We start from the raw sequence: 144,179 nt of genomic DNA on the forward strand, positions 1-144,179 counted from the left end.
TTACCACCACTGTTTTCTTTTTTAGTAGTATATTCTAGGGCAGAGAGTCTCATTTTGTTCTTGTAGCTAAGCCTTAGAAACCCTTGCCATCTGCAAATCATCCTGGGGATTACAGCAAATCCTAATTTACTTTCTGCCCAACCCTGAATTAGAGGAATCTTTAGTGGCCTGAATTGGTTAGTTTGTCAAGCAGTGTAAGAGGAAATCACTGTGTTCCACCTGACTGGAACTCCCATGGTCAACCCTTATGTTTATGGCTCACTTTTGCCTTGTTTATATGGATACTTTAAAGTCATCCTTAGGTTGTGGACTACTCTACAACATGTAGACAAGACCACCTTTTAAGCCATGATGTGTTAATCACAGAATGGATGTCTTAAATGAGATTCTTATTGGCTGGGGTTTCATGGAACTGTGGTTTATGTGTTTATCCCACAGAGATACTTGAGAAGGAAAACAGAATCGTTTCTCTGGAAAGACCAGCTCCGTCTGTTTCCTCTTCTCTGAACAGTCTGTAACTGCTCATTATACTGTATAGGAAATTCTATTTAACTTTAAAAACAAGGGCTCATGCTCTTATTTTACTTCATCCCTCCCCTTTTCTTTTTTAATTTCTGTCTAGTGTCTTTTACTTTATAGGCCTATAGCTATACTTTTATTTTTTGCTTGCTTTTATAATCAGAAATGAAGAAAAAAAAAGTGCAACATTCCACCCATTGCCACTGGAACTGAGTCCATCCATCTTGCTGCTGGTCATCCTTTTCTTCTGTTTTCTCCCACCTTTCCCAGCTTTATGGACTTCTCAGGGGAGCTAGGTCATTGTATCATGTGCCCGAATACAATAATTTGAGCCTGGTCATTTGTGCCTCAAATGAGAACTGTGGGCTGATTTGTTCGATGATCCATTTGTTTGTTTTCTTGGCTGTCCACTGTATTCTCAGGGTACTTCTCCAACACGAAAGTTCAAAAAACTTCTTCAAAGTCTAGTTTTTGCTTCCATAGAGTGCAACGGGGAAAACTGTTGCCTGCATGATTTCTGATCGCCTGCATGATTCTGATCAATTAACATTAGCAATTACTTAATCTAAATTATCAACTCAAATATTTTTTTTTAAAATTTATCTTCAATTTGCAGACTAGGATTATCCCAAAATGTAACTGTATCATATGAATCAAGGTCAAAATTATACTTCTGCTTTAATATCTTCCAAATACCCTTGTAACACTTAATGCTGGAAATATTGTAAAATTTTAATTTTAAAAAGAACCATGGTGTCAGACTAGTATTGTGTTCATAATGGTTTTTGGATTTGATCACTTGGATTACATGTAGAATTTTCCTCATAACTCATTAGGATTTTTAATTATTTATTTATATCAATATTAAATGGAGGTAATCAATTTTAAAATGTTTACCTCTACCAATAAATTATTTTTGCTTGGGATAATTATTCCAAGTTATTTAAAAGAAGTCAAATATCAGATAAAGCCCCAATTTTTACCTCTTTCCATAGATACATTAGAACCTATAATACTTCATGTTCCGCATAGAATTTAGGCCTGTTCAATTATTATTGTATTATTGTATTATATTCTGTGGTTTGCTTTATTTTAAATTTTGTATTTTATGTGCTGTCCAGAGTCATAATGGAATTGGGTGGCTGATTAAAAATAAAATTAAACTTTAGCCATTTTTATACCCAGAATTTCCTTGAATTATCTGATAAGACAGGTCATAGTTCCAAAATCAGATTAAGTATAAGAAGAGATAAGGGACATCCTTAATGAAGTTGGCAGTGCATGTTGATTCTTTCCATGATAAGGAAATCCCATCTGTAATAACCCTGCCTGAAGGAATAAGGTATTTAATCCAATTAATTAAAAAAGAAAAAAAGAGAATCCATATCTGGGCAATATTTGAATTCTATCGTGTTAATGGCTTTTTCTGGGTCTAAAGAGACCACTACTGCCAATTCCATTTTTTTCTGAATGTATCTAAAATGTCATGTATTAATCTAACATTACCCAGGCATTATCACCCTTTTATAATACTGGATCATGAGGAAAGGGCAATGGGAGATAATGTCAACATGCCAGGGTCACTGTCAAAATTTTGGCATTTGCATTTAACAAGACAATTGGGCTGTTGCTTACACATTCAACAGACTTTTTGCCAGCCTTCAAAATCACTGTTATGTAAGCCTCATCAAAGGAAGTTGGGAAAACTTTATTTGAAAGCATCATGATAAACCTCTAATAAGATAGGAGCAAAATAAAATAAATAATATCAGTCTATGTTGTATCTTTTAATGAGATAACTATCAGCATTGGAAGCATTTTCTGTTAACGTACAGTAGGTTTAGGAATGTCTGCTAATTCCTGTAGAGTTAAAGGTATAGCTAGATAAACAGTTTGGCCATGTGTGATGGGATTATCATCATTTAAACATTGACTAATTTCTTCCTTAATAACGTTTGACTTAAAGCTTGTTTATTATATCAGAGTTATTAATAACTTTGCCCTAAGCATCCATAATAGTAAACACTGTATTACTCTGTCGTCTTTCAGTCAAGAGGCCAATAATTTACCAGCTCCTTGCTTTATGCAATTCAGTAAATATTATGTAATAAGTCATAACGGGAACTGAGTCTCAGTTTATCAGACTTAAAAGAGGGATATAGTATCCATGTCAGCTGGCTTGCATATTTACTCAAAGGTTCTAGATAGATTCTAGAATCAGACTGTTCTACTGCATTTCCTTTGGTATGAAGGGAGGCAGTATATGGGTACCATAAATGCTATTTTTATGGTACATGGTGTGAGAATCTGTAATTAGGGCAGGTGTGAAGTCCCATTAGTTAAGAGGAATGTAGAGGCCCCATAGTAAGGTCATCCTGTAGTATTATGAGATGCTACATTCCGCTTGTAGAGGTCATAGTATGATTGACAATATTTTCTTTATCCCTATGGAAGACTTCAATGGTATATAACCTGTAACCCTGCTATGCTCGGAGCTCTTTTGCATTGTTTTGGCCGGGAGCCTAGTGATCACTGTAGTTATGCTTGTCAATAAAAGATACTTTATTTCATCTATCTCCAATTGCTTTGCTTCCTTATTTATTCCTTAGGTAGGCATTTTCCCACCACAAACTGCAACATTTTGTTGTAGATCCCACTTGTATCCTGCATTCTATTATTTATGCTTCCACCAAGGAAATATTGAAGCTCTCAACAAGTGAGCAGTTGCTTATAGCCACTGACCACTTTAAGCCCTAACCATGCTGGCTAGGGAATTCTGGGAGCTGAAGTCCACACATCTTAAAGTTGTTGAGGTTGAGAAATACTGGTCTAGAAGCATAAAGCAAGAGCAATTTGCTGCACACACCCCTCCCTGACACAACACATTGCAAACAGCTGTTTGAAACCAACCAACACCTTACCTGTGAGGTTGCAGCTGTTTGGCACCAGGAAAAGAATAAAGGGAAAGAGACAAGAACTCTGCCAGTCTATGTTTGTGTAGAAATACTATATTCTTCTGTTGAAAACAGTGCTCTAATTTTCCACATGGAATTTAACTTCTGTACCATGAGAGTTTTGAAAGCTTTTAAAATGATTACTATTACAGAGTAAAAAAAATGCTCACAGGAGAGAGAGTCTTAACTTCAAATGCATTTTCTTACTAAAATTGAAAAAGACAAAGACACCAATGGAGAAGAGAAATCCTAAGATCATAAAACAGCTATTGCTACCCAAAAGCACAAATGAGAAAGACAGCAAGAAATGATAACCTCTGTTTGAAATACCTCATTGAGCTGCATAGCATGGGAACCTTGGTCAGAAAGAAAATGCGTCTGTTTTATAGACTGTAAAAACTGAACCTGATGCCTTTGCAGCACATTGGACTTCTCCTTCCCTCCCTCCCTCCCTCCCTCTCCATCCTCCTTATGGATGGGTAGATGTAGGTTTTTCTATATGGTATTGATAGAAAAACTTGGATGGGACAAACGATGGCAATGCATTGCAACAGCAGTTAAAAAGAAAGCAGTTTGTTTCAGCCCTTGGAAACCCTGGCTCATCTTACTGCACCTAATTCTGTTGCTAAGTCATTTAGTGAGCCTCTTTTGAGCTTGGACCATAGGGTGGACTTACGAGTTCAGATATGTCCTTGCATTAAATCAGAAAAAAATAGAGTCTCCTCACTTTTTAATGCTCAGGAGGAAGAAGCAGTATCACTAATAGTTCCAATTTCTTGAGAGGCTGTGCCAAGGTTCATGTCTGCATTTCAAGAGATACACATTCCACAATGCTCCATTCCACAAATTTCCCCAGAAAGCTGGGGTGCATGTTGGAATAATAATAATAATAATAATAATAATAATAATAATAATAATAATAATAATATCATCCTGCGATACCATTGAACAACATCTGCCTATCCCAGGTCCCTGGGAAAGACTTGATAGGTGGATAAAAATGCCAAATCCAGTCTAAATGTCTGGGTGACTGTGCAACCAACTAAATAATTGTATCCTCAGTCTGGCAGATAGCTAGATAAAAACTTTATTAAGACCTGAGACTGAACAAAGCCTATTAGTACAGTCAGAAGGCTCTAAAAATCCATTGGTATGCATTACACTTCATAGCTAATAGTTACATACTGGCATACTATTGATTACTGTATTGCATAAAATAGACAAGTTAAATGCAATGAGATACTGTGCTAATCTAAACAATTTCATGATGGATTACTGTTGCAAAAACTTTTGGAACTAGAAGTCATAAGTGTGAGGAGGAAGAGAACAGTCTTTATCATTTAACATTCTGCAGTAGTTAGATAAAAGTGGCCTAATTAAATCCCCAGCCCAAGATAAATAGATAATAGAGAAGTATATGGTCACCAGATTCAATTTTCCCTATTGGACATGGACAAAGATACTTTGGCAAGGAGGTACTGCTGAATCTGTGTTCTGATTGTGCTAATGGCAGCATGTATCTAGCCAGGATGAAGGGTCCTGTATGTTTTGGGCCTAAGATACTGGCAAGATAAGGAGTTACTGAGAAGGGTTTACCGAGTAAGCCAAAGTAGTAAGACTAAATTAAAAAAAAAAAGGCTGTTTCAGCTCCACACAAGCAACTGACCTTAGACATTGGATAGAGAAACCACGGGGTCTTGGATCTAAATTTATTCCCTTTAATCATGACGGTACCATAGAAAATCAAGGAGATAAAAGGTCTATCAAAATTTAAGCCAGTATTTTAGACCACCTGCGTATCTGAATTGAAATCCCTCTGGTCTCTAACCTAGAAAAGCAGCAGGGTACACCTTGCAAAGATCTTAGAAATTTTGATTCAACAGTTTCAAAGAGGGTGGTAGAGATTAGGTAGCTTAGAACCTCTGCTTACATATCTTAATAGCTGCTGAAACATCTTTATTGCCATTCTGAATCACAAAATGCAAGAGCATTTGAAAGCTATCTTCAGCCTTTGTGAACACAGTCTTTATAATGTGAGTAGATCAATAGGTACCGCTTCGGCGGGAAGGTAACGGCGTTCCGAGTCGTCATGCTGGCCACATGACCCGGAAGTGTCTATGACAACGCCGGCTCCAAGGCTTAGAAACGGAGATGAGCACCGCCCCCTAGAGTCGGATTCGACTGGATTTTACGTCAAGGGAAACCTTTACCTTTACCTAGAGGTATAAAAAGAGACCCCAAGATTTTGACCTAGTTGATGCTAATGCTATCTTTCATCCACGAATAATGATGCATAACAAGACTTCTTAGAAAGACAATTATTTTTGTTTTTGCTTGATTAAAGTCAAGCCTATTTTCACTCCAGAAAGGGGCAAGGGCCCCAGAACATCTTTTGAGATCTAATAAGGACATAGAGAAGGTGCATAAAACAAAACTGAAACAAGCCAATTGGTTAATGAAGGAGAGTGAAACATAGTCTGGACATGGCTTGTACCACTGGATTTATGTAATTATTAAAAGAAGATTGGAGCCAAGGCACAACCCTGCTTTATCTTTTTTGAATGGATATTGGGAAGGTAAATAGGGCAAATTGTTGAAAACCATAATAAACCTGCATGGTATTATTCTCATGAAGTATCATGATTAAAGTTAGTAAACACTGGTTGATACAAGATGCAGTCAGTTTTTCCCATAAATTATTTCTGGGGATCAAGTAAAAAATGGCCTTCAAATCTATGAGGGCAGTGTATAGTTTTCCCTCTGGATAGAAAGTATATTTCTTGCTCTGGGGCTAGAGAACTAGACAGTGATCTAAAGATGATCTATCTTATCTGAAATTAGCTGGTTCAGCCCCTAGAAGATTGTCTTCTATCATCCAGGTACACCAGTTTAATATGGGGGTGTTTAACATATAATTCTTTATAATGCTCAGCAAACTAATTGGACAATACTTTCATGGATTATTTTATCAACTTTTTAAAATAACAAAATGCAATGAAGTACAGACTGGTTAAACCGCTGAGCTGCCGATCGGAAGGTCGGCGGTTCGAAACTGCGCGGCGGGGTGAGCTCCCGTTGCTCGTCCCAGCTCCTGCTCACCTAGCAGTTCGAAAACATGCAAATGTGAGTAGATCAATAGGTACCGCTTCGGCGGGAAGGTAACGGCGTTCCGAGTCGTCATGCTGGCCACATGACCCGGAAGTGTCTATGACAACGCCGGCTCCAAGGCTTAGAAACGGAGATGAGCACCGCCCCCTAGAGTCGGATTCGACTGGACTTTACGTCAAGGGAAACCTTTACCTTTTATAGCAAAGTCCCTCAGCCTAGAGTCCTCTTTTTATGTTGGACTTGAAACCCCATAGTTTCCAGTCATGCTGTCTGGGAATTATAGGAATTAATGTCCAACATATGTGAGGTCCTTCAGGTGCAAAGGTTGTTTTAAATTTACCAAGCATACCTGCACACTTCAGTCTGGTTCACATAGTGTCTCAAGCCATGGCTTATTTAATGAAAGATAATGAAGCCACAATTTGTTTGTAAAATAGGCTAAGCTATAACAACCCATGTTTACAAACCATAATACCTGGGTTCACAAGCCAACCAAAACCAAACCAAACCAAACCAAACGCATTAAGACATAGTGCTTTATATGAACCCACAATAATTTTTTGGCTGTACTGGAAGTCCATGCAGATCAATTCTTCCTGACTATATACTCCTGTTTAACACTATAGGTACCTGGCTGGATCAGACCTAGGCCTGTCTAAACAAGCATTCCCAGTAATATCTGCAGCCAGAAGCAAGTGTTTTGTGACGCATTGGAAACAGACCATGATTTAATTCTTCCCACCTGGTGGGGAAGGTAATTGGTTCCTCTCCCTAAGCCAAACTCCACCTTCCAAGAGATGATGTCTGGGTCATTTCAGTCTGCAGGGCTCACTTCCAAAAAAAGAAGAAGAAGAAGAGGAAGATGCTCTCAGCTGCTGCTTCCTGGCAAAAGTGGGCCTTCAGCAAGGTGCTAGAGCTGCGACAGTGAACTTTCCCACAGTGAATGTTCTGCAGGTGCTTATTTTAACAGGAGCTTCAGTTAAGTATGTGCGTAGAACCCATACATGAATATATGCTTGAACATATATACGTACTCCTACAGTATGATTGGGCAATGCACAATGATTAACATCCCAACCTGAAGATATCACTTAATCAGCTGGACTATAATATATAGAGGTTTACCATATAAGTGGATGTTTTATAAAAGAATCCTAGAGTAATACCTGGGTAATCACAGAGGCAGTGTAAAATCAATCAATTCTGTGTATACATTGTCTCTGCAAGATGCATCTTAAAAAAAAATTTAAAAGGAAAATAGTGCCCAAAATGCACCCTGCTGATTACTACTCTGCAACTTAAGAAATATCCTTGGTATCCATTGTAGTTTTCTATAAAATAATTCTCATTCTAGGTACATCATGTGACTGTTATGCTCAGGTGATGGGAGTCATAACTGAGCATGTTTCTAGTGAGTTAAATCTTGCATGATGTCTTTATCTCAGGAAAGCTGAGAAATTCCTAACATTTCACTCTCCTGGAATAGATTAGTTTTACTGCCAGTCATGGTTGACATGAGAGGGACTTTGCTCAGAATTAGACAGTGACAACAGGCCACCACCAAAATCAACAGTCCTGTTGTTCCTTCTTCCTTGACCTATATAATCTTTAGGTGTTCAGGTGTGTTGTCAGCACGGCGATGTCATAAATGTACTTTTGTTTGCTGAGCCAGCCACCAGCAGCTGGTGATGTGGATGACAGGTAGGAAAGCTCATTTCTTCTCAGCATATATAAATGAGTGTGTTTATACATTGTAAGAGACAGGAAAACTGCTTGATGTAGAACTGTCATTTTTAACTGAAGCACTATATGCCTCCAGTAGATTGCAGGTTGGATCTCACCAAGATGACCCCAGTGGTTTCATCCCAAGCCTTGGATGTGTTCCAGAGTTCTGTATAGTATAGCATCACAGTCTGGCTTCTGATCCTCCTCCTGTTCCATTTCTTGATCACCCATCTTTTAAATGCGTTGATAAACATGACCCATTCAAGGAATGGGTAGAGGGCTTTATGTAATTGAGTTTAGAGACTCGTTTATTGATAGGAAACTATTTCTGCTGAGTACATTTTGCAGAATGATCTGTCACAAGTCCATTGATTTTGGGACAGTTACGTGGAATCACCTCCTTAGCCCATGAGATCTTACCAATCAATCACATTCAGAATGTTTGAAGAATAGTGTATATCCATGTGATTTAAAATCAAAAGAACTGCTTCAGTATTAGACAAAAGTATGATATCAAGTACAACTGGTTTTCCTGAAGGTGTTTAAAAATACAGGAAGAGAAGCTGAATTTGAACTTGATGAGCATGGGATATATTTTTGGTATAAAAGTCCTTTTAAATCTATTTTGGCAAGTCATCAAGAATTGACCGTAAAAATAGTGATAGTTGGTACTACACGCATTTAAATGGCATTATATTAGTCAGTTTTTCTAGATTGCATTGAGGGGTTCTGATCAATTTTGCATACATCTTTGGTTTCAGTACCATTTAGTTACTCAGCTCTTGAAAAAATGGGGAAAATGAACCAACAGCTTTTACTAATTCAGGTGGAGCAACACAAGCAATAATTCCATTTTTGTTGTTAGCTGCTAGATTTACTAAAGCAAAGTTAAAAATAAATTTTAATTAAATTAATTAAATTATCCTTGGTGTTTAAAATTGTGGGAAATACTACAGATGGCTGAAAAATTAACACAGCAACCAACAGTCTTGAAAAGTTTTGAAAAGACTTCAAAAGAATTAAACATGAAATTCACATTTGGTCTCCATTTTGTAATTACAGGATGATGATGATGATGATGATGATGATGATGATTTTACAAAATCAGTCTTTTAATTTGCTCCAAGCCACAAGGAGAAGAAAAAAAAAGGAGGAAGAGGGAGGCCAAGCAAATATATGAGAAGTGCACAGAATGGTGTTAAAAATGTTCACAGTACCGGCTCACTCAGACGAAAACTCCCTTGAAAAAATTGTGCAATTCTCAATATTATTAAAACCAGAAAGTATTGTAATCATCAAGGTTGTTCTAAAACTTTAGCCGATATTACAATGGCCATATTAAAATCTAAATGTCTTCCTCCAAATATTAAGCAAAACATTACTTCATCATGCACACTGTTATAATAACTTCTATTTGCTTCAACAAATTCTTAAGCAGTTTTGGAAAAGTTACAGTGAATCCTGCATCTCTCTACATGACACATTTCTCTTGGTCTCCAGAAAAAAACTAAAGCTGGACCCAGTAAGCCTGCACTGACTGGATCCTCTAACACTCTCACAATGAATATCTCCCCACGGTTTTATAGATACTGCACATGGGAGGTGGTAATGATAAACACATTATTGATTTCCCCGGTTTGCCAGACAGGTAAACATAGCTGCATTGGAATTTTCTGGGACTGCTGCTCAAGGACCGAGAGGGCATAATTGGGAACCTCGGTGCAAACAAAGGAATAAACAAGCCAGCTGTAAGCAACAAAGTGGAGATTAAATTGTGAAAATAGTTCTCCTGGGCATGATCATTCTTATTGAAGCAGAGATATGGTGAAAATAAGGAAGTCCAAATTGACTCCATGTCTTGATTGGAAAAATAATCCCTCAGCCCCTTTTTTAATAATTTGTTCTTTGCTTGGTTTGCACTCCAGTGTCTTAAATTTGGAAGATTGATATCAGATGCCTGTGTTTTAAGATCACACTGAGATGTCCAATTATTTCTAGAGTTAACTTTTTTTTTATTCCAGATAACAGTTTACTGCCTGTGTATTATCACCCCCTTCGAAGGAGTTTACAGTACTACATAACAAATGACCATCGAGTACAACCTTCAGAAGCATAAATCTCACCTCTCCAGTAAGGCTAGCTGCTGGTATTACTTACCAAGCAAGGCAATGAAGGGGAAAAAAGCCCATAAAACTTTGTAATACATCAGTGTCCATTATATGGTAGGCGGTATGAAGGCAAGCCAGCATTTTCCCAATGGATGCATGCATATAATTGGTTTTTTTGCTTATTATTTGATAATGGAAACACAGGGTGTTTTCTTACATAGGTCAGACCACTGGACCACAACTATATATCATTTACAGCTGAGGCTGGCAGTCTAAAGTCCCTGGGCAATTTGTGGTGTTGGAACCTCCTTTTTCAAGCCCTTGCCCCCCACCCCGATAATTCTGATGCTACCTATGTGTGTGAAAGGGCTCCACCCATATTGCATCACTGCCCTTCCTACTGCAACCTTCATACATCCAGAAACTGTTGAGAATCTATTTTGCCCAGCTCTGATCTGCAAATAGTGGTGATAGCAATAATGGGTGGGTTCTATCATGGTCTGTGGGCTAACCTAACTTTGGATAAATATGTCAGTGGTGTAATGGTATGTGGGAATGACCTTGGGAGACAGGAGGAAGAACTGCAGACTAGGCAATGGTCAGATAAAGGGCAGATGAGCCTGCAGAAGAAATGGGGGCATGGCAAATGTCTCAGAAGGGACCCTCCCTAGTTTTTTGGACTGTAAAGGCGATGGGGGACCGATGTACTTTCAGACTTGCACAATTCTGTTAACGTAAACTTACAACAAAGATAGGGCTGGGTGTGCTTCTTGTCTGGACTACCTCAAAGGGCTGACAAGTGATGAGGAGTTTCATTCCTCTGCAGGCATGCTGTCCTCATACATTTATCTGGCAATTGCCCATACACCAAAGCATTTTGAAGCTGGCTTATAGCTTTCAGATCACTATGAGAGTGACTTTAAAGAGTGGCTCCTAGGGAATCACTGCTCTGTGAGCTGTGCTGGTTTCAAATAAGCTTGCAGGTATGATTCAAGGTGCTGCTTATCACCTTTAAAGTCCTACATGGCATAGGACTGGGTTACCTGAGGGACCACCTTCTCCCAAGAACACCTGCCTGCCCCACAGGGAGGGCTGTTCCAGATTCCTTCTTTAAATCTAATGGGGCCCAGGCAGTGTGGTTTTTCTGTGGTTGCCTCTGTTTTCTGGAACCATCTCCACACTGATATACAACTGTCCCCAACTCTGCTCACCTTCAGGGAGGCCATTAAGACCCATGGTGGTTCTGCTATGTTGCTTGCTTGCCATTTTATACTCTGTATTTTACATTTTTATGTTGTTGACGTTGAATGTTACATGGTTTGGGGGACTGGTTTATTGTTTGCTTTTTGTGCTGTACACTGCCCAGAGCCACAATGTTGGATGGCTTTATATATTTCATTAATAAATACAATGTAAATAAAGAAAAACAATAAAAATATCTAAGTACATGGCAAAACTGAGCTCTGAGCTGCAAAATCATCCTTTTAATTTCAGTTGTCTTTTCCAACAACCATTTCACAGGACGCAGGCTGATGAGGCCAATTGCTTGACCAAGAAACACTTTGTTCAGCATTTGCTCCTGTGGGTGGTTTTGGTTTGCTTGTTTATTGTTCAATGTTTTGCTGATGTACTATTTCTTTAAGAAAAGGGGTATAAGGCTGATTCCTGGATATCAAATCACAATTTGCTCCCGCAAAGCATAACAAGTAGTTGTTTTGTGGATGGCAACCTGATGATGTTCAGAGAAACCTACATAAAGTACATATACAGTCAAGACCAGTGTATCCCAACCTTGGCAGCTTGAAGATGTGAGGACTTCAACTCCCAGAATTCTCCAGCCAGCCTTGCCCAAGGCCCAAAGAATATGAAGAGAAGTATCTGTAGATCAACCACTATCCACTGAAGCTATATGGGGGACCCAAAGTATGATTGAAGGTGGCCTCTTAGAACATTTTAGATAATCAGTCCTTTGAAAATGACCTGGATAAATTCTGTATTCACACCATTTTGCACTATAGTGGTAGGTCAATGAATCAGTTAATAAATCTGTGGTCAAAAGAGGATCACATGTGAAGATTTCCTGACTCTCTTCATCAGCATGATTTTTCACCAGGTGAAAATTTGAAGTTAATCTCCAAAGCAGCTGTGTGTAAAGAGTGTGACCTGTTTAGATGGCACTGAGTGTGGATCACTTGGGATATGTGACCATGACTGTGAGTGCCAAGTAAGACTACGGTTAGCATTTCATTCTAAACTGATATGCTAATGGAAAGATACGTAACCATTGCCAGCAGCTTCATTGGATAGGGATGAGTCCCACGTTGTGGCTTGATCTTCAAAACCTGGCTGTCAAGAAGTTTCTCTCTTGCAAACTGACCTATATCCACCTCCATGGGATTTTGAGTGCCAGTTTCATTCAAGAGTCAAAAGAGCAATGAAGTCATTCTGTGCTCTATAGACTTGGCTGAGAGGCAAGTTATTAACATTGTGTGGACTGTTCATTTATCTCTCCACAATCAGAATTTTTTAACAGGAGTTAGAGAGATGACAAATTTTAATGGCTTTGGCTTTTTAGCTTGCAATAGACCATTAATATCTTTAGCGTCAGCTGCATTCAGGAATATGGTCACTTTTATTTTTGATTAGTAACATATTCTCAGTAAGTCTCAGTAAATCTTGAACAGCGTTCATTAAATTATTTAGAGTGCAGATGTATAGTATAGCTCAATTCTATGGCTAAAGGATCTTGAATTTATTGGAATTGTTATGTGGTGGAATGTCAGGTACTGCAGCACCACCACCACCACCAGAGGTGACTTGGATACACTTAGCAGAATGGTTAATGCAGTACTGATTGTGGACAGAATGTGGGTTGTGAATAGAAAGATGTTCCATAAGCCAGGATGAGGAACATCTGAGGGATCTAGGTGCTCCTGAACTACAACATCTACAACTCCAATTAGTAAAGGTATTTAGAAAATGGTTCAACAATATTTAGAGGACCAGTGGTTCTCTGGTCCCAGTATATAGGATCATGGAGTCTTTCACAAATTTTTCCCACCTAACTGAAACCTTGTCTATGTGTGTTCACGTATGAAATTATCAATAAATGCTGGTGGGGAAAAAAATCACACTTTTGCATGCTAACACCTGAAATTTCAAAGTGAGTGTGTATGAGTGCGCATGTGCACATTTATGGTGCTTGGATGTGACTATTTTCCAAAGATACAGATAGCCCAATTACCAGAAACAATCTGGAAATCCATCAGTCTTGATCTGGAAGGTTGGAGGGGGTCAAATGATTAAGGTACCTCCAAAACTCCCAGCAAGTACACCACCACCACCACAATATCCATACCATTGAGACTTGTTATAATTGTGCTAATTAAAGACTTTTCCTTATATGAAATCAGGGAGGAAAATTTTAAAAAATGAGCAAAAACTGGGTAAATTTGCATGACAGCCCTTGCCCATGGTTTACTGAGCCATATTTTCTGGGTTTGCATGATGCCCTAAAAATCAACTAACCACATGGGCTTGGTTACAATGTGGTTAATTTGTGATTCAGTATGCTGTGTAAGCATGGCCCAGGTGAAAAGGCAGAGGAATAGAGAACTTCCTAGGTATTCAGCTATCCCATGAACTCCTGTCATCATTCAAAGCGGACTACCTTATTATTCCAACTAAACTGAGTTCTATTTCCAGCTGTGTGAGAAATATCATTTCATCTGCTCCCTTTCCACAGGAGACAGGAAGGAAGAGAAGACCTTGCATCCAGCAACAAAGTTGTCTGAAACAGAGGTTGTGTTTTAGTATCAAATATCACTCATGATGAGTATACTGATGGGTATTTCAGAAATGTCCCAATACTTCTGCTTCTAGTGTCAGATCAGATGTTGCCTAATTCAAAAAAAATTAACACCCTTCCTATACTAGTGCAAACAGTAAGGACCTAAAAGTAAACATCAGAAGCAGCTCCTTATAGAGTAATGTTGGATTTATGATTTTAAGTGGAGTTGTTTCCACTATAAACAGCCACTCCTTTTAATTTCTTCTGATTTAATTTTCATAAATCTACAACAGAAAAGGTAAGAGAAGAGTAAAATGAAATGGGAGACTTCTGCATCTGCTATTATTTCCTCTGAGCATTAGAGGAAAAAGCTCAACCATGTCGGGTTAACCATGAGTAAGCTACTACCCATCAGTGTGGGCCAGATGACAGAAGCGAGACATGAAAAACTGAGAAACCAATGCTCTTTTGTTGTTGTAATGGTGATTATGTCAGGTAGAAATTACTCCACCATAGTGAATACAGTAAACCATCGTGAATACAATATTCACCATAGTGAATACAGTAAATGTGCCTGAAGTGGGATGGAATGCATGATTGAGAGTAATCTTATTAGAAGGAATCAAATTATTTATCCTGGAAGCACTATTTTTTCCTGATTTAACATGATGGAGAAAGAGCAGAACTTGACACTGGTAGATGCGTGGGATAGAAAGATTATTTTCCTTTACATTTGGGGCACTTTAGATAAGTGTAAGCTGCGCTGCCTCCACTCCTCCTCCATGAGTATGCCACCATTTCCCATGATGTCGTGAACGGATGCTTTATGGAACGCTCCAGGTCACCATGGAATATTTAAAAAAATGCTTGCTATTTCTGTTATTGCTGGATCAGCTCATAGAGAGTGAGTTCAAGGTAGGTTTCAGGACCTGGCGGCCCTGCTGAGATGGGATCAACTGCCAAACATGAACAGAAGTAATTGGACTCCAGGTGAAACCTGCCTGGTCTGTATCCTCCATCATCTTGGAACTTTTGCTTCATTATGAAGGCAAGTGGTCCTACTTTTCAACTGTCTGAGGGGTAGTCCCATAATAGAGTGTGTCGACATGGTCTCTACTGCCAGATTTAATGACCTGATTTTAAATCACAAATTAGCAGATCTTGGATGATCATTAAAAAAAAAGCCCCTTATGATGACAGCTTGTTTGAGAATGAAACCAATTACCTAAAGGAAGGGTCAGCTAAAAGCAGAAGTCGAAGAACCATCTGTGAGGGAGAATCTTCATTTCCTGTTTTAAGCAAGGCTTAGTCTTGATGGTTTATGCAAAGGCCTCTGACAACTCAGTGACACACTGAGCAACAAAATAGTCAATCACATTGTAATCTACTGAATAGTTAATTTTTCAGTGTGTTGTGTGAACCCAGAAAATTGAGTTAATTTAGCAAACCCAGGTAATCATGGATAAGCATCTTGTTCCAACACATTCTATAATCATGGATAAGCATCTTGTTCCAACACATTCTATAATCAGTAGCACACAGTAGCTAAAATATGTGCTACTGATCTATACTTACAAGGATCTAATTTGCCTAGCATGTTCCACTGTCTGATGTATCATCTGTTGTTTGCATGGCTCAAATCTCATTCTGTTTTTGTTTTCTATAGTTTTGTGAATCATCTGATTCCTTGTTTTGTCAATTGACATTACTATAAACAAGATAAACAGAGCAGTGGAGCTACAGTATTGTATATAGCAAACTTTTGCTTGTAAGTCACTGAAGCAGAGCTGAAAATTGAGATCTGACTTTGTCAGGTCTGAACTTTGAAGAAGAAGCCCATCACAAGGCAGGGCAGAAAAATATCCTAGGGAAAGGTTTAAGGATGGCACTGAGTAGGCTAGAGCAAGCAGCTTTAAAATTAGCTGAGGATTGGGAATCATTCAGCCAACCAGCAGTTAATATCAAGCAAGGCTTTATTTCTCTGATTTATATAGAGTCACAAGGCTAGGATATATCCTTCCATTAGGTCCAAGCCTATATGCAAGGTCTTTCTTCTCCTTCACCTTGATTTCAATGGCAAAGCAATGTCAGTATAGCCATGGGGTTTCCAACTTTTGCCCGTGACCTCCAGTGTGTCCACAGACCTCCATCTTGGCACCTATTATGCTTGGGCTTGTCTCCATAAAAGCCATTTTGTCAATGGGTAAATCCCCTCACGTATCACAGCAGTACCATCCACAACATATTCAGTGGCCCAAACATCATCAGTCTATACTACCACCACTTACTCACAAGGGTTGTTGGAACAGGAAGTTGTAGTTGTGTTCTACCTCCTGAAGTACAGTGGTTCAGCACTTGGGGCAGTTCCTTGCAGAGCCAGCCAGTTATTTATTTATCAAATTTATCACCGTCCATCTCCCCCTGAGGAGGGACTCTGGGTGGTTTACAATAAAACACAATTAAAACAATGCAATATAAAACTGTAGAACAAATATAATACATAATAAAATGATGGAAACCAAATGGCTAAAAGTTCTCTACAAGCCCACAATTAAAACAGGGCCATTCTAGGTAGCTAGCTATCCCCAGGAGTGACTATTCTCCCACCTGCCCCAGGCAAAACCAGGTCTTTAATTGTTTGCGGAAGTCCAGGAGCAAAGGGGCCTGTCTCACCTCTGGGGGGAGAGTGTTCCAAAGGGCAGGAGCTACTGCAGAGAATGCACATTTCCGTGACCCTGCCAGATGGAACTCTTTAACAGAAGGGGTCCATAGAATGCCCTCTCTGGATGCCCAGGTGGGATGGGTCGATGTGATGGGGATGAGATGGTCTCTCAGGTATCCTGGTCCCATGCCATGTAGGGCTTCAAAGGTCATAACCAACACCTTGAATTGGACCCAGAAGCAGACTGGAACCCAGTGCAGCTCACACAGCAAAGGTGTTATATTTGCCGCCCTTGGGGTACCTAAGATTGCCCGCGTGGCTGCATTCTAGACCAGCTGTAGCTTCCAGATATTCTTCAAGGGTAGCCCCACATAGAGTGCATTACAGTAGTCTATATGGGAGATAAGCAGGGCATAAGTGACTGTTCAAAGGGCCTCTTCTTCCAGGAAGGGGTATAACTGGCACACAACACCAAGTTGTGCAAAGGCCCTCCTAGCCATGACTGCCACCCGTTCTTTGAGCAGGAGTCGTGAGTCCAAGAGGAGCCCCAAGTTACGCACCGGGTCTGTCTGTGGCGGTGCGACCCCATCCAGAACTAAAGATGACAATTTCCCAGAAACTGAGGAGCAATTAATGCACAGCCACTCCATCTTAACAGGGTTCAGCTGCAGCCTGTTGTCCCCCATCCAGGCCCCCACAGCCTCCAGGCACTTGGAAAGGGTGGTCACGGCATCACTTACTTCACCCAGGATGGAGATGTATAGCTGAGTATCATGAGCATATTGATGATACCTCACCCTGTAGCGATGGACAATCTCACCGAGCGGTTTCATGTAGATGTTAAAAAGGAGCAGAGAGAGTACCGAGCCCTGTGGCACCCCACAGAGTAGGGGCCACGGGCTGGATCTCTCACTCCCTATCAACACCAATTGGGACCAGTCCTGGAGGAAGGAGGTGAACCAGCACAAGACCGCACCAACCACCCCCAACTCCCTGAGCCGACCCAAAAGGATACCATGGTCGAAGGTATTGAAAGCTGCTGAGAGGTCAAGAAGAGCCAGGATGGATGCACTGACCCCATCCCGCTCCCCCCAGAGATCATCCGAAAGTGTGACCAATGCTGTTTCCATCCCATATCCAGTCCTGAAACCTGACTGAAAAGGGTCTAGACAATCTGTTTCATCCATGATCCTCTGGAGTTGCAATGCCACCACTTTCTCAATCACCTTCCCCAAAAATGGGAGGTGGGAGACTGGGCAAAATTTGTCCAGGATAGTAGGGTCCAGTGATGATTTCTTGAGGAGGGGGCACACTAGCGCTTCTTTAAAGGCAGTCAGGAACACCCCCTCTCTCAAGGATGTGTTTACCATCGCCTGGACCCAACCATACATCACCTCCTGAGCTGCTTTCACCAGCCAGGAGGGACATGGATCTAACTGGCAGCTGGTGGCATTTACAGTCCAGAGGATCCTGTCCACTTCCTCGGGTTCTAATAAAGACCCAATCATATAATGAAGAAATGCTAGCCAAAGAGTTATGGCAGAAGCCACACTCCACTAGGGCAATAACAGATTTAGCACATCCAGTGCTTGGAAGCGTGCAGGATAGCTGTTCCCCCAGTTAAAATCTGCAGAATTTGAATCTTGGTTGTAACTGACATGCATATTTTCTGTGTGCTGTTATATGCGGATCTTGTTTTTACATAAGGCTTCCTAATTCTCCACAGTAAAGCTGCTTATCTAACCTCCTTGCATCTGCTCTGGAATGTGCAGCTAAGAGAGAGAGTGTGGGGTTGTTTTCTAGCCATGCCTGGTATAAAGCCAGAAAGTAGGATAAGAGGTGGAGAGATCGTTGACTGAGCATTATGTATCCCTGCTCACTTTTCTCTCTCATTCCCTTGTGAACACTTACTATATATCCAGGGTCAGGAAGTATGTGTTCCTCCATCTGCTGTTATTCACCGTTTGCATATCTCCATTGACTTTGCACTAGCAGCTTTCTCAGAAGTGCATAATCTTCTAAACTGTATCACTGAAAATTGCGACTGTGCCACAAAATTTTTGCAGTAAATCTTGGGGAGGCCCTGGAGGGGACTGGGATCTGCAAGTGGCCCACAGATTAAGGGTTACCTACCCCTGTATTAACTGATCTCCCTGGATGTTGCATCCCATGACCTTTCGAGTCCTTTGCGTGTTATACTTAAAACAGCAGTTTTCTTACATGTGTAGATATGAATCTCAGCCATTCATCTTTTGGGGTGCTTGGAGATGTCTTATTATTGTTGCTGCCCTTTCCACAGGAGCTCATGGGGTACTATGATGTCTTGTGGATTTTGTATAGCATACAAAGGCTTCTTGGGATATATTTCCTTTCTATGTGGGTAATACATTCAACTCCACAATCCCCAGGTGGTGATGTTCGTAGAATCACAGACTTGGAGGCTACCTTAGAGGTCATCTAGTCCAACCCCCTGCTCAGGGCAGGATCTACCACAGCATCTCTGAAAGATGACCATCCAGCCTCTGCCTGAAGACCTCCAGTGAAGGGGAACTCACACTTCATGTGGCAGCCAGTTTTTAGAGGACCATGGAGATGAACTTGGAGAAGACATCCGGAAGCTGCTAAGACAGTAAAAGGTGCAGAGAAAGCCCAGGGGGCAGGAAAGTATTAGAAAAAAAAATTTCCCACTACCATCATCCAGTGACAGTTTACCACTTTCTCCTCACAATAAACCTACATCCTCTTTGGCTTTTCTTATGGTCTCTGTTATGGAAGTTATTTTGTTTTCACTAGTAGCATTGCTGGTTGCCGCAGCGTGTCGGCACCTGATTTTTTGTTCCTTTTCCATAAACCTTTTACAAGGCCAGGCTCAGACATGTTAGAAAGGATTCAATATGCTAGGGAGTACATCTGTGTCTTTTATTTCCTTCCCCCTGGATCTTTATTGTTGTTGTTGTATAGAGTCTTTTGAAGAATACTCAGCAGATGCTGGGCAAAAAACTAGAAGGAATCTGGTAGCACCTTTTGCAACTAACAAATGTGATTAAAAAGCTTAAGCATAAGGTATAAAATGATTTGCATAAGAAGCATCTGATGAAGTGAGCTGCAGTTCATGAAGGCTTATGCTTTTTAATAAAACTTGTTAGTTGCAAAAGGTGCTACTAGGGTCCTCCTGATTTTTTGCCACCATCGACTCACACAATTCTCCCCTAATTTTAGCAGCTGCTGGTAATTTAGGGTCAATTCAAACTTTATCTCAAAGCCTAAGAATTGTCCAAATATGACCACACCGAGAGGAGACACACTGCAATAAAAATATAGAACAAATTCCTCCAGCAAGGTGGTGATGGTTCTTCTTCTTCTTCTTCTTCTCCTTCTCCTTCTCCTTCTCCTTCTCCTTCTCCTTCTCCTTCTTCTTCTTCTTCTCCTCCTCCTCCTCCTCCTCCTCCTCCTCAATAGCCATGCATTGAGCAGCCCATCATTTTATCTACACAACTCCATGAGGTAGAGCAAGAGACAGAATTATTAGACTGTGGTTGGGTTCACACAACAACATGTTCAACTATGTTAAAATAGGGTTAGCTGGTTTGTGGTTTAGCCTGTTCTGGGAATGCAGTCATTGAGCCTCACCACGGAATGAATTGACCATGCCTCTGCTAATGTACAGACACTTGCCTATTGCTTAATGTTGGCAGCAAAACCACGATAAAGTGCTGCAAAGCCCTACAAATTCAGCTTCTTTGCCATTCTGTGATCAAGACTTTTTTTCCCTCCTACACTTCAACTACCCAAAGGGCTCCCCTGTGCTTGTGGGTGTTTTCTTTTGCATTAGGCAGACTATCTATTGCTCACCTTGGCTTATGGAAAAACCTTGTCAAAACACAGCTTTACTGACTTGTCATGATGAGGGCTTGCTGAAACAGCACATGGTGAACTGAAGGGTTCTTGCTGTCGCTTCCTTTTATAGTACGGAAGAGGCGGGAGTAAACGCAAGGTCTGGCATGTTTGAAACTGAAAGCCTGGCAGCTTATTGGCTGACATTCTCAGAGCACAGCTATTGGCTAGCTTTGGCTGAGCAATAATTGGCTGTAAATGCCCCAGCAAGTTTCAGGCCCACTTTAGTGTTTGGTATGTGAAGACAGAGGAGGAGAATCACCTGCTGGGTTGGAATTGGAATTGGAAATTATTTACAAAGGGAAGGTGGGGTAGCAGACAAAACTCTGTCTTGGCATATGCCAGTGGTTTTCAAACTTGTTTTTTATCCCGCCTTTTTTATATATAACTCAAGACGGCAAACATACCTGATACTCCTTCCTCCTCCTGTTTTCCCCACAACAACAACCCTGCATGGTGAGTTGGGCTGAGAGAGAGAGAAACTGGCCCAAGGTCACCCAGCCGGCTTTCCTGACTAAGGCGGGACTAGAACTCTCCACCTCCTGGTATCTTCACCACAACACCAAACTGGCTCTCAGTTTTTGATTCTGCCCCCCCCTAAAACAATGTGTATGACAACCCTGTGAATAAAGCTGAGGATTTCATTGGAGTCTGGATTGAGCAAACATAAATATGCAATTTATCTGTAATCTGTTTTAATTTATATATCACAAAGATTCTCAAACTTAATACAGCAACCATTACCGGGGGCTTGCATAGGCAAAATGATGAGCAAAGCCCAGAACAAATTTTGACAGTGCCCCCACTCTGTCTGAGCAAGGTTGATCAGATAGACACCCACACCCACCCACCTGTAAATGCCTTCTAAGTGGTTTGCAACCCCCTGGGAGGTCTGACCCACATTTGAGAACCTCTGCCTAAAGCCATGGGCAGCAATTATGATTTGTTAACCAGAATTGAGGTACAGTATTAGCATGTTGTGTGAGGTCAGTCAATGACTTTCACGGCAGGGGTGGCTTGGAACTCCATTTTTGCTGCTGCTAATTTGGTACTCTAGCCACTATCAGAAGCTCATTCTGACAAAACATGAACAATCACATTACTTTGGGAGGATTAGTATATCCTGACTGGAATGTATTTTCATTGGAAATCAGCATGGTCCAGAGGAGGTAAAGGAGAGGGCTATCAATATTTTGTGATGCTCTGTAAAGCAAACTTCAGCCAAACATGCATGAATTAAACTAATGAGATGCCTGGATTACTGTAGTTCAATGGGTTCATCCTAAAATAAAAAGTGTAATAAATACAGGTGAAGAGACACTTGTGAGCTAACCTAAAAAGGCCCAAGGAGAGAGGCAGTGTCACCACAAAAGTTGTTAACTTTCACCTCTGATTTGTACTGTTTGTCTGTAATAAATTATTATAACCTCAGGGGAGAAAACATTAGAAACCCCCACCATCCAGTAAGTATATAACTGAAGAAGTATTTTTTTCCTGTATGAGTCACTGACCTCAAACAGTGAAACAACCTCAGCCTTTATTAATGGTTATGATTGTGCATTTCAGAATTTACTTTCTGTCAGAGGTTCAGGCAGCCCTGCCTAGTCCAGAATCACGGGGGTGAAAGACATGGCTGGGAAAAATCATTTTTCTTTGTGAATCACCAGCTTGGCAAATCCTACTTTTCAGACTTAAAATATTCCATATTCTTGAGCCTTTCAGCATTCTCACAGTTCCTGAAACTGGGAAATTGCCAGGCTGGTATTGCCTGCCTTGGGGCACAATTCTGCTATCACCTAGCCAGTCAGCCTGTTTCCAGATGTTCACTAGCAAAAAATAGAAGGACTATTACAGCTAATACAGCTGTCCCCAGCCCCAGGCTGGCTGGACAGTTGGACTAAGCTCCAACCCTTTTGTCCCACAAGTCTTTGGATGCGCTGACTGGGGATGATAGAGGTTGAAGGAGGGCACCTGGTTGTAGACAGTTGGAATACTACCTTTGGATTGAGCATGGCTCCCTTTCTAAACCTGGTGTGTACCTCTCAGATTATGATACAAATAGGTGAATGGAACTATGAAGGATAATGAAAAAATGGTTCATTCAACAGTATAGTGTGCTGGAGGGAGGGAAGGAAGGGAAGAGGACATACGAACACCTTTTTTGTGGTAATAATTCAAATAACCCATCACTTTATATGTGGGCATAGCAAACATGGATTCAGGAAGCTTACAGAGCCACCCTACAACAGTTGGCTTGATGAAAGAAGCTCACAAAGGCTAGTGGCATCACCTGTACAAAAGACAGAACTGCAAATTAGGATCCTCCCATCTGAATAGCTTCTTGAAAGACAGAGCACATGATAACCCGAGGGTGACTGGGTGACTGTTCTTCCAAAAAAGTGAAAACTTATCATCATCGTCCACAAAAATGAAGGAGATGTGAGTATCCATAACTGAATTTATATGAATGGATATCATTGTCATTTTGCTCAAAATACCATTCTGAGGCCCCTATGCTACTGGCTGACAAAGGAGGGGCAATAACAGTTCAGTTCAGGATCGTAGTGTTTATTGAACACAACCTACATTAGTGAATTCTGAGTCCTCCCAACCAGAGGTAATATATGTCTTGCTGGCACTAATGTTGCATCCTCCCTAGCATGTGAGAGAAGACCATGTGACATATTGAACATTTGCCACCTGAGATGGTTGCTCACCCTGTCTAATGATAAGGCTGGATGTTGGTTGGAAGAAAACTGAAGAGCCTTTAGGGCCATAGATATTAGCTGATCCCGTGGAGTAGCTGCTCCTGGCAAGAACAGAATAAAAAGCCCACCAGCAGACCTAAGTTGCTTCAAAGAATCAGACAGTTCAAGTATCTTGCCGATAACTGCTTTGTTGATCAAGTTCTATTATAAACTGCTAGGAATATTTCGGCCTCAGGAATTCATTTTTGGTCTCCCTCCTCTGTACTGTTTTTGTGTTTTAAAGGAGAACCTGAAACTTCACATGTACATATATTTCTAAAAACACTGCCCCTAATATTGATGCAGGGAGCATCTACAGTTTCTGAGGAGAATATTTTCTGTTTGGCAGTGGCGTGTACTTGTGTCTGATCTTATATGCTAGAAGACGTACAGACTCGGGGCAAGGGGCTTCATTGTTCAGGTTGGTGCCCTTTTAGACTTGTTCTCAAGTACATCTGATGACCAGTTTTTCACTTTCCAGATATCTGCTTGTGGACTTGTGGATGCATACTTGTCCATGCATACTGAAAACAAGAGAACGCTGCTTGATTTTCATTTGCAATTTTGAAAAGGTAAGGGTGGCCATTTATATTTCACAGAGGACATTTCTCTTTTGGAGGGTTGTTATGACCTAATCTGGTTGAAGATAAAGCACCCTAAAAACAGGAAGGCACGCCAGGCTCCTGAAGTTGCCGATGATGCATGAAGGTCAGCTGGTTACAGTATGGGGAGCTGTATCATTATTTAAATTATATAGCTATTATTTCTAAATATGCAGCTGGGCATTTAAATTATCCTGTCTCATTTAATATTTTTTCTGGGTGATGCCACCTGACTCCCACGTGAGGTCAGAAGAGACACAAAGTATTTTGTTACAATTCTACCATTTTGTTCCTAGCGATCTTAAGCATTCTTAGTTTGAAAATTGTCCTCTTTGGGAATAAGGCCATTCTGCTCACGGCAAGGTCTCCTGGTATTCCTAATGGTTTAAGGAGGCAAGGAAAGGCAGCTCTTCCCAGGGATTTCCAGATGGACCTGAAACAGACTGCCAAGCAATCCTTACCTAGCACATCTTTAGGCACTGAGAGATAGACCTAGTTAGGGGCCAATGTGCCTGCCACTTTGATTTTTCTGGCACTGATTCTGTTTCCTTCTGATGTTGATGATAATGTCCCTATGCTCACTGGTCACAGAATAAGGAATTCAGTCTGTTGAATTTTAAAATGGAAGGCAGTTTTCTAAGGCTGTAATTGGGACTAGGCAATCAATGAATGGAACATCTCCTCTCCTGTTGTTTGTTCCATAACAACCATCCAGAGCTATTTCTTGTCCCAGCAGTGAAAGCAAAATGAGATCCCTGGCTTGTTTCCCATAGAAACTGATTTCCCCTAGAAAGTGGAAGTGAGGATGAGCGTTACTCTAGGGTGATGTAAACTACGGAAGGCCAGGGACAGTAGCAAGCAGGAATGGAAGCAGTAGCAGCTGCTGTGGAATCACTGGGACTAGTTAGTGTAGGGTGTGGCGATGGGGTGGGTGAGGCCAGCAGGTGACATACCACTAACGACTCTTTGTTCTCTGATAGATGAAGAGATGGCCATGCTCCTTACATGCAAGTATACACCACAAGGACTGAGCATGGTCAAAGCAACCACTATAGTATTGTAAAATGGTTCTGAAGGGGAGGTGTGTGGCAGAATATTTGCTCTGCATGTAGAAAGTTTTGGGCTCAGTTGCCTGTATACCCAGTGGAAAAGCACCAAGTAGGCATGATGAAAAGAGCCAATCTCAGCATGTGAATCAAGGTCAATCAACAAACTGGCTAATCTGGCTTAAAGCAATTTCTTTGTGTGAGATTCTGTTGGGCAGTTAGGGGTTTTATTGCACCTACATTAAAGGAAATTGAGAGATTGATTTACCAGCCCCCCACCCCCCTGGATTTTACCTCAACCAGATGAAGTATACATTCTCTACTGTTTGCTGCCTGATAGTTGCATTTGTGCAGAAAGCACCACAGTATACTCACAAAGACACAGGGACCAACTGTTGAATAGATTTGTTGAGCATGGATGACATTGAGTTCAGATTTTTCCTTTGGGTAGGAAATAAATATGTGGCATGTGTGTGAGTGAGTTAGCTCAAACACATCAAGGGAGCACATTGGCTTCTGCAGTTAATCCCATTTCCGCATAAGCAGACAAAGCCTCCTTAGCACCAGCACTGAGATTTACATGTTGTTGTTTTTTACTTGTATTTCACATGGTGATTGTAAATCCTGAATGCAAATCATTTTGTTTGTAACATCATTATCCCAATGGGCTATAAATCTCCCCTCCAGAGGAATGTGAAATCTAACAAGACTGCATGTCTACTTTTTCTTATATTTTGGATAGTTAATCAGTAAAGGAATTTAGAATATTATGGAGAGAGTACAACTCTTTCAGGTTGACCTCCAGCAATGGTTGTGGGTATTTTGAGAGCAGAGATCAAAATTCTGACTCTGAACGTTGATTTCAATTATCATCACATATAATTGTGCCTTATTCTGCCAGGGTTAATGAAGAAATGTATTTTTCATATGCTGGGGGATGGATCACTCTTAGAAACAAAAATTTAATTTTGGGCAAATGCAGTACTCCTGCCAAAATCTCTGGCATCAAAATATTCCATGAATGTCATAGTAGCAATAGTACAATATTTTCCAGAAGCATCATAAGGACAGGCATATTTAGGATGGCAGAGAAAGAAGTATTCCTCTTTCCTGAAGTATAAAAGCTTTAAATCATATAGAATGAAGAGAAGGACTATTCTTCTTGCTAAGACTGAAACAGAAGGACCAGTATTCTAATAATAGGTTGCTGCTGAACCCGGGGAAGACAGAATGGATTAATGGCTCCTCAATTTCTGGGAAATTGTCATCTTTAGTTCTGGATGGGGTTGCACTGCCCCAGACAGACCTGGTGCGTAACTTGGGGGTCCTCCTGGACTCATGGCTCCTGCTCGAAGAGCAGGCGGCAGCCGTGGCTAGGAGGGCCTTTGTGCAACTTCATGTTGTGCACCAGTTACGCTCCTTCCTGGATCGGGAGGCCCTTCAAATGGTTACTCATGCCTTGGTTATCTCCCATATAGACGACTGCAATGCACTCTACATGGGGCTACCCTTGAAGAGTATCCGGAAGCTACAGCTGGTGCAAAATGCAGCCATGTGGGCGATCTTGGGTATCCGAAGATCAGCACATGTCATCCCTTTGCTCTGCGAGCTGCATTGGTTGCCAGTTTGCTTCCAGGTCCAATTCAAGGTGTTGGTTATCACCTTTAAAGCCCTGCATGGCAGGGGTCCAGGTTACCTGAGGAACCGTCTCATCCCCATCATATCAATCTGTCCCTCCTGGTCATGCAGAGAGGGCATGCTATGGACCCTGTCTGTAAGAGAACTCCATCTGGTGGGGTCCAGGAGGTGGGCCTTCTCTGCAACAGCCCGTACCCTTTGGAATATCCTTCCCCCGGGAAGTGAGATTGGCCCCCTCCCTCCTGGACTTTAGGAAACAACTAAAGACCTGGTTCTGTAATTATGCCTGGGGCAGGTGAGAGAGTAGCCATTCCTGGGGATGGTTAGTTTCTTAGAAGGACCCTGCTCTGCTTGCAAATCACAGAGAGCTTCCAGCCATTGGGGTTATCATATTTATTTATTATGTATTATAGTATTTTATAATTTTATATTTTTATTATTTATGGTTTATTTTAAACCACCCAGAGTCCCTTGTGGAGGATGGGTGATGATAAATTTGATTAATAAATAAATAAAATAAAAATAAAAATAATGTTAGGACAATTCCCATTTTTTGTAATGAGAAGAAACATACTTCACAAATTACAAATAAGCCCCCAAACCTCTAATCCACTGTTTCCCAATTTTGGCAATTTCTAGATGTGTAGACTTCAAATTCCAGATTTCTACAGCCAACATGGCTATTGATGAGAATTCTGGGAATTGAAGTCCATATATCTGGAAGTTGCCAAGGTTGAGAAACACTGCTCTAATCAGTTTCAGGTGATCTGGTTCTGGATTGGAGCAGCCGTTTGGATTACTCAGATTGAAACACAGCTCTGAGGAGAAAATATTGGATTGGATGGATTGGATTGATCAATGGGATTGTTGATAATGTTCAGGCAGGCTGATGCGGAGTCCTAGACGGTGGGCTAGACTTGAAGAGTTAGCAGAGAAATCAGCAGCAGAGGGGGGTGGGACCAGTAGAGCTTGGCTGCCTGAGACCCTAGTTCAAGGCCTCCTCAGATCATTGTTGCCCCTGATGAGAAATAAATGTGTGTGGAAATTTTTGTATATCATAAATGACCACAGGGGAAGTGACTCTGGACTTAACTCTAAGTGAAAACAAAGATATAGTGTGAGATGTGTTATTAAACCAGAAAGAAACAATGACTACAGTGCTATCAGTTTTAATTTATATGTCCTGTTAGAGGAAAATTGCCTACAAAGGCCAGCAGAGTCAGGTTTTATTTAGAAAGAAGAAACACTGAAAAAATAAAATAAAACTGGGGATTGATAAAAAGAAAATGGAAAATTGGAAAGTCAAGAGGATCACATCTCTCCAGAATGTTTTTTTTAAAGCTACAATAATAAAAGCTCAAATTGAATATATATTGTGTGTCTGAAGAGTCCAAGAGGTCACCAGTACTGTTAACAAGTACTGTCAAAGAGTCTACTAGAGGTGGAAAGAACAAAGTTTCCTTGAAGAAATTGTTGTCCAAATAAGATGAAGAACACAAAAGCACACACATTTAAAGAAAAATGCAAAGAGAGAATAGAGGGTGCCAAAAAGGATTTTGAGGACTATGTTGCTAAAAATAATGACTAATGATGAAATATTTTATAAATATTATAAATAGGAAAATGGCCAGAGAGGTGTATTAGTGACAAAGATCTAAGTCCTAAATGGAATTTTAAAAGCTGCAGAGAAGATGAATGATTTCTTTACATTTCCCTGCACTATATAAGATACGTATACCTGACTCTGAACTGGTATTTACAAAAGCTGAACCTGAGGATCTGAAGCAAATACTAGTAAGCAAGAGATGAAGCTCCAGACATCATTAAAAAAAATGAAAATAAACCACTGGATTCAGTTGGTATCCATCCAAAGATTCTTAAGAATAAGTGAGTTTCTAACAAACTACCTATGATCTCTAAGATAGTTCTTTATGTTAGCTGGCTGAAAAATAGCAAAAATAATATTTTTTTTAAAAAAAAGATTCCTGGGGATCCAGGAAATTCAGTTAGTTTAACATTTGCTTTAGTTAAAGCATTACGAAGATAAAAATAATTATTCTTATAAAAAGACGAGTCCTGCTAAACAAGAATCATGTTTTCTGCAAAGGGAAATGCTACTTCATTTCCTTTTTAGAGTTCTCTTAGGGTCTCAGTGAGCATAGATAGGGGGTTGCTCTAGTCGATAGGGTTTGCAGGTTCTTTTGTTATTCATTCTTTACTGAAAACTTCTTTGAGATTCTTCTACAGACCAAAAATCCTCTTCTCCCCTTCTCAGTTGTAAAGTTGATGATACAAGATAAAAACACAATAGAACAAAGAAAGAATAAAAGAAAAAGATAACCGCCAATGTGGCTGGCTTTTAAAGGGGATTGAACAATTCTTGGAAGATAAACCTACGAAGAGCTGCTAGTCACAATGGATGTATATTATCTTCAGTCTTAGAGGCGATGTGAATCTGAAACTAGTAGCATGACCAGGAAAGCATTTGGTTTACAGGTAGTCCTTGACTTATGACCATTTGTTTAGCGACCATTTGAAGTTACGACAGTGCTGAAAAAAGTGACTTATGACCAGTCCTTGCACTTACGACTGTTGCAGCGTCCCCACGGTCACATGATCAAAATTCAGGCACTTGGCAACTGGCTTGTATTTACAACAGTTGCAATGTCCCAGGGTCACATGATTGCCATTTGTGACCTTCCCAGCCAGCTTCCAACAAGCAAAATCAGTGGGGAACCATGTGATTCACTTAACGACTGCCACAAGAAGTTGTAAAATTGGGTGCAGTCATGTGATGCCTTGCTTAATGACCACACCACTTAATGACAAATTTTCCAGTCCCTGTTGTGATCGTAAGTCGAGGACTACCTATTGTACTTCTGGGTTTCCCATGGACACCTGATTGGTCTTTGGTCTCATCCTAAGATTGTATGTATCAAGTTTGTACTTGGCAGTCCATTGCATACAGCTCAAATAAAGGCTGCCTATATCTTCATCCCATTTCCTGGAATTCCCGGGCTTTCTTAAGAACTTTTCTGCAATAGAACCTTCCTAGCTATAGACGGTATCTAGATGCAGCCCTTATTTGAGCTGTCTGAAATGGATTGATTTTTAATGATTTATGCAAAGAGGGGAGGAGAGATAGTGAATAAACTGAAAAAAAAAGAGTTGTTCTGAAGTGTCAGTATAATAAAATCTTCTTTAAGGAGTACTAAGGAGCCTAGCCAAACACAGCTGGAGGGGTGCATTAAATAAGGACAGATTTACATGCAGCCAAAGGAATCTGACATGAAACAGACCTGTGCTAGCTTTCATGCTGACACAAATGCTGCCAAGCCACACTTCACTGAATCTTTCAGCTAGGCTGCTCATTATACTTAGCTGTATTTTTAAAGATTGGTGCTGAAGTTGCAGCCTCAGTTGGAGTTAGGCTGCAAAACTATATGTGGTTTAAAGGGTTCCTCTCAACTCAACTAGGATTAGTTCTGAATAGACATATGTAGAATTTCCAAGAAGGATCTTTTTGATTCGTGACTCAGATGAGTTGGAGGCCAAGTCCTTTACCCAGTGGATCCCAGGTGGTCAGCAGCATTCACAGTTCTAACCTCTAAAACCATAACAATTCTGCTTTAACATCTCAGTACACTTCATTTTCTGTGTCCTCCTTGATCCAGGTTTCACTCCCTAAAGTCTATTGGGACAGGCATTCCTTGTAAGATAGGAGAGGAAGAAGGCTTTGAAAATGGATCAGCTCCTCCTGGTATCTGCTTCCTTTCTCTCTGATGAAAGGAATACATTGGATTATTTAAAAAAACAAACATTTGAACAGTAAGCGAGTAAGTATTTGATTGTCACTGGTAGATTCCTGATCATGAAGATGGCCAACTTAGGAGGACTGTGGGAAAGATGTTGGGATCCCCTGCGCTGGGATGCCTTACTATAAGTTTGACTCCTTGAGATACCTGGATCTCAAGCTAAATATACTCAGACTGACCTTTGTTTGTTTGTTTGTTTGTCTTTGGCCTCTGACTCAGTGTTGACTCCTGGCAACTGCCTGGACAAGTCCCTGCAGTTTTCTTGGAAAGGTTTTTCAGAAGTGCTTTGCCATTGCCTCCTTCCCAGGGCTGAGGGAGAGGGACTGGCTCAAGGTCACCCAGCTGGCTTCGTGCCTAAGGTGAGACTAGAACTCACAGGCTTCCAGGTTCTTTTTTTATACATCTAATTTTTATTAAAGATTTTTAAAAAAGGAAGATAAAAACTAATACAAACTAATATAAAGTAAGAAAAGGAAAAGTGCAAGAAAGAAAGAAAAAAAGAAAAAAGATATAAAGAAGTGGCTTCTGGTCTTCTTTACAGCAGTTATAAGTACAAATATAAATTTACCTCTTATTCTATGGTAACAACATAACTCTCTTCTTTCTATAATCTATGCTTTCTAATCATCAAAATCATAAATCATAAGTTCATTTTTTTCTGTTTCACGCAAAAATTCCATAAGGGGTTTCCAGTCAGCAATAAATATAACGTCTTTTCTCTGATCAAAGAAGTCAATTTGGCCATCTTGGCAAGTCCTATCATCTTTACCTTTACAATTCCTCCATTGTGGGTATTGCCAAATCTTTCCATCTTTGTGCATACAATAATCTTGCTGCAGTTATCATATACAAAAATAAAGTTTCATGACTTTTTTCCAACTGTTGGTCCATCAATCCCAAAAGAAAAACTTCTGGATTCAACTGTATATTAATCTTTAAAATCCTCTGAATCAGTGTATGTATTTGAATCCAGAATTTTCTAGCTTTTTTACACATCCAACAAACATGATAAAATGTCCCTTCTTGTTCACATTTCCAACATAAATTTGAAGTGCCTTTATACATTCTAGACAATTTCTCTGACATATAACAACAGTACATCATTTTATAAAAAATCTTTTTAAGATTATCACGTAGTGTAAATTTCAATCCTTTCAGCCACATATTTTCCCATTGTTCCATCTGTATATTATAACCAAAATGTTTAGCCTACTTTATCATACATTCTTTCACTTGTTCTTCTTTTGTTTCAAATTTCAATAAAAGTTTATACGTTTTAGCAATTACATGCTCATCATTTGTATACTATTGTATTTCAAACTCAGTCTTACGATGTTCAAAACCATACATTCTTTTGTCTACTTTAAATCTTTCTAATAATTGTAAATAAGGGAACCATTGACAACTATATCCCTCTACCACCAGTTCTTCTCTTGATTTTATTTTACATTCCCCTTGAAAAAATTCTAGTATCTTGCGATAAGTTAGTCATTTGTGTTTGCCTATTATTTCTTGTCTATAAAATGCTTCTTGTGCTGAGAGCCACAAAGGTGTTTTTGGGCACAACCTGGGTTTGTATCTATTCCTTATTCTCAATATGGCACATTTAACATCATGATTTTTAAAATTCACACTAACCTTAACTTTATCATGCCACAAAAATCCATGCCACCCAAATCTCAGGTCATGTCCTTCTAACTCCAAAAGCCTTCTATTTCTCAGCAGCACCCACTCTTTCATCCAAACCAAACAGCAAGCTGCAAAACACAAATTTCAAATCAGGTAAACCCAGTCCTCCTCTTTCCTTTGCATCTTGTAACACCTTTATTTAACTTGTGGTTTTTTTTCCCTTGCCACACAGATTTAGATATATCCTTCTGTCACAGTTTAAATGGTGTATCAGTTGTCAAAGCAGGTATTGTCTGAAGCAAAAAATAATTGTAGGCAAGACATTCATTTTTATCACAGAAATTATCCCCAGGAATGACAGTTGTAGTTTCTTCCATCTTAACATATTTTTTTTTAAAATTTCATTCCATGTCTTAACATAGTTGTTTTGAAAATACCAGTTCATATTTGTTATAGTGATACTTAGATAGATAGATAGATAGGTTTAGATTTTTTAAATCCCACCTTTATTATTTTTATAAATAACTCAGGGCAGGGAACATACCTAATGCTCCTTCCTCCTCCTATTTTCCCCACAACAACCACCCTGTGAGGTGAGTTGGGCTGAGAGAGAGGGACTGGCCCAAGGTCACCCAGCTGGCTTTCATGCCTAAGGCAGGACTAGAACTCACCGTCTCCTGGTCTCTAGCCTTGTGCCTTAACCACTAGACCAAACTGGCTCTCTGATTTTGCCTTCTTAATCTTAAAACCCATTTTATTCATCAATTCTGTTTGATCTTCTATTTTCACATTTTTGTTAACATCTTCAACTTCTGTTTATTAATCTAATAATGCATCCAATTCTTTTAATTTGCCCATTAATATTTCAATTCCCTTTAAAGGATCTTCCAGAACCAACACCAAGTCATCTGCAAAAGCCCTTAAGTTATACGTTTTAAAAAAAATATTTACTCCCACAATCCTTTCATCGTGCCTTATATCTCTATTCAATATTTCAAAAACCAAAATAAACAAGAGAGAAGACAGTGAGCATTCCTGTCTTGTTCCTTTTTGGATTTCACTGGGTTTTGTTAGCTCTCCATTAACAGTTATTTGTGCTTTCTGTGAAGTGTAAATTGATCTTACCCATATTATAAAGTTTCTCCAAAATTCATATCTTCCAAAACCTTGAACGAGAAAGCCCAGTTCAGATTGTCAAAGGCCTTCTCTGCATCTAAGATCAATGCAGCTTGTTTTTCATTATGTTGCTCCAAATATTCCAAAATGCTGCTACAGAAAGAAGCAATAGTGGAAGATTGTAAAAAGAAATTAAAATAATTTTTTGAAAACAATTTAGGTAAAGACTCTGATTTAAGAATGGTTTGGGATGCAAGTAAAGCTTTTATTAGAGGTTTTTTTAATACAACATAATAGTAAACTTAAAAAGAAGAGTCAAGAGAAAAGAAACTATTTTAGAGGAAATAAAGAGACAAGAAGAAGAATTAAAGAAATTTCCAGAGAAAAATATTTCTCAACAAATTAAGGTTTTACCGCCACAATTATCCATACTGACAGTAAGAGAAATGGAAATAAAAATAGATTATGTAAAGCAAAAAAATTCTGAGTTTGCAAATAAACCAGGGAAGTGGCTAGCATATAAATTATGAAAAGAAAAAAAAAAGAAAATATTGAAATTACAAGAGGGAAATACTGTATTAATGGACAATGCAGCAATACAAAAAGCATTTCATCACTATTATTCAAACTTCTATAAAGGAAGTGACATCTCTCTGGAGAAAATAGATGAATATATAAAGAAACAAAATTTATTGAGGATTACAGAGGAAGAGAGACAGATTATGAATGGACCTATAACAATAAGAGAAGTTTCTGAAGCTATAAAAAAGATTAAACTGGGAAAGGTGCCTGGACCGGATGGGTTATCAGGTTCTTATTATAAATGTTTTGAGGATGAACTTTTACAACCATTACAAAACGCAATGAACTCTATCCTACAGGGAGGAAAGATGCCAGACGGTTGGAAAGAAGCCAATACGGCATTAACACCAAAGAGGGACGAGATCGGACTTTAACAAGAAACTGTAGGCTGATATCATTATTGAATAATGACCACAAATTGTTCACAACGATTCTAACTGATAGACTGAAAATAATTTTGCGAGAATTTATTTATGAGGATCAATGTGGGTTTTTACCTAAAAGACAGTTAAAGGACAATGTTAGAAATGTGTTGGGTGCTCTCCTGGCTCTAGATTAGACTAGGAATGGGAAAACTTTCTTGCTGAAGTTCACATTATATTGCTCAAAATCTGGCAGAGCACATTCTAGCAGTGATCTTGGCTAGATCAACCAAGTGGTAAGACTAGAATTCAAAGTTGGTGGCCTTACAGATACAACTCTGATTTTTGCTTAGTGTGTTATGAAGAAACCCCAGACGTTTGCATTCCCCTTTTCCATCTTGTACAAATTCTTTCCACCAGTTTTGCAATCACAGTAAGTAACCTCAATAACCTGGAGAATGAGTAGGGTGGCCTTGGGAAAGTTCAGGACTGAGGTAAGTGTGGGTGAGGAGAATGTCTGTATACAAGAGAGAGAGAGAGAACAAAGGCAGTTCTGAACGTGGTTATGGTACTGTGATTGTATTGCTGTGTGTGTTAAATGTTCTTGGATCCCTCTTATCTGGATTTCGCTACTCAACCCCTGGTTGCTTTCTGTGATCAGCAGTCTTGTCCCCAGATCTGGTCCTGCCTCACCAGCAGTTCACATACTGATCACAACAGGATCTTTTTATATATTGGAGATGGGAAGAGGTCCAAGCAAAACACTGTACATAGTCATAGGGCAAATTTGTGCCATTAGAGCTGACTTGCTCCGGGCAGAATGATAATCCTTTGCTAAAGTCAGGGGCATCAGCAATCACTGCATTCCGTTTGGAGCTCTTAAGTCTAAAAGCTTCTGTGGATTGGTCTGAATGATCAAGAACTGCATAAGGTCCAAAGACTCTATCTGCTCACCAATGGTGTATTAACACTCCCTTCCCCAGTCGAACCCATCTACCACCATAGCTCTGGCTTGTTTTGTCAGGTGGAACCACAGAAGCCCTCTGGGCAGTGCTGGAATTGCCCAAGCATTTCGATGCCCTTTCTTCCATGACAGACCTTGTTAGTAGAGTGCCTGCCTGTGCTCCTAGCAAAGCTGCTGTGTTCACTCCCTTGCGTGTAAAAGAAGTATTTCTAGACTCTTGCTGGAAATCTATACCCAGTAAATATATATTTTTGACAGTTCAAGGAAGGTGGTAGAGATAAACTTGGTATCGCCTCAAGTTCAAGCGAAACATAATCTGCATAACCCTAGCCTTCAGTGATCATCCTATAATACCACAAGATAAAACTGACTCCTTGTATTGGGATTTTGTCAACGAAGTCAACAATACGCAAGATCTAGGATTCTTCTGATGATAAAGTGAATATGATGAACCTGTAGAATTGATGCTTTCTAAGGTCAGATCTAGAAGAAACATTAAAGTTACAATTCTGGCAGAGATTAATCAACCCTTATCAGTACTTTGGGACCATGCATCAAGCATTTTCTGCCAAGTCGGGGGTATCTGTGGGATGATGGCACCTTCCAGACACCTATGTGCAGTGGTGTGCTGGTAAATGTTTAGCAACTGGCTCTCTGGAAAAAAAAAATCCCAGTGTCTCCAGGCCTCATTGGCACTGCTGGTTCCATGGCTGCCGCCATGCTGCACCGCTAGCTGCCGAGCAGCTGATCGGTGCACCAGCTTTCATGGCTCAGGTCAACTCTCAATTGGCTTGCAAAATTCCAAAATATTTAACAATCAGCTGTCATGAGCCAGTATGAGCGGCTCCAACACATCACTGCCAACGTGACAAGTTGTGAGGTCAATTCTTACCTCCAAATGCTGGTGACAACATAAACCAAGTGAGAGATGACAATCCAGACTAATAGCCTCCCAAGAAGATTGTGTTTCACCATCACTTTCGCAGGGTCTGAAGCCCCCAGACTGTCATAAGACTGGTTGGCCATTACTGTATTTGAGCATCTCCAGACAATTTTTGAGGGGTGCGCATTTGTGTGGAGGAGATAAAGTCGCATCATAACATGTTTCTGTGCATAGCATGCCCTGCCAGATTAAATCAGGGAAATCTTTTGCAGGTGTGCTTTAAAAAGATGTGTTTATTCAATTTATACCCCACTTTTCCAGGTGAGGAAATACCAAAGATAATCAATGAAATTAAAAAAGAAAAAGAAAACAGAAAGCTCAGCCTTGTCACATTCCAAGGCAGGAAGAACGTGTAGCGGTCAGTTATACAAATGTATTGGCTATTTTCTGACCATATTACCTTTTCATAATATTGCTGATTCCACATCATTTGTACGAAAAAGATCCTGATGTTCTAGAACACTGCTTTATAATGAGTCAGATCCACGGTCCATCTAGCCCAGTATTGTTTATGCTGAGTGGCAGGAGCATGCTGGCTGGGGAATTCTGGGAGTTGAAGTCCACAAGTCTGAAAGTTGCCAAGGCTGAGAAACACTGGGCAGAGTTTTTCCCAGCTCTACTTGTCAAGACAAGAATGGCACCCAGGACTTTCTGTGTGCAAAGCAGATGGTCCCTTGTCAAACTACAGTACAGCCTTTCCCTTCCACTTGGAAATCTTGGTCAACACTACAGTGAAGAACAGCAGTGGATTCTGAGGGCATCTCCGGCCGGTGGCTTTCCTCAATCTGGGTAGGGGCACAAAAGTCTGCCGGCGTAATTTGCTCTGTTCTAACAGCTGATCTCTATTCTGTTCTAGTAACAAGGCAGGCCAGTGGTGGTGGTGGTGTCCCAACAGCTTTAATAGGAGGCAAGTTAAGGAAAGTAATTGGTGGATTTTCTGTTGGCAGGACAAATATTCACTTTCTCTCTCCCTAATACAGGGTGTGGCTAAGGCTGGAGAGGGAGAGGTGAGTTTAGACCGACCCTGATCAGAGGGGGGATTTCTGCTTCTCCTGCTTTACTGAGAAGCCCCTTTTCACCCCATGGATTAAGCACTGCTGCCTCACTCACCACACAAATGATCTGTGGATTATCTCACCCACCTGCTCAGTCCCTTGCTCCCTGGTATGTCTCTTGCACTTCCCTGTCTGTCTCTTTCTCCCTCACTCAGCCTTCTCTCTTGCCCTTTGCCACTCCATCATCTACTACTTTTCTGCGCCGTCACCTGCTCACTTTGTCGCCTGCTTGCTCCATTGCTGCTCCATTGCGGGCTCCATTACTCATGTGGCCATCCTCTCTTGTGCACTCTCTCGCACTTGCTCCTCTGCCACTCACTGCCTCATCCTCTTTGTTGCCTGCTCCATTACTCACTTGCTTTTCTCACTCCTTCTTTTCTCCTTTTCTCTATCACTCCCTCTTTTGCCTGCTTGTATTGTCCTATGTTGTTCGGTTGCTCTCACCCCCTCTTGACTTTGCCCATCTCTTCAGTGCTGTCTCTTGTTTGCTCATTGTTTTTATTGCTTCTTGTCTGCCTCTTACACTCTCTCTTTCACTCATCCAGCTCCCTTGCCCTTCAATTGTTCTCCCAGGTCTTTTTTCTCCTGCTGTCAAAAAACAGAGCTGCCAGAGATTGGGGGCTACTGACAAGGGATTTTCTGGCGTCAGCCAGGGCTGCTCTGCTCTACAAGCTGAGCAGTTGGGGCATTTGTCTGTCCACACAGTGAAGGAGCCCACGTAAAGGCCTAACTGGCACTTTACATCAGGCGTCTGAGGCCTGCTCTCCCCTACTGCCCTGACAGGCCAAATCTTGCTGCATCATCACACAGATGCTGCCATAGTACCAGCAATCATGCCTAGAGCAAAGCTGGTGTTGGGACAAGATGGAAGATGCTATGTTAAGATCAGGTTAGATGAATATGAAGTTAGGCAGGCTCAGCTATGGGCTGGGGATAAGACAAAGGACATGTCATGAGGGCATGTCCTTAAGGAATGGTTAGGCTAGTGTTTTCAAGCCCAGAATGGGGGATGTGTGGATGTGGTCTGAAATAATGTCTTGCAGTGAACATAGGGAGAAGTGGACATTTTTTGATTAGATTTAAAGGTTACTTTTACATGGTTAATTAGGCATTTTTGTACTGGCTAATGCAATACAACTTTTGCATTGCTCAAGGTTTGAACTGTACAAACGTCTCCTTGGAACTGTATATTTGTTCTCAGGGCTGCAGATATTGTGGGAGGTAAGATATCACCTGTGGTCTCCTGTTTCTGATAGGTGTGCGCAAGATAGCTCTGCCTGACTTTGAGAAGTGTGTACAGTATACTAGATTTACCCTTCTTTCTCAGTTGGTAAACCTAGGGTCCAGTAGTGGCCAGGTGGGGAAACAGAAGCTTAATTTAGACTTCTAATCATTCAGATGGTAGACTGAATAATAGGAAGTGAGTCTGTGTTGGACTGTAGTTTTGACCTTGCTCTAGGAGAATACATATACTGTAAATTGTCAGTGTATCTGTCCATCCATCTATCCATCCATCTATCCATCCTGGTGCTCAAACTACTTAGTCACCTGATCTACCAGAAATGATAGACTGACTGTACTCCTGAACTTGACAGGTTTGCCAACAGAAACCCATTCCTTAGTTTGATCCCTTTCAGACCACTTTTGTATACTTACACAAGGCTGGCTTGTGCCTGAAGTCCTGGAAAACTTCAGCTTATCTAGAATGTTGGATTCAAACTGCAGTACCTCCCCCACACCCCTTTTCCTCCTGCTTATTTGTATAACCTTTTTCCTTTCAGCACGCCAAGCAAGGAATGGAATCTCCATGTTGTCACACTGACAAGTGCTGTAATAAAAGGAGGAAGCTTTAAACATGCTCATGACCTTATTCAGAAAATTGGCAATACCTCCCTTAATTAACATTGGCAGTAAACATTCCTGGCTTAAGTGAAGTAAAATGTTATTACAGTTAGATTGTGGTTTGGTCGATGTGCTAAAAGAAAAGTGGGGAGGGGACCAAATGTACAAAGTTTCAAATTATGCTTAATTTGAGTCGCAGCTTCTATACAACCATAAATTAGGGAGATACTGCCAATTTACTAGTCATAGAGTGCTTTCAATGTCCCTTCCCTTCTATTCTCCTGTGTAGCATTTATGGGAGAGAAATCCAAAACATAGCTAGAATAAAATATTACAGAATCATACTATAAATTTTCCATTAAGAAGAATTCTGTTGAATTTATTAATTTGCTCACCATTCTGTAACATTTAACATTCCGTAACAGCCTAAATGTGTTTAACGTTTCTGGACAATCTTAGACAGGAGATGCACCCCTTTTCCAGCTGATTACCACAATCGCAGTAATCATGCTGTTCTTTAAAATGCCGTTCTAGCCCTGCACAACTGCTTTCACAACCTGGAGTTCTTCCTACCCACTTGCAGTCTAAAAGGGTAAGGACAAGAGAGAGGGACAAAGAGATTGATTTATGGGACTGAAGAGGAAATTCATAGAAAAGTCCAACTTCTACAGAGTGTGGAATGTTCTAGGCATCAGAGTGGCTAATAAAATATGCAAAATCAGGAAAACAAGACTGGGATTCAAGATGAGGATCAGAGATAAGGCAAAAATGAAGAGAAACCAGGACAATTTGTTGAAAGAAGGGGCAAGATCATGCCCGGATATAATCTGGAACAATATGTTTTGAATATAGTAAGAAATGGGAAGCCTATGCAAAAACAAAACCTCATGTGGCGCAGAGTGATAGGCAGCAGTATTGCAACCAAAAACTCTCCCCATGACCCGAGTTCAATCCCAGCGGAAGCTGGATTCTCAGGTAGCCGGCTCAGGTCGACTCAGCCTTCCATCCTTCCAAGGTCGGTAAAATGAATACCCCCCTTGCTGGGGAAGGTGACGACGGGGGAAGGCAATGGCAAACCACCCTGCTCTATAGTCTGCCAAGAAAATGTGAAAGCGGCGTCCCCTCAAAGGGTCAGACACAACTCGGTGCTTGCACAGGGGACCTTTCACCACCATGCGAAGACACGGGAAGACATCAAGGCTGGCCTCAGACATTCTACCACAGAGACAGACGATGTCTCTTCTCTGTTCTGGATACAGGAAAGAACCAGCTTGATAGTTGACTCTCACTTTAATACTGGCTATGGACAATATCCTCAGCTGTACTTAAGAGGAATTTCAGGGAAGGAGGTGTTGGCATTTCTTTGTTTTACCTCGGACCAAGGTTACCATGGTAATTGAGTATTTTCTTAAGTATTGGCGGGGTGAAGAGGTCGAACTTAATTGTCCTCAGTTTAGGTGTTAATAGCTGCATTGCCTGGGGGAGGGCAGCTTGCCTGGACTTGTTTTAGTTTCTGTTTCCTTTCTACACACAGCCTCTTCCCAGTCCTCTCTGAGCGCATGTGAATGCACAGCTTGTGAAATATGTTTTTGTGCTTTCTGTAAATACATTTATTTTTATAGAAATGCCTGGTGTGTATGATTTTTCTGATCTCTTGGGCCAAACGCTTTCCAGCACACCCTGACAGGAGGTCCGTGCTAGTTTCTGTCTCCCAAATCTGCTGCCTGAGCAGCTGCTTCATCCCACTGCATGGTGGGACTGGTGCTTGGAAATGCTATCATAATGGCATGAAAATAGAACTCAGATAAGAAGAGGAATAATGGAATCACCAGACTATAATGACAGTTGGAATTGGGGCTTTGGGGGAGGTGGGTGGGGGTACATTACAATAGTTGAGACTCACTGCAGACATGTTTATAATGGCTTTCTAGGCTACACTTAGCCATAGTGGGACGTGGAAACATTCTTGTCATATAAAGCTGTAATGACTCTCTTCTTTTTGTGACCTTAAATGCCTGAAATAGAAACTGGAATATAGTCTTTAAAACACAGACACACACACACAGAAACAAAAATGGTAGAGTAGCTAGCAACTGTTATCATACTTCAGATGTTTTTGAGAAAGGGTGTTTTCGGATGCATAAAAAGGATGTGAAACATAGATTCCAGCAGAGTCAGTAGTTCAAGTGTTTGATTTCAGACTTCACTCAAGCTAAAAACAAGACGTGCTTGAACTCTCAATAACAAAGCCTCAAACAATACACAGCTCAATGTACGGATGATGGTGGATTTGCAACACCTGTTCTTACCTCTAGCAGCAATACTGAAGCCATCCTTCCTTTTCCTATGAGTCATACTGCGGTAGTCTGCTCTGCCCCAGCTTCTGTGGGCTGCTGGGTTCCTCAGAGACTTCACCGTCATCGTGAGATTTTCGCCAGAACATTTAAGCCAGTATCTTAACCTTATTTACAAGGGAGTAAGTCCCACTGAACACAGTAGGATGGAGTGACACAGGTAGAATTACACGGATAATCTCTGAAAGGGTCTTGTTATGGAATAGCTATACTTCGGAAGCCAATGAAACAGGACTTTGCATTCAAATAGGTGGAGAGCTGAAAAGGGAACAGCAAAGTACAAGTTTGTTTCCATTCTCTCTTGCCCTCTAGGTATATCCATCAACTCTTGAGTTCAGTGGCATTTAATCCCATAAAAGTATGTATAGGATTGTAGCCTAAATACATACACCTATATTAATATAGACACAAGACAGGATCAATACATTCATGGATTTTCCCCTGCTTTTTAAACAATGGAACATTGTAAAAGAATATTGCAGGTACCTCTCATCCTCAGGATCTTTTCTGGTGCTGTCTGTCTCAGAACACACATAGGCACAAACAGGAATAAGGAATGAAATTGGTTTCATACTGAATTTTGGGCCTGTGGAGGGTTTTTAGGAGGTGATTGTCCCTACTGTTTGAACCCTCCTCTCATTTTTTTTTAGCTACAAGTGACATTTGGTGCCCCAAACAAGGGTGTATGACCAAATTTCTTTGGATAGCTTTTAAAAATATATAATTTGGAAGGGTGTGGGTGGGGTTAAAATATGCTAGAACTTCAGTGTTAGCATTTTATTGGGCACAAAATTGTTACCTGACTTGGTGCTTTTAAGTCACTAACTTCTAAAGAGGCCTTGAGATGGAATGAAAACCCAGTGTCCCAAGGGGCATTCCTAAAGCAGAAAAGAAATCTAATAAAAAACGTTCCTTGCAGCTTAAGCTTTTTGGGGCGAGGGAGAGGAGAGGAGAGCAAATTGGAGAAATGGCCTCAACTCGTGCCATTTTATTGCAGCCAAACCATTCTAGCTGCGCTCTTGGTTTAGTGTTAGATAGGAAAGATAATCTGTGGCTGTCAATATTTTGATGGCATATGTGGAAGTTATGTCTTCTCTACAAGCCTGGATTCCTTTAAGTCCTTGGGATCAAATTATTCTCATGTTGGGAGGCACATTTACTCTGCATTTGCTCAGTGGTACTTCTCTTTGTATACACCAGCATTCAGCAGGCATCAGGGCTGTCTTCTCCCATTATCACAAACAAAACCTTGGTAAAGCCCTAGTTCCCCTCTTTCTCTGATTTAGGATGATTATAGAATATGCAGGAAATGTATGTGTACAGTGGGCAGCTTAGATTTATTTATTTATTTGTTTGTTTATTTTCCACCAACTTCTTATCATAAATGCTGTTTGCATGAAGATTCTTCTTCCTTTTTGCATAAAACTCATCCTGGCAGAGTAACTGGGGAGGAAAAAAAAAGTAATAAACTTGTGTGGCAAAGATCAAACCACAACATAAGCAGGGATGCACCCAATGAATTGGGAGCTCATGGGAAAGTGAAGATGAGAGGAGATCTCTCCTCTGAAGAGCCCAAACTTCTTCCTGCTATTGACCTCATCTAACGTTCTGCCAGAGACCTTGGTGGTGCTGGGAATGAAGGAAAAATATTGGAGATCTTGTAGGTGAGTGAATCCTGAGCCAGTGGGCTTCTAGAGTTAGATTTCAGGTAGAGTAGGACAGGAATCAGAGAGAGAGGGAGAGAGAATGCCAGGGTGGTGTAGTTGTTAAGATGTTGCATTAAGAGTGGGGAGACACAGATTCAAGTCCCTTCTCAGCCAGAGAAGCTCACTGGGTGACTTTGGGCCAGTTCTCTCTCAGCCCAACCTACCCACAAGGTTGTTGTGGGGGGAAATGGAAGGGGAGGCTGTGCACCTCATTTTGAGCTCTTGGAGAAACTACTAGTATTACGACTATTAATATTTACATTGGAATCTTCCAATCTCTGGCTGCAAGCCTCCAGTACATTGTTGTCCAGCTGGGTGCCCTTCTGAGATGTTGGGACTACAATTCCCAGAATGTTGTTTGTGCAATTCTGAAATATCTTTGAAATACCATTTTCATAAGGAAAGAATCAATCTCAGAGTCAGGGTCATTGAACTCAGATATAATGCAAATGTAATTGGGATTCCCAGTGAGCTGACCTTCAATAGTGCAAATTTTTTCACATCTGAATATTCTTAATCACTGAAAATCCCCTTAGTTGAGGCCTTTTAAGACACAGCCATCCCCATCAAACCCATCTGAGTGGGGGTTAGAATTTCCTTATGGCTGAAAAGAATGTCCTGGACTGAGTGTGGATATCACTGGGCACTTACCAACTCCAGCAGCCCAGTAGGAAGTCTCTGGTGTCCTTCTCATGGTTGCTTCCTGATCACCTTCAACTGACAAGAGAAAAACAGAGGGGTGACAGTCCCCCATTGCCTTCTGTACCCTCCTGGGCAGGGGTACGGATTGGGCTCTGAGGCTGCAAAAAGGCAGTGATGGCAATAGCAAGGAGATTGATTCATTCAGGAAGGAGGCTCAGAGAGGTGATCCCCAGTCAGCCTTCTCCCTAAAATCAACATCTGGGTTGCAGTTTGTGTCCCTGTAGCATGTATCTCAGTCCGCTGCTTAAGCCATTTGTTGAGAAAGAATTATGCTGCTTCACAGATGGAGGAATAGTAATCAGTCTCTGTTCTTCCCCCATTTTTTCCCAGCTATCTTTATGGATGGAAGGAGCTATCTGGTAAATTATTGAAGGGTTTTATAAAAATTAATAGAACTTGCTTCTTAGATCTGAATTATTATTTCAATAAGCTCCAGCTCACCAGTGTGAGAGTCTGCCCTCAGAAATTCATTTCAAGTTGAGTTTGTAAAGTTCACGAGCTGAAAGCGCTGGTATAAATGGCTGTAATGAACTCAAGATGGATTAAGTTTTGATCGATTACATAATGCATTTCCTTTGATTTGGGGATGGAAATGGAAACCAAAGCCAATAAACCTTGAAAAGCTGTGTATATTTTACACATTTCTCATCATTTATATGGTGATAATGGATTCAGTGCAATTGCAAGATCTCTCTCACACACACATTCTAAAAGCCTGCACTCATAATTTTGGATCCATATGCGTATAGGGAAATATTTCATCTATCCTATTCTTATTTCCATAGGGTTTTCATTGCATGTTTTTGGGAGTAGATTGCCAGGCCTTGCTCCCTAGTCTGTTCTTTGTCTGGAAGCTCTGCTGAAACCTGTCCACCATGGGTGACCCTTTGGGTAGTAGAACTACTGGTGGCACAGCTTCCAGCATCATAGCAACACGCAAACCACCACAGGACGACAAACTGACAGACATTTGAGGGCCAGCGGAAAAGAGGAAGACCTTCAAAGCAATGGATTGATACAACTACTGCAACAATGGATGCAAACGTTGGAACAGTCAGGCGTATGGTGCAAGACCGAACAGCATTTCATTCTGTTATACACTGGGTCACCATGAGTTGTAAACAACTCAACAGCAACTAACAACAACAACAGTCTTATTTCAGTCTCGTTATGTATGTAATCTGATATTTGAGGTACTGCCTGAATTCTGCAATGATATAAGACAGGGATGAGTGGCAACTAGTCCTCCCCTGCCCCCGTTTTGCTGAAATGGAACTCCCAACAGCTCTAGCTAGTATGGGAAATGGCAAAGGATGTTAGGAGTTGTAGTTTAACAAGATGTGGAGGACCAACTTTTCCCAACCCTCATATAAGAAGAACCCAAATTCCTATAGAACTTCAGGGACTGTTTACCAGGGATGGTGGCGGTGAGTGGAATGTGTCTACTAGTGTTGGGCTTTGAATACCAGTAGCCATGCATTGGCCATTAGTGGGAAAGTGGCCCTGCACCCCCAGATGTATATAGGTGGGCCTTTCTCATGTCCACTTGGACTTGAGCAGCCTAGGGGGCATGTTCCTGCTATTTCTTCACATTTTTATTGGCTACAACAGACATCCCTGCAGTTTTCTAGGCAATGCTTTTGGAATTGGTTTGCCACTGCCTTCTTCCAGGGCTGAGAGAGAGTCATTGGCCCAAAGCCACTCATTTGGCTTCCACATCTAAGACAGGACTAGTACTAAGGTTTCCTCACTCTTAGTCTGGGGTCTTAACCACTGGGCCAAACTGGCCATAGGGTTTCCTAAAGCCTAACAATATGGATGGTAATTTTTTGAGTTACGTAAGGATAATTACTTGGAGAAAAAGTTTATTATTTAGTATATAGGGACCTGGGAGCACAAGAAGCTACCTAGATTCACAACTAACCCATTATTTTGTCAGTAATGGTTTGTTGAATAAATCACAACCCGTAAATATGGGCTACAAACATCGTGGGTGGCTTCACACAATGAGCTAAGCCACAAACAAGCAAATTCACATAACGGCCCAGTATAATGTGTGAATCCGGCCACTGAATCAGACCATTGGTCACACTGCCTGGCAAGGGCTATTCAGAATTTTAAGTAGGGGATTTAACAACCTTGCCCAGAAATGCCAGGAACTGAATTTAAGTCCCTCTGCCTGTAAGGCACGGCTCCACCTCTGAGCTAGGGAACCTCCCCTCACAAGGGGAGATATGTCAAGGAACCCAAGCATCTTGGGTGTCATCTGTGTCTGTCTGTCTGTCTATCCAAGGGAGAAAAGCCAATACATGCACAGGTTGGGCTATAGGAATGCCCATTCCCTAAGTACATCTCCTTATGCCTAGTCAGGCTGGATGCAGATGTGGATATGACCCTCCACAGAAGCTCCCAGATATGACAAGCTAATCTCTTTCACCACAGATGGAGTGGGACCCACAAGTGCTAAGCTTCATTTTAATGGGGATGCATTTCACCACCAGCAGTAAGACCAGACGTTGTCTGAAGCGTGACTCCCAAAAATTCCCAGTTCTGAAAGCATTCTCAGGCTGCCGATATGCACAAGCACTGGTGTCATGTGCTCATGCTCTCAGAGGAGCAATTCACTGTGGTGAGATGTGATTTCCTAACAAAATAACAACCTTAGGAGTTTGACTCAGTCTGGAGACTCCCACATGTGCTTCTAAAGACTTTAATGCTTTTTCGTTCCAGGCAAATTGTCCCATTCTCCTGTTGGCTGGTTTAAAGTCCTGAAGTTGCTGTTTACAAAAACACAAATGTTTCACTGTTAGCTAATCCTGCTTGTTTGCAAAAGCCCTCAAGGCTAATTTTAATTGCCAGTAAATGATACTTAACTATATAAATTAGAGAAAGTTCAAGGCTTGGAGCATTTCTCTGCGCTTTTTGCACCATAACAAGGAGTTAGGAAATGAATTAGCTCCAAATTGAAAAGCGTGTGTCGGGGAGGGGGTGGGGGCGGAAGGTTTCAATCTGAAATCAACCAAATTTGAGACATCATCAAGGAAAGATAATCACTCTGCGGAATAACAATGATGAACTGGCTTACAGCATTTGCATGGAGAATTTTTAATATGCCTTTAGCAGATCTGACGGCTTTGGATTTTGTACGACAACTCAATAAGAAAGTTAATGAAGAAAAGAGAAACCAGCCAGACCTAAGTGTCTTGCAATCAGAGTTTCTAACCTGAAGCTTCAGAGTTGTGTTTCATGGATATACCATCCAATCAAGGGGGAGTCTGGAGCTAGCCAACCGTTGGGTACCTCCTGTTCTGTATATACCACATCCATATACCACACAACTGGGTAGCCCACACATATACGCAGGCTAGGTCATGATTTTGCTGGCTGTGTTTATTTTGTTTTGTTGAGTAACCTCCAGCTTTTGAATTGGCCCTCCATACTGAACCAAAAATAAACCCACCAAAAAAACCTCACCCTCCATGGTGCTGCAGCCCTCCTGCCCTTCCTGACTGCTGTGACTGACCAGATTCTAGATTTACTCCACAGCCAACTGGGGGAGAGGCAGGGATTCCTCTTTGCCTGGTGCCCTGGAGCTTGGTGAGGGACAAAGACCACCTGACTGAGTTCGCTTGGCAGCCTTGTGCAGATGTAAATTAGCACTTGCTACGATGAGGGTTGTTCTAGTCCCATCTTGGGCATGAAGCCAGCTGGGTGACCCTGGGCCAGTCACTTTCTCTCAGCCCCAGGAAGGAGCCAATGGCAAACCACTTCCTAAAACCTTGGCAAGAAAACTGCAGAGACTCATCCAGGCAGACTCCAAGAATCAGACATGATCGAACTGATTAAATAATAATAATAATAATAATAATAATAATAATAATAATAATAATAAAAAATAAATGATTAGGGTTAGAAGCGGACTTAAACCCAGAGACTTGGAGCTGCATCAAGGGTTACCCTGCCTCTACAGTGAGATAATATCCACAGAATAAAAAGGCATCTACACTGACGCATGAGAAGTATCCCGGAGGTGAGACAGGCCCCTTCGCTTCCGGCCTTCCAGAAGAGTTTGAAGACCTGGTTCTGCTGCCTCGCCTGGAATGGGAAGGGCAATAGTTCTTCCTGGGGGTGGTTGGTCCTGTAGTGACCTCCCTCCTGAGCAAGATCTTATATTCATTTACTTTCTATTTATATTGGTTATTTATATGATAATTTATGTATTTTATAGCTTTAACTTCCAATTTTATTGTAAACCACCCAGAGTCCCCCTTGGGGGAGATGGGCGGTGATAGAAATTTGAAAAATAAATAAATAAATAAATAAATAAATTTCGTGGCCCACACGTTCAAACTAAGAGCTAAGACACCTCATCCAGGGAAAGGATTTCCCCCATGTAAGGCAATAGGAATGTAAAGAAAGGAAAACATACAGAATACTAATAATCCCTGTGAAGTAACTACTCAACTTGGGCTTATTACTGAGTTTCTGTTTTGGGCTTGCTTGGTTGCTGCTTCCCTTAAGAAGATTGTTCATCTATTGCAGTGTTTTTCAAACTTGGTGGCTGGGGAATTCTGGGAGTTGAAGTCCACACATCTTAAAGTTGCCATGGTTGAAAAACATTGATCAATGGTGTTCCAGAATTTGTGATCATCTCTGCCTGTCACTTGTAAAACATGTACTTCACCTGAGTGATGTGCTGTGAAAGTTTCATTCAATGCTCTCTTGCTCATTTGACTCCCTTGAGTTGCCTTCTAGTATGAGCAGCAGCGAGCTTTCAGTCAGAGCAGCATAGACATCACTGTGTATAAGTGTGCGTGTATGAGTATTTGTGTCTGAGATAATCTGTGATTATCTAATAAGCTGCTGAAAGAATGTTCCTAAGTATAATCTTTTGCTGTAGGAAACATAGTACCTCCTAGACAGTTTGGGCCTAAACTCTCACTGTTGACTGTGGCCTCCTTGATTAGAAGAATTGTTTTCCGTGGGAGAATATACAGCAAATTAGATCAGGAATTGGGATGGAGTAGAAATATGCAGAACCGTGGAGAGTTCCCATACAGCAGAGAGAGCGTGGGCAGCAGTTCCAATGATACCAGACAAAAGCCTTTGATGTCCCTTCTAGCTTTTTGGTTGTCCCAGGCAATTTCTCTTTTCTGAGAGATGGAAATCTTAAAGCAAGTTATCATGCTCACTGTGAAGGATGCTAGGAGTTGTAGTTTAGCACCACCAAGTAAGGTGTCACAGGCTCCTCAGCTCTGCTAGGCCGGTGGAGATCCTACTCATCATTATTACCTCATGGCTTCCTGTTCCTTGGCAAGAGAAGCCAGGAAATAATAATTTGAGTGCGTGGGTGAGGGGCCTGGACATGGGTGGTTCAAAAGTCTTCAGGACTGGGATAGAACCTAGTTCCTCTGAAGATGCAGATGCATGAATACAGGAACCCCCAAAACTTTCTAGTCCCCTTCTTGCAGCCAGCATCTAGGTTCACGGCCCTTAATTTGTGAGACCTACTGCAATATGAGGGGATGTGATAGAGGACTCCTTTGTTCTAGCCCCTTCAGCCTTGACTCAGCACTCTGGCTTTATTAAAGATGTCACAATTTGAGAGAATGTACTGTTAGGGAGCCCTAGAAACAATTCATTGTGGAAGTCTTTGGCATGGAGAGCAGGAGAAACATGATGTGTTGCATCATTCTAAAAATACTGTAGCTCCCGTGGTTCTGTCATGCAATGGTGCAAGCTTTTTCTGCATGAAGAGAGTACACAGCTCCCAGGTGGATTAATGTTAACATATTCTTACAGACAAAATGATAGACAGAGATGAGAATTTCTAGGCATTTGCATCTTTTTTATTCATGCATCAAAGTCACTGGCAAAGCAAGGGAGCCTTTTTTTTTTTTTAAAGCAGCATGAACACCGAACTCCTCTGGGAGCCTATTTATGTGATGGGTTCTGAAATGACACCTTGGCAGCAGAAATGGTGATCTTGTGCAATAATGCAGGTACCCCCAAATCATCATAATTAAACAAGCTGGTCAAAACCTCGCAAGATGTTGCTTTTCTTGCCTGAAAGGACAAGATAACCTCAGATCTTGTGTGAGTTCTCTGTTACTAATGGTTTGAGATCCATTTTTATTTAATCCAGGAGTTTTGCAAGTTCCATAAAAATGTTGCTACCCTCCAGTGCTTGGGAGAGCCACACTGCTGACCCTCTCCAAGACAACTTGGACCTCCATCCAGAAATTGGCCCAGAACACTTTCCTCTGCCAAAATTCAGAGTGGCAGAAACCTAGCTAGAACGGTTAATGGGATCATCTTCTTAACCAGGGACTGGACTGAGTGGAGTAAATAATGGAACGGAGTGCTTCTCATTTGTTTCTGTAGGCCAGTGTTTCTCAACCGTAGCCATTTTAAGATGTGTGGGCTTCAACTCCCAGAATACCCCAGCCAGCAATGGGAGTTGAAGTCTACACACCTTAAAATGGCTACGGTTGAGAAACTGCTCTAAGCTGTTGGTCATCAATGATCTTTGAAGCTATTTACACTGATTGGACTCTTATGGACAGTAGGTATCAGGCAGTTAACTGTAAATAATGTCTGACCATCTATTGAGGCTCTGGGGAATTGACATCAGCCCCCTTTTTGAGAAAGGCAAATATTCCAAACTCTCACCCCACTTTCAGCTGTTCTCAGACATCCCTGCCATCATGAGGCTATGAGAATGAAGCGATGGTGTAAAATCTGAAAAGGAAGCAGAGTCCAGGGTAGAAATTTAAAATGTGGGAAAATTTAAAGAATATTATAATTCATTCAAGTCTTGGGAAGAACTGTCACCTGGCAAAAAATAGTGCTTTCCAGCTAAAATCTGCCAGCAAAGTAGGCCATCGGAATCTGATGGCACAATGAGGAGAGGTTTTCAGGATCTTCGTAAAGGCACTACTGAGTTGGATGCAGCCCTCAGACAGCAGGTGCACATCCATTTTAGACATTGGGCTTTATGGGCTTTGGAGAGGTTCTTTACGAAGTTGAGAAAGAACACTTTATTTCTTCCTGTACTCTCCTCACTGACACACCATGCTTTAGTCTTCTATTCCAATATGGTAGGAAAAAACAGATAAAAGCTTGTTTGCCAATCCTGGTGAAAAAAGACATACCTGAACACCAACTCTTTCACGTCTTAACCTCACTTCAATCATAGGTCCATTATGACTGTAGGAATACAGTGGAATCTGTCACTGCTGCTAAACACATTTCTTGAATTGAAAAATGAGGTGAAAGAACTGAGGTGTTGTAGAAAAGGACAGGACTTTAAAAGTAAGAATAACAAAAGAAGCATCTGTAGACCACGAACATGTTTTTAATGGAATTCTGACGGTACTATATAAGTTGAAAGGTTTGGGTAGTGTCTATGAGCTAATCTGATTGTTGAGAAGGGGCAGGTGGTGGCACGTCCCCCTACTACACCTTTCCTCTCTATTTCTGGCTGAGCTTGCAGTCTTGTGTTCCTGTTCCCACAGGCAGAATTCCTGAATGATACCTGCCCACAGGGTTTAATGGAAATGTGTGAAGTAGGGAGGCCACAGTCTGCCCAAACCATCACCGGATAGAGAAAGATAGGGCTCTCACCCATATCCCTTGGCCATCCTCTAACTTCAGCCAGTGTCAGAACCTGCATGCTACCCATGAAAATGTGGTTGAACCACTGTTCTTTTGAGGTGGGAGGAACCCTGTCATCCAAGTGAAGGCAAAAATGCAGAAGAAATGTTGGATGTAGTGCTAGAAGAGATGACAAGGCTGAAAACAGCAATGGGGACTATGTCAGCAGACCTTCTGACCTCCGCAAGGTTCATGATGCCTGGTAATTGAATTAGAGTGTTAATGAGTCACTTCTCAGTGCTGAGAAGTAAAACTAAAGGATTTCCTCTGCTCATATCCATGCTAGTAAGGAACCCAGAGGGGGAAGAGGCAATAACAACTTAAAAAAGGAAAGGCCAGGAACCATTCTGGAATATTTTTCAGTTCCATATTGATCCATCCCTAGCTCCTTTGCTCTGGAATGCTCTGACTGCTGTTATCAATTTCTGTTCTTAAGATTTCAGCAACTTCCTTAAAGTCCTTATATGGGAGGGCTTGAAAACAAGTGAGATGATGGGAGTTGTCATTCAACACAATAGCTGGGTTCAGAGAAGCTGCTTTAGAGTTTTTGGCAAGAGGAAGACAATTTGCTGCCTTTCAGAAGTTTTATGCTACAGATCCTATAAACTCTGAATGTTGGTTATCCTGGATATATTCATGGAGCTTGCAGAGATTGCCAGCCCTCCCTCTACTGCAGTCTACTAGTGTGGAATTCTCATATCGTTTCTTCCCGTCATTAGTTCCATGGAGAAAATCTATCTGCATGGTTGCTAAGAGTGAACACCAACTTGATGGCACATAACTGATCAAATCAATCAAACAATCAATCAATCAATCATCTTTAGTTAAGTAGCCTGCTTCATTTAAAGCTCACTGACCTGGCTACTGTCTTCCTCATAATATTTGTAAGATTAGAAACAGATATATAAATGAATACATAAATCTGGACTCTCCTCTGAAGGCATCAGACAGGGGTGTTGTCAGGGTCAGTCTCGCTTCGCAATAAGACACAGACTCACTTAATGGGTATTAAGGATTTCTGGTTTATTGGAATGGTGGCTGACAGAACGAAAAATGGGAACGGGGGGTGTGGTGTGGAGGTGCCCCTTTTATACCCTCTTGTAGGGCCCCGGGCTCCTCCACCCTGTATTGTCCCAATCCCTCTTGATGGGATCCTTGATGGCTGCATGGGCGTTTTCCCGGTGCCTTCCTTTGTCCCCTCGATTCTGGTGTGTCCTCCAGGGCACCAGGTGCGGCTTATCTCTGCTCATCCGATGTCCTTCTTTTCAGCTGTATATGGGTCCATGGGTGTGGGTGCTTTGGGTGCTTGTTTTAATCCCTGGTTTAATTATCTTCTTCCTCTATTCCTTGATGCTCATGATCTACGTTGTGAGGCTCTTTGTGCCTTGCAACGAGGTCATGACATGCTGCCCCCCAAAGATGTCTTTATGGTGCTGGTTTCTCTGGGTATGCCTCGTGGAACTGTCTAGCTAGTTGTCTTGCCATGACATGTTGTGCCTGGACCCACTCTGGGTGTGGGAAATGTTTCCATTTAACGAGGTATTGCAGCTTACCTCTTTGCTTTCTTGAGTCCAGTATTTCTTTTACTTCAAAATGTTGGTTGTCTATCATTATGGGTGGGGGTGGAGGTTCTTCCGTATGCCATTTGGATGTGCTTGTTGGTTTCAGTAGTGCACAGTGAAATACTGGGTGGACCCGTCTCAAGTTGTGGGGCAGTTCCAGTTTGAAAGTAACTGGGTTGATTACCTGTGTGATTTTGAAGGGTCCGATGAATTTCGGTGCCAGTTTCTTCGAGGGTTGTGAGGTTTTTATGAACTTAGTGGAGAGGTAGACCCTATCTCCCACTTTGTAGTTCGGTGCCTCTGCCCTGTGGTTGTCCGCATATTTTTTGTACGTGGTTTGTGCATCTGCTAGGGCCGTTTGGATGATTGGCCAGGTTGTTGCCAGCTGTGCCGCCCAGTCGTCTGGTGAGCAGGGTGGGGTCTCCGGTTGCGGCAGTTCTGGTATCGGTACAAAGTCCCTTCCATAGACCACCTTAAATGGGGTGTGGCCAGTGCTCTGATGTACCGCATTATTATAGGCTACCTCTGCAAAAGGTAGTAGGTCTACCCAGTTGTACTGTTGGTAATTTATGAATGCCCTCAGGAACTGTTCAAGTGTTGAGTTTAGGATCTCTGTAGATCCGTCCGTGTGTGGATGCCACGGAGTGGACAGTGCTTGCTTAGTCCCGATTAGTTTTAAAAATTCCCGCCAAAACTTTGATGTGAACTGTGTGCCTCTGTCGGTCACCAACCTGTAAGGGGCGCCGTGAATCCTGTATATGTGTGTTAGGAACAAGCGTGCCAGTTGTTGTGTGGAGGGGACGGTTGCGCATGGGATGAAGTGTGCCTGCTTTGAGAAATAGTCTTTTACCACCCATATCACTGTTTTCCTTTGGCTGGGTGGGAGGTCCACAATAAAATCCATGGAAATTTCTTCCCATGGGCGGGAGGGGCTGGCTACTGGCTGTAGCAGCCCTTGGGGTTTCCCCCCTTTCCGTTTGGTGGTGGCACATGTGGGGCAGTTGGCCACGTAGTCTTTCACGTCTTTTCTGAGGTTTGGCCACCAAAATTGCCTCCTCGTTAGGTGAAGGGTTTTTACGAACCCAAAATGTCCCGCCGTCTTGTCATCGTGCGATCTGTGTAAGATTTCCCCCCGCAATGATTCTGGCACGTACAAGGCTTTCTCTTTCCAGGCGATGCTGTCCTTGATAGATACATGGTGTCAGTTGTTTTGCAACCATGTATCTGTTTGTAGTGCTTGTGTGAGTCTTTGTTGCCAGTTCGGTGAAATTGAACGGCAGCTCCGATCGTTCCATGTCGTTCGTGCTGGCGTGCGCTGATTCCTTGTCTGGCTGCGCGTGACAGCTGGGCAGCCCAGCTGTTTCTTGGTCCATACTGTCCCCACGATGTGGGAGGCTTGTGTGTCGTCCTGTGGCCGTTGGGAGAGGGCATCCGCCAGGAAGTTCTTCTTGCCCGGTATGAACTTCAGCGTGAAATTGAACCGGCTGAAGAACTGAGCCCAATGCACCTGCTTCGGGCTGAGCCGTTTTGGCGTGCTGAGTGCCTCCAGGTTCTTGTGGTCTGTCCAAACCTCGAAGGGGCAGGTGGCCCCTTCCAGCAGGTGCCTCATTTCCAGAGCTGTCTTTACTGTGAATGCCTCCTTTTCCCATACATGCCATCTCTGCTCTGTTTCGGAGAATTTGCGGGAAAGGTAGGCGCAGGGTTTTAGGTGGTTGTCGGAGTCCCTTTGGAGCAGGATGGCTCCGATGGAAAAGTCGGAGGCATCTGCCTGCACCACAAAAGGCAGGCGTTGTAGCACTGGTTCAGCTGTAAAGAGGTTTTTTAGTCTCTCGAATGCTGTTTGACAATCAGCTGTCCAGTTTAGTAGCGCCCCCGGGTTTCTTGATTTGCGCGTGTCCCCCAAGCCCTTAGTCTTAAGTAGGTTAGTTAGAGGTAAAATAATCTCTGCCAGCCTTGGGGTGAACCCCCTGTAGAAGTTGGTGAATCCGAGGAGGCTTTGGAGTTGTCTCCTCGTGCGTGGGCGCTCCCACGCCAGTATGGCTTGGACCTTGCTTGGGTCCATTTCTATTCCTTTAGCTGAAATCCTATACCCTAGATAGTCAATTTGTTTCTTGTGAAACTCGCACTTGGAGAGCTTGGCAAACAGCTCTGCCTTGCGGAGTTTCCTGAGTACTTCTTTTACCAAGCGTTCATGCTCACGTTTCGTTTCTGTGTAGATTAATACATCGTCGAGGTAAACCAAAACCCCCTTAAAAAGGTGGTCACGCAAGACCTCATTAATTAACTGCATAAATACCCCCGGTGCTCCTGCCAGTCCGAATGGGAGCACCTTATATTGAAACGCCCCCAATGGGCAGTTGAAAGCAGTTTTCCACTCATCCCCCTCCCGTATCCATATACGGTAACAGGCTTCCCTTATGTCCAGTTTAGAGAATACCTTACCCTTTGCCAGGTGGGACAAGATGTCCTTTATTAAGGGTAGGGGGTATTTATTTGAAATGCTTGCTGTGTTTAATCTGCGGTAATCTGTACAGAGCCATAGTGACCCGTCCTTTTTCTCATGAAAGAGGACTGGCGCTCCCACTGGAGAGTTTGCAGGCTCGATAAAACCTCTTGCCAAGTTTTTGTCCACAAAGTCCCTTAATGCTGCCAGCTCCCGCTGGGTCATGGCATATATTTTGGGTTTGGGTAGGGGTACCCCCGGGACCAGTTCAATGGTACAGTCCGTTTTCCTGTGGGGGGGGGGAGTTTGTCCGCCTCTTTCTCGCCGAAGACGTCAGCGAAGTCCGCATATTTGGTTGGCAGTCCCTCTGGCAGTGCCGTCTCTCTGTGCTCTGCGGTCGTCGTCGCCCCCCCCATGGCCGCTCGGGGGACCCTGTTCCCTGAAGGTGCTTGATAACGCCCGTCAGCAAACTTAATCTCTCTGGTTTTCCAGTTGATGACTGGGTTTTGCTGCATGAGCCATGGGATCCCTAGTATGAGTAGGGGTTGCCCCACCGGTGCCACGATGAAAGCCAATTTTTCCTCGTGGCTGCCGAGCCTTAGCACGGTTTCTCCGGTGTATTGGGTGACCGGGCCCCCTCCTGCTGCAGATCCGTCAAGCTGCGTGAACACCAATTGGTGCTGAAGTGGATAGCAGCGGAGGTTAAGCGCGGCTGCCAGGTCTGGGTGCATTAGGCTTTTGGAGCAGCCAGAGTCAATTAGTGCCCAGACCTTTTCAGTCTTATCCCCATGGTGAGGGTGACATGGACATAGAGGGTGGGGCATTCCTCACTCACCCCTTTGTTGTCGCGCCTGTCACTGTTCTCCACCTGTCCTTCGGCGCCCCTTAGGCCAGGTGGTTGTCGTTTCCCGTTGGCTCATCGGGATTGCTTCCCTCCTCCTCTGAGCTGTAGGGGAAGTGTCTGGCTCGGTACTCCCCCTTCGCTGCTGGTCGCTTTCTTGGCGCTGGGGTTGGTGCGGTTGGTGCCCTCCTCGTGCTCTCTCTGGGTGTCGATTTGGGGCATGCTGCTGCCTTATGGTCTTCCTTGCCACACGTGAAGCACTGCCCTTTAGCGAAGCGCCGGTCCCGTTCCTCCTTCCATGGTTGGGGTCTCACCTTCCCCTGCCTTGCAGCTGTACGTGGGTGTCTCGCTGCCTCCGTCTGCTGTGCTTCCTTCTTGGCATGGAGGAATGTGTCGTGGGCGTCCTCTGCTTCCCCCGCCAGCTGGATCCATTCAGTCAGGGAGTTGGGATTGTTGCGGCAGAGTGCCCACCGGAGAACGTTTAAGTTAAGTCCTTGTTTGAATTTCTCAATCAGAGTTGATTGAGACCAGGTGTCCACTTTTCCGGCTAGGGCTTGAAACTCCATGGCATACTCTGCCACGGAGCGCTGGCTTTGTCTGAGTGTTTTCAGTGCCCTTTTAGCTTTTTCTTGCTCCAGGGGGTCCCTGAAGTGCAGCTCCAGCACCTGCAGGAATTCTGTGCTGTCCTGCAGCGCCCGGGCGCCTGATTGGCACAGCTGGACGTACCAATTGGCAGCCCGACCTTTTAGCTTTATGGCCAGGGCATTCACTTTGCCCCTTTCAGTTCTGAAGCAGGGACCCCATTCCTCGAGGTAGTACCTCACGTTCGTTAGGAAAAAGGAGAGTTTAGAGGGGTCCCCATCAAACTTTATGCCAAAGTCCTTGGCAGCTGTTCTGGTTTGGCTCCTGGTCCCCTCTGGGCCGTGCAGCGGGCTCCACGGGGGCTGATGCGGGTCGGATTGTCTCCAGTCCTCTTGTGGTATTTGTGTCTCTCTCTGGGTCTCCTCGCAAGTCCGTCAACCCGTCACCCGGGTGGGGGGGTGGGACGTTCTCCCTTGGGTGGGCTCCTGGAGCCGGGCTCCGCTGTCGCCGCCGCTGTACGCCGGGTCATCCCTCCGCCTCTCGTCTGGGTGCGCCTCCAGTCGGGTGGGCTCCTGGGGTTGGGTTCTGCCGCCGCCGCTGCCGCCGCCACCGAGGTCGTCCCGCCGTCTCTCGTCCGGGTGCGCCTCCAATCGGCGGGTGGGCTCCTGGGATCGGGCTCCGCCGTAGTCATCACCGTCCGCTGGGTATCCGCTCCGTCTCTCGTCCAGGTGCGCCTCCGGTCGTAGGGTGGGCTCCTTGGGCCGGGCTCCACCATCGCCGCCGCGGCGCTCGCCCCGCCGTCCCTCATTCGGGGGTGCCTCTGCGCTGCTGCCACCGCGGGGTCCCTGCGCTGCCATCAGCTGTTGTAGCATCAGCCGTATTGCCTGCACCCCTTCCTCCAGCGCGTCGAGTCTCGCCGCCGTCTGCGGACTCCCGCTGGTGCGCTTGCCATTCTGCTCACCCTCGCCGTTGGCCGTCGTGGAGGACGGACCTTCCCTTGGTCCCTCCGGGGTGCCAGGCGCTCCCTTGGCTCCGTGCGCCTTGGGTGGCAGTTTGTCTCGCGCTTCCTCCGGGGTTGCCTGTGAGCCTGGAGAGGGTCCCCTCATCTCGCCCCCGGTGGCCCGCGGGCTCCGGGGTGCCGGGGTGGTTCCCTCCCCCTCCGCTTCCCCCGAGCTGGAACCCATACTTACCGGGGTGTTACACCGCCCGGACCTCAGCCACATCCCGCCCGAGGGGAGCGGGGCTTCGTCGCCAGGTGCCGAGGGGTTGCGCTGCCTCGCTTTGTGGGTTTCCATACCTAGCTGGGTCCCTCACAAGCTTGTTGGATAGGTGCTAGGTAGAAAATTTTTTTGGGGCGGTTCCCGTTTTTATGTCAGGGTCAGTCTCGCTTTGCAATAAGACACAGACTCACTTAATGGGTATTAAGGATTTCTGGTTTATTGGAATGGTGGCTGACAGAACAAAAAATGGGAACGGGGTGTGTGGTGTGGAGGTGCCCCTTTTATACCCTCTTGTAGGGCCCCGGGCTCCTCCACCCTGTATTGTCCCAATCCCTCTTGATGGGATCCTTGATGGCTGCATGGGCGTTTTCCCGGTGTCTTCCTTTGTCCCCTCGATTCTGGTGTGTCCTCCAGGGCACCAGGTGCAGCTTATCTCTGCTCATCCAATGTCCTTCTTTTCAGCTGTATATGGGTCCATGGGTGTGGGTGCTTTGGGTGCTTGTTTTAATCCCTGGTTTAATTATCTTCTTCCTCTATTCCTTGATGCTCATGATCTACGTTGTGAGGCTCTTTGTGCCTTGCAACGAGGTCATGACAGGTGTCATGGTTAAGATGTTACACTTGGAGTAGGGAGGTTCAAATCTGCCTTCAGCTATGGATACTTAGCTGTGTGACTTTGGGCCAGGCATTCTCTCTCCATCCAACCTACCTCATAAAGGTAGTTGAGGGGGAAAATGAGAAAAGGAAGTGCTATGCATGCCGCTTGAGCTCCTAGAGAAAAGGCAGGATGGATAGATAAATAAATAAATAGTAAAAATCTGCGAACCTGCGTATTTTACGTAAACTCTTGATCGTCAAATGAATAATAATGCTCCATTTTGCCACTGACCCCACTATGGATCAGTCACACATACATCCCCTGGGGAATGCTTTGTAGCTATTCATAGCTAATGAATAAATCCCCATATATTATTGATTAATTAAATTCTTACTTTCTTGGGCCATTCAAAACCTGATGAAGCATGGGTATTTCTGAATAATTATTTAGAAGCATCAGGTAAATGAGTCCTCAAAGTCAGCACTTGCAAAGGAGCACCAAAGCTTACCAGCACTGAAAATGCCATTTCTAATGGAGAGAAAATTAATCATGCCAGTCACAGCACAAGTTTTCTGCATGGTTGTAATATTTGGGAATAATGGAAAAGATGCTTCTAAAATATGTTATTAAGGGCTTTATACTGCAGCAGACAACTGGGTGGCCTCTAAGAGGATGCTGACTCAGTGGGTCTGTGGTTTATTCTATCAAAACTCCTACCTCCTCCTCCTCCTCTTCCTCCTCCTCCCTGCACGAACAGCTAAAATTACAGAATTAGTGATGTGACATCACAGCATGGTGAATTTCCTTAGCTTTGCCAGCTCAGGTCCTGAGAAGTAGCATAGAACTATGACGCTGTTGTATTATACATTTTGTATTACCAAATATTTAGAGTAACTACATGGCTTATCAGGAAACAGCACAGAACTTAGTCATCCTGGATGGGTCAAGTATTTCCAAAACTTTTTGTTCTTGCTGCAGAACGGTCATAGAGTTCTTGTCTGGATTTGTTACTAACCCTTCTGTGATGACACCAGACCAGTCTTTCCTAACCTAATTCCCTCTACATTTTGGCAGCTAACAAACAGACACAATAATAATAAGAACAATTAAAACCAATGTTTTGCACATGGGATAAAATCCAATAAAGCAAACAGCCATCACACTAGAACAGCTCACCCAGTACCCAGGTCCAATTCTGTGAGGAAGAGCCACGTTTTTAGCACCTTACAAAAGTCCAGCAAGGTCAAGGCCATCTGAATCTTGGAGGATATGTAGTTCCAAAGGGAAGGACTGTGACAGATAAGGCATTCTTCCTAGATCCCATTAGGTGGCACTGTTTAATAGGGGGACCTGTAGTATGCTTACTCTGCCAAACCTTGTGGGATGAGCAGAAATAATTGGAGACAGGCGGTCCTGCAGATAACCTGGCCCTATGCCATGAAAGGCTTTGTAGGTGATAACCAGCATCTTGAATTTCACCTGCAAGTCTACTGGGAGCCAGTGTAGCTGGCAGAGTAGAGGTGTTACATGGGTGAACCAAGGTGTACTCATCACTACCTGAGCCACTGCATTCTGGATCAGCTGTAATTCCTGAGTGGTCTTCAACAGCATCCCTATGTAGGGTGCATTGCAGTAATCCAAATGGGAAGTGACCAAAGCATGAGTGACTGTGAGCAGGGCCTCCTGGTCTAGGAACCTGGACAAGCAGAACACAAGATGGATTTGTGCAAAGGCCTTCTACCCACAGCTGCCACCTGTTCCTTTAGCAGGAGCCAAAAATCTAGAACTCCCAAATTATGGACTACCTCTGCCTGGGAGAGTGCTATCCATTCAGAGTTATAGATGATAAGTCCCTGGGGCTGGGAAGTCCCCAAACCAACAGCTACTCAGTCTTGCCAGGGTTGAGCCTACCCTCTTCCTCCCCATCCAGGCCCCTACAGCATCCAGACACTGAGAAAGCACCATGATGGTATCACTTGGTAGGCTCCAGCTAGGATATATAATTGGGTATCATCAGTGCACTGGTGATCCCTAACCCTATGCCGTCAGATGAACTCACCCAGCGGCCTCAGGTGGATTTTAAATAAGTAAGTAAGGAGAGAGTAGAACCCCATGGGAGCCCCACATATGAGGGCTTCAGGGATGGACTGCTTCCCCACCTCCATGAACACTTACTGGAAGCAACCCTAGAGGAAGGAGGAGAGCCACCACAACACTTTGCCTCCTATCCCAACTCTCTGAGCAGATCCAGAAGGTTACAATGGTCAATGGTATGGAAAGCCACTGAGAGATCAAGAAGGGTCAGAACAGATGCACCCTGGTCTCTCCAGAAGTCATCAACAAATTCAACCAATGCCCTCTCAGTATTATAACCAAGTTTGAACCCTAATGAGAGGGGTCCAGATAACCTGCTTCTTCCTAGGGTCTCTGAAGCTACAACTCAACTACCTTCTCAATCAGCTTCACTAAAAAGGGGAGATTAGAGACAGAACAAAAATTGTCCAATATGATTGGGTCCAAGGATGGTTTCTTGAAAAGGGGATGGACCAATACCTTCTTAAGTGCAGGAGAGATTAGCTCCTCACTCGAGGATGAATCCATCTGCCATAATCCTCTTCAGCCATGCCGGTTAGAAATTATGTTGAAGTCCAGATAACTGGTTGGTGGAAATTTGCGTAGATGGAAGGACAAGACACAGGGCTGCTGTCTTTGTTGGCAATCCTGCAAGTCCAAGAGTTAGCTCCACACTTTGCTATCCCCCACATGATTTGGGAGCCCAAAGTTTCCTTGGCCGCAAACAAACAAATTAGTTTTATGTGCCTGTATGTATGCTAAAGACACATTTTCCATGGATTTTTGTATTTATTTTGGGTTTGATATTTTGCCTTCATGCCTTGTCATGACACGTGCTAATGAGAGGCTGTGCTTAAATAAGATATGAAATATGCTGATGCTGAGCCAAGATATTTCTCTTTGAGGGTAAGTGTTAACAAACGTCTTCACTGCCAGTTGGCTTCCCAATTCCACATATTTTAGGATTAGCAGATCCTTAAAAGAACATGGTTTATTTGCTCATTAGCACAAATTCCTCCAAGCAGAGCTTGGGTTTTATTTATGTTTTGAAGTAGGATATTTTTTGCTTCTCTCCCTCTCCCTCCCTGTCTCTGTCTCTCTCTCTCGATCAGCCTCCTTCTCTTCAGACTTGGTGAGGGGAGGGGGGCTTGCTTAATGCATATCTTGCATGTCAAGTTTAAGGAGACAGAAGAACTAGCCAAGTTTTGAAACTGTCTCTGACTCTCAGTTGCTTAAGGTATCCATCCTTAGTGACCGAATACTTACCATTGCATAATTCATGCCATCTTGAAGGTTGAAATAATGGAATTTGCCATCTCTGATTGGGCCCAGCAGCCCCTTCCTTAGCAAGAGTCCCAGTCAAACACAGGAAAGGAAAATGCAGAGAACACACAATTCCAGCCACAATGATAAAGAGTGCAAAGGATTCAGTCAAAGCTCATATAAAGCTCTTTGTGAATGTGGTATTTTTCCTTTCATTGCTTAGCCATGTGGTTTCCTTCCTACAAGGAGCCAACCACTTATTAAAACAGCAGAGTTGAGAATTTTTTTTCACTGCCAACAGTGAATTACTGAATGGATATACAGGACATGTTACTTGTACTGTTAGCTACTTTTTCCACTTGCTTTCTTTCAAAACAGGGTTGGGCAACCTGTAGCCCCAGGACTGCAAGCTGTTTTCAAACCCTCCTTTTGGAGCTTCCGGAACCCTGTTGGATTCCAGAGTGGAGATTCAATGTCTTTTCATTCTGAAGTGTAACCCATGAAAAGCTGGCCACTGATATTTGGAAAGGAAAAAAAGGGGGACGTCCAGGTAGCTGTTTTAGTGGTCTTTCCTCCAGCCTGTGAGATGGCACAAAAGTCGACTGGCATCATTTGCTCTGTTCTCATAGCCAATCTTCCTTCTCCTTGGTCATTCAGCTTTACCAAGCTTTAGTGTGGGAAGTGTTAAGGAAAGTGATTTCCTGCCAGGGCAAAAAAACACCCACCATTTGCTCTCTCTATCTTGGGGCACAGCTGGGTGGGTTTCTCTGCCTCTCCTATGTGAAGCCCCCCACCACCACCACCGGAGGATCAGGGCCTGCAGTCTGTACTGCCCTGTGGATGAATGGAGTATAGTGTGAGGGAGATGGGTGGTGATGAAGTTTGAAATATAAATAAATCTTAAATAAAATATAGATCTTTCTTGCTTGTTCTCTTTCCCTTGTCTGTCTTTCTCCCTCATTCATCCTCGCACGTTCTCTGCCCCATTTTGTTGCTCTGGCTTTCTCACTGTCACTTGCTGGTCTGTCTTTTGCATTTAGCCGTCATTTCTTTTGCTCTCTCTGTCACTCATGCGATTTTGCCCCGTTGCCTTCTCTCACTGCGTTGTCCACTCCATCACCCACACCACTGCCCTCTCTTGCTCTATCGCCACTCCATCATCTGCTGCACCACCTGCTCCAGCATCCTCTCCTGCCCCATCACCCACTGCATCACCTGCTGCATCCATCACCTGTTCCATGGCCTGCTCTATTGCCAGCTCCATTATCTACTGCCGTTCACTCACTCTGCCACTGTCATCTGCTGGCCTGCCTCTCCCACTGATCATACACTGTGCATCTAGCCAGGCTACAGAGATATAGACTGGGGAGTGAGACAAAGGCCCCATCACGAGGACACATCATTAAACAAGGGCTAGCAAGGCATCTTCCACTCATAGCTCATCTAGAGTTCAATATAGCTTTGTGACAGGGTGAGATGTCCTGATTGGGACACAGTTGTAAAATGGTTTCAAGATTACAGACTTTTTCCCTACCTGCCCAAACCCTGCAAAGCGTTGTGTAGATGCTGAGAAGCTTTTTGTCTAATTGAGATATCTGGGAAGAGGCATGTCTGCCTTTTGATGAGAGTACATACAAAGGGCAGATCTGTTAGGTAATGGAGGAGATTGTTGGAAATTGTTGGACATGGCTCATGTTGTATTTGTGCCGTGTGGACTGGAGGCATTGTATGAATCGAGGCACAGGTGAAAGAGGACTCTGTAGCTGAGGACTCAGAAAGAGCAAGCAGGATCTGAAAGTGAGATCTGCAGAGTGGACTGGCTGTAGAAAAATCTGCTGCACTTGGAAAGGACAGACCAGACAGCAGCAAGGACAGCTTGACCAATTCTTGGAATTCTGAGAAGCACAGGAAGGAGGTATTTTTCTCTCCTTCCTTCCTCCTCCCTAGACTCAAACCAAACCTGAGCAGTGAAAGGACGGAAGCTGTCTAACAAAGTGGGCACATCAAAGTTGAGATAACAAACATCTATGGAGTAAGGGAGGGAACAAACAAGACAATTAAGAAACTATAAAAAGTTCCAGGTAGGAATGTCTGTATAGTTTATTAAGCGTAGGTCTCTGTGTATATTATAAATAAGGACAAAAACATTCCCTGAAAAGCACTGTACCAATAACCATCACTGTAATTTAAAGAACAGTTTTTGTGAGGGTAAAAAGTTCCTGTCCCTTTTCCCACCCTCCAACAAGTTTCAGCTGCTTCCTCTTAAGATACATTTTGCAAAATCATAGATGGGGAATTCAAAGGAAGGAACCCAACAATTATGTTTTGGTGTAGAATATACTATTCAAAACAATGATCATGATAGGTAATAGCACTTAGTCAACCCTGGCTGATCTGAAAAACAAAAACAAAAAACAGCAGTTTGTTAGTGTTTGGATAGGAGACCAGGGAATCTCTACTAGACCAAAACGTTGAAAAAACATCCTGGAATTTAAAACAAAAAAAAGGCAAACCATTTCTTTATTGTTCCCAGAAAAACTACATAGACATGGACATGAAATCACACAGAACTGAGCTCAGTTTTAAGGAGACCTTACTTTTTTTTTTCAAAATAATTTCAGTATTACCTCATACAAGTTGACTTATTCTTATAGTTAAGATATTCAAGTCAAGATGCTGAAAGGGTCACTGGATTTTAGAAGAAGATAATTATCTGTAGGTACAATTTTTCCCTGTCCTGGGAAAACTCCATGTAATCAGGCATCAGCTCGGTGACCTGAGTCCTTTCCAACAGAATTTAGCAATTCAACATCAAAGAGGGATTAATAACTCATTTTCAAAAAGTTAGAAATCTCTTCATAAGCCTAGCCCAGTTGAAAACATAATGCCTCCTTTGAGTCAAACTCAACTCTTGCTGACTTTGAAGACATGTCCAAGCAATTTTCTTGGTAATAGCACAGAAGCAGTTTGCCACTGCTTTCCATTGGACCTTTTTTTTTTTGGTCTGAGAGAGTCTAATCTGGGCTCTAGGGGTCCCCCATCATGTTCTAACCAAGCCTGATCCTGCTTAGCTCCCTAGTCCAGACAACTTCAAATTCAGCCAGTGTTACTACCTGCAGTGTACCATACACACTGTCTGTGTTTCCCTTGCCTTAACTACCATGTTCATAACTGCTCCCATTCTCCATTTTCTTAGATATATGGAGAAAAAAGACTTCCTTAATGGCCCTGTAATACGTTGCAATCTATCAATCATTGATTGTCTTGAGCTCGTCATATGACATTATCAGAGAAAAACAGGCTGTATATTTATCTAATGCCTCTAGATCCAGAAGGCTATATTTCTTTTACTCCCCTGCATGCTGGGAAGAAAATTACCTGCTCTATAGATGAGCCTTCCCTCCATATGATGGGACTCCAATCCCAGAATTGCCAGCCAGTATGGCTTTTGGCAGAAACTCTTGGAAGGACCATGGATTAAGAAGGTGTGTCCAACCTGTGGACCTTCAGATATTAGACCAGAGAGTCCATTATTTATGTTTATTAGCCATACTGTTGGGGTGATGGGATCTGTAGTACAGTACACCTGAAAGGATACCAGAAGGGTGATTGCTAGTCTCCTAGTTCAGCAGACAGAAGGAGAGGAGGGTTACGTCTCCCACTGGTATCAGCATTCTCCATTGTGCTGAAAGCAGATTTACATTTATGACTAATTGTACTGGTCTCTGATCTGTCTAGCCTAGATCTGTCAAACACAAATCAATTAAGCAAATGCTTGCTGACTTACACCAAGGGAAATAATTAGCTGCTCCCATATCCCAGGATGCATATGCAGAGACAAGTGATATGGATTTAACTTGGCTACAAGTGTATTAATCACAAAGCCACTCAGCAACTTGGTTAACAGTTTCACTGCCAACTTTGCCTCCATTCCTTAATAAAGCAAACATTGCTGAACTTCAACTGCCAGCATTTCTAGAATGGTCAATGCTGAGTGATGCTGGGAATTGTAATTCAGCAACATCTGGAGGGCCCCGGCTTGCTTACCATGTTCCTCTTCCCTGCTGTCTACGCTGGTGTTGGGAAGTGTTGGATCATTTCTTCTAAAGCGGAAACTTTTTCCTGGGAAGGCAACTAACTCATAGGAAAAAATAATCTGAGGCTTGAGCCAAAGGTGGACAGGACAAGTTCTGATGGTGGGCAGAGCCTATGCCAGAAGGGATAAAAATTGCAAGATAGGACATAGTATACAAAAGATAGGACATAGTATACATAGTATATAAAAATCAAATAAATAAATAGTATACACTTTCTCTCTAATTGGCTTCATGCTCTGAACCTATTCATAATGTGGCATTTTTATTTTCAACATAAGGTGACATATGAATGGATCCAGTAACTAAACCATGGTTTGTTTGGGCCAATCAATCATAGTTTAGAACCATTATTTGTTGTTGATTTACTGATTGCAATACATGGGATGCATAGTATATTTCTGGTTTTCTGGCATTCCTGGGTTTTTATGTACAACAAACAATAGCTAAAACAGACTATTTCTCTCTGTTTCACACTTAATAAATATGCACACCATTAGGTAAAGGTAAAGGTTTCCCTTGACGTAAAGTCCAGTCGTGTCCGACTCTAGGGGGCGGTGCTCATCTCCGTTTCAAAGCCTTGGAGCCGGCGTTGTCCATAGGACACTTCCGGGTCATGTGGCCAGCATGACTCACGGAACGCCGTTACCTTCCCGCCGAAGCGGTACCAATTAATCTACTCACATTTGCATGTTTTCGAACTGCTTGGTGTGCAGGAGCTGGGACGAGCAACGGGAGCTCACCCCTCCGCGCGGTTTCGAACCGCCGACCTTCCGATCGACAGCTCAGCGGTTTAACCCGCAGCGCCACCATTACCCTACATGTAATTAGGCAATTTCTTCCCCTTCTCTTCTTATAAATGTTATAGGTAAGTCTTGGGAATCAATGAATCCAGCTCCGCCCAGTGAGTCTTCCTGTTGCAAATCTCGAGTGATAAGCAGTGAGTGATTAATTGAAATGAGCCTGTCTTTACTACTATAATTGTCCTAACAGTCAGGAACCACGCTGAGACGAGGAATAGGTCTCTAGTGTTTTATTACTGCTACATTAGACAGAAAACCCTAACAAACTGAAGAAGCGTGGGAAAAACCCAGACAGATAAACCCCAAAAGTCAAGGCGGGTCTGATCTGTGTCTCTTTGAATGGCTGCTTAACTCCTCAGTACTACGCATGCGTTTTCTCCCCTGGATAGGGGCCCCCTCCTGCTCACCATCAGTGCTCATGACAATAATACTTGACTTAAGCTAGGTAATTTTATCATCTTGCCTCATACTATATTCCAAGCAATTCCTCCTACTTCATTCAACTACTCTATCTTTACATTAGTCAGACATTTCCTACTTGGCCCCCATAAGCATGTCCAAATCCTGCATAGTTTGAAGGAAGGATGGGACAGCTGCTGTAACTGTAACATTTGTATCATCATCATCATCATCATCATGATCATCATCATCATCATCATCATCATGATCATCATCAATTTTGAACATTCCCCAGAAGGACTCTTCTGCCAGAACAAGTCTCCAAGCCTGAGAAGGCACTGCTGACAAGTCCCTGTCCTTCTTTCCAGTGGTTTTTGTTTGTACATTTCTTTAACATACAGAGGTTTTGTATATGATGGTTCCCAAGAGACATAGCTGTTATTGTCAATTTCTCAAGAACTTGAGAAATGCAAATTTCCTTGATGTCATTCTTTGTTATCTGCGTTTTCCCACTACAGGTTTTTCACATGGATGTTATATAGCTATTTTTTATCTCTACAGTTTAAACATAAAGGACTTTTGTATTCAAATTTACTGATCTACATTGTTAAATTCCCCAAGAACCAACTTTTAAAATGCACGTTTCCATCATATCATGATCTTTAATGTACATTTTCCCAATGCAGGCTTTGAAAATAGACATTTCCCCAATGTGTGTCTTCCCACATCCTCACTTCCCCCTTTTTGTATGTCACTTGCAGAAAGGTGTGCTTTTTTCAGGTACATCTTTTGTGCATGTCAGGTTCTGACCAAAGAGTGCTAGCAAACTTAGTTACTTAGTTCATTGCAGCCATCTTATGTAGTGGTACAGTCCATTTTATTGATCTTGCATGTTGATGTGCTCTCCAAGAAAGGGAGACTCTGACATTCTGTTCAGTTCTAAGCTGGGGAAAACACTTCTGACCTGAGGACATAGAGTTGATACTAGAAATGCACCCAGAAGAAACCCAAATGGCAAACCTCCATTTTAAAGGATGTGTTACCTCATCCTACCCACTCTGAACCTTGCTCGGATTAGAGTTTGATTTGTAAGATCTAACCCTGCCCATTACTGATGCCAGGCATTGGTTCTCAATATTTTTCGGGGCCAGAAAAATCGGTGATCTCAGAATCTGAGAAAAAGTTTTCAAGATTTTACAGAGAGGGAGTGAACTAGGTGGCTTGAAGTTCCTACTTCTATCAGATTTGTACCAGAATTGTGGGTTTAAAGACCAAAGTTGTTATGGAGATAGCAGGAGATCTCTATCTCTGTGTATGTTTTTCAGAACATAGCAACACAGTCCAGGTAAGGGTAGACATAATAACGAAATTATTAATCTTATTCCATTTTTCTACTTAAAATGTCTGCTCCTCATGAGGTTTCCATTTATTTATTTATTATATTTATATACCAGTGTAATCAAAATGGACTCCTAGGGGTTTACCACACAATTCAAACACTGACCATAGGAGGCTCATCTCCTATGTGGTAGCCCCTGCTCTTTAGACCGGCCTTCCCCCGGAGGTTCAGATAACCTCAACCCTGCTGGCCTTTTGGAAGGCCCTAAAAACCTGGCTCTTCCCTCAGGCCTTAGGGCCAGGATGTTAATGGAGCCCTGTCTGTGTCTTTGTCTTGGTGGATTGAGAGATTTCTTTTCAACCCGGTCTCTTTTATGATTTTTTTCCCTGTTGTTTTTATATGGATGTTTCAGTTTTTTAAGCTTGTTAACATCCAGAGTTATTTGATTAAGTCATATAAATTTGCATAATGCATAAATAAATAGCCCATACAATAACACGGAGAAAAAGAAAAACACTAATCAGTAAAAAATCCAACAACAATATATATCCCTAGGTACCACCCACAACACAATGGTAACAATTATACCTCAAAAAACCTCCAGGGTAGGTGCAGTGAAGGTTCTGTGTGCCCCACAAAAGCAAAACTTACACGTATAACTGATTTTGCACAAATGCTTTTCCTACCAGGTCAAATAACCGCTTTAGGAAACAGGCTTTTCATTTGGGAAATGAAAGAAGGAAGGAAGGATTGCATCAGGATCCTCAACTAGATGCTCTCTGGGCCTATTTTTTTATTTATTTAAATTTATGTCCTGCCTTTCTAACCACAGGGCATTCTGGTGGCCTACAATCCAAAAATAAAATAGAAAACAGTTTTATGAATCCAGATGGGGTGGGTGGGGTGGAGTAGAGGGACACCCAAATTCTTTAGTAATCTAATATCAAAATCCTGGCTGAAGAGTCTGAATTTTCCTGACTTGAAAATAGTGGGGGCTGACTGCAGCTCTAAGAGGAATGTGCTCTGAGTTTGAAATAACTTTCATGCATTTTGACAACCCGTCTAGTTCAGCTCTCAGCCTCCTTTGCTGGTTGGATTTTCTTTGACACAGTATCCCATTCATTGTCTCAGCTGACAACACAACAGTGTTTCTGAAAATGCGGCCCTTCATGATTTTACCTATGGAAAGCCCTCCCAAACCCGGTGAAGCTTTTGTGTTCACGTCACCCTCTCCAGATGGAACACTTTGGGTTCTTTAAAGGCTAACGTCATAAGTGCCTGCAGTGTTTTAGAAAGCTTTGTTGAATACCGAATCAGAAAATTCTTGATCCCCAGTTAAATCATACTTCGAATGAGCAACGGGATCATACAATGTTAAGCTCCTGGCCAGCAGAGTCAAGATGATGGCTTGGCTCCTTGACAGATGCTGCTGCTTTCAGCTGCTTCCTCGGATAAAGAGGATAACTGAGGCTCTGCAGGAGAGGGCAGCAGGCTCCAGGTGTTGCGTGCGTATTTCAGTAGGGACATTTGCAAAGGGCTATATTCCACTGCCCGCCCGTAATGATAGCACTACCTAAAGTGTTCTCTGGTGGGTTCTTGGACACCCATGAGTTCCTGGACACACCTCATTCGAAGTATGATTTAATTGGGGATCAAGAATTTTCTGATTTGGTATTCAGCAAAGCTTTCTAAAACACTGCAGGCACTTACGACATTAGTCTTTAAAGAACCCAAAGTGTTCCATCTGGAGAGGGTGACGTGAACACAAAATGTAGCTGCTTGCAACACAGAAGGAACTTTGGGGTCCAGCTCTCCCTGATCGACACTTGTTGGTCTTGCCTGAAGAAGATCAAGACTCAGTGGACTTGGCTTTTCTGCATAACAGCTAAAATAAGAAGTTTTCATCACACTCAGAACATCATCAGTATCAAATCACTAATGGGGAAATAACCAGGGATTTCTGTCTCATGGGTATCTACCCCACATCATTTATCATTGTGACTAGAGCTTCTTGGCACTGGAGCAACCTTCTTCTGGACTGACATAATCCAGCTGGGCTAGCCACTGAGTGTTCCTGATTTTACTCTGCAGCAATAACAATATTAAGTAAGTGGGACTGAAAGAGAGTATATCATGAGGCCTTGAGTTCTTGGGTCATTTTCAGACAACTCCAGCACCCATGAAACTTAGAATTTTTTTCCCCATTTTATTTTTGGCATTGACAGAGATAGGAAAACGATGCAGCTTTCAGTGAGTATATTGTAGATAAACAAACTGTCCCCCCTCCCTCATTATAGCTTCATAAAAATTCCACAGAAAGCAGGAACTAAATTTATTACCTATCTGGGCAAGAATGCCTTGGTTAGCTGTTTCACCACCTGCAAAATAAGGCTTTGCCTATATGAGCTCATCAGTATGTCTATCAGTTCTAAAGCCCTTCTCCTCTCTTAAGAGTGAAACAAAAAGATTAATGACCCTTGGCTGGCATTCTTTTGGGTTAGCATCATGAAAGCATTCTGGATCTCCATCATAGGCCCATCTACACAATGCTGATCTTTTCCTTGCCAAGATGATCTTGCTGACCATCTTCTTTCTTCAGTGATCTTTTCCTGGACCTCTCTGGAATGCTTCAGCAAATTTTCCTCACCCTGGAATTTGCATGGCCACATCAACTAAAGTTGCTTAAATCCATCTTGGTTTGCTAACTATCTTCTTCCCCTTCCCCCTTAACTAACTCTTTGTTCTGCCAGCACATCTGCCCCTTTTCACTTCCCTTCCCCCAAGGACATTTTCTGTGTAAGTGTAATGGTTTATCTCCCTAGCTCAACACTTTCTTTTCCAGGCTGCTTTTGCAGTTTATGCTTATCAGAATACAAGCACGGTGAGTATGTCTGGGAAGCCATGGGACATGATGGCAGATAGTGTTCTTTCTACTTTCTCCATTCTGCCATAGAGGGACTGGCTCAAAGTCATCTAGTGAGCTCTGTGACCAAGTGAACCTGAACCTCCCTGGTCCAAGTTCAACACTTTAACTACTATACTACACTGTGGTTCTGTGATTTACAAACTACAGTTATTGGGTTCAAACAACACACTAAGCTAACATGGTTTAGTACAATGTGTGAGACTGCTTTTTATGACTTCCTGACTGAGATCTTGCTTCATAGGCCACGTCTGACAGCTCCTGAGCATCAATTCTGACATTCCAACTTGAGAATGTCAGTCTTCCATTGTCAAATAATATTTATCTATAGATAAACTACTCCCACATTTACCTCCTTGCATATTTCAACCTTTCTTTCCTTTTTGTAATTCTAGAGGGGTAGCCTCAATCTGTTACAGCAACAAAACCAGCTAGGAGTCCCATTTAGTTCTTTGAAGATGATAACAGATTGCTTGTGGCCCCAGAAGCTTATGCCGGTAACGAATCTGTTAGTCATTTAGGTGTAAAACAGTTGTTCTTGAACTGCTTTGTGGTAATCTGTCAATTTTTTGAAACAGTTGCCATGACTCCTGGTTTTCACAATGTTCACAGTTTGCATTCTTTCTTTCATGTTTTTTTAAAATCTTGCTCATCTAGTTCCTTGTTCCTTCTCACACGCAGTTTGTGCTCTAAGTGGTTTTGTCCTTCTTGAACAGATAGGGAAAATTACAAGAAATATAATTGTAACAAGCATACATGCGTAATTCTCACTTCAAGAAGTTTTGTTTATTTGTAGAAGGCTAGGTGTAAATCCAGAGCTATCATAGATGTCTGAATGAGATGAAGAACTAAAAGTACTGGAGTGGGTTTAAAGATGAGCATTGTCACAATTTCTGAAAGGTAAGGAGGTGGTATGATTTAGTCAATGTAAGAGAGTCCCAAAGGTCTTGTTTCAATGGTACTAGACAGAAAAATATGAACATCTGCTTTTCCTGAAGGATCTCAATCTTTTGATATCACCTGAGAATATAGCAGAATGTGAGGCAGACCAATCTTCCCCAACCTGATGCTGTTCAGGGAGGTGGGATCATAATTTCCATAATCCTGAGTTAGAATGTCAATTGAACATGCTAATTCCTATGGGAATTATGGGAACTGTGGGATTACATTGGATAATATATACAGATTTAGGAATGGCTGATTAGATTATAGATCTAAAGGCTTGGAGTTTGGGGGAGATTTAACTTGGCTAGGAAACTAGTGGTTAAGGCAACGGTTAGAAACCGGGAGCCTGTGAGTTGTAGTCTCGGCTTAGGCATGAAAGCCGGCTGGGCGACCTTGGGCCAGTCCCTCTCTCCCAGCCCAGCTCACCTCACAGGGTTGTTGTTGTGGGGAAAACAGGAGGAGGAAGAAGCATTAGGTATGTCCGTTGCCTTGAGTTATTTATAAAAATAATAAAGGCTGGAGAGAAAATAAAATAAATAATAATAATTTTTTAAAAAAAACCTTAAGTGTACAGCCCTTGATGGACGATTGTTTGAGTTTGGCAGGAATTATTTGTCAAAAAAAGTCTGAGGGGGAATTTGGAATGAATATGGCTATTTAAAGATGTCTACTATTCTTTTTTTCTCTCTCTGTGTGTGTTTTTAGGAACACACAGACACAAACACAATCTTCCCATCAGATTCTAGCAGTTGGATTCAGAAGCAGCGTTCTTTAAAATGAAATTACTGAGTAAGGATGGACTTTTTTTTTTGTTTTTGGCACAATTTGTCATTTTTCATTAATTTGTTTTGTCAACTTTTTGCATCTCTTTTAATTTTTTTAAAGATATCCACACAGAATGTGTACATGGGCACATTTTCAGATAATATTATTTTCCATGCAATTTTGGTTAAGGTATTTATTCTCTAATGCAATCATGTATTTTCATAACTATATATTTTTGTGCGCATGTCCCCTAAGAAGCACATCATCTGATTGGAAAATTGCAGAACGTTTGAGTGTGGATGTTGAAATATAACTGCTTATTGGTTGAAGAAGCGTGAATTTAGTAAATCTGCATAAAAATGTAGACTTACTAAATTTAACATGTAACTTCCCCATGATTTTCTATCACCTTTTGCGAAGGTCAGGATTCCTGGAGCTTTCTGTATCTCTGTGTTAGGAAAAGCAGCAAGTGTTTATGTAGTTGGACAGCTGTGCAGCCATTCAAAGCTCAGAAGCTATGCCAAAAAAGGGATGGAAACTGAAGCCTAGATTTAAATAATTTATGGCAAATGCTCATATGATATCCTCCTAAAATCCGCCTGTAATGGTGATTCCACACGTTCCTTTAATTAACGGCTAGTAGGCAAAGACTACAACTCAGGGCTAGAACATCTGCTTATCCTAAAGGCATCCCAGATTAAAAAAAAAACACCTCGCTGTTTTCAGAAAATATGAATCTCATGTAAAAGTGCTGCTAAGAGTCTTTCCTCACTTGGCATGAGCATGTCTTGGTGGCCTTTTATCTGCTGTGTCCTCATTTGATCTCCAGTCCGTAAGTGAGTCAGTTTTAAGTCATTCTTAGCTGTACCAGTGTTCAACTAGGGCTTTCCCCCTTATCTTGGGTGTCTGTGGAAGGGGGGCAAGTGATGAAATGTGCAGAATAATACTAAGATGCAAACTCCACCCCTTTCGTACTTGCATTACAACACTGCACATCGGTATAAGGGATGGAACCTGCATTGTGACATCAGAACACAGGTTTTGTCATTTTGGAGTCAGTGTAGCTAGGTGCAGAAATCTCTGTCTGGCTAAATTTTGCCATGGATACAATCTGAAGTCCTTAACTGGCCATCAACTGGTTGATGGTATTGTCAGGTGATGCCCTAAGGGAAAGGGAGAGATTATCCAAGTACCTATTGGCCAGGTCTCTACAGCAATCCATAGCTTGGAGCCCTGGATGGCCCAACAGGAGCTAACTAGCGGCAGAGGGGCTGCATGGTGAAAGAGAAGAGAGAGGGGCATCTCCCTCACCCTCGGCTGTTTTACAGTGCAACCTTTCCTGTTCCTATCAGCTGTTGTTTGGGCCATCTCTGAACACGGTTTTAGCTCTCTTCTGGAATAGCACTAAACCCATATCCAAACAGAATCCAATTATTGCTTGTTATCAACTGATAGTTGGACTCCCTTGGAATGCACCTGCATGAACCATTGATGAAGAAACAGAGTGAGTTTTGATGAAGTAGCTAGCAATCTGACAAAAACTTGCCTCTTCCCCGTCTCCCTCCCCTTGTTAAGAAGAGTGATTGGTGGATGTTTTCCTGATTCTTGGTGATTTTTGGTGGGAAAGGAATGAAACAAAGCCAGAGGAATCCCAGTTCTTAACATACCCGGTACACTATAAATAAGGATAGCACTGCTTGCTGGGCCTGTAGCAGAACAGGGATCATCAGTTGGGACAGGAAATAGTTCCCTGCCTGCTCAAGGACTGGTGGAAAGCATTTTAACTCTAACATGAGGAAGGGCCCTACATTCCTCAGGAACTGTTATCAGTTGTTGTGGATGTTTGTGGGCTAAATAAGACAGCTTCATAGGCTTACAAGTCCAACAATCCACCTTATTTAGCCCCAGGAGCAGTGAATAAAACCCCTCAATCTATGAATTGCAGATATGATGCTGTGCACATACTGTATTCATCTTTTCTCATCTCCTCAGCCCAAAATTTATCCCAAGTGAGGGTGAGGAGGGGGAGGCTGAGGGAATTTTATGCAGAGGGGTGGTTTTGTATAGCATGGGAGGAGAGACAGCATAATCTTGTGTGAAAAGTATGCATGATCTCCATAGTAAGAGTAAGAGTAATAACTGGAAACAGACCTCCATCTCAGATAAACAGTGAAGTTCTTTGAAGGGGTTATCTTGGTTGCTCTGCAATCGGTGGAGTGTGGCCATCTAGAACTGTGACAGTAAGTGGTATTAATGGTATCACTCGCCTTCTGTAACTTTTGTCATATGCAGCTGCGAGAGAGAAAGTGCTTAGTTTCAGATGTCATTGGAAGATGTCCTGACATACACAGGTTTTCTCTGGTTGTTAATGTTGCAGGCTACTTTTTATTGTTCGATGAGTTATAATTTTATTGTGTATTCTAAGTCACGTATGGATATTATATTACCTGTCATTTAAGTATTTAAATAAACAATCAGTTTTAAATATTAGAGTTGCTTTGAAATAAATACTAAACTGAGGTATAGTTTAGTACATAGCTGCACATGGAACAAATAATTTATTCTACCCATCTGCCCAGGAGCATGCTGCCTAAATGTATTTTTAGGAGAAAGAGGAGGAGGAGAAGAGGAGCTGGAGCAAGGCTAATAAACAGGATCTATCTTAGCTTATGGTTAATACAATCAGGGTTCTGAGTATTATTTTTTAGACCAATTTTAAAACATTTTTTCCTTACATACTTAATCATAAGCTACAAAACCTCCATGGGCAGATTCTAGAATCTGCCTCCAAAAACACACTTCTGTTTGTTTCATAAATGGGGTGTGTGTGTGTGTATGTGTGTGAGACCTAACATAAAACTGTTCCATTCAGCCCTTCCCTAGGCTAATAATTCTGACCTTAATGCAGAAATGGAAGGGGGAAGGAGATACTGAGAGAATGCTTTCTCCTATTTTGATTTATATTCAGGCTCTGAAAAAGGAGTTCATAGTGTAGGGGATTTGAAAGAAAAGAAAAGAGGAGGGCCAGAAAACCTGGCTTGGAGCCTATGGCCTGTAGGTGTTCTAAAATCAGTGGAGAGGCCTTGCAGTTTCCTCATTACAAGCCCCAACTCTAATTCCTTTCTTATTGTGATACGTGCCTTACTAAAATGATAGGACATCTTCCTTGGTCTTCTGGAATCTGCCACATCTCAGATACTTTCAATTACAGTTCCCATGCTGGTCATCCTGTCTTGGTCCTAATGTCTTGGATTCGTAAGAGCTGAATTAGAACATCTAGAGGGCATCAGGTTGCCGGTTTCTATTTTGTCACTGCTGGAGTATCTGCTTATGAAGACATTTCCTGTGGGCCAAATTAAGAAGTAGACCAAAATGTTTGACCCAATTACCCCTTTTCCCAGTTCTGAACAATGCCATTAATCCCCTACCCCCCAAAACCACAGATTCTGTTGTTTTACATGAGCATCTCAGCAGCTGCATTCCTAAACTGGATCCTTGACTCATAAACAAACAATTATATAAATTGCTCCATTACCCCCAGGATATGCCCAAATTACCCCCTTGGCAGAAATTGCTCTCAGTTTAAGAACCAGTGGCCTAATTTATCATTTAAGGAAATTAAATTGAAGCCTGGCCAGTAGCATTCATTCCCTGATACACTCCTAGCCTACTGTTTTGCTTATATATTCACTCAAGCCACGGTCTGGAATTCAGTGCAAAGGTTCTGAAAAGCAAGACAAATGGTCTAGGAGCTCCTTGCATGCAAAGAAGGATGGGACCATGGCGGTCTGAGAATCCAGAATTGGTGTCCTAGCCAGACAGCAGCTCTTGCTTTAAATGAACACCAGTGATCTTGGTGGAAGGAATGGAAGTGGCTGGTGATTTCTTGGTTATGTGGGTAGGCTGGAAGTTTTCAGGCGAAGAGCTGGCTGAGGACGAGGGCTACATGTAGACTCGTTAGGGCTGAAGACCGTCAGTGGGTCAGTGGGGCAAAAGGGTGCTGTTGTCTATGGACTTTTAGAGAGCCTTAAAGAGACAAGAGACATTAGCCATTCAGCAGGTGCAGTAAAACTAACAGAAGGAGGCAGGCCGACTTCACATTAATGAAACCACAATTGCTGAGTACCTGTGGCATCTCAGGAAAGATCAGACACCCTTCTGAGTGAAGGGATTTCTGGAGTTAGCAGGTGTTGACGATACAGTATACCTGCTTTGCATATATAATCCTTATCCCTTGTATACATTTTAAATAGCATTAAGAGAGAAAAGGCATTGAGATTGAAAAGGGAGTAGAGATTTTAGGAAATAATTGCATCTATTGCAAGAGGCAAGTAAGAATTACATCTGTTGCGAGATGCAAACATCTATTATGCTTTTCTTTGGTTTTTGAGAGGAATAATGGTGGACTGCTGAAGCAAACAAGAGAGCGGTACCGGAGTCACTGTAATATGTACGTCACTCGGGGTGGCAGTAGGAAATTGTATAGCCAAGGTCTGGGTGAAGCCAAAGAGGAACGTTCCCCCCTTGGAGATGCTCTGGAAGATGAAATGAGAGAAGAGGCTCCCAGGGAGCCACTGGAGGAAGATGAAGAGTGAATCCAATCAAGCATGTGTAAGAGCCCATATTAGGCATTACACTGTAACAATAAGAGTTGTCAAAACATAGTGGGATTTTTTTGCTCTTACTGTGCCCAGGGAAAGCTTTCAGCGACCCTTTTTAGGGTGACCCATTTTTTGCTGGGGAGGAACGGACCACAGGACCAGCTATTGGGCTGCTATGAAGAATACTCTAGGCATCTGGCAGAAAAGGTTTTTCACTTGGAGTTGACTGGGCAGATCTGGTTGAAGTAATTGGGATAGAAAATAAATAAATAAAATAAATAAATAGGCTTTGTGACTCCTAAGGAAATATGCAAAGTCTTTGGGGTTATTAGCGCAGATGTGTGTGTGTTAGATCCATGCCCCTTCTGGTTGCCAAAGGCCTCTGGGGAGATGACGTATGGTCGAGTCCATGCAGCTGGAGGAGGACTTTGCCACTTGAGCAACTGCTTCTTTTGGAATACAAAAAGACTGAAAGAATAATTAGAGAAAGGCTCCTAGATCTAGAATCCAGAATGAAGTCTGCCATTTTCCAACCCACATTAGAGCCCATACAACTTATTCCAGATGGCAGAGAGTGAATCACTTTAGCCTCTCTGATCTAGCAAAAAGCATTTTTCAGAGCCAGGCTTGATGATTTACCCTCCTCAGTTCTTAATGGGAGATGTACCAAAGTTCCGGTGTGGATGAGAACCTGCCCGTGTAGCACAAAGGCTATTGAAACCATCATACACGTGCTTTTACATTGACGCTCTTATCAATGTAGTTGGGAAACTGATTCCAGCTGATGTTGATAGGAAGGGAAAGGTCAAGTCTGGAGCGGGTGATTTATGGGGTAACACAGAGCTTGATACTCTCACCCCTCCTCTTTAACATCTACATGAGTCTGCTGGGCAAGATCATTAATCAGTCTGGGTCAAGTATCATTAATATATGGATGATACACAGTCTTAGATATTGACTCCAGGCCTACCACGTGAAGCTGTCAAGGTCTTGTCCTAATGCCTGGAGAGTATACGGTTTTGCATGGGGAGAAATGGATTCAAGCTCAATCCTAGCAAGACCAAGTGGTCGTGAGTGTTGGAGCCACCTGGGTCTTGGGAGCTTTCATCTTTACTTTTAGATGGTGTCACACTTCTCTCTTTAGGGTAGTATGCAACCTGGAGGTCTTCCTACTGTATACTCTCAACTTCTGTTCATTGAACAGATGATAGCTGTGGCTAGGAAGGCCTTCCCATAGATCCATCTGGTGCACCAGTTGCACTTGTTCCTAGACCAAGAGGTCCTCCTCATGGTCATTCATGCCTTAGTCATCTTGTGCATGGACTACTGCAATGCGTTCTACATGGGGCTGCCTTCAAAGACCATTCAGAAGCTGCAGCTAGTCCAGAACTCAATGACATGAGAATTATTGGGCATGCCTTAGTATGCCCATATAACACCTCTGCTTTGCAAGCCGCACTGGTTGTCAGTAAGCTTCCAGGTGCAAATCAAGGTCCTGTTTTTGACCTATAAAGCCCTTCATGGCATAGGGCCTAGCTGAGGAACTGCCTAGCTCCTGTGGTTTCTGCCCATCCTGTCCATTCAGGGAGAGTTGGCATTAAGCAGTGTCAACTTACAGGGTTTGAGCAGTGTGGCTTCTCTGTCTTAGCCTCTGCCCTTTGGAATAGCATTCATCCAGAAGTTTGAACAATCCCTACCCTGTTTCCCTTCCAGTGAGACTTTTAGACTTTCCCCCCAATCCTTGGGTTAGGGTGAGTGGAGGGCTACTTAGGAATGGTTGGTGGTGGGTTGTTCCCTCCTAGTTAACCGTTGTGTTTTTCCTGATTGTGTTCATATTTGGTTTTTATTGTTGTTTGCCACCCAGAGTCAGGCAGCTTTATAAATATGATTTATAAATAAATACATTTGGGCTACCAACAGCTAGAAGAGAAAGAGATTGGAGAGTACTACTGGATAGGAAATATCGGGATATAACTAATTCTATTCTCATTCCCTTCAGTTTCAATTTACTGTGATTTCTTTGTGCATACTTCCCGACATAAACTCTCTATAAACTCTGAGTCACTTTCAGAATCCCAGCAATGAATGAGATATCAAAACTGAGCTTGGGCAGAAAAATACAGCCTGTTCCCTAGAAATCTCAAAAATTAGTTTGGAAACTCTCCAAGGATGGTTTCAGAGTCTGGTCATTTCTAACCTTAACTTCGTTGGACTTCTTTTCCCATAATACTGACAACCTACCCTGGAGTCTGCAGCTTTCCAACACGGGTAGGATGCAATTTAGCACCCCCCTTTCGTTCTTTCTTTTTTTTAAAATAGAAACTTTATTAAATTTCAGAATACAAATAGAATATACAAAGATAGAAAAAGATTGAAGAAAGAAGAAGCAATAAAGAGTGCAGAAACAAAGTGCAGAAATAAAAAGAAAGAAATATAGGAGTGATTTTCGACCTTCTTCAGTAGATACAAATAAAAAACACATTAACCTCTTACCCTGTTTTTAACTATAGTACACATTACTTTTATATTCTTATAAAATCCTAATCATCAAATCCTAAAATCAAAACTTCATTTTTTATGGTTTCAAGCAAAAAGTCCAAAAGTGGTTTCCAACTAAAAACAAAGCTAGACAAATTATTTTCATTAATCAATGTACTCAATTTTGCCATCTCTGCCAATTCCACTCATTTCACCATCCATTCTTCCACTGTAGGAATTTGTAAGTCTTTCCACCTTTGTGCATACAAAAGTCTTGCTACTGTTATCATACAGTATATAAAAACAAAGTCCCAAATTTTCTTTCAGCCTTTTTATCCGTCAAACCTAAAAGGAAAACTGGCTTCAATTGTACACCCACCTAAAGAATCCTTTGAATGGAGGTACATATCTGGTCCCAATATTTCTTAGCTTTCTTACAAATCCACCAAAGATGATAAAAAGTACCCTCGCCTTGAGAACATTTTTAACACGTGTTTGATATTCTCTTATGCATCTTCAACAATTTATCAGGAGTTAAATACCAACGATACATCATCTTATAAAAATTCTCTTTCAGATTATAATTCAATGTAAATTTCTAACCTTTACTGCACATATTCTCCCATTGATCAAGCATGATATTGTATTCAAAATTCTTTGCCCATTTAATCATACAGTCTTTAACATATTCATCCTCCATATTCATTTTCAATTTAGCACCCTCTTTCAAATGTTAGGGACGCGGTGGCGCTCCGGGTTAAACCGCTGAGCTGCTGAGCTTGCCGATCGGAAGGTCGGCGGTTCGAATCCGCATGACGGGGTGAGCTCCCATTGCTAGTCCCAGCTCCTGCCAACCTAGCAGTTCGAAAACATGCAAATGTGAGCAGATTAATAGGTACTGCTTTGGCGGGCAGGTAACGGCGTTCCATGTAGTCATGCTGGCCACATGACCACGGAAGTGTCTACGGACATACTCTGGCTCTTCGGCTTTGAAACGGAGATGAGCACCGCCACCTAGAGTCGGACACGACTGGACTTAATGTCAAGGGAAACCTTTACCTTCAAATGTTAACAGTGGACAAATGGATAGCCCTCTCTTGCTGCCAACAGTCTGATTCCTGCATTTATTTTATTTATATCTTGCTTCTGCTCCAAGAAACTAAAAATATAAATGGACTTTGCCTCCCTAACTTTATCCTCATCAAAAGCCTATGAGGGACATTAGGATAAAGGTGTGGCCACAACACGATACAATCAGTTTCATGGTCAAACAAAAATGGTGACCGTTGGCTTTCTGTCCCTTAGTTCAGCTTTCTTCCCACTAGACTTCATCAATTCTTCCTTGAAAGCATCAGTATTGCAAATGGAAGGCTTTTCCCGAGCCCTTCTCTCCCACACTGGCAGTGTGCTTAATGTGCACGTTGATAATGCTAAACATGTGAGTAGAATACTTTTGAAGGATAATGCAGAAGACACATTAGTTCTATGTGGAGTTCGAACATTATCTCTTGATCATCATTGCTTCACAATAATGCCTGAGAACTGCGTGGTCCTTCAAGGTGTTCCTTCATTCAGTCATTCCTTCAGTCATTTCTATCCAATATCTTTTTCATTAAAAGGATCCAGTGGTGCATTTCTGAAATCCTGCCCTTGACCTCCTCTAGCAATTATTCAGTGGTTTCTTCCCTCCATTTCTTTTCAGACCTTCCAAGTCTCACTATATAAATCTATCAAACAGAAAAATATCCTCCTACTGGGATCAGAGAAGAGAGCAGCTCTGCAGGGACTGAAGGATTTTCTTTTTCTTTTCTTTTCTTTTCTTTTCTTTTCTTTTCTCTTCTTTTTTTTCTTTTTGGTCTAATTGCTAATGATTATGTACAGGAAAAAAAAAGGAGACTAGAAATTGCTTCTGTTCGGCACTGGCCCATCAACATGGCTTCAGTTTAAGTAGACACATGATTGGATTAAGAGAGATATTAAATACCACTAATTGTGCCAAAGAAAAAGAAAAAAAGCAGTATGTTCAAAATCTGAGAAGGTATTTCAGAGCCCCTAGTTTGAATTTTCCAACAATTCTTGGCTTTCTTTTTCCCTTTTGCAGTGTTAGAATGATTTATTCAAACTATATTGTATTATGTTCACATTAGAGCCAAAATGAAATTGCCATCCCAGGGTTAATCATGGAAACCCCCCCGAGTCAACTAACCGTCAAACAGTGCAAACATAGTAGCGGTTTATTTGATGTGCAATAGCTGCTGTACAATGTTTGCTTTCAATATTTCATGGTTTATAGTTGGTCACTAGTATATGAGGTCAATATTGGATATCAGTCTTTGAAATTTGCAATATGATATTCCCATTTTAAACTTAGTGTGTAGGCATAATGAATGCACATAAAGTATCTCTGCCAGGATCCTTACAAAATGTAAAGGCATTAGAGATGCTGTATCTTCATGGCTGGATTATGAATCGGGAAGCTGCTTCGAAACCCACCTCTTAGAAACTCATTAGATGACCTTGGGCAACCTACTCTCTCTATTTATCCTCTCTTCTCCAGCAGCAGTGCTGGGACAAATACTGATCTGCCTTACAGAGCTGCTAACAACATATACTTCCATTATTCCAAAATGTAACTGCTATTATTCATTTTTTAAAATCCTCAACCCTCAGATTGCAGATCCTAATGAGAACTGTCATGCCACCCCCATTGATTCAGATTCTCACTGTCAACAGAAAAGGATCAACTCTTGAAGAATTAGCATAAAATGTTGGCAGTTGAGACCTGCTACAAAATGTTGTTGCGATCATTGCTCCTAGTCAGTATTCCAGCCAGGGTGTTCCATTCCATCCCATTCTCCACTTTTGGTTTTCCCATTTTTTATATCTGTGGGATTTCTATTTCAGCTGAGCATACTCAGTCTTCATTTCACTGGGTTTTTTTTCTTGTACTTTTTATAATTCTGCAGACTCTAGAGTATCCCCAAAGCTGCCTGATAGCTGCCAGAGTCCCCTCTTGTGCATGCGCATGACACTTAGTTCTCTTAAAGTCCATATTTAGACAATGAGTTCACCGTGAACAGATTGAAAGCAGCAACAAATTCCTCTCTATCTATTCAGTAGGGTTAAGTTATTAACTCCACTGGGCATCAAAATAGCTTTTCCCAGATCTAGAGAATGGAGAAAATATACATGCTAGTATATAAGCATTTGCATGCCTTATGGTGAATGTATATATAAACATGTGTGTGCACTCATGTATTTTTTTTCTCTAGCCCACAAATATCTCCATGCCTCCTCAAAACTCTAAAAATGAGAGGAAAACAGCTGCCAAGGAAAGGGAAGAGCTTTAGAGAGAAAATTATGCCAACAATCAAGACCTTTTCATGCTGTGATAGAGCATCACAGCTTCCACAGACTCCCTTTAGAGCTTTATTATTATATTTGTGTCTGCCCTGCAATTTATACTGCCTACAAAGTCAGTCCATGCCAGGTCTGGAAGCTTTCCAAAGTTGTGCACTGATGCATTCCACCTGGGGATTTACATAGAGAGCTCCACATTCTGCTGATATCTTAATACATATTCCGGGTAAGGGAATTCCACCTGGCGGGGTCCAGGAGGCGGGCCTTCTCTGCAGTGGTACCCGCCCTCTGGAACATTCTGCCCCTGGAGGCGAGACAGGCCCCTTCGCTCCCGGCCTTCTGGAAGGGTTTGAAGACCTGGTTCTGCCGCCTCGTTTGGGGTGGGTGGGGCACCAGTTCTTCTTGGGGGTGGCTAGTATCATACATCTCTCCCCAACAAATAAGATCTTCACCGCTTGGATTTTATACCTATTTTATCTTTATTTATTGTTTTATTGTATTGTAATTTATATGTTTTTAATTTTGATTTTATTGTAAACTGCCCAGAGTCCCCTTTTTGGGAGAGATGGGTGGTGATAAAAATTTGAAAAATAAATAAATAAATATTTGAACTCTTGAGGTAGCCCTCTATAACTGAACTGGAGTTGAACTGAAAGAGGAGAAGTGGTGCTACAACACCTTTGACTGGGCAGAATCTCAAGGATGGTCATTTTCTCTTTCTTCTCCTTTTCACCCTCTATTTTTTTCCTGTGTCTTAAAACAGCTTCTTAATCTGCAAATATTAGAACCATCTGTCTGAACCTGGTGTCCTCCAGATGTGTTAGACTTCAACTCCCATAATTACATCAGCTTGTTGGCAAAGCTTATGGAAGCCTAATGCCTTGGAAGGCTATCAGGTTGGGGAGAAGTGGCCTCTTCTATTAGCCGGTGCTATTTTCTTCCCCCGTTTTCCTTTCTTTTGCTGGGTTAGAGACCATACCTTCCCATGTATTAATTTCACCAACACCTTCCCGTCCTCTTGTACTTGCAGTGCAGTTATTAACGATATAAACACATTTTGAAAGCAGCAAATTAATCTTCTCTTTAGCTAAGCAGTGAGTTTGGAACAGAAGTTAAAAAGCTACACTGAAGGTTATTTAATTTGCACCAGACTATATCAAGCTATATCAACTCTTCCCTCTTTCCTGTTAGCTATGGCAGTAATAGTTGCAGAGAACCAGGTTTATTCCTTTTTCTTTGCCCATGAGTAGGACATCTGGCCACAGCAACGATTTCTCTGAAAAAGAGAAAGTGGGGTTATGAAGAGCGTTAGTGTTGCCAAGGTCACTTTCTAAAAATAAAGGTCAGCCAGGGAGGTGATCACCAGGGATTAGGGGGAACTGCAGCACTTTCATTGTATTAGCAATTGGCTTAAATGAACGGTTAGACTAATTGCTCCATTAATAGAAGTTGGTTCTAAAATCAGCATTTCCAGCTGTATGTGCTGCACAATGGACTATACGCACTACACAACGGACAGATACAGATATATACCTGTATGTACACCAGGGGATTTTAAAATTGGGATACATTTTTAAAAAAAAAGTAAGGTAGATGGCAGTTCTTTTAAAAAAATGTTTCCCCAATGAGGATAGTTACAAAAAATAAGAGATCATCATGGTAATGTGTCAAATTACTGCCCCACTGCTGAATTTTGGAATTCAAAGATATGAGTACAGATCAACAGCTAGGCTCACCTTTCCACATCTGTACATCTGGATGCAGGCTTCTATGTCAATCAAGCTGTTTGAAGTATTACACCAATTTCATACGCCTTCTCGCTCTGTACACACAACCAACAAAATTTGAGTTAAGTCAAACATTCAAATGGCATTTTTGACTTGTTTTATTTTCTTGTGATGAAAATAATGATGAAAATAAATGGACTTTCTGACTTGTTTCTTTTATTTTCTTGTGATGGTATTCCAGGAGCTAAAGGATTCCTTGGATTTCCTACTTTGAGGCTGGCTGGAGGGCTCTAGCCTCTGAAGGAGGAAAGTCTGATATGGAAAACTTTCCTATTCATTCCAGTTGCTGGGGTTAGATCTTTTGGATGTCAGAAAAGGCTGAGTTTGAGAAGGCTGAACAGGAGACAAGCTAAAAGGGGTTGTAGATCAACGGAATCTAAGTTCTCCTATTCCCCTGACATATCCATCAGTCCTGGAGCTGACACAGACACCCCACCCCCCCTATTGCTGGCAGTGAAAAAGGGTAGGAAGCAACCTGATTGGATGAAGAACAGCACATGTTATTTTGGTCAGGCCCATCTTGCAGCTACAACCCAACAAGGACTGCAGATTGTGTAGCTCTAATGTCAAAGGGCTCTGCATTTGAATATTCAACTGCCCAGTCAATAAGGTTTAAATTACACTGATACTTATTCATGCTTTCAGCGTAGTCCCTGGGGAACATTTACTTTGGCCACATAATGAAAAGACAGGACACCCTGGAGAAGATGCTGATGCCAGGGAGAGTGGAAGGCAGAAGGAAGAGGGGCCGACCAAGGGCAAGGTGGATGGATGATATTCTAGAGGTGACGGACTCGTCCCTGGGGGAGCTGGGGGTGTTGACGACCATCAGGAAGCTCTGGCGTGGGCTGGTCCATGAAGTCACGAAGAGTCGGAAGCGACTGAACAAATAAACAATTCCCATTCTGTTCAATAGATCTTACTCCCTAGTAAGTGAGTATGGAAATGTAACCCAGTATGTATGCATATTTTATGCACTGATTTCTTTCACACTCACACACTATAAGGGCTCATTCATCCTACTAGGCCTGTCCCACCCAAGCAGGGATTTTTTTCACTGGTACTTGTTGCCACTACAGTATCTTCTTTTCTTCTCCTTAAACATGGAGGTAGGCGCGAGACTAAAACAAGGGAAATGTCTTCCCCTTTCTGCAAACAAAGCAAAGCAAAGCAAAACAAAACAAAACAAAACAAAACAAAACAAAACAAAACAAAACAAAACAAAACAAAACAAAACAAAACAAAACAAAACAAAACAAAACAAAACACAAAGGCAGTTTAAACCCAGCAGTTAACAGTCAATCACTGAAGGCCTAGGTTGTCCCTCTGAGCTGTGTTGTAAGTTAACTAGTTTGTGTGTGGGGGGGAACAAACTAGCACAAACAATGTCTGTTCAATGTATTTAATCTTAAATATATTAAGACACAAAACAGCAAGAAATGAAGCCAATTCAGTGGCCTGCTAGAACCACTGAAATGGAGCAGAGCTTATAACACAGCTGAGAAGCTGGCACAGAAAAAGAAAATTATCTTAGATAGCTTCCATGAGCATGCCAGAGAAACACAGGGTATTGCTCTTACACATTCAGCCCTCCCAAGCATAAAGAATCACACGCTTAGACGTAGTAGGTTAAGAAGTAGAAAGAAGCTTACCAACTTTATTCGTTGTTGCTTCTGCTACATCCATCTTGGTGCAAAATGATTTTTGTTCTTCTTTTCTTACTAATTACATAGACTCTCATCTTTACAGCTGCCAAGAGGTGTGTGAAAGGAAGGGGCAGAATCCCTCATCAAGGCCCAAGCACATGGCCCTGATGAAGAGAGCAGGATCCATGCTGCCTCTCCCTGGGTGGAGAAGGGGGAAAAAGAGGAAAGACGAAGTGGAAGTGGCAACAAACAGCTTCCTCAGAGTTGCATTGTGAGGCAACATAATTCACATGTTAATGAGGCATGCTGGATTTGCCAAAACTTCCAACAAGAAAAACATGGATGGGTGTTGGCTCAGAGAAAGATTAGTATTAGATGCAAAGAATAAGTGTGGACAAAGGAACAGTAAGCTTATCAAAAATGGAAATAAGCTCATCAAAAATGGAAATCAAACCTTGGAGAAAATACTTTCGAAAGAACTTTGAGCACTTCAAAATAAAACAAAATCCTAACATGTTTTGCTTATTTGTTGCCTCTAGTCTGGATACAATGGATTTTCCTTCCTGATATCTTGGCAGATTCATAGTACCCAACTTGGAACAGGTTTTCACTGTCACTGCCCCAGAGGTATGTTGCTCTTTCCCCAAGAAGATTGAAAAAACAAGCATCCAGCAAACTCATCCTTTGTTATTTAATCTCAAGGAAACAGATTTGTCTGACTTTGGGCAGAGGGGAACATTCTTCCAATTGTGAGTTTGTTGCTGATCCATTGGGCATCTCTGCACTTATATTTCTAGGGGTGTCAGTGTATGTGCACTGTCTGAGGAAGTGTCACTGGCTGAAGGAGCCCTGAAAATGGATGTGTTAGGCGGCAACTTGAATTTGGGGCAAAAAAGGTTATAGAAATGATTTCATGTGGATCATGTAGTGATCCCAATATATATAGCTGATTTTGTTGGTGTACATCTCATGCAAGTTATAATTGTGCAAACAACAAATATGTAAATTGGATGTAAAATAGTTTGCTTAATCTCTGATGTTTCTAATGAATGCTTTTACCTCCATTATCCAAATAGCAGAGCTAATGAAAAGAAGAACAGTGGGGAAATAATCTTATCTGATTATATCTCATTGTCAGAGAAGACTACATTTGCTAATCAGATCTCTAGCATCTAGTATTGGATCTGATGCCTTTCACCTGCTGCTTATTTCCTGGAAATACAGCAAATATATACCTTTCTTTCTGCAGGATGGGGTTGGTTGGTGTGATGTAATTGAAAATAAGCAAGGCGTGCCATTCCAAAGCTGTAGCTTTATCATTGATGAGGTGATTTATAAGAAGACTTGAAATGGATGAGTAACAGGAATATTTCTAGCAAGAGAAGCAGAAAGGAGAGCATAGCTCTCTAGCCAGTTCAAAAAGCTTAAAGAAGGATTGTTAAACTGGCTAGCTTGCTAGTCAACTAATGCTAGTCAACTAATGAGATAGAAAGAGAAAGCAAAAGGGGGCATCTGGAGGAAGAAAAGGGAGAGACAATTAAACTTGTCTTCAACTTTTCTTTCTCAGCAAGCGGATATTGCAGCAAACCACATGGTGGTGATTCATTGGATCCAGGGCAATGATTGAGCCTCCAGCTTTCAGGCTGTAATAGAGTTTGGGGTTTGTTGGTTGTTTGGCCCTTTGCTCGCTTCTACTGCTGATCCTGGCCTAAAACTGGTTCAGCTCTCCCCTGACTGTGGTACTCTCCCAGTTTGCTTCTTTCAACATGTTTGTTGGACAAGTGGGTGTTTTTGAGATTATATTTGCCCTTAAAGAGACATACATGATCTCTTTTGGAAACAGAGAATTTTACAGAGGCAAGATCTCTTCCGCAGCAGGCTACGTACAATACATTGGAGACCCTTTCCAGAGAAATCAAAAGCCCTGTGCCTATTATCTCTTTGAGTGTCTATATAAGAAATAGATATCTGCTGATTTTTTTTTAATCGTATGGCATAGCAGTTCGGTGTTCATGCTGTTTTTTCTTGCTGGGAAATCCTTGTGAGGTCCAGCAGCCAGATGTGTAGAGTATTTAGCTGTGACAAGTCACGTTGCCTGGGGTGCACCATGAGAAGGCTAGACTACATTGCACTGAGTTGGGCTGAGAGAAAGTGACTGGCCCAAGGTCACCCAGCTGGCTTTCATGCCTAAGGCAGAACTAGAACTCACAGACTCCTGGTTTCTAGCCCAGCACCTTAGCCACTGGGAGTCAGGGAAGAGTCCAAAGGGAGATCAAGATGTACTGGCAATTTCGGTAGAGAATGATAAGAGTTGCAATTCCTTTTTTTAAAAAAAGCAGCAAAAAAATTAATGTTTCCATTTTTCCCAAAGTTGCTTTTCTATAGGCAGCCTCCAACCATTATCAGGTTTTCTGGTCTAGTTTGTCATTATGTAAATCCCAAGCTACTTTGAATCTTAAGGTTAAAAACAGCATCTTGAATTGTGCCAGGAATAAAACCCAAATTGAGCAGAAGCAATAGAGCAGTAGGAGTAATATTAAATTGCTGCTAGGAGGGAAATCATCACCAGTGCTGGAATTATTACTAAAGTCAGATCTATTAAGAGTGTCTCACTATAACCAAGCATATTCTTTGGGTTACAAAGGCATGAAAGATGGAAAATGACTAAAGCTGTTTTAACAGGTGGAGTTGTGTGTTAAGCATTCCTAGTTGCTACCACTGGGTGAAATTGCAAGCACGGAGGACTTTAAAAGCATCCCCAAACTGCAGTTAGATAATTTTGAAAACTTGGATTTAATTGTCTTTTGGGTGGTCAGCTCTGAACAACTGAATTAACATGTCTCTCCTCCCTGGTCTCCCCATTGCCAGTCCATGCTTTACTACTGCCTCAACATCCTTGACGTTCTAACAAAATACACACACAAAACCCCTATTAATCCAAGAATGAAGGAAAGAAAAACCTATAATGATACGCTGCTTCAAATCTGCTTAAATCACAATGCCATTATCATTACAGCTATGTAGCTGAGTTTGCTTTTGCAGTCCTGATGCTAACGGCATCCACAGGAGAATAAGCAATATTTTTTAAAGCAAAAATAATAGAATGAACATCTATAACTATGCGATTATTTTCCTGGTCACCCCTGGCTATATATAAACCCCTGCTGAAAAACACAATTCCTCCATTTACGTAACTCGCACTGCCCATAATAACTAAATTGACAGGATGACCTGATTTGCAGATGTTAACCATAGCTGGGTTCACACAACCCATTAAACCCATCTTCATTCTGTCCCATCTGTTTTTATTGTTATCTATATCAACCTATGTGACCCCATTCAGACCACAATGATAATCAAATGCTAAGCAAGGTAGAAATATCAGAACCAAAGTCTATCGTTTATGTTACTTCAAGCCTTCTCCTGGATCAATGACGTAATATGAACACTGGAGAAAGGATGAGGCATAATGCAATCAAGCCCCACAAGAAAAGGATGAAGGAGAAGACGAGCAGTCTATTTGCCAGGCTGCCTGGACTGGAACCTTCTTAGTGGGAAGAACAGAATCACTCAACACCATTCCTGGGCATACCCATCTGTTGAATCATCCAGCTCTACCTGTTTCAAACCGTATACTTCAGTGAGTAGAACGATCAACCAAAGCTTTAATCAACAAATAAAAATTGCCTCCCAATTAATTGCCGAGGCTGGGACTGAAGCACACAGCTGCACCAAGATGCCAGCCTCATCCTCCCTGTGTCAGTTTAGCTGAAAAAAAAACACAAGCTAATTAGTGTTTCTTTTCTGCTCTCTATTAAAAGGGATTTTGCACATTGCGGTGAACCATCATGATATCCTTTCTGGCAAGAAACAGAGTGGTCAGTCCATGTGACAGGACTCAGTCACAGCTGGTGTCAAAGCATCTCCGAAACCCATCTCTGAGCTAATCCTAATAGGATCTGAACCTGTTTTAACCTGGTTAAGGGTTCTTTCTTCCTTTCTTTAAAGCTTTATTAAGTTTTTCAACAAATGCATAAAAACTACATGAAATGAAATAAGGTATACTACAAGAGAAAAAAGGAACTAAAAAGCGTGAAAATACAAAAAAAGACTACATACTACATAATACGTACATACTAACTTCCAACTTTCTACCGCAAAGATATGAATAAGTCAATAGACTCTTATTCAAACTGGAATGAGCATTACTTCTATAAAGCATTTCTTTCTCAGTATAACATTTCCTCTAAAACACTACTTTTCCCTTGAAATGGATATTAAAAAAAAATTATAATAAAAAAATCCCCCTTAATAGACAGATAATCAAATATTATCCTTCCTCATTACAATTTTACTCCTAACCAAAGCATTTATGTAGTTAAACATTATATCTCCACCATTACATATTTAAACAATAGCCGTATTAATATCCTTTTACCCAAGATAAATTCATTATCCCAAAAGCAAAAACATCTGTCTAAACCTTTAAAAGACTATCCTAATAAACACAAACAATTAACCCACTTCAAAGTGAACAAAGGCATTTATATATCTCACTGTTACACACAAGGCTTGAACCTTGTCTTTGATCTTGATATTCTAAGAATGCAGCTATTTCTGTTCCTTTTACATCCAAAGCTTTTCCTTCTTCAAAATTAACAGTCCAGAGGTGAATCTTCTTCCCTTCACTTTTTGGCTTTGGGATGTTACTCCTCATTTTTTTCTTCAAGACTGGGACCTATTTTCCAAATAACTTTCTAAGAGATGCTCCAAAGCATAAGTAACCTTAAGGTACAGCTCCTTAAAGATATCTTTAAAATCTTCCATATCCCTTCATGGAACGTTATGGCATTCTCTAGTGCCTGAGGATATTAGACAAAAGGCTGTCTTTCAGAAAGAAAGTGTTAATCAGTGGGGGTGGAAAAATAAAGGTAAACAAATCCCTTTCTCACGAGAAATAAGATAGATCAAAGGTCAGCTCTGCAAATTTAACAAAGTGGGTAATTCTTTTGTAATCCTTCAAACTTTGAAAAAAGTGACAGTAAACAGGCGAAAGTCTTTAAATCCAACAATACAATTTAAAAAGAAAAAAGGGAGAAAATATATATATATATTTAAGAAAAAAAAACCAAATTAACAAATTAATAACTTCTAAAAGTAATGAAAATCATCAAGAGATTCCACATTTCTTTGCTGCAAAGAGCCTCTCCTTAATAATAATTAAAAAAGAAAACAATGGTGTTTTAGAAATGGGGTAGGCAGCTTTTGAGTCCATTTAAGGCTTCAACACAGCTTAGGAAAGGATGGCAATCCCTGCCTCCTGGCTGCTAGCTTACCAGTCAATTGCAAAATGCTGTTTTGTGGTCTTCTGGCTGCTTCCAGCCGTCCGGAGAACAAATGGAGTAATCCCTGGGGTTCTCCTTAATCCGGAGAATGCTTCTGGGCTCTAGGAAATCCTTCCCCCGCCCAAAAAAGTCTGTGTTGCTGGGTCAATTGCTGAGCTCACGGAGACATGACTCAGGTTGCCAATCCCCCACTGGAAGTCTAACTTGGTTAATGTTTCAATGGAACAAAAAAGTAGTATTCCATATTCTGCATTTTGAAAGGGACGTAAATTTTTGGAATTGATAATATTGCTACTTGACTCATGTCAGCAGAGAAGCATTTTTAAGTGAAGTTCATTAACGGTATGTAAGAGATAGGGAGAGTGGAAGGCAAAAGGAAGAGGGGCTGACCAAGGGCAAGGTGGATGGATGACATTCTAGAGGTGACGGAGCCATCCCTGGGGGAGCTGGGGGTGTTGACAACCAACAGGAAGCTCCAGTGTGGGCTGGTCCATGAAGTCACGAAGAGTCGGAAGTGACTAAACGAATAAACAACAACAACATGTAAGAGATAGGAACCAGTGGGGGGTGGGAGTGGCAGTGGGAGTGGGTGGGGGCACTGTTCTCTTTTACAATGGTTGAGCAGCCTAAGGGTTTATTTTGCTTTTTGCAGTCAGCCCTTCTAACAATGCAGCCCACTGCATGTCTATTCAGAAATTAGCTCTACTGAGTTCCCCGAATCCAAGTATCACAGTCAAATGCTTGCAACAAGTACCAGTAACAAGCATCTCTTTTAGATGGCATGTGTGTTTCACTAGCAGCAGTTGGGTAATGAGTTTGGTTGCGCTTTCCTCGAGGAGGCACTTCCTTTTCCCAAAAGCAAGAATGACTCTGATCACATGCATCTCTACCCCAGGCAGGCTGCTACCTACCTACGCATTCAGTCTTTCAGGGAAGCAGCACGAGGGAGCCAATTGTTGTTTGAATCGGATTTGGGGGATACCGTCTTAATTGGCAGTTGGGAACATTTTCCTTTAACGTTCTGGAAGCAGGTTGATTTAGCTGCCTGTTTATTCCCCTACTCAGACCCTATTGAAGTATGTGGTGTAGACCCAAAAGGAAAGAAGTGCAGGCAGACTTCCCAAAACATTGGTGAGATGAAGAGGACACGCCTCCCTCATATCTCAGCCAGTTGCTGAGAGAGGAGATGCAACGCTAGCTCTCCCTGGATTCCAGGAGCAGCATTCCACCTAGGAGAAGGCTTAGGGCATCCTGTGACTGCCAAGGAACACTTAGGCCTTGTTTTAATATACAGGGAGTGAAATGCTCCCAAGCAAGCTATGGGCAAATTTGTGTTGGATGCCAAGGAGAAGCCACCCATCACCTCCTGACATTGGGAAGGAAACTTCCAACTATCTCCAGAAGAGTCCCATACAGAGATAGAATAGTTGGTTCCCTGTGTTTATGTGAGAGAAGAAAGTTGTGTTTCCTTAATGCAAGATGCCCCTTCGTGTCTTCCTTATGGTTTGGGGAAGATCTCCCTTCATATGCCTATGAGAGGAATGCCTTTTCTCAGGCAGTCTAGTTTACACATGCCTCACCTAAAATCATGCTTTTTGCCTTTAGAGTAGTGAGTTAAATCCTGGCTCATTAGAGATTCACATTGATTTATCACCCAACCAAAGCCGTAGCAACGTAAATCTTGTCTTCATTAGTGATCCATCATCACAATGATAGCGGGGGGGTTGTTGTAAGATGTTATAAATCATTTGTAAAAAAAAAAACTTTTAATCATATTTCAACAGCAGGAATCATGATTATATGGTATTAAGCTGAGATCCAATTTGTTATTTTTACTCACATGCAGGTTCATGCACATTTATTCAATAAGTGAATGGACAAAAACACAAATATTTTCAAAAAATCACTTTTATATCCTCCCCTCTTTTTTATCCTCAGAAGCTTAAGTTAAGAGGAACTGGCTGGCAACTCAGTGAACTTCATGGGGCTCATTCACACAACATTTAACTGGGTCACATAAAAGCCAAGCATCTGCACTGGCATCGTGTGCTAAATTTGCTTAGTGTATTTTAATCTTGGTTACGATTTCTGTGTCTTAGCACGTTGTGCAAACCATCCATTTGGCTAGTTTAGGGTTAAGGTTATATGTATTGCTTGATCCTGGTTTCCTATTCCTGTTTTGGTGGCCCTCTCTTTTCCCTTCTCTTCCTTCCCATGGCACCATTGGCTAACTGTAGGACACTTAACTTTCTTACCTGATCGTCAACAAAGACACAGTGGGAGTTATCTTGATCTGACCTAAGTATGAGATCAGGCTGTGCAGGAAACTGCTTTAATGTTTTCCCAAATCAACTGCCATCTGGACTACCTGGGGCCCGCTTAAGTGAATAAAGAGTGTATCCTTTGCCATAAATAGCAAAGTCTTTGAAAAAGCTGTAGCTGAATGATTCAATCTTTTCTATACCAGCCCTGCTTCAAAATCTTGAAAAGAGCTGCAGGAAGAATGTTGTTGCATCTGATGTTTTATGTCAGCTCTCTCCTTTTTCTCCTTTTGTGTGCAAAATGGGTTCTTCTAAGTGCCTTCACAACCGCACTGATCCATTCAAAATAGCAACCTGTGTTTCTAGTACAGATTGCCACAGTTCTTTCATTTATCATCCAAAAACATTGTCATGACGGAATAAAAAGGTGACAACAACGAACTTGCAAGTTTGACCTTCTCTAGGCACTGTTAGGCTTCCCAATACACAAAGAAATTTGATGAGCAAAATAGACTGAACAATTTGGAAGAATGAGTGATCAAAACAGCCCATAAAGATAGAACAGGAAAGTGTTGGACCAATTTTTAATAGCCTTTCTGCAGTTCCATTTCAACAGGCGGCTCAGTGAATACAGAGGAGAGAGAGAATGGCTTTCAAAGCAGACCACAGCCCTGGCAAGTACAGGACAATGGCTAGAAAGAAAAGGTCAGCAGGAGGATGGAGACAGAAAAGGAACTCCCCAGGGAATACAAGTATCTCCCAACAAATTAAGATTTTTCAGCAACAGTTATCTATGTTAACAGTAAGAGAAATGGAAGTAATATTGAATTATGCAAAGCAAAGAAATTTTGAATTTGCAAATAAACCAGGGAAATGGCTGGCTTATAAACTGCAAAGAGAAAAAGAAAAGAAAATGATAATGAAATTACAAGAGGGAGATACTGTATTAACAGACAATGTGGCCATACAAAAAACATTTTATCAATATTATTCTAATTTGTATAAAGGACATGATATTCCATTGGAGAAAATAGATGAATATCTTAGAAAACAAAATTTACCAAGGATTACAGAAGAACAAAGACAAATTATGAATGGACCTATAATGATAAGGGAAGTTTCAGAAACAATTAAAAAGACTGAACCAGGAAAGGTACCTGGACCAGATGGTCTATTGAGTTTGTATTATAAGTGCGGTGAGGATGAACTTTTACAACCTTTTTGTTGTTTATTCGTTTAGTCGCTTCCGACTCTTCGTGACTTCATGGACCAGCCCATGCCAGAGCTTCCTGTCGGTCGTCAACACGCCCAGCTCCCTCAGGGACGAGTCCGTCACCTCTAGAATATCATCCATCCACCTTGCCCTTGGTCGGCCCCTCTTCCTTTTGCCCTCCACTCTCCCTAGCATCAGCATCTTCTCCAGGGTGTCCTGTCTTCTCATTATGTGGCCAAAGTATTTCAGTTTTGCCTTCAATATCATTCCCTCAAGTGAGCAGTCTGGCTTTATTTCCTGGAGGATGGACTGGTTTGATCTTCTTGCAGTCCAAGGCACTCTCAGAATTTTCCTCCAACACCACAGTTCCAAAGGATCTATCTTCCTTCTCTCAGCCTTCCTTATGGTCCAGCTCTCACAGCCATATGTTACTACTGGGAATACCATTGCTTTAGCTATGCAGACCTTTGTTGTCAGTGTGATGTCTGTGCTCTTAACTATTTTATTGAGATTTGTCATTGCTCTTCTCCCAAGGATTAAACATTTTCTGATTTCCTGATAGAAGTCAGCATCTGCCGTAATCTTTGCACCTAGAAATACAAAGTCTTTCCCTGCCTCTACGTTTTCTCCCTCTATTTGCCAGTTATCAATCAAGCTGGTTGCCATAATCTTGGTTTTTTTGAGGTTTAGCTGCAAGCCAGCTTTTGCACTTCCTTCTTTCACCTTCATCATAAGGCTCCTCAGTTCCTCTTCGCTTTCAGCCATCAAAGTGGTATCATCTGCATATCTGAGATTGTTAATGTTTCTTCCAGAGATTTTAACTCCAATCTTGGATTCCTCAAGCCCATCATGTCTCATGATGTGTTCTGCGCACAAGTTGAATCGGTAGGGTGAGAGTATACAACCTGCCGTACTTCTTCCCCAATCCTAAACCAGTCCGTTGTTCCGTGGTCTGTTCTTACTGTTGCTACTTGGTCGTTATACAGCTTCCTCAGGAGGCAGACAAGATGACTTGGTATCCCCATACCACTAAGAACTTGCCACAATTTGTTATGGTCCACACAGTCAAAGGCTTTAGAATAGTCAATAAAACAGAAATAGATGTTCTTCTGAAACTCCCTGGCTTTTTCCATTATCCAGCGGATATTGGCAATTTGGTCCCTAGTTCCTCTGCCTTTTCTAAACCCAGCTTGTACATCTGGCAATTCTCACTCCATGAATTGCTGAAGTCTACCTTGCAGGATCTTGAGCATTACCTTACTGGCATGTGAAATGAGTGCCACTGTTTGATAGTTTGAACATTCTTTAGTGTTTCCCTTTTTTGGTATGGGGATATAAGTTGATTTTTTCCAATCTGATGGCCATTCTTGTGTTTTCCAAATTTGCTGGCATATAGCATGCCTTACCTTGACAGCATCATCTTGCAAGATTTTGAACAGTTCAGCTGGGATACCGTCATCTCCTGCTGCCTTGTTATTAGCAGTGCTTCTTAAGGCCCATTCAGCCTCACTCTTCAGGATGTCTGGCTCTAGCTTACTGACCACACCGTCAAAGCTACCCCTGATATTGTTATCCTTCCTATACAGGTCTTCAGTATATTCTTGCCACCTTTTCTTGATCTCTTCTTCTTCTGTTAGGTCCTTGCCATCTTTGTTTTTGATCATACCCATTTTGGCCTGGAATTTACCTCCGATGTTTCTAATTTTCTGGAAGAGGTCTCTTGTCCTTCCTATTCTATTGTCTTCTTCCACTTCCACGCATTACTTGTTTAAAAATAATCCCTTATCTCTTCTGGCTAACCTCTGGAATTTTGCATTTAATTGGGTATATCTCCCCCTATCACTGTTGCCTTTTGCTTTCCTTCTTTCTTGGGCTACTTCTAGTGTCTCAGCAGACAGCCATGTTGCCTTCTTGGTTTTCTCTTTCTTTGGGATGTATTTTGTTGCCGCCTCCTGAACAATGTTGCGAACTTCTGTCCAGAGTTCTTCCGGGACCCTATCTACTAAGTCCAGCCCCTTAAATCTATTCTTCACCTCCACTGCATATTCCTTAGGAATATTAGTGAGCTCCTATCTAGCTGATCTGTGGGTCTTCCCCAATCTCTTTAGTCTGATCCTAAATTGTGCAAGAAGAAGTTCGTGATCTGAACTACAGTCAGCTCCAGGTCTTGTTTTTGCCGACTGTATAGATGTCCGCCACCTTTGGCTGCAAAGGATGTAATCAATCTGATTTCGGTGTTGTCCATCTGGTGAAGTCCATGTATAAAGCCGTCTCTTAGGTTGTTGGATTTACAACCTTTATAACACACAAATTCTATTCTATAGGGAGGAAAGATGCCAGAGACTTGGAAAGAGGCTAATATACCATTAATACCTAAAGAGGGACAAAATTTGACTTTGGCCAGAAATTATAAACCAATATCATTATTGAATGATGGCTACAAGTTGTTTACAATGATTTTAGCTGAAAGACTGAAAATAATTTTGCAAGAATTTATTCATGAGGATCAACATGGGTTTTTACCTAAAAGACAGTTGAAAGATAATGTTAGAACTTGTTGGATATTTTAGAATATTTGGAACAACATAATGAAAAACAAACTGCACTAATGCAGAGAAGGCTTTTGACACTTTGGACTTTCTTGTTTAAGGTTTTGGAAGATATGGATTTTGGGGAGATTTTTTTTTTAGTGGAGATTTAACCAAACCATGTAAGATACAAAAAGGAACACAACCAGGTTGCCCACTGTCCCCTTTTGTTTATTTCTTAAAATATTAAATAGAGACATAAGACATTATATCTAGACCCACACTTTCTAAACTATTTTCTTCCAGCCCTCCCCTGAGGTAGGACACTTTTTCCTTCCTTGCAAGAGCTAGTCTGAGAAGAAATGCCATCTCCTGTTGAGACAGAAGGCAGAATGAAATTATATTGCCCTCTCTTTAAAGCCCAACCAAAAGTGAACAAAACCTTCTTGTTCCTGACTGATTACTCATCCCTCAACAATGGGGGCCTCTTTGGCTGGGCCTGCTGGGAGAACGTAGTTCAGCAATATCAGGAGAGCCACAGGTTCATCCATTCCTGCTTGAAATGATAGATGTGACATCAATGAAACATATACCAAACCAGTCCTTTCCAGAAACATCCCATCACAACTGTACAGTATAAAAACAGCACAGTCATAGTCTGGAACACTTCCCTCCAACTCAAGACTTGTCCTTCACCCCATATCTCAGGAAACACGTGCTGAGCTGCAGCTGAACATGACATCCTAACCACAGTTGCCATCCTATCACAGAAGTGATTCTGGAGTCCTGAATGTTGAAGTGATATGGAGCAGAAATGGGAGAACAGACTTGGCCAAGTTACTCGGCAAGTGTTGTTCCACACTGCTATTTTATTCAACCCTGCTGTAACTGCTCTAATTGCATTATTTATCACTTTTACCAGCAGCATCCATGAGGCATGTGAGGCGGGGGGTGTCAAAAAGGCAAGATGGTCCTGTGACTGTGTAATCTAAGCCCCACCCCTCTGAATGCATGTGTGACACTGACACACATACAAAAGATCTGGGGCTTTGATCATGAGGTCACAGATGCCATCCTGACTTTTTTAACCCTTTCCATGGATTGTTTCACTTTTTTGTTGACCGATTTCATCAGACCTTCTGAAAGTTTTGGCTGAAGAACAGCCAATCGATTTCAAGTGCAGAAATGCTCTTCACTTTGTCATGCACATCCCACTTCTCCAGCTGATGCAAAGTTCAAAAGATACTGTACTTACTCAGATCTGGTTGGTTGGCATTTCATGAAATTTGACTTCATTTACAAACATATACATAGGTTGAAGCACAACTTCAATATTTCAGTTGTGGTGGTAAAAGGTACCACCCCCATACACATATGAGCTGCATTCACTACCAACCCCACAAGATACCCCCCACCCCCCCACGTGTGGACTGCTTAACGTGCCCTTGTAAGAAAACCTTCACAGCGAGCTGAATGGACCCTGAGGGGCGACAGGGGAAGAACCAGTGGCCCGTAAGCCAAATTGTTTATATTCCCTGACCGTATGTCAAAGATAGTAAAGCTGCCATGCTGACCTGGTAGGGAGGGATAAATAGTAAGAGGGTCATCCAGGTGGGTTTATCAAAAGCATTCCAACATCATGCGGAAATGTACACAGTGTCTGCCTTTTCCTTTGTCTTGTCTTTGTAATAATAGCAGACCATAGGAATACACCAGTGTATACTGTAGTTGTCTGCATGCTTAATAAATGTGTGTTCTGTCTTCAAAGTGATTTGGTTGCTTTAGGTGAGCCAGGTTTGAGCCAGCACACAGTGGACAGCCACAACACATTGCTAAGGAGACAGGAAGAGGCACCATCCTAAAATGACTCAGGAGTCCCAGCTGAAAGTCCTGTCCCTACCTCAATTACTTATGTATCTATCTGGCTTAGTATACTCCCAATGGCTGCCATCTTTCTTGCAGATTACCATTAACAAACAAACCCAGAGTGACAGACAGACAGATAATATAAGAATAATCAACAATTAAAAGCCCGTTTTGAAAAACATCAAGAGCCTTTTAAAAAGAGATCAAGGAAGTTACTCCACTCAGCTGGACCAGGAATGGATTCCAAAGACCAGAAATGGCCCCACAGCTCTTCTTACATTGTTCTCATGAGTTTTATAGCATATACGTATGAAGATAATCACGAAGATAAAGAATATTTCCTGCTTGCTTGCTGCTGATCCATAGCTTTACCACATTGGCAAAGAAGGAAGCGTCTGCAGCAGCCGTTTTCCAAGTGAATTCCAAGTTAGGATTCTGAGATCATAAGCAGCAAGGAAAAGCAGTAATGCAGCTTAGAAATGAAGATGCAGTCTAAAACCGGGAAGCCTGCTGTGGGAAAGCTGATTATTACATGTTAGGTGGCTGCGAAGGCATGAATAGAGGAATAGCTCTTCAAATAATAATGGATAGCAGGCACCTTAGGAATGAAGCAACCAAAACAGAAGGTTTTTCTCCCCTGCTGCTTCTTTACTGAGGATTGGGTTAAAGAATTTTCTCGGGTGAAATTGTTCTGGAGACTGGCTACAGGATCCCTGCATTTTGAGCCTGGGCATTGATTAAACTTTCAAGAGTGCAGATGCTTTTGATGTATAATGAGAGAATGTTATTGCAGACATTGCGGAATTATATATTTTTCCTTGACAAATGAGTTCTGGCCCAAGAGAAGCTCTAGCTTCTTGATTAAAACTTTTCTTCCCAGCGATGACTTGCAGAGGTGGAGGGTGAGAACAATAAGACTGTATGTTGGAATTACTGAAGAGGAAAGGCGTTAAGAGCCAACATTCAATACAGGTGTTCTTATCAATAAATGCACTCTTTTCCCTGCATCTTAATTTACGAATGTATTTATTTTTCAAATCTATATCACCGCCCATCTCCCCCAAAATTTACCGTAAGGATGAATGTGCAGGGTTCTTCCTAAGATGCCTTGTGCCAGAAGCATGGATTAGATCTGGGTTCAGGGTTTAGTGACCACAGTCTAGAGAACAGATTTCCTGATGTTTCACCAACAACTGTGGTTGGGTCTTCAGAGGCAAAGTGGTCTGCTACCCAAACCACAGGCAACCGAGCCAGGACTGACTGGGTTCCTGTCTTTATAGCCAGGTATGGGTTAGATTTGCAAAGACACTAGAGGGCAAATTCTATTGTTGGGTAAGATGAAACAGCTGTTTCAGGCTACTGATTTTACATATGCTTAGGGTAAAGGTAAAGGTTTCCCTTGACGTAAAGTCCAGTCGAATCCGACTCTAGGGGGCGGTGCTCATCTCCGTTTCTAAGCCTTGGAGCCGGCGTTGTCATAGACACTTCCGGGTCATGTGGCCAGCATGACGACTCGGAACGCCGTTACCTTCCCGCCGAAGCGGTACCTATTGATCTACTCACATTTGCATGTTTTCGAACTGCTAGGTGAGCAGGAGCTGGGATTAACAACGGGAGCTCACCCCGCCGCGCGGTTTCGAACCGCCGACCTTCCGATCGACAGCTCAGCGGTTTAACCCGCAGCGCCACCGCGTCCCTATTAAGCATACATATGCTTAACAGTTACTTAATGTTCTGTTAGGAAGCAGGGATTTGTTCGTATGACATTTTGTCTCCAGTGGCAAAACAGCCAGAGTGTCCCTGGGTATTATGTACTGTGACATGGGTGGGGCACCCATTTGTGGCATTTTCTGCAAGTTCAACAGCAAAATTGAAAACCCACATTACCAGTAGTGTGCATACTGACATTCTCTGAAACAAGATCTGCCTGCCTGCCTGCCTGCCTGCCTTCTACCTCACCTCACCTCACCTCTGTGTATTTGCATTAAGCCACCAGAAGCTTGAAACAAAGGTGGAATCAAAAACAATGAAGTCATGGAGGTAGATCCACAACTCCAATGAAGAAGTCTCCTTTTCGTAACCTGAAAGAGAAGCCTTGCAATGCTGCTTACGTGATTCAGGAATGAAGAAGGAATAAAACGTATTTATTTTCTTCCTTCTCTCCTTCCTCCAGTTATTAGATGTGTTCATAAATGTAGTGAAGTGGGGAAATGTATAGATATGAGAGGTAATCAAACCTAAACCTATCAATCTAGATAGCAAAATCAAACTCTGAGTAATCAGTCAGGAACAAGAAGGTTTTGCTCTCTTTCAACTGGGCTTTAAAGAGAGGGCAACACAATTTCATTCTGCCTTCTGTCTCAACAGGAGATGGCATTTCTTCTCAGACTAGCTCTTGCAAGGAAGGAAAAAGTGTCCTACCTCAGGGGAGGGCTGGAAGAAAATAGTTTAGAAAGTGTGGGTCTAGATGTGAATTAGGATACTTTTCTTGAATTAATTAAAGTAATCGAAACTGTTTATTTGTAGACTTAGTCCTATTTTGTTCTACCTACATCGAGTGCAGATATATATTCCTGCCTGGAAGATTAGCAGCTGAGTTAAAGAGCCCATTTTCATGTCATGTTTTCTGTAGCACCAGGATGTCTTACTAATGGATCTGAAGGCATGATCTTGCCTCCATCTGATCCTCTGCCTGCTGCTGAGCAGAGTTGAGTTGGCTTAAGTTGTTCTGGTATGGAAATGGCATTTTTTTTCTTTTTCTTTTTTTCTTTTGTCCTAGACAATCTAGTACATCTTATTGATGAGTTTGGGGATAACATGGTCAGGAGCTGGGAACTGCCCAGCTCCTATTGGTTGTATAAATCCACTGCAGGCATGGCCCTCCCACATCTGGTCTTTGGGCACTGTGGGACCAGCTCATTGGGGATGGGCACCTCACAAGTCCTAGCTAACAATTTTACACCAGTACTACATTTCTCCCCTTCCTCAGATATGACAGTCCAGCAGGAGATAGCTCTATCTTCTGGTCAATCATATCTCAAATTTAAGCCGAGTGCTAGTTCTTCAAGCAGAGTTTCTTTTGTGGATGATGTAGGAAAACCCAAAGTTTCCAGCCAAGGCTTGTTCTGGAGAGGCAGCTCACACACTGACTAAAGTCCAAAGAGCATAGCAGACGGTTTCCACAGGGATCTAATCTATGGGAATTACAACCTATTGATTTTCCATATCTTCCAAGAGATTGAGAGGTCAATAGGGCCATGGCATGAACTTTTAGAAAGCCCTTTAAAACCCAATCTTTGGCTGCACAGCCTCCCTCCATCTCCCAACAGTTATCCAGCTTGAAGCCAGCCCAATGAAATTCAATGGGGCACTGACTCCCAAAGGGTCAGACTGAGTCCTACGAGCCTTAAATCTGCTTTCAGTCCTAGTGAAATCCAAGCCCTCTAGTGGAAGGGCAGGTAACAGCTCAGAATTAAAGGGCTGCTGAGTGTCCAGCACTGCCCCAAATGTGAGACCAGCTGCAAAGCGGCCCCTCCAGCAAAAACACCAACACCTGCTGGATGATGTTGGGGACAACAGAATTTCAGGGACAGGGTCGGTGTTGTTTCTGCCTCTTCCAAGCATGTGGCTAACTCTGGAAACTGCATTGGTGGTGACACTACAAAGCAGCAGTTGGCAGCTTGTGTGAGTGAGTGGAGAGCTCCTCCCCCCTCATAAGGATACTGGGGAGTGATGCTTGGTGGTAGGGAAGGTCTGGTGCTATAGGCTTGTTGTCTTGTGGCAGCAAGTTTCATAAAGGCCAGGTAGAGGGAGACAGCTCTTTCCCATGTCTGTTGATTTGGGGGATGCTGCTGGACTCAGCGCAGAGCTGCTCAGCTTCAGTTGGGCTTTATCAATGACAAACCTTAGGGACAAGTTTTTGATTTCTTAAATTTCTGCCTCCACAATTAAAACAGTAGGTAGAATTTGAGGAAAGTACTATGCCTTCTAAGATGCATCAGATGTACACTCATCAGAGGCATCTTTATTATTGGAGAATCTGCATTTGATGTCTGCTTGGACACATCCCTCTCCAGATGTTTTATTTGAAAAACCAGGGTTGGTGTATAGATTCTGACTTGTAAAGCTTTCATCACATATGGGATTGAACAAAGTGTTTACAGTTTATGTGGAATGAAAGATCTTGATCTTATATTCCAGTCTGCTTGGTTTTTTGAAGCACCAGTGGTAATTGGAACATTCTTATACTTCCTCCTTAAACCAACAGTGATTTTTAATCACTACTGTAACCTTTTGTAAGGCACTTCAGCTATAATCTGGTACCTCAGATTTCCTTTTTTGTATCTCCCATGGCTTCTTTAACAGCAGCATAACAACTACACAAATTCAGCAGGTGAAGCTTTCAATTACTGCATTTCCTTGCAGGGAAGATTTCTTCTGTGACATTTCTGACATGGAGTTGTTGAAGTTAAAATCTTTCCATCTGCTCAAGATCTGTACAAAATAGATGAGGAGGAATTCCCACAGTTGTTCTCTGCTCAGAACACACACACACTTAATTTTTAGCAGCAACAGGTGACTATATCTAAATTTTTAAAATAGAATTTTAATTAAATGTGAATTTGATTGAAGTTTGTGTAATGGTCTCTGAGTAAATACCTTAATGTTAATGAACAAACAGAGCATCAAATGTGAAATAAAGACAACCATGTTTAGGAATATAGTTTCTGGAAGCTGGAAATTCAGAATGAAAAGTAAAATAAGGATCCTGCAGAAAAAATATCCCTGCTGTTTCTCAGAGGTTGCATATCTTCATAAGGTATGATGATCTGACACATTTAAATTGGCTTTTCAATCACACTGATTTCAATTAATCTTTAAGGGAAAAGACTGTAGCTCTGGGGTATATTCTTTGCATGAAACGATCTTGGGTTTGATCTCTAGCATCTCCCTGGGGTCAAATATTGTCTGAAACACAGTGGAGCCACTGCAGTCTCTTTAGGACAGGCAAAGCATATTTGGACTTATTCTTTCCTATGGGGGCATATGGGGACTGCAACTCCTGATTCCAAATCAGCAATGCTAGATAGGACAGAATAACCGAGCAAGACAATATTAGGGCATGGCAACGTCAATATATCTTTCTATATATCACTTGGGAAAATCAAAATGGAAGTCGTTGGCAGATGAGCTACCCGTTAGAAGTTGAAAAAATACACTTGGACATCCACGCAGTGGATTTTGTTAGGTCCAGCCTTAGTTACAAATTTTCTGTTGATCTTGCATGAAATCAGCATGTATGTCAACTTAGTATATTTTTGAGGTTGTGGTTTGTGGTTTCTTCTGTTTCTTTTATGCCTTTGCCCCCTTTTTCTGTGCCTATTTAATCAGAATTTTAAGTTCATATCTACACCAGGAAAAACTCTGAGGTTTTATTAAGCAAGATGGGCTGAGACAAACATTGGAAAGAATGAGAGGAACACAAGAGATAACTGCAGTATCATCTGCATAGAGTAATATGGAAATTTTAATGTTGTGCCTGTAATCTTAGGTGCATAAAAACCTGGGAAGCCCAGGAGTTCAACCATGGAGTTTACATAGAAATTGAATAAAGTGGAGGCCAGAATGCATCCCATCACGCCTCTTGAGTATTACGTGTCACCTTGAGATAAGTGTTTCAATATACAGTAGCTCTTGGATTAAGAAAAGTAATCACCTGTGAATTTTGGTATCTAGAAATTTTTCCCATAACAGAGTCCAAGAGATGGAAGCAAATGCTGCTTTGAGGAAGCAGTTGAGGAATGTCACATTAAAGGGAGCCTTCAGCTTCATGGTGTGTTTCTCAGTCAAGTGAGGTCCACAGCTGAGTTTCAGCTTCAGAACCCTGCCTGTTCACACCTGATCAAGCCTCCAGATTTGATCCAATTGGTTAGTTTTTGATTAAGGCTAATAGGCCTATAGTTTGCGAGGTCCCCTTTATGGCCTTTTTTTATAAATTGGACTATTACCTCTAAAGTCCCCAGTCTTTGGGGATATGATCTGTGCAATCAATATGCATAACAGAGAGGCAAGAAGAAGTGCCCACCATGTGCAGTTCAATTTAAGCAGTTCAGGAAGATGCAGTCACGACCAGGGCTTTTCCTGCTCTGAGGGATTCAGTTAGTTTGGCGGCTTCAGAGAAAGAAACTGGTGGCCAGATACGTAGTGGAGTCTCAGTGGTGATACCTTGTTGAGCTCTGAGTATAAAGTTCTAAACTACTCCTTCCATATTTGTACAGGGACTTGGTCAGGAGGATCCTTAACAATTTTCCCGAGGCCCTCAGCTGTAAGCTGCCAGAAGAGTGAGAAGTTCTGTGTTGATTAAGATCTTCCAACTACCTCTAGTGGTTTTATCCTTTTTTACTCTTCAGGCAGGCCTTATGTCATTTTTTAAATCACCTAAGGATTAAGCCCACTCCAGCAGAAGGGATTGTCTGTACAGTTTATAGGTCTTTCTGAAATCCTTAAGTTGTTTACATTCCCAGTCAAACCAGAGTTTAGGTTTGCTGTTAAAGTTGGTAACGCTATAAGACTGTCTTTGAACCCATGCATGAAATGACTTTGGGTCTCTAACAAGTTGTTAATAGTCCCCCTTTTGGAGGGAGATGGGCGGTGATAGAAATGTGAATAATAAATAAATAATACAACACTAAACTATTGTCATGAGCTTCAATAATAGAATGGCACTTTTCTGAGGTGGGTGCTGAATTAGGCCCTTCAGCTTCCATATTCACATACTTTTCATTCCATCTGACTCTCACAGTGCCATTTGTATCCTCCAAGGGCAGGAACAATCTTCCCTGCAGCCTTCTGGACTCACAGTTGAATTGTAGTTTCAACATGAAAGGGTCACTCTCCATTCATGGTTTCATGTGTAGGCTAGTCAGCAGTGAGATTACATTGTGGAATATTAACCATAAACCAACCATGGACTTTCTGTCTGCTCCCCAGAAGATACACTTGGCATGTCTATCACCATTCAAGGCACTGTTAAGGGTGCTCAAATCTAAGCAGAAGGGCCATTTGCTTGAAGCAGAATCCAGCAAAATTATGTATTTTGTCTTTTGCTTCTCTTAGAAGACAGGGCTCCTCCAATTCTTCCAACTAGTAGGAGGATTTGAAACACTGGTGGAGCGTTCGTCAACTGCGTCCAGCCAGACTTTAAAGTCCCTGCCTGTCACTAGCAATGCAAAAGGGAAGTTGGCAGAACAGCTTTCTATAGAGCTGTAATTTGATTTGAGCATCAGTTTTAAGTGGAGGGAATGTACCATTAAATCATGATTGTACTTGCACAATCTTACGTCCATTTTCTTAGGAAAAAAAAGTGACTTGAATTTTGCTTCATGTAATTGCCTGGCTTTTATTAAACTACCAATCTATATTGCCTGTACCTGAGTGACTGACAGAGATGTGAAAGAATCAATTGTGGTAGAAAAGAAAGCAATTAGATCCAGCTGCAGCCTTTGTATAACTAGTGGCAAAGGTTTTTTTGTGACAATTTTTTGTGTGTGTGTATGTATCAGGAAGAAGGAGTATGAGAAGCTGGATAAGTATCAGGGCCTGAAGGAGGAACTAGAGAAGATGTGGAAAGTGAAGGCCAAAGTGGTCCCAGTGGTGGTAGGAGCACTCAGGGCTGTGACTCCTAAGCTGGGAGAGTGGCTCCAGTAAATCCCAGGAGCAACATCGGAGCTCTCTGTCCAGAAGAGTGCAGTGCTAGGAACAGCTAAGATACTGCGCAGAACCCTCAGACTCCCAGGCCTCTGGCAGAGGACCCGAGGTTGAGGAAGACATACAGTACACCACTCATGGGGGTGAGAAGGGATTTTTAAAAAAATTTCACTGGTGATTCACATACTGTATTTGTGATAGGCCTTTGAAGACATCCTGAGTTCAATAAGTAATTAGCTCAGAGTGATGGAGTTGAGTGTCATGGTTGATCGCTGACTCACATGCAGTTCCTTGGAACAATAGATTCCCAGGCTTCAAGTGATGCATTGGTAGTAAAATCAAAACATCAAGGAAGCTTCATGGGGAAAAGATAGCAGCAGAGAAAAGTAATCTGAACAGGTATAAGTGGCAGTCATTCCTGGCACATAGGAGAATTCTTCTCCCCAAGAATGGAGTTGTTTTGGTTCCAGTTTCTGCTGATTTTGCTCAAAGCCAACATCAGCTAGAAAAATGGTGTAAGAGTATGTGTCAAACTACTGGGTGAAATTAGGGGAGAACATAAGAAGGCCAGCTGAGTATACAGATTGAGGGGAAAATAGCCACCAGGAAGTGATGTAGTGCAGTTGTGTCAAGTCAGAATTGAAAGGACACATGGCCACTAGCTTTACCCCCTTTATCATAATTATCTTTTGGGGGCTGATGCATGGCACCGAGCAGATAGACCCATCTTCACCTCCTTATGCTGACCAGATATTCCTCCAACCAGCCAAGAGTAAACTGCCCATAGTAGGAGATAAAAAGGACACCTATCACACACATCACCTCATTGTATTATTTTTAGAGTTTTTTTTAATCCCACCTTTATTGTTTTTATAAATAACTCAAGGCAGCAAACATACGTAATACTCCTTCCTCCTCCTATTTTTCCCACAACAAGAACAACCCTGTGAGGTGAGTTGGGCTGAGAGAGAGGGACTGGCCCAAAGTCACCCAGCCGGCTTTCATGCCTCAGGTGGGACTAGAACTCACAGTCTCCTGGTCTCTAGTCTGGAGCCTTAACCAATAGACCAAACTGGTATTTTGCTGCAAGGGAAGGAAAGTAAGCTGGATGCTCTTAGAGGAATAATAAACCTCCTGTTCCATTCAGCAGAAAAGGATGAGAGAAAAAGGATGCCTTGATTTCTGCAACGGGGATCCCAGAGATGGGAGGCAGAACAATATGGGAATTTGCATTAATGAGAATGACTTTGTCCTGCAGATCCAGGACTGCAGTGAAATTGTGGCTGCAGTGTTTCTTCTGGAGCACGAGCTGAGAGAAGATGTAGAGAACTACAGAGATGACCTTGGGGAAGGAATGTGATGGCAGTTACCAAAAGATGAACTAAGCCCAGGAAGGGAAGAAGGTGTTAGAAAGAAACTCAAGGTTGCCCCACCTTGACCCTCTTTGGTATAAGAGGGAAGAAAGGGAAGGGAAAACACTGTCAGGCTTTCAAGATTATGTTACAATAGCCTCTATCAATAATGCAGAGTTCCTATATTTCTTGTGGAGTCCATTTCCCAGCTGGCCTCCCTTGAAGGGGTGACATCTGAGATGCTTCACTTGTGTAATCAATTGGCCCAGCTTTCCAACATAGGTGGAATCCCCATTGTGCTGGCCTCCAACTGCTGGGTCTCTTGAATAAAGAAAGGGACACAGAATGAGGCAGTGAAAGCAATTTAGTTAAAATTAAAGTAAAGCCAGTGGGAAAAGTGTTGGGTTGGCACTGGGGAGATCCAGATTCAACTCTACCCCCAGCCATGGAAGCTCACTAGCTGGCATTGGCCCCATTGCTGTCTCTTAGCCCAGTCTACTTCAGAGGTTCATTGCAGTGAGGAAACTAGGTCTTGCACTATGCTAAGATATAAACACATATCAAATAAAAAAACCCACAAATACTGTTAAACCAAGGATCTGTGTTTTATAGAGCTCTTGCTTGGTGCTTAAATGGATGTAGGTGTTGCTTGAAATTTCTGCTCTCTCCTCATGAGGAACAGCCCCTAAGCCACTTTGTTTCAACTAAACCTCAGTGACTTGGCTCTTCCTCCAGGCCTTGGGCTAAGATGAGAACAGGGCTCCTTGGGATGGTCTGTGTGTGAGGTTGGTTGTGGGTAGTGTCCTCCAGGTTAACCATTGAGTTTTTTCCTGATAGTTTGTATACTTAGTTTTTATTATTATTCACCACAATAAGTGGTGAACAGTCGTCTGGAGTTGGGTGGCCTTATAAATATGATAATAAATGAATGAATGAATGATGGCACCCCTGTCCTGTTTCATTTTTTTCCTGCCTTACATGCCTTTCTGAAACCTCTTCCTCCCAACCCTGTTCAAGGGACACTACCTTGCCCAGCCCATTGGCTGGTTCTTCTGTCCCCTGTTCTGCTCTGTACCTTGTGGTTTTCTCAAGCACGAAAAACCTACCAGACCCCCTCATCACCACCTTGCCTAGCAATGTGTGCATAGCTGCCTTCTCTGCTCTTACCTGCTTTTTGAGCCAGATGTTGCATCCTAGAGTTGCCAAGCAACCACCCAAGATGCTTGCCCTTGAATCCTATGAATTCTGTAGTTCTGTAGGTCAATGGTAGAAAATGTGAGGCACAGCAGCCTCCAAGAACCTCACTGGAAGCAAAACCATTGGATAAAATGGACCTGAATTCATTGACCAGCCCAAGAACAGGTAAGATTGCCTTTTCCTGCTCTAAAGGACATGGGGAACTCCCTGCTGCTTAGGCCAAATTTTGACCAGATGCTTCCTAATGTTTCAGTTGGGGGATTGCCCCATAATTATCCCAGGCTTTGGGACAAGCGAATTTGGTAGTTTTGTTATGCAGGTAATAACTGGCTCAGTTCAGTGATTCCGTTGTTTTACCATTTTGCTCCCCCCATGTTGCTGATTGCTTAATTCCTACCCTTTCTTGTCCTGGCTGAGAACTCAGGTGCTTTCCATCATTGGCATACTTGATTACTATGTCATTTCTCTTGACCTTCTCTACCTTCTTTTACTGAAATCACTCCTGCTGCTGCTGGGTCCTCCCAGTCTGACCTGGGATTTCAATAGGGATACACGGGCAGTAGTTTCATGCTTACAAAGGGATGAGGCCAAATGAGATTTTTGCTTTTATTTTAAAAGCATAATTCTACAACACACACACACACACGTAGTTCTAATTTTGCAGAAAAAATTGCTTATATTTAAAAAATGTATTAGTTCTTTTTAAAAACAAAAACCTATAAATTGGAATCAGACCATCAGATGACTATCAAAGTTTGTCTATTAGGCCATCTATTGCTTCCTGCCTGCCATGCCCATTTTAAAAGTATGATTTGCTTTTTGTCCCTTGTAGATCAGGATCAGAATAACTTTGTTGTCCAGATTTCTGTCTTAAGTTCCAAATACAATTGCCAAACTTTTGCAGTGTTATTGTTATTGTTATTATTTCTTCTGAAGAATGCTCAGCAAATGCTGGTAATTTAACATCATGATCCCCAAGCCTAAGCATTATTCATTCATTTGTCTTTGTGTTTTGGCTCCAGGTGACCGACTGGACAAGTTTTCTTGATAATGTTTTTCAGAGGTGGTTTGCCTGTCATCTAGCTGTTTCAGTGCCTAAGGCAGCACTAGAACTCAGCTCTCTCTGTTTCTAGCCTGGTGCCTTTAACTACAACACCAAACTGGCTCTCAGTTATCCATATACTACCATAATAGTATTTGTGGTAGTAAGAATGCGGTTCTGAGCTAGCATATTTTTGGCAAACTAAATGCTGTAAGGTCAAACATTTTTCTTTTTTCCAGCTGTTTAACAGTATAACAATACTACTGTTACAATTCCTAATGCTTCAATAATTATGGGCAAAATGTGTGCTAATTTATTCCATAATTTCTGTATTGTAATTGTTAAGTCCTGATATTTTACCATTTGCTCTGCTGCCATTTGATATTGCCATGTTTATTAGTAAAACATGCTTTTCTTCAACTGTTGTGGTGTCTGGTGTGTTGTTTTCCAGATTTTGGTTTGTCTCAATTTGGAAGTTCCATAATTTTTTTTACACTGGAGCACTTTTGGGGGGGAGATCAAATTCATACTTTTACATAAATTCCAGTGTACAATTTTTGCCATGTGATTACGTCTTGTTTCATAATCTGGGCAATTTTGCTACAGCCACTTATTAGGTGATCAATAGTCTCATCATTCTCATAATCTGCCTTTGCTGTTGTTTCCTGTTTTTTGAATTTTCATTTTTACGGCATTTGTAGCTAGTGCTTGCTCTTCTGCTGTAAATCTTTAGCCTTCTATTTCCTTCTTGATGGATCCAATCTGAAGCCATTGCCAAATTTTATTACTGTTCACCATACCTTCCATTTATTTCTTGTATTGACCACGCAGAGCTTTATCTTTCTGTAATGGTTGCCTAATCCCAAATACTCAGTCTCACAAGCTGTCAAAGTAAAATTGGGCTCTAGAACCAAAACTGTCGAAGTCTGGGCCATGCTGGACTCGGGTTGTTCTCGTTCGCTGATGCATCCTGATGTTGTAGCTGCCCTAGAACTGCCCACGTTCCCTTTGCCATGGCCCATGATCTTCACGCAATTGGATGGAACCATGGCAGGGGGGGGGGGGAAGCAGTCACCCACTCTACAGGACTGGTTGCTTTACAGATGGGCACCCATTGGGAGAAATTGCCTTTTGTCATAGCTCCAGTGGGGGGGCCTTTGGTTATTTTAGGAATGCCTTGGTTCGTGCAACAAAACCCTTTTATCAACTGGCTGCATAGAACTGTAACGTTTGCTGATGGATTTTATAAAGTACCAGAAAAGGACTTGTTAGAGGACATGGAGGGAGGACGGGTGGCTAGCACTACTGTACAAACACTTATTCCTTATTAAAGGAATAGTATGCAAATACAGAGAAAGCTGAGAATGAGCAAAAGCGCGCCAAATACAAACTTAAAAGCCTTGCCTTCAATCCAGTCCCGCCCCAAGCACCCGTCAGCACGCACCCCCTCCCAGGTGCTAGCAACCGTTACACGCGCCTGGGAAAGTAACCTTGAATAGGATTGCAAACCCAAACATACATTCCAAAGTCCCAAAACAAAGCAGAGCGCACGAATGGAAAATACCAGCAAAGAGCAAGCCGGGTATACACGGAAAAACGGTTCGACATGTGAAACGTTACGATGTGAACAGAACATTGAAATGGGGAACATGACACTTTCCAATTTTTCATTTGCAGCTGTAACTGTTTGATTTTATATGCTGTCTTTAATTCTGTCACATTAAAAAAGTTTTCCTTATAATTTATTAACATCCTTTCTGTCATGAGTACTGATGGCGAGCAGGAAGGGGCCCCTATCCAGGGGGGAAAATGCATGCGTAGTACTGAGGAGTTAAGCGGCCATTCAAAGAGACACAGATCAGACCCGCCTTAACTTTTGGGGTTTATCTGTCTGGGTTTTTCCCACGCTTCTTCAGTGTGTTAGGATTCTGTTTAGTGTAGCAGTAATAAACACTAGAGACCTACTCCTCGTCTCAGCGTGATTCCTGACTGTTAGGACACTTTCTTTGCCTGCTTCCATGCAATTATTTAGACCAATATTTCTCAACCTTTTTTCGCCCGTGATCACCTTCTGACCTTGTTTTTCTCCTGTGGCCTCCTGTCCAGGCCCCATTACTAGTGAAAAAGATTGCCACTTACAAACTTGGCTTGTAAATAGAACATACATTTTTATTTATAAGAGAGTATTTGCATATAATACACTTTACTTTTCTGTGGCCCCCTCAGCACATGTGCCCCCCATTACATGTCTTTCACCTGTGGCCCCCTTGAAATATCCTAGGATCCCCAGGGGGCCATATGGCCCCTGATTAAGAACTGCTGATTTAGACCTCTGATCTCCTACACTATCTGCTTCACTTCCCACAGCTCCCTGACCACCATTTTGCCTTGTTAAGTGCAAATGAGGTATGCAACTTTAGGAATGTAATGCATGATGTATTGTAACAGGTTTTCAGATCTTACCATCCAAAGCATCTAATTCAGCTTATGTCCAGTCAACAATATCTGTGTAGCATATTACAGGGAGAGTCCAAGCATTAATGATCTGATTATATTACTTCCATTCAGTTTGATTTTACAACTTATTGTACATATTCAGAGCTGTATTTTTTTCCATTTGGGCATACAAAATATTGTTTGGTTCTAAAACACCTAAATACTCATAACTTTCATCCATTGTCAGGATTTGATTTTAGTGTCACTCCATTGTTCAATTCTACCTGAGTATTCAATTTTTCCTTTTTTTAATTTCCAGTGTTGCATGTGTCTGCAATCCAATTGCCGATCTGATGTCATCACCAAAGATTTAAAAGCAATTTTATTTCCCTAGAGAACTTTTCATAGAGTTTCAAATTATCCATGTTGAGCAAATGTGTGACTCTTGCCTCTTGTTTGGATAATTCATAACTCAGTAATGTTTTATTCAAAATTCCCATCAATAGAAACAAATAATCTGCTTGGAAAATTCCTCTTCTGATTTTGAGTTCTCCAAGTTCTTCTGTGTTTGCCATCAATATTGTTTTCCATTCTTCTAAATTGCCTTATTTAAAAACTTTGTAATTTTCTCATCAATTTCAAAAGATAACAATCATTTTTTAATCCGACAATGGAGTAGTATGGAATGCTTTTTTGTTACCATTCCTGGCCATATAAAGGCTTGTTTTATGCCTTTTAGATTTTTAAAATACTACTACGTCAATCAACAGTTGATATTTTGTACCTCTAGAAGTTCTGGAGTTCCCTTTTTCTTCTACAGGGCACAATGAATTTGTTACTGGCAATCATTTTTGTCCACAGCTTGAATGATGTAGGCAGAAAAATGTCTGGACAAAAATCGTTGGTGTAATGGTTGCCTATTCTAAAACACCATCAGACTCATAAGTAGGAATTCAAAGATATCTGATTTATTAAAGAATAGTATGCAGGATCACAGAGAAAGCTGAGAATGATGAAAGCGCGCCAAATTCAAACTAAAAACCCTCGGTGCAAATGAAATCCCTCCCCCCCCCCCCGTAGAATCTTTTCAAGTCCACAATCCCAGGTGCTCCTAATGGTTTCTGATGGTCTGCAGGAAAAGGCCTTGAGCAGAGAAAATAACCCAAACACATTCCATTGTACTGATTTCACATACAGAGCTTCGTACAAGGTCTCACAGCAGCTCCCTCCCAAACAGAAACGCATGTCAGTGCCATGGCATGTGAAACATTACGATGTATAAACTACATTGAATCAGTGAACATGACATACTGCCCCCCCAAAATGAAAAACACATTAAACAGCAGGCTTCAAAGGATAAGCAAGGTGGAAACGGTTAACTAAATCAGGAGCGTTAACATGGTGGGCAGACACCCATTCAGGATGAGGAAAGTGTTTCCATCGGACTAGATACTGCAGGGTGCCTTGAAGCTTGCGAGAATCAACAACGTCCTTGACTTCAAAGTGTTGTTGGCCGTCAATCATAATTGGAGCAGGAGGAGGAGGTTGAGGGTGCCAACACGGCGAGTGGTGCACAGGCTTAAGCAAGCTACAATGGAAAACAGGGTGCAAGCGCTTCAAATTGTGAGGCAGGTCCAATTTAACAGTAACTGGATTGACAATATGAACCACAGAAAAAGGACCAATGAATTTGGGAGCAAGTTTTTTAGAGGGTTGAGGTGATTTGATAAATTTAGTAGATAGGTACACCTGATCCCCGACTTTGAAGTCATGTTGTAAAGAACGATGCTTATCAGCTTGAGACTTGTAAGCAGCCTGGGCATCAGCCAAAGCTTGTTGAATTACTGGCCAGGAATCAGACAGTTTAACAGCCCAATCAGACAGAGAACATGTTCGTGAAGGGGGCTGTGGCAGTTCAGGGATGGGAGCTGTAATGATTGCCTATTCTAACGGACTCAGTCTCACAAGCAAGGGCTTAAGGATAACCGATTTATTGAAAGAATAGTATGCAAATACAAAGAAAGCTGAGAATGAGCAAAAGCGCGCCAAATACAAACTAAAAACCCTCGCTTCAAATCCAGTCCCGCCCTCGCTCCCTCTTAGCAACCACCCCCTCCCCAGGTGTTAGCAACCTTTACCCACATCGGCCTGGGAAAGTAACCTTGGACAGAGGCAATAACCCAAACATACATTCCACAGTGCAGTAAACAGATTACAGCCTGGCATGGCTGGAAATTTCCCTCCAGCAAACCCGGGTCAGGAAAATGACATGCGAAACGTTACGAGGTATTCAGAACATTGAAACAGTGAACATGACAGGAGCAAAGTCGTGACCAGAAACCATGTGAAAAGGGGTTTGTCCAGTACTTTGATGCACAGCATTGTTGTAAGCAACTTCAGCAAAAGGTAACAACTCCACCCAATCATCCTGATGGTAGTTAAGGAACTGTTCAAGAGTGGCATTTAAAATCTCAGTAGAACCGTCAGTCTGTGGATGGGACGATGTGGAGAGTGCTTGTTTAGTGCCAATCAATTTTAAAAATGATTTCCAAAATTGGGAAGTAAACTGTGTGCAGCGGTCAGAAATTAAGCAGGAGGGGCTACTGTGCAGGCGGTAGATGTGGTGGAGAAATAGGCACGCTAATTGTGGGGCTGATGGGATGGATGCACATGGAATGAAATGAGCTTGCTTAGAGAAAAAAATCCTTTACAACCCAAATGACAGTTTTCTTCCGACTGGGAGGTAGGTCCACAATGAAATCCATAGAAATCTTGTCCCAGGGGCAGGATGGGCTGGCCACCAGCTGTAGAAGCCCCTGTGGTTTCCCCCCTTTTCGTTTTGACATGGCACAAACAGGACAGGAAGCAACATAGTCTTTTACATCCCGTCTTAAGGTTGGCCACCAAAATTGACGGCGAACCAAATGCAAGGTTTTAACAAAACCAAAGTGTCCAGCAAGTTTATCATCATGGGAATGCTGCAAACAATCAGCTCTTAAAGTTTCAGGTACATAAAGGCGGTGTTCCACCCAAGCAAGACTGTTTTCAAAAGAAACATTGTCTCTATTAGCTAGCAACCAAGTGTCAGATTTCAGTGCCTGGAGAAAGTCCTTCTGTAACTGACAAGGAACTTGCACTTTCTGCTTCTCAGATTGTGCTGGGGGCGGGGGTGCCTGCACACGGGTCTGGCTCCTAGTGACAGCAACCAAGCCCAGTTGTGGTTCAGTGAGAACAGTCCCAACTACATCTGCCACCTGGTCAAGGTCCTGAGGTAAACGTGACAAAGCATCGGCCAGAATGTTTTTCTTTCCTGGAATAAATTTTAACTGGAAGTTAAAGCGACTGAAAAACTGAGCCCAGTGAATCTGTTTAGGGCTGAGACATCGTGGGGTGCGGAGGGCTTCCAAATTCCTGTGATCAGTCCAAACCTCAAAAGGGCATTTAGTGCTTTCAAGGAGATGGCGCCAGGTTTCTAAAGCTGCTTTTGCAGCAAACACCTCCTTTTCCCAAACATGCCAATGGCGTTCTGTTTCAGAAAATTTCCTGGATAGATAAGCACAGAGTTTTAAGCGATTTTCTGAATCCCTTTGTAACAAAATAGCCCCAACAGAGGAGTCAGAAGCATCAACTTGGACCACAAAGGGGTGTTCAGGATCAGGGTGCTGTAGAATAGGCTCAGTAGTGAAAAGGGTTTTTAATTTCTCAAATGCTGCCTGGCATTCAGGCATCCAATTCAGCACTGCCCCAGGGTTTTTTACTTTGCGTGTCTCCCCCAAGCCCTTGTTACGGAGTAAATCAGTGAGGGGCAGAGCAATCTCAGTGAACCCCTGGATAAATTGTCGATAGAAATTACTGAAACCTAGAAAACTTTGTAATTGCCTCTGGGTGCGGGGACGTTCCCAACTTAGAATCGCCTGAATTTTTGCAGGGTCCATTTCTATACCCTGGTCAGACACTCGATAGCCCAGATAGTCAAGTTGGGTTTTGTGAAACTCACATCTGGAAAGTTTGGCATAGAGTTTGGCATCTCTAAGTTTGCGTAACACCTGTCTGTGGAGGCGTTTGTGTTCCTCCTTGGTTTCAGTGTAAATGAGAACATCATCTAAATAAACCAGGACCCCTTTAAACAAATGATCATGTAATACTTCATTAATCAATTGCATGAAGACTCCGGGTGCCCCTGCCAACCCAAAAGGGAGGACTTTGTACTGAAACAATCCTAGTGGGCAATTAAAAGCAGTTTTCCACTCATCCCCAGCTTTTATGCAAATGCGGAAGTAGGCTTCGCGAAGATCGAGCTTGGAGAAAATCTTGCCCTTTGACAAATGAGCTAACATGTCCTTCATGAGGGGCAGAGGGTACTTGTTGACAATAGAGACAGAATTTAACCCTCGATAGTCCATACAGAGTCAAAGCGTGCCATCTTTCTTTTCCCGGAACAACACAGGAGCCCCAACTGGGGAATTAGCAGGTTCAATAAACCCCCTTGACAGATTTTTGTCAATGAAGTCCCGTAATGCCTCGAGCTCCTTCTGAGTCATGGGATAAATTTTTGGCTTGGGCAATTGAGCATTGGGGACCAGCTCTATTGCACAGTCAGTTTTCCGGTGAGGGGGTAACTGATCTGCTTCCATCTCCCCAAATATGTCTGCAAATTCTTGGTATTGAGCAGGCAAGCCTTCTAAATGTGGCAAGTCAGGGCGCGGCGTGGCGATCGCTGCCCTTCCAACCCCCGCACGTGCAACTATCTCCGCTGTAGGAGCTTGGTAAAATCCATCTTTAAAAGTCACAGTTCTGTGCTCCCAGTTTATATAGGGGCTTCAATAGGTCAGCCATGGGATCCCCAGGATTACCAAGGGATTGCCAACAGGTGCTACAACTAATTTCAAAGTCTCACGGTGGCTGCCCATTTGCATTGCCACAGTTCCAGTGAAATGGGTCGCCACCCCCCCTCCCCGCTGTTGAACCATCCAACTGTATGAAGATCAAAGGATGCTGGAGGGGGAAACTAGGCAGTTCCAAAGCAGCAACCAGATCAGGGTGAATTAAACACCTGGAACACCCAGAATCAACTAAAGCCCATACCTCTGTAGATTTTGTGCGGGAACCCAATTTCACTTTTACTGCTAAAGTGGGACAGTCAGCACTCACCATAGCATCTTCGTGCCCATCCTCTTCCACCTGCCCGTTGGTGCCCTTCATGGCAGGTGGCTGGCATTTCCCGCTGGCTCCTTAAAGTTGTCTTCCCCCTCTCCTGAGAAGTAGACTACTTCTTCAGCATCAGCTGTTCCTTTGGCTGCTGTCATTCACCGGGAGGGGGGGGTGCGCAATTTGGCTGGCGGCTTCCCTGCTCGATCTCCGGCTTTGGCTTTTGGGCAATCAGCTGCTCGATGGCCCTCCTTTCCGCATCGGAGACACTGACCCCTCGCGTAGTGCCAATCTCTTTCCTCATCCCAGGCTCTATAAATTGGCTGGGCAGCAGTTGCAGCACTTTGGGGTCCTCTCATGGTGGCAGGTGGTTTTTCGGGTTTTCTAGTTTGCATGAAGGTATGCTGAGCATGCTCAGCCTTTCCTGCCAGACAGATCCAGTCGTACAATGACTTGGAGTCGTCTCTACACAACGCCCAATGCAGGACGTCTTGGTTGAGTCCCTCTTTAAAACGCTCTATTAGAGTTGACTCAGACCAGTCAGTGATTTTCCCAGCTAGAGCTTTAAACTCTAGGGCATAATCAGCTACTGACATTTGGCCCTGGGTAAGATCCTTCAGTGCCTTCTTAGCTCTTGCCTTGGCCAGAGGATCTTCAAAATGCAGCTTTAATGCCCAGATGAAATCATTGAAATAATCAAATGCAGGGAAGTCAGCATCACTTAATTGAACATACCAGTCAGCTGCTCGACCCTTCAACTTGGTGGCAATGGCAGTTATTTTAGCCTCTTTGGAAGGGAAGCATGCCCCAAACTGTCTCATATAACTCTTAGCATTAGTTAAAAAGAAAGATAATTTTGTTGGATCCCCATCAAATTTGACAGAAAAGTCTCTCACTCTGCCTCCGGTTGGAGTGGAACCAGCAGGCGCTTGAGTGGTTTGGCCCCAGGTTACAGTAGCTTTCCCTTTATGGGGTGGGGATACTGATGGCCGGGCTCTGCGGGGTGGAGATTCATCCCGGAGCCGTCTCCAGCCCCGTTCCGCCGGTGGTCTAGGTGGGAGGATGGGGGATGGTTGCGGGAAGCTGGGATCTCCTCTACGTCTCCCCTGCCCCTCCAGTGACAAAGACAGGTTTTTCAACATGTACTCCATCGATTCTATTTTGGCTTCTACCACTCTTAGTCTCTCAGGGGTTCGAGAGTCCCCTCTCCTTCGTGTGCCTGGTTTCCTCTCAGTTGACACCATAGTAGATTCTCTGTCTGGGGTTAGTGGGAACCAATACTTCCAGGATGTCCCCGACGTCCCTGGTTCGGGTTCCCCCACTTCATCCAAGGTGATCAACTCTGCGAGCAATTCGCTGGGTGCTGGTTGCTTTGGCTCTTCCCCATTGTCAGATTCCTCTGAATCAGAATTGGAATTCAATTTATCCCTTGACAGGTCTCGGGATTCTGAAGGTTCTGTGGTGAGGTTCAGTTCTCCGCTCTTGACCGTCGACTCGGGCATCAAGCTAGCCATCTCCTCGAGTCCCCCTGTCATGGATTTCAACTCAGCCATCATTAATTATTTTCCCTCACAAGAAACTGATCTTGGTAGGAGCTAACGGTACAACTTTGGGGATTCTCAGCTTTATGTAATGGTTGCCTATTCTAAAACACCATCAGACTCATAAGTAGGAATTCAAAGATATCTGATTTATTAAAGAATAGTATGCAGGATCACAGAGAAAGCTGAGAATGATGAAAGTGCGCCAAATTCAAACTAAAAACCCTCGGTGCAAATGAAATCCCTCCCCCCATAGAATCTTCTCAAGTCCACAATCCCAGGTGCTCCTAACAGTTTCTGATGGTCTGCAGGAAAAGGCCTTGAACAGAGAAAATAACCCAAACACATTCCATTGTACTGATTTCACATACAGAGCTTCGTACAAGGTCTCACAGCAGCTCCATCCCGAACGGAAATGCGCGTCAGCGCCATGGCATGTGAAACGTTGTGATGTATAAACTACATTGAATCAGTGAACATGACAGTTGGTTGTTGCTCATGATCAGAAATGTTTGGTCTGTAGTGAGTCATTTCTCTACTGATCCTTGCTGCAACATGCGATTGACATGATTTGCGAGTTGAGAATGTAAAATGGATAAATGTTTGAGCTAAAATCTATTAAAATTACCTGTTGCACTCCAATTCTTCATCTTCTTAGCCTGATCTTTACCATTTCTGCTGTTACAGTATTTTCCACTGTTCAGATTTGGCTTGTTTATCAGATATTCATGTAGGCCTGTCACTGTATTGGGCATCCCAAATGTTTTCCAAAATTCCAATATTCCTCTCTTGTTTTTAGGGGATTTAATTTTATTTTTATGTTTCTAGTTAAGCTTTGAAAAAAATAATATTAATTTTTTAGAAATTGCCTATTTTGCTGGAATTGCTGGTTCTACTTTCAGATCATTGAATTTTCTTAGAAGTTGCCACCACTCGCTCTTTCATGACTGAAATTGCTGTCATAATTGATTGGGCAACCAGTCAATTTAAATGCAAAATGTCATGTAAATATTTTCTTTGGGTAGATTTTAAAAGGAGGTAATCTTTGTTTTTATGATTTCTTTCATTCATTCCAAAACTTTTACTCTAAGATATTATTGATATTCAGACAGTTGTAGTTCTGTTTCATTATTTTGAAATGGCTGTTCAAAATTTTCATTCGCTTCATCAGAATGGATTTTATGTCATCTTGTTGTTCTACTGTTTCTGTAGCACATGTCCAGCTTCAAATCTTTCATTTTATTTTATTTTTTATTGTTCCAATTAATTAACTTCAGTGCTTGTAAAAACCTACTTTCTGGGTTTATGAAATATCTCTGATTCGTAAGTTATTGTTCAGTGATATTTGCTTCCAGAAATTTTATTTTCCAAATGTCCTACAATTTATTCTCAGAAACCACAATTCAGTGAATTTGAATCATAATAACATTTCATGATTTTTGATTGTCATTGATTGGCCATTTTTTTTCAGTTATTATTTCCAACGGCCTTGCAGTTCCTTGCCCTGGTTGCCTAGTCGAGGACCAAGCTCTGTAGCCCACTTGTCACCTGATGCCCAGAAGCCAGAGCAGATGCAGCCCTTGAGCTGGGCAATGGGCAATTTGATACAGAAATTTGTTTTCTAGTTTCCCCCAATTGGAATGGATAGTTGGGATGTTCTTAGTTCAATTCTCTAAGTTAAGGACTGTCTGGCTTGCAAAACTGTGTTGGAAGTGTTAGCAAATCAGCATGCCTCAATTAGCATGTAAATTGAGTTTGTTCCCAAGATGCTACTCTCCATGCTTGTTAGAGGAAGCTGTTTGTTGCCACTCCCACTTCCTCCCTCTCTCTCTCTCTTCCTCCTTCACCATTGAAGAAGCATGTTTTGCTTCTCTCTCCATCCTGGGCCTAAAGCCATGTGCCTAGCCCTTTCTTCCATGCAGCTCTTGGCAGCTATAGGGCTGAGAGATCACTAAGTATAGTTAAAGAACAGAAGAAACAAGGAACATCATTTTTCCACCAGAGATGGGTGTAAGTGGACCAAAGAATAAAGTCAGTAAGACTCCTTTACTTTTGAACTTACTATGTCTAAGCATGGGATTCTTTATGCTTGGGAGGGCTGAGTGTGTAAGATCAGTAACCTGTGTTTCGCTGACATGTTCATTTAAGCTATTTAAGATAATATTCTTTTTCTGTGCGCAGCTTCTCTGCTGTGTTAATCTCTGCTTCATTCAGTGGTCCTAGCTGTCCACTAATGGCTTCAAACTCTACCAGAATCTATGATATCACCAGCACAGACCTTAGCTTCATTGAGGATGTTAAGCTCCACTACCATGACAAGGTGACATCCCATGGCAGGGTTGTTGGTTGTTATTATTACTATATTCATATCCACCATTCACCAGTCATGGAACTCAAGGAGCATAGATAGGATTCCTAAGAAGTCTCCCAACTGGAGCACTGACCAAACCAAGACCTGTTTTAATTCAGCAAGAAGGTGCACTGTGTACTTGCAGACCATGTCTCCTTAGCCTAGGGAACAATAAAAATTTAAACATATGCTGAATATGCTGAAACACTCTGCCAAAAAAAAGGGAGGGGGTTCCCCCATTAAGCCAAGTGAGGCACAGACCTCTGGTGGCAGATGCTAGGTGGTGGCAGCAAGGATGAAGTCCATCTCAAGTGTTGAGATACAATTCCCTCTCTAGTCCAGTTGTCGTCTTCATATGGAATGGGAATGGGCTCTCTGATTCTTGGCCTCAGGCAGCAAAATGTCATTCATTCATACATGCACACACACACGTGTCACACAGTCCTCTACTACCATAAAATATGAAGTTGAGTTTCCTGCAGTAAAATACTTCAGATTGTCTTGGCCTGCAAAATATGTTTGCTGGGGAAACATGTTTCAGTACTGGTTTTCCTGAAGCTTGTTGTGTGTGGCTGTGTTCCTTCTCTTATTTTTTACATTGAGGTATGATATGTATCTTAAAAGGGTCTCTAACTGTTATTTCACAGAGAGCTTTTCATGGCCCTGGCAGACTCTACAAGGGCATGATCTGAAGGCTGTTGCCATTTTTATGCATTGCCTGCTGCTGTGACTGGACTGGGCTTCAGCCATTGAGCTATTACTCGATCCGCAGCTGAACTACGTCTTGGGTGTGCTTTGCTTGGCCTTAGCACAGGCCAGCCTCCTGTTTTAGAATTCCTGACCAAGTGTTACAGCAAGTAAACAGAGACAGACTCCAGTGCTGTGGATGCCTCTCTCCTTGCAAAGATTGCAGCTGCAGACAGAGGCCTCCTCGTTCCGGCAAACACAGATTCCATATATCATGGTTCAAATGACTGCCTGCCAGCTAGAATGCCAGGGAACAATCCACAAAGCGGCTATAAAATAAATGTTTGCAGAGGGCGGCCATTAACCACTGAAAGGGAGGGAGGCTGTATTTTTATTTATTTATTTATTTATTTATTGCTGTTAGGAATTCAATTACACACACACATTCAAAACTGATGCTGCACCAGCCTTTTTAGGAACTCATTAAAGCCGATGGCCAGGTTCTCCTGCAAGAAGCAGCAGGCAGCTGCTGAGGAGTTTGGAGGAATGGGATTGAAGAAACAGACAATTGTTTATTCTGAAAAGGTCCACCCATCGAGGTGGTCCAGGCAAGAAACACCAACCATGAGTACTAACACTACCTTTATTGTCAGGTTACAGTAACAGAATTTTGCAAGTCTCAAAGCACCTCTCCCCTCCTCTCCTTTTACTCTCCAGAAAACCAAGGAGGGTCCCTTCTGAGATGCTTCCCACACCCCTTTTCCTTCTGTGGGCTGACACACCTTTTGCATGATGGTTGCCTAGGCTGTGGCTCTTCCTCCTGCCTCCCAAGGTCCTTCCCACATAACATTACAGAAAGGCAGAGACGCCAGCCAATCATAGTTGGGGTTTAGGATCCAAAGGCTTGAGCAACTGGAGAGCAACACTGATAGGCGAGAGAGATGCTCTTTCCAAGAGGAGAGGTCTCGTGAGCTCGGCCACAGTAGAAGCATAAACCACAAAGTGCTCCTGGCTACCAAGATGTGAGTGGTGCTGCAATTTTGTTGCAGCATATTGTCAGTGAGGAAACTGACAAGTAGGAGGATGCTGTGTGTGAGAGGGCAACTCAAAGGGTTCAAGAGGTCCCCCCCCTCAGCAATAATGACAACAGCAGAATTGGGGAGGCAAGATGAGCTCCTCATAGTTTGAGGACTCTTAAATGATTAGGAAGCCAAATGGCTACAGGATAGATCAATCTACCCTTTCCATATTGGGATTGGAAATCTGTCACCCTCTGCAGATTAAATAATGGGCAGCAAGTTTTTTTTTAACTTGATTTTTTTTTTTATTACAGTTGGGAAGTAGGTCTGTGGTAAAACCCAGCACCAACCTCTACTGTTTTTATTAACAAGAAAGCCTCTGAGCCCTTTTGGCATTCTTGGAAGATAAACTCCCCTTCTTCGGGGAAGACGCCCCCGGTGTTTGTCACCAGTGGCGTGTTCCGGCCCTCTGCACTCAGACCCAGGCCCTGGTCAGCAGATCCATAGGGGCCCTGGTTTCCGGCTGCTGCTTCTTAATGCCAGGTCAGTTAATAACAGGCCCCCCTCATATGTGACTTGATCACTGAGGAGGGGGCAGACCTGGCATGTATTACCAAGACCTGGCTGGGCCCTGAAGGGGGGGTGCCCCTTTCGGAAATGTGCCCAGCTGGGTTTATGGTATGGCACCAGCCGAGATCCCAGGGCAGGGGAGGAGGGGTGGCTGTTGTCATCCGAGAGTCTCTTGTGGCCTTCAGGGGCCCTGCTCCACAAGTGGCTGGTTGTGAGACCCTGTTCTTCAAGTTGGGTTCCCAAGAACAGTTGGGAGTGTTGCTGCTGTACCAACCTCCCTGCTGCGTGGCAACCTCCCTGCCTGAGTTGCTTGAGGCTGTCTCGGGGCTGGCGGTGGAGTTCCCCAGGCTTATGGTTCTGGGGGACTTCAATCTGCCATCCCTGGGGCGTGCCTCAGAGGCAGCTCGGGAGTTCATGGCTACCATGGCAGCCATGGGCCTGTCCCAGATAATTCGGGACCCGACTTGAGACAGTGGTCACACCCCAGACTTGGTTTTCTTGTCAGAGCAGTGGCAATGTGATCTGAGGGGAGAGATAGATCTGTCCCCATTGTCATGGTCAGACCATACCCTGGTGGCCCTGAGATTTTCTTATGCCACCCCCCTCGGCAGGGAGGTAGGACCCATTTGATTGGTCTGCCCTCGGCGACTGATGGACTCGGTAGTGTTTCAGAGGGAGCTGGGGGTTATACCTGGTGATCTGCTGCATGGTCCAGCGGAGGCCCTAGCTGCAGCCTGGAATAGGGAGGTGGCCGGGGCCTTGGACAGGATTGCGCCTGTGCGGCCTCTCTTGTCTCATTGAACCCGGCACTCCCCGTGGTTTACGGAGGAGTTGAGGGTGCTGAAGAGGGTTAAGAGACGCCTAGAGCGCCGCTGGAGGAAGACAAAGACTGAATTCGACCGAACACAGGTAAAAGCCGCCATTAAGGCCTACCTTGTGGTGATAAAAGCGGCGAAACATCAATATTTCTCCGCTCTTATTGCGTCTGCAGAATGCCGCCCAATGGCCCTGTTTAAGATCACTCGATCCCTTTTGGGGAAGGTGGGTTCAGCGACCCACCTACAGGGCCGTGCAGAGGAATTTGCTGAGCATCTGCAGGACAAAATCACTCGGATCTGCTCCAAGTTGGACTCCAGGCGGGAGGCGTGGTCTGGAGTGATACCAGGGGAACAGGCTTACCTAGTTATCTGGGAGCAGTTTGATCCTGTTGGACTTGAGGAAGTGGACAGGATCCTATGGACAGTAAATGCCACCACATGCCATCTAGACCCGTGTCCCTCCTGGCTAGTAAAAGCAGGCCGGGAGGTCACATGTGGTTGGGTCCATGTGATGGTTAATACATCCTTGGGAGAGGGCGTGTTTCCGATGGCCTTTAAAGAGGTGTTGGTACACCCCCTCCTCAAGAAGCCATCGCTGGACCCTACCGTTCTGGACAATTTTCGTCCAGTCTCCCACCTCCCCTTTCTGGGGAAGGTGGTTGAGAAAGTGGTGGCTTTGCAGCTCCAGAGGGTCCTGGAGGAAACGGATTATCTAGACCCCTTTCAGTCAGGTTTCAGGCCCGGTTATGGGATGGAAACGGCATTGCTCGCACTTATGGATGATCTCTGGCGGGAGCGGGATGGAGGCAGTGCCTCCATCCTCTCTCTCCTTGATCTCTCAGCGGCTTTCGATACCATCGACCATGGCATCCTTTTGGCGTGGCTCAGGGAGTTGGGGGTGGGTGGCGTAGTCTTACGCTGGTTCACCTCCTTCCTCCAGGGCCGATCCCCATCGGTGTTGATAGGGGAGGAGAGATCGGCCCTGCGGCCCCTTCTTTGTGGGGTGCTACAGGGATCAGTACTCTCCCCTCTCCTTTTTGACATCTACATGAAACCGCTGGGTGAGATCATCCATCACCATGGGATGAGGTATCATCAATATGCTGATGATACTCAATTGTATATCTCCATCCTGGGTGAAATAAGTGATGCCGTGGCCACCCTCTCCGAGTGTCTGGGGGCTGTGGGGGCCTGGATGGGGAACAACAGGCTTCAACTGAACCCTGGTAAGACCAAGTGGCTGTGGGTTAATGGTTCTTCTGTATCCGGGACATTAACATCTCTGGTTCTGGATGGGGTTGCACTGCCCCAGACAGATCCGGTGCATAACTTGGGGGTCCTCCTGGACTCACGGCTCCTGCTCAAAGAGCAGGTGGCAGCCGTGGCCAGGAGAGCCTTTGTGCAGCTACGTGCTGTGCACCAGTTATGTCCCTTCCTGGACCAGGAGGCCCTTCGAACAGTCACTCATGCCCTTGTTATCTCTCAGATAGACTATCGCAATGCGCTCTGCATGGGGCTACCCTTGAAAAGTATCCGGAAGCTTCAGCTGGTCCAGAATGCAGCTGCGCGAGCTGTTTTTGGTGCCCTCAGAAGGGCACATGTAACACCACTGATGCGCGAGCTGCATTGGGTACCAGTTTGCTTCCAGGTCCAATTCAAGGTGTTGGTTATTACCTTTAAAGCCCTACATGGCATGGGGCCAGGCTACCTGAGGGACTGCTTCTTCCCCATTACATCAGCTCATCCCACCCGATTGGGCAGAGAGGGCATGCTGCGGACCCCGTCTGTAAGAGAACTCCATTTGGTGGGGTCCAGGAAGCGGGCCTTCTCCACAGTAGCTCCCGCCCTGTGGAATATGCTGCCCCCAGAGGTGAGATTGGCCCCATCACTCCTGGCCTTTCAGCGGAGTCTGAAGACCTGGTTCTGCTGCCTCGCTTGGGGTGGAGAGGGGAATAGAGTTACATAGGGATGGTTGTTATAGACCACTCCTCCCACACTTGGACTGTTTTAGATGTTTCATCGCTTGGGTTTTTATTCTTTATTCTTTATTTCTATTTATAGTATTTTTATAGTATTTTATTTTTTGTACTATTCTGATGGTTTTAATCACTTGTTGTAAACCGCCCAGAGGCCTCCGACGGGAGGAGATGGGCGGGGATAAATTAGATAAACAAACAAACAAACAAACAAAAGGGTGGCTACAACCTGGTGGGGTTTTTTGCATGTGGCCAGTTACCAGAAAGATAACTGTGGTGAGCAAGAGGGAGTAAAAAGCATATTGAGGGATGAAACCAGGTGAAGATTTAGTGAATGGCCAGATTTAGGATGGCAGCCATTTTCTGGACAGGCAAGCTCCCCCAGCCGCCAATTTGGGTGAGTTTCTGTATTCTCAACTTTCCCATTTTTATTTATAAGGTTTATATGGCCACCCATCTCACACAGGTGACTCTGAGTGGCATACAAGGATTAAAACCACAACATACAACCCAAGGATAAAACAATGGCCCCGCTCGCAAAGAAAACAAAAAACAAAAATATCGCATCGACAGCAGCAGAGCTCACCTAAGTCCTGACTCAAACACCTGGGGAGAGGATCCCACCACCACCTATTCTTGTGGTAAAATGGAATCTCACAAAACACTGAATTTTCTATACGCCAGGCATACCTTCTATAGTTATGTATTGATTTGTTTTCCCATAATGCTTTTCATTATAATAAATAACAATTTGACAAAGTAGCTTATTTTCTGAACAATACAAAACAAACCACTTGTTCATTGTTAGTTGAATTCTCCTCTGAAATCAGGGCTACATATTCTGTCTGATTACAGTATTTGACTAAAAGGTGATTTCATGCAAAACAGCCCTTCAGATTGAGTTGTCAGATCCATTTTAATGCTTTAGACTGAGTTGGACACTTCTAAATCAGATCTACGGTGGCCATTTCCTGAATCCAATGGAATCAAAGAGGTGATTCCACTCAGGGCAAGCACGGTTCACCCTCCCAAACCTTCTAAGGCAGCATTCACTGTAACATCTCAAGGCAGCTAATTCCAAAAGCTAATTCTGTATGGTGTGAAGAACATCTCCTTTTGCCCTACCAACATCTGCGGTCAGATCATTCAGAAAGACAGGGGTAAGTGCCGCGAACCAGTGGACTGAGTGTGCTGTCGATGCCTTCATAGGTGTCATGGCAGATACGCAGGTGATTCTGCCTTATTAAGATACAGCTTGATGGGGGCCCTTCGGCTCACTCTACAAAGTGGGCTCTGCTTGCTTGTCCTATAGTGCTGCCCTGATAGTATCATTACAGATCGTGAATTCCCAGAAGTTGTTTGGGAGCTGATTGATCCTAGTGACCAGCTGAGCCTAGTGATCCCTTATCTTGCATTTGTGCACTTGATTCAATCTCTCTAGGGACTTTCCTATGTTTATATTTTATATAAATGACTGAGAGATGTTTTCTGCAGGGCATAAAAACATTCAGAGCGTTTTGTCTCCTGACATGCCAGGGAGAAAGCCATGCCAGAACTTCCTTTTCTTGATGTATGAACTTTCTACCCATATATAAGTTTATCTTTACTTTGGCACAAAAGCCCGTTTAGTCATGTGAGCCCTTTGCATTCTGAAAACTAGCTAAATGCTCCTTCCTTATATGACCCACCTTCTATATCTTTCATTGTGTGTAGGACAGGTTTCTTCCACATTATGTCACTGGTTTCCTGTCTCCATGGCTTCTGGACCTGCAGCCACACATTTCCTTTCTCTTTGCTCTATTATTGCAAAGAAGCCCACTTTATCCAGTCTGTAACAACCGGCAGTTCATTGCAGGAAATACTCAGATGTTTAGGTACTTGTTCTTCACTCTTTTTCTCTCCTCACCTCTATCCTTCCCTTCCCTTCCCTTCATACAGCGATAGCTGGGAAGATTTGCACAGATATTTCATACGTCTGTGTGCACATCCCTTCAAAAAGAAAAGTGAGATTGCTTTTCCCCTATGAATTTTTGGTACGTCTGCAAACCTTGGGTTTTTCCTGAGCCTGCAGATATTTTCCTCTTGAGCATTGGTGGTGCTGCCTGTATTTTGATTACACAAGGATGAACACTTAAAGAATCGGTTGGGTGTTATACATAGAACATGTAAAGCACCCTTGAGATTCCACTGTTCATATAAGGAGCTAAAAGACCATTTTGTTGAAGATACTGATTCCTAAAGGTAGTTCAGCCCACTGAAAATATTTCACTTGCCAAATAACTGGTTTCCAGGCTGATTTTTTTCTGATTTCTTCTCCTGAATTTTAGGTGGGTTATCTCCTTTTAAAATTTGTCTTCAAGTACATTGCAAAGGATCTGATTAAACATTTGTTTGTCATTTATTTTGTTCTTGTTAATTTAAAAAGCTGCCCCCCAAACATAATTGACATGAAAGCTAGCTTATCAGGACTGTATTGGTGGCTTGTTTAGTTGCAGATAAGTTTTCCTAAACTTGGGTGGTTAAGAGATTAAACTTTGGACCCCAAATGGATGAGAGTAGTTATCCCAAAGCTGTGGTCAGAATGTCACAGGATACAGGTTCTTTCCTCATTTTCTTTTCATTTAAGATATTTTCCCATACCTATTCTCCTCTTGAATTAATGCCCTGTTCCGCATCCTTCAGGTCCATTACCCTTTTGAAAGCAGCCATCATTCTACATAGCGAGTCCCAAAATTGGAAACAGTGGTCCTCCAGATCTTGCTGAACTCCTAACAGTTACAAGTCAGCATGGTCAAGGGCAAGGATGCTAGTATAGCAACATAGGGGACCAAGGGGACCATATCTCTGATCTAATTTGGGGAAAGCAAGTCTAGCATTTGAAGTAAAAGGACACTTGGTGGGTGGTAGAAGAACCCTCCCTCTCAGGTTGGCTCAGGTTGGCTCAGGCCAACTCTCTCTCTCTTTGTTTGCTCCTGATTGCCAGTGGGTTGTAGTGGTTGAGGTGTTGGACAAGGAACAGGGAAACACACTTTCTATCCATCCATTGCCTTGTAAGTTCACTGGGGGTCTTTGGGCTAGTCACTCTATCTCAGACCAACCTATCTCACAGAGTTATTGTTCTGGGGGAAAATAGGACTTGTTATTATGGTTAGATACCAGTGTTCACCCAGTAAAAATACTAAATGTGAATAAATATGAGTGTTCAATGTGTAAAATTCCCATTATTTAGGATACGGGTAGATAGAAACTAGACCCAGTTTGGTGTAGTGGTTAAGGCATCAGGCTAGAAATGGGGAGACTGGGAGTTCTAGTCCCGCCTTAGGCACAAAGCCAGCTGGGTGACCTTGGGCCAGTCACTCTTTCTCAGCCCTAGGAAGGAGGCAATGGCAAATCACTTCTGAAATCTTGCCAAGAAAACTGCAGGGGCTTGTCCAGGCAGTCTCCAAGAATTGGACACAATTGAATGGATTGAAAAAAAAGATAGAAACTACACTAAAAAGGAGTTGAAAAGAAATTAAGATTAGCAATAATCTTAATTATCAGAGGTTAAAAATACTTCGCATTTATTCTGACAATAACCATGTAGAATAGATTAGGCTGAGCTAAACAAGCTAAATCTATGCAGGACAAATGGGGATTTGATCTTGACCTGGCCTTTTTCAGTCTAAGACCAGCATTCTCTGAATTACATATTTTATTTTATTTTATTAATATTATTTTAAACCAACTATTTGATACCTTTCAAAACATACGTTTGAAAAGAGAACTACTGGGAAAACTTTATTTTCAGCTAAGTAGGTTGTTGAATATACTGATTCTTTATTAAGTAGCACCTCAAGCTAGTTCTAGCATTGATGATTCCTTGAATAATATACAAAGCTACATAATGTTGTGCATACTTTGCATTAGCTTTCCCACTTCTGGTACCCTCCAGATGTTAGACTACAACTTCCATCATCCCCACTTATTCTTGCAATGATATCCGAAAGGTAATTCTAATTAAGTTCAGTGGAGCTTCTTTTGAGATAAAGAATCAGAGCCTTAAGAGATGATGCTTTAAAACAAATCTTATGAACTTTCAAGACAATCTTCCTAATACCCTACAGTGTTTTCCATAAAAGAGGCAATGTATTATGATTCAGGAATTATGTTCCTTTATAATTATAATTAAAGGCAAAGTTAGGCTTCTTCATCAATGCCCTTCTTAAATTAAACATGTTCTCTGATTGCCTCATCACGAAAAGGCAATCAACTTGAGTACAAGGTAGAATTAAAAAAAGAAAACTTTGCCTCAACAAATCACAGGTTGCCTTATTCTCCAGCATAGCAGCAGGATTGCCATGCCGATCAGATGATCATCTTCTAAATCATAAACTAGTTCATTTGGATTTTCCCCTGCAGAATGCCTTCTGCACAATGTGAAATGATCCTACGAGGAATTAATAATTTAGATTCCCATTTTAAAGCCGCCTGTCAGAATAATGAAAGAAGAAAAAGGATTCACATTAATGGCTGTGGCTGTCTTGGCTATGGAGGTAGACAAGAGTTATCTAGGATAGGGAAAAACTGAAGGATGACTAGATCGTAGCAAGGGCACAGTGAGAGCTCTTCTCTTTGCTCCCACCTGACGGTTGTCCAGATTTGTTTAGCTGAGATCTGGGGGGCTAACTAAGGGCTCTCCCCCATGGCTGAGTCAGTGCACTCTACCAATCTTGAGCCGGTGGAAAAGAATGTAGTCATGACATTTGGTGGCCCCATTCTGGATCTCTATGCTGCACAGCAGTGAGGCCAGTGGATGGTGCTGCCCTTACTTAGTGATTGCAGACCGAGTTAAGGAAATGAATTGGTGGATCTCCCTGTCTTCACTTCCTCTCCCACCAAGCATCACCTGATAGAGGGTAAACAATCATCAATCATTCTCCTTAACATGGAGTCAGGGAAGTTTTGATGGATGCTTAGAAGAGTGGGTGTAGCCACTTGCCAAGCTGCCCAACTAAAAGGAAATAAGCTCTCCCCATGCTCCTTGCAACCCTTCCTGTGCACCTATTATCTGTCACTTGGGCTATTTCTGAACATGGGTATAGTAGTCTTCTGAAAAGCCCTAACCCCACATTCAAAATAGCCTGGCTAAAAGTCACTCAGGGGATGCAGAGTAAAGCAGGAAGGAGTGTGCAAAAATGAGTGAACTCCATCCCTGACTAATGTATCTAATACATAGATACTGGACAGCCATGGAGAACTTGCATTTTAGGCTGCCTTCTCGATTTGCACAGATGTGATTGGCCAGCATTAAAACAAGTCATCAACATGGCTCCTGGTGCTGCCAAAGCAGGATTGGAGTTGTCATGGTCCCTGTTCCAACGTTCCTGGAAAACATCGTAACGGGTTCCCATGCCATGGGGCTGACACGGGTTGCTGTACGGGAGGGGGCTGCTCCGGGTTGCTGTACGGGAGGGGGCTGCTCCTGTTCCTTGTACCAGGCTGCGATGCGAGGAGAGAAGAATGAGGAGTGCATGTTTGGGTTACCTCGCCTGGTCAAGGACGTTTCCCGCAGACTGGCAGGAACCGTTAGGGGCACCTGCAGGGCATGGAATTGTGCTGACTTTGGGGGGAGGGACTGGGAGTTGCTTGGGGTTTTACTGGGAGACATCCCGCGCTTTTGCTATTCTCAGCTTTGTTCATGATCCTGCATACTATTCATGATTAAATCAGATATCCATGAAAGCCTTGCGTGAGTCTGATAGTGATTTTGAATAGGCAATCACTACAGGAGTAAGCACAAGAGCATCCCCTCAAGAGTGACCTTTGTAGCCATGGCACATTGCACAAACAGATGTGGAAAGTACAGCTGCATATGATTGGTCCTAGGAGCATTGACCAGTCAGGGCAACACTGGCAGTGCTTGTACACAAATCCTCAGAAATAACAGAATTGCTAAAACCAGTGGAAAAACACACTACACAAAACCCCTTGTTAGCAGGAGCAGTGGAAAACTTGTAATGCACTCAGAGGTAACACAAGTAACAATTGGTGGAATCTGGCTTGCTTTCCAGATCAACCTTCTAGCATGATTTCAAAAGAGCTCTAAAGTCTGTGTTTATAAGGAGCTCACGTCAGAGCTGTGGAAGCACCAGATATGGAAAGCATCACGTGGGGAATCCCTCTGTGGGAGCCAGTTGTCCAATCTTTCCTGCAGTCCAAATAAAAATGGCCACGAAGGGCAGTGCCCAGGGTCCAGAGGGGAGGGGGCATCCCTGCAGCAGCCTGAAGTGGCCGACTGGAACTGGACAGAACCCGATGTAATGATTGCCCTAGCCCAAATACTCAGACTCACAAGAGGCTGCTAAATGAAATCTGATTTATTAGAGAACTAAAGACAAGTACACAGAAAGCTGAGAATGAGCAAAAGCGCGCCAAATACAAACTTAAACCCTTGGTGCAAACGTATCCCGCCTCCCTCGTAGCAGCCCCGCCCGGCACAGGTGCTAGCAATCGTCAGAGTTGCTAGCCTGGGAAAGTAACCTTGAGCTCAGTAGATAAGACAAATACATTCCAAAGCAAAGCGAAAAGATAACTGTTCCTATCCTCCCCACAGAGATGAAACACGCATCCAATTAATGCGAAACGTTATGATGTATCAAAGACATTGAAACGGCGAACATGACATACCGCCTCCCTAAAAATACATCTAAGGACCTGGCTTAGTGGGATAAGCAGAGTGAAAACGGGCTACCAGGACAGGGGAAGCCACATCTGGTGCAGCCACCCACTCTGGATGAGGGAAATGTTTCCAACGAACTAAATATTGTAAAGTATTTCGAAGGCGTCTAGAATCCAAAATTTCTTTAACTTCAAAGTGTTGCTGACCATCAATCATGATGGGGGTTGGAGGTGGAGGTTGGCGATGCCAGCGGTCAGAAGGAATAGTCGGTTTGAGCAAACTGCAATGAAAAACAGGGTGTAAGCGTTTGAGGTTATGAGGCAAGTCAAGTTTAAAAGTCACAGGGTTAATTTGAGCTATAATCGGGAAAGGACCCACAAATTTAGGCGCAAGTTTCTTTGAAGGTTGTGAGGACTTGAGAAACTTAGTGGAAAGGTAAACCGAGTCCCCGACTTGGAATGGAGGGTGGGGGGCCCGCTTTCGATCAGCATACAGTTTATAATCCGCTTGTGCATCAGCTAATGCCTGTTGAATCATTGGCCAGGAGTCAGCCAGTTGTGTTGTCCAATCATCTGGAGTAGTTGATCCTGCCGGAGGTTGTGGTAGATCAGGGATAGGTACAAAGTCTTTACCCTGGGCTACCCGAAACGGGGTTTGGCCAGTGCTTTGGTGCACTGCATTGTTGTAAGCCACTTCAGCAAACGGTAGGAGGTCTACCCAATTGTCCTGCTGATAATTTACAAAAGCTCGAAGGTACTGCTCCAAAGTAGAGTTAAGAGCCTCAGTGGCCCCGTCCGTTTGAGGATGCCAAGCCGTGGAGAGGGCTTGCTTCGTGCCTAACAGCTTGAGGAACGCCCGCCAAAATTGGGAGGTAAATTGTGTGCCCCTGTCCGAAATTAAGCGGGAGGGGCATCCGTGTAGCCTGTACACGTGTACCAGGAACAGGCGGGCCAATTGCCGTGCTGACGGAATGGACACGCAAGGGATGAAGTGAGCTTGTTTAGAGAAATAATCTTTGACCACCCAAATGACTGTTTTGCGCTGGCTGGGTGGCAGTTCTACAATGAAGTCCATGGAGATTTCCTCCCAAGGGGAAGAAGGGGCAGCCACCGGCTGTAGAAGGCCCTGGGGCTTGCCCACCTTGCGTTTAGACATTGCACACACAGTGCAGGAGGCAATGTAGTCCTTGACATCTTTACGCAATGTGGGCCACCAAAATTGCCTCCGAACCAGGTGCAAGGTTTTTACAAACCCAAAGTGACCGGCGAGCTTGTCACCGTGTGAACGTAGTAACACATCTTTTCTGAGGCTTTCAGGAACATAGAGGCGGTCAGATTTCCAAGCGAAGCCTCTGTCAAAAGTAACACTGTCTTTATTCGCTAGCAACCAAGTATCCGTTTTCAGTTCTTTCAGAAACTTTTGTTGCAACTGGGAGGGGATTGACAAAGTGCTTGGCTGGGCAGCGTCCGTGGTGGGCGGCTGCTGCGCGCGCGTTTGGCTTCGCGTCACAGCCTGCATGCCCAATTGGGGCGCCGTCCATAGGGTGCTAACCACTTCTGGCGCTGCCCCAGCGTCCTGAGGTTGCCTTGACAACGCATCAGCCAAGAAGTTCTTTTTCCCCGGAATAAATTTCAATTGAAAATTGAATCGATTGAAAAATTGAGCCCAACGGACCTGTTTGGGGCTCAGTTTCCGAGGGGCACTAAGCGCCTCCAGGTTTTTATGATCAGTCCATACTTCAAAGGGATGATTTGCCCCCTCTAACAGATGCCGCCAAGCTTCCAACGCGGCTTTTACTGCAAACGCCTCCTTTTCCCAGACATGCCAACGTCTCTCAGTTTCGGAGAATTTGCGGGATAAGTAGGCACAGGGCTTGAGGCATCCTGTCCCGTCTTGTTGCATCAACAATGCCCCAATGGAATAATCGGAGGCATCTGCCTGTACTACAAAAGGCTTTGAGGGATCAGGATGCTGTAAAATGGGCTCTTTGACAAAAGCTGCTTTCAGCCGCTCAAACGCCGTTTGACAAGCAGGCGTCCAGCGCAACAGCGCCCCGGGATTCTTGACTCTCCGAGTATCTCCCACCCCTTTTGTTCGAAGCAGTTCAGTTAGTGGCAAGGCAATCTCGGCGAACCCCCTTATGAATAATCTGTAGTAGTTGCTGAACCCCAGGAAACTTTGCAGTTGCCTGCGGGTGCGGGGACTCTCCCAGTCCACGATAGCCTGCACCTTGGCAGGGTCCATTTCTATGCCTTTATCTGAAATTCTATACCCCAAGTAGTCAATTCGGGTCTGATGAAAGGCACATTTAGACAGTTTGGCATACAATTCAGCTGATCTGAGTTTACACAATACTTTCCTTACCAGAGCCACATGCTCTTCCATGGTTTCCGTATAAATCAATACATCATCCAAATACACCAGTACCCCTTTAAACAGATGTTCATGCAGTACCTCATTGATTAATTGCATAAATACCCCAGGGGCCCCAGCCAAACCGAATGGTAACACCTTATACTGGAAAGCTCCCAATGGGCAATTGAATGCAGTTTTCCACTCATCCCCCTCCTTGATTCGTACACGATAGTAGGCTTCTCTTAAATCAAGCTTAGAGAAGATCTTTCCCTTGGCCAGATGTGACAACATGTCCTTGATCAATGGCAAGGGATATTTGTTGGAAATTGAGACGGCGTTTAATCCGCGGAAATCGGTACAAAGTCTCAATGTCCCATCCTTTTTTGGGCGAAAAAGCACCGGCGCCCCCACCGGTGAATTCGCCGGCTCAATGAATCCGCGCGCCAGATTTTTGTCCACAAAGTCTCTCAACAGAGTCAGTTCCTTTTGTGTCATGGAATAAATCTTTGGCTTGGGCAATTGGGTGTTGGGCAGCAGTTCTATGGCACAGTCCGTCTTTCGATGGGGGGGCAACTGGTCGGCTTCCTTTTCACCGAATACATCAGCAAACATCCTGTACTCGGCCGGCAAGCCTTCCAGAAGAGGGACCGGGTAAGGCGGAGTCGCAGCTGCCGCCACCCCCACCATCTCCTCTGGGGCACCCTTCCCCTCGGCCGCTTGATAGAACCCATCCCTAAACGTGATAGTTCGGTAAACCCAATTTATTTGGGGGTTTTGCTGCACCAACCAGGGTACCCCCAACACCACCAAGGGCCCCCCCACAGGAGCCACGACAAAAGACAACCCTTCCTGGTGGCTGCCCAGTTGCAAGGCTACGCGCCCTGTAAAATGGGTGACCGGTTTACCCCCTGCCATGGACCCATCCAGTTGAGTAAAAGCGATGGGTCGTTGTAAAGGGAAAATGGGCAGCTCCAAAGCCGCTACCACGTCGGGGTGCATAAGACACCGGGAACACCCCGAATCAATCATGGCCCATACTTCTACAGTCTTGGATTGGGAGCCCAATTTCAATTTCACCGTGAGAATGCGGTAACTGCCACTCACCGACGGAGGCTCGCGCCCTTCCTCTACCACCTGCCCAGCGGCGCCCTTTAGAGCAGGTGGCTGGCGTTTCCTGCATGATTTCGGTCTCCCCTTCAATGTCGTAGAACATCACATCGTCTCCCTCGGCTTCAGCCACCGCGGCTTTCTGCTTCTTCGGCAATGCAGGGGACTTCGCCGACGGTTTGCCGGGCCGTTCCTCCCCCTTTGCCTTCGGGCATGCTGCCACTCGATGCCCCTCCTTACCACATCTCAAACACAAGCCTTTTGCGTACCGCTTCTCCCGCTCCTCGTCCCAGGGTCGTTGTCCCGGTTTCCCCCCGGTGCTCACTGGGCGGCTGGGTTTCACCTCCCGCCCCGACTTGGCGGTCTTCCGCTGGGCAAAGATCTCCTGGGCATGTTCAGCCCTCCCCGCCAGCAGGATCCATTCGTACAGCGTATATGGATCGTCTCTCCCCAGGGACCAGCGCAGCACCTCTGTATTCAAGCCATCCTTGAAGAGCTCGATAATGGTTGCTTGGGACCAGTCATCCACCTTCCCAGCTAGCGCTTTAAACTCCAAAGCATAATCTGCGACCGATCTGAACCCCTGCTTGAGTTCCTTCAGAGCTCGCTTTGCTCTCTCTTTTGCTAAGGGGTCCTCGAAGTGTTGTTTCAACGCCCAGAGGAACTCATCGAAACTTTCCAGTTCAGGCGCTTCCGACTGGCACATCTGGACATACCAGTCTGCCGCCCTCCCCTTCAGTTTGGTGGCAATGGTGATGATTCTCGCCTTCTCCGATTGGAAAAACGCCCCCCATTCTTCCATGTAAGTTTTCGCATTCGTCAGGAAGAACGAGAGTTTGGTCGGGTCCCCATCAAACTTGACAGGGAAGTCTCGCATGCCGCCTCCCGCCGGGCTGCGCCCCACCACTGGTGCTGCTGCGGCTGGTGCTTCCCTGGCTCGGGGCGGCACGGGGCCCCGGGGCGATCGCCCTGGCGATGCTGCGATTTCCATCTGGACCGACTGGTCCCCTTCGCGCCTCCGCACCACCCGTCGCCGTTCCGGGGACTGCCCCTGGGAAGAAGGGGTTGAATGCCTCGGGCTTGATTCCTCCCGGACCTCTCGCAACGAGGTCACATCCAAGCTCAGCTTTTTCAGTATAGCCTCCAACGAATCCATTTTGGACTCCAGTACTCGGATCCGATCCGGAGTGGGTGAGCCCTCCGTTGGCTGCACCTGCACCACGTTGGGGGATAGTGGGTATCTCTGCCTCCAGGATGGGCCCCCCGCTACGGTGGCACCTCCTTGGGTCTCATCCCAGGTGAGCAGCTCGCCCGGAGAATTCACGGTGGTCTCCGGGGCCGTTTTCAGCCCCCCGGCTTCACTCTCCGACGCGGAGCTCGCCTCTTCCCGGATGGCTGACAGCTCCCCACCTTGGGACGGTCGGCCGGACTGCCTCACGGTCGAGTCCGGTTCCCCTTCTTCCATCATCATGATGTCGGGTTCGGTCATCGCGGGCTCTCTCCCTCACAGGGTTAGACACTTGTCTTTCCTGGACAGGGGCCAGCGGGGTTAGGATCTTAGATTCTCAGCTTTATGTAATGATTGCCCTAGCCCAAATACTCAGACTCACAAGAGGCTGCTAAATGAAATCTGATTTATTAGAGAACTAAAGACAAGTACACAGAAAGCTGAGAATGAGCAAAAGCGCGCCAAATACAAACTTAAACCCTTGGTGCAAACGTATCCCGCCTCCCTCGTAGCAGCCCCGCCCGGCACAGGTGCTAGCAATCGTCAGAGTTGCTAGCCTGGGAAAGTAACCTTGAGCTCAGTAGATAAGACAAATACATTCCAAAGCAAAGCGAAAAGATAACTGTTCCTATCCTCCCCACAGAGATGAAACACGCATCCAATTAATGACATGCGAAACGTTACGATGTATCAAAGACATTGAAACGGCGAACATGACACCCGACCTTTAAAGTATCAGCCAGCAATGATTGGTGTATTGTGCTAGATCATCTCAGGAGAACAGGAAAGCACTTGTTTAAAACAGGAACAACTTAGTATGACTTTAAGCTGCTTCCGATACGGGCTGGGGATGAAGCTATGGCTGAAAGAAGCCTGACTGGAGACACTGAGGCAGAGTGCCTTATTTTTTTATGGCTACTTCATTCTTTCCAGGAGTTGAGGAGGCTCCATGAAGCAAAGTCAGACTACTTCATACAGCCCTAATGAGAATGTGAAAGAGTCAGCACCAAAATCCGAAGCCCAATTTGCTAACTCAGAACGCAGCTGCCTCCACAGGAGAATGCGTTCAGTTTCCCTCTGATTCTACTCAAGGAGCCAACCCTCCTCCTTTTCCAAAGTTCTCTCTGCATTTGCCTAGTCTGGATTTCCTGGTCTAACTTATGGAATGGATGGTGCAAGAACTATTTGGTAAGGTTCTTACTTTTTCCCTCCTAGTTTTGAAATTTCTTCCAGAATGGCAACAATTCAGAGTGCATCGCAGAGTTCCTTTACTTTGTCCATGCAAATGGTTGTATGGATGAAATTCTAAAGCAAATTGATAAAGGCATTTTGGTGGGATCTTCTGTACAGTCATATCAAGATTGTTTTGACATGATATTTAATCAGTACGGAGGAGCGCGTGTACATCAGAAAACGGTGTACAGAAATCAACTGAGCATAGTCATACACGCTGTCTCATTGCTTTTTTTTTTTTTTTTGCAATGTATGGGGATGGATCAAAATCAATCAAAACATTAAAAAAAAAACCCTGCATATTTTAATTCTGGAAAGTAGGAATTTTCCTAATTAAACTAGAATTTAGAGGAGGAACACAAACTAGAGCAAAATCAGAGGAACAATTAAAAAAAAATGAAAACAGGGAAATCCACTCATCCCTGTTTCTTCGTACTTGGAGCTGCTTCACATACTTCAGGTTGTCTTAGATGGAAACTTGAATCTTCAGATAGGAAAATGTGCATTGCATCTTGCAGTATCCAAAGATTCTTGTCCTTCTTCTGGGATATCTAAGGACATCAGTGGGAGTTATCTGATGGTCCACACAGACACCCTCAGACTTACTCACTACTGTAGAAACATCACCCCCTTGGAGCAAATAATCTTTTAAGAAAGCACCAGGAAGAACATGGCTGATAACACCAGTGCTGCAATATACACAAGGAAACGATTTATGACTATTCATTCCACTTGGCTGGAGATAATGTTTGTGAGGCGATTCACAGGGGTTCCTGCTGTGGCATTCATTGACTCATAGAGGCTGAATATTTACAGGCTTTCTGTGTCAACCTGATGGTGTAAATAAATGGCTTTGCAATCCTGCATCTCTCATCCACCACCCCCACCCCGGTAGGCTGATTCACCAACCCAGGATGGCTACCACCAGCAGCTGTCAGATTTAATCACAATGGATATTTTAGGATTTGGCCATTAATGAAGGAGTAGGATATAGCTGCTCATGATGTAACAGGAAAGCAAAGAATGCATAAATTTGTGCATGAAAGCAGTGGTGCCTACTAGTGGTATGCCTCTGTTTTGACCAAACTCTAAGCCATGAGGTTGATCAGGCAGGCTTGACTGGACTTCATTTTGAGTCAAGGCCTCAAGGAAGCTCTGCTTTCGTCCTTCATTTGGTACAATCCCAGGATGATTTTTCCTGGGAATAAGACCTTCTTCTTTGCCTTCACATGAGGGTTTTATTCTTTGTCAGGGCCCTGGGAGAATGGCTTTACCCTTTTCCATTCAATGTCATGGCTAGGAAGCAGGTGGAGGTGGGCCTAGAACAATCCCTTTTAGTACATCCAGCTTTCTGCAGCTGATCCTGGTTTCCTCTTGATTCAGATACTCCAATCTAGAGAATCAAAAAAATGAAAGAATGCAGTGTACAGGCTCAACTTCATTGTTTTCTTGGTAGGATACAGCCATGTAACAACCTTGTAAGAACTGTTGCGACCAAGCAAAGAGTTAAAGCAAAGGGTGGTTCCAGAATTGATGATAATCTGTTGAGGATTATCCAAGTTTTTCAGTCTTCCACCCTTTTTCGATTCCATCAATGTTTTTCCTCACCTTGAGTTTGAGTCACCACTTATCAAGGGAGAAGCTTTCATCAATATCTTCAATTATCCTCCCTTTGTAATGTTCTCTTGTGAGAAGACCTTTCCTCAATTACCAAGTGCCTTAACAGAGTAATTGGAGTAGTACCTGCCTCCTTCCTTATTTTACATTTCTCACTGTCTGAACCGTTGTCGCAATTACAATATATCTCTGCCCTGAATGAAAACCACCCTGCACTCATTTTCATGAAACTTGGCATACTTACTCACTTAATTCTTGAGCTTTCCTGCAAATTTGAGTCTATTTGTGATTTTGCTCCTGTGCTAATCGTGGGAGAACTAAGCCCTTGTTTTTATGAATCTCCTCTGGATTTGTTCAAGTTAGGTAATCATATCAGAATGGGTCTCTGCTCACTTTTAGTAGTAACAGAACTGGTGTGAATTGGTGTGACAGAAGTGAATATTCCACATGCAACTGTGATCGGGATTATGACTGATGCCACAGCTTCATCCTCTGTGTCCCACCTGGATTATCCTCTTCTATCCCTTCCCCCTGCCCTGACTACAGCAGAATCAGTAGGGGAGAGAATGATGGTTTGTGGGGTACAAGGCACTGTGCAGCAAAAAGATACTTCCTTCATCTTGCTAGAATTGGCCTAAGGATGTTCCAAAATGCAAGACGTTGATTAATATTAATTATTGATAAAATTGTATATTATTCATTTTTTCATGAGTAGAAGATTCTTTCAGGGGCTTATCTTTTCACAATAAGCATAGTTGGGTTTTGTTTTTTAATATAACTAACCCCCTTAGGAATTTTACACACAAATGCCTTTTATATATATATATCTTTCTTAGCCATTTGGCCCAATGGAATTTTTTCCTATGTAACTGTCCCTAATTTACTCACAGCTAAGTACTAATGTGAGAGGCAGTTTGGTTTGGTGGTTAAGGTACCAGGCTAGAAACTGGGAGACCAGGAGTTCTAGTCCCACCTTGTGCATGAAGCCAGCTGGGTGACCTTGGGCCAGTCACTTTCTTTCAGCCCTAGGAAGGAGGCAAGGGCAAATCACTTCTGAAAAACCTTGTCAAGAAAACTGCAGGGACTTGTCTAGGCAGTCTCTGAGAATTGGACACGATTGAACAAATTAAAAAAAAACACGAATATAGCTCTTGTTTAATACAACTTTCCTTATAAACGAAGTGATGCTTTCCAAAATATAAGCTGTCTTTTCTAATTCTTTCTGACAGAGGAGAACAGTGCATTTGATTCACGGCTCTAGTCTGTGTCATAGCAGAAGTCCACTTTGGTGGATTGTGGTATTTCAACAGGAAAGAAAACACTGAAGGATAGAATTAAAGTATACCTTGGGAAGAGTTACTACCTCATCAGATCCCTGTCTACTTACAGGTAAAACCTAATGTATTTAGGGATCTTAATACCATCGAGAAAAGGTAGCAGCCCTAGGATCACTTTGCATATCTCCCAGGATGGCTGCCATTGCATACTTAACAGGAGTTGCAGAATATGTCATCATACAGCTGTTACCTGACTGGTGTTGTTCTGCAAAAAAGTATCCATTTCCATTCATATTTTCCAAATTACTGCATATTTTTGCCACTAAATTTTATCCAAGCTTCATGAAGTCCCAGTAATATATAGTGGGAGACTGAGCGAAAAACTAATACCAAGGGTAGGTGCT

The 144,179-nt window shown here is 42.8% G+C and overlaps 1 long non-coding RNA gene across 1 annotated transcript; it reads right to left on the reverse strand.

The window, feature by feature from the left end:
* Positions 1–49,796: 49,796 nt before the first annotated feature.
* On the reverse strand, positions 49,797–102,981 carry LOC134488919 (uncharacterized). Its single transcript, XR_010067059.1, has 3 exons — positions 102,968–102,981; positions 50,536–50,604; positions 49,797–49,929 (listed from the first exon to the last, which is right to left on the reverse strand). It is a non-coding gene; the product is annotated as an uncharacterized LOC134488919 (long non-coding RNA).
* Between the last annotated feature and the right edge of the window lie 41,198 nt (positions 102,982–144,179).

Source organism: Candoia aspera, chromosome 1 (assembly GCF_035149785.1).
Source record: "Candoia aspera isolate rCanAsp1 chromosome 1, rCanAsp1.hap2, whole genome shotgun sequence".
NCBI classification, from domain to species: domain Eukaryota; kingdom Metazoa; phylum Chordata; class Lepidosauria; order Squamata; family Boidae; genus Candoia; species Candoia aspera.